We start from the raw sequence: 144,179 nt of genomic DNA, 5'->3' as shown, positions 1-144,179 counted from the left end.
CAGACCAGCAGGCATAGGAAATCCCACCATGACATCCTTAAGGGCTTCAGAGAGACCCTTTCTGAAAATTGCTGCCAGAGCACATTCATTCCATTGAGTGAGCACAGACCACTTCCTAAATTTCTGACAATTTAACTCTACGTCATCCTGACCCTGACACAGAGCCAGCAAGATTTTCTCTGCCTGATCCACTGAATTAGGTTCATCATAAAGCAACCCGAGCGCCAGAAAAAAAGCATCAATATTACATAATGCAGGATCTCCTGGCGCAGGTGAAAATGCCCAGTCTTGAGAATCGCCACGTAATAAAGAAATAATGATCTTTACTTGTTGAACTGGGTCACCAGAGGAGCGAGGTTTCAAAGCCAGAAATAGTTTACAATTATTCTTGAAATTCAGAAACTTAGATCTATCACCAAAAAACAACTCAGGAATAGGAATTTTAGGTTCTAACATAGGATTCTGAACCACTAAATCTTGAATGTTTTGTACACTTATAGCGAGATTATCCATCAAAGAGGACAGACCTTGAATGTCCAAGTCTACACCTGTGTTCTGAACCACCCTGATGTAAAGGGGGAAAAAAAAGACAAACACAGTGCAAAGAAAAAAAAATGGTCTCAGAACTTCTCTTTTCCCTCTATTGAGAAGCATTAGTACTTTGGGCCTCCAGTACTGTTGTGAACAGGTGATTCAGAACCACGATGGACCTGGTGGTTACGAGCACAGAAAATGACCTGATAGTTGCTAATCACATAGGACGAGCTCTGAGACGCGGGAACTCTGCTGACCGCAATCCCTAATCCTATCACACCACACTAGAGGTAGCCGTGGATTGCTCCTAACGCTCCCTATGCAACTCGGCACAGACTGAGAAACTAGCTAGCCCTGAAGATAGAAAAATAAGCCTACCTTGCCTCAGAGAAATTCCCCAAAGGAAAAGGCAGCCCCCCACATATAATGACTGTGAGCAAAGATGAAAACACAAACACAGAGATTAAATAGATTTCAGACAAACCAATATAGCAAGCTGGACAGAAAAAATAGCAAACAAAAATAACACAAGCAGAACTTAGCTTATGCAGGGCAGACAGGCCACAAGAACGATCCAGGAGAAGGCAAGACCAATACTGGAACATTGACTGGAGGCCAGGAACAAAGAACTAGGTGGAGTTAAATAGAGCAGCACCTAACGACTTAACCCCGTCACCTGAGGAAGGAAACTCAGAAGCGGCAGCCCCACTCACATCCACCAGAGGAAGCTCATAGACAGAACCAGCCGAAGTACCACTCATGACCACAGGAGGGAGCTTGTCCACAGAATTCACAACAAGTAATGCAGTTCAAATTTCATGTTTTCAAGTTTGCATGTTTTAGCGCTGCAGTGTGCTGCCTTATTTACTTGGTTATTTTTTAAAGACTCAGCCGATAACCCCAAACAGGCCATTTGCAGCACCTGCCATGCCCGCATCAGCAAGGGTAACAAAACTACCAGCCTGATCACCAGCATGATCAGGCACATGGCAGCAAAGCACCCGATTTTGTAGGCTGAACCCCAGACTCTAGAAACCCTGTCTGCAGGTGACACCACTGCTTCTTCCAATTTTTGCGTAGAAGCCAATACCCCAGTCCACGGTGCATGTGTAGATACCTCGTGCCCTGCACCTGTTGTTGCCCACAGTCAACCAGCACCATCATCAAGCCCATCCACGTCCTTGTCCTAGCGCAGCCTTCAGTTGTCTATACCCCAGTCATTGGAGCGCAAGCTGAAATACACAGCCAACGCCCCACAGGCCACAGTACTAAACTATCACATTTCTCATCTGCTTGCGCTCAAAATGTTGCCTATTGTTGAGACGGAAGTTTTCTGCAACCTCATGGTGGCAGCTGTCCCAAGGTACTCGGTCCCCAGTCGCCACTGTTTCTCATGGTGTGCAGTACCGGCATTACACCAGCACGTGTCCCACAACATTACCCATGCTCTCAACAATGCTGTTACTGGGAAAGTCTACCTAACCACGGACAAGTGTACAAGTGCTTGTGGGCAGAGACGGTACATCTCACTGGCGGCACACTGGGTTAACAAAGTGGAGGCTGGGACCCAGTCGGACCTTGGGATGGAACACATCCTCCCGACACCAAGGATTGTGGGCCCTATGTCAATCAGGGTTGCCACTACAGTCTGCAGCTCCTGCATCTCCTCCTCCTCCTCTTCAGTCTCCATCTCTGAAATGAGCACATCAGTTAGAAGCACTGCAGCACTGTCTCAGCCAAGCGGCAACAGGCTGTGCTGAAGCTAATCTGCTTACAGTCATGGCGAAAAGTATTGACACCCCTGCAATTCTGTCAGATAATACTCAGTTTCTTCCTGAAAATGATTGCAAACACAAATTCTTTGGTATTATTATCTTCATTTAATTTGTCTTAAATGAAAAAACACAAAAAGAATTGTCCTAAAGCCAAATTGGATATAATTCCACACCAAACATAATAAAGGGGGTGGACAAAAGTTTTGGCACTGTTGGAAAAATCATGTGATGTTTCTCTAATTAGTGTAATTAACAGCACCTGTAACTTACCTGTGGCACCTAAGAGGTGTTGGCAATAACTAAATCACACTTGCAGCCAGTTGACATGGATTAAAGTTGACTCAACCTCTGTCCTGTGTCTTTGTGTGTACCACATTCAGCATGGAGAAAAGAAAGAAGACCAAAGAACTGTCTGAGGACTTGAGAAACCAAATTGTGAGGAAGCATGAGCAATCTCAAGGCTACAAGTCCATCTCCAAAGACCTAAATGTTCCTGTGTCTACCGTGTGCAGTGTCAAGAAGTGTAAAGCCCATAGCACTGTGGCTAACCTCCCTAGATGTGGACGGAAAAGAAAAATTGTCAAGAGATTTCAACGCAAGATTGTGCGGATGTTGGATAAAGAACCTCGACTAACATCCAAACAAGTTCAAGCTGCCCTGCAGTCCGAGGGTACAACAGTGTCAACCCGTACTATCCGTCGGCGTCTGAATGAAAAGGGTCTGTATGGTAGGAGACCCAGGAAGACCCCACTTCTTTCCCCGAGACATAAAAAAGCCAGGCTGGAGTTTGCCAAAACTTACCTGAGAAAGCCTAAAACGTTTTGGAAGAATGTTCTCTGGTCAGATGAGACAAAAGTAGAGCTTTTTGGGCAAAGGCATCAACATAGAGTTTACAGGAGAAAAAAAGAGGCATTCAAAGAAAAGAACACGGTCCCTACAGTCAAACATGGCGGAGGTTCCCTGATGTTTTGGGGTTGCTTTGCTGCCTCTGGCACTGGACTGCTTGACAGTGTGCATGGCATTATGAAGTCTGAAGACTACCAACAAATTTTGCAGCATAATGTAGGGCCCAGTGTGAGAAAGCTGGGTCTCCCTCAGAGGTCATGGGTCTTCCAGCAGGACAATGACCCAAAACACACTTCAAAAAGCACTAGAAAATGGTTTGAGAGAAAGTACTGGAGACTTCTAAGGTGGCCAGCAATGAGTCCAGACCTGAATCCCATAGAACACCTGTGGAGAGATCTAAAAATGGCAGTTTGGAGAAGGCACCTTTCAAATATCCGGGACCTGGAGCAGTTTGCCAAAGAAGAATGGTCTAAAATTCCAGCAGAGCATTGGAAGAAACTCATTGATGGTTACCGGAAGCGGTTGGTCGCAGTTATTTTGGCTAAAGGTTGTGCAACCAAGTATTAGGCTGAGGGTGCCAATACTTTTGTCTGGCCCATTTTTGGAGTATTGTGTGAAATGATCAATGTTTTGCTTTTTGCTTCATTATCTTTTGTGTTTTTTCATTTAAGACAAATTAAATGGAGATAATAATACCAAAGAATTTGTGTTTGCAATCATTTTCAGGAAGAAACTGAGTATTATCTGACAGAATTGCAGGGGTGTCAATACTTTTGGCCATGACTGTAGGTGACAAACCGCACAATGCTGAAGAGTTGTAGACAGAGCTGAAAAAGCAGTCAGATTTTTGGATGACACCACTGAGCCTACAGCCAGGCATGGTCATGTGACAATGGCCGGAACCTGGTGGTGGCTCTGAGGCAAGGTGAGCTCACAAACGTACCTTGCCTGGCCCATGTGCTTAACCTCATTGTTCAACGTTTTCTCAAAAGCTACCCGGAGCTGCCAGATCTGCTAGTAAAAGTACGCCGCCTGTCTGCCCATTTTAGAAATTCAGCTACAGCTTCAGCCGCCCATGTCATGCTTCAGCAGCGTTTGCATATTCCAGCTCACCGACTGATGTGTGATGTCCCCATGCGTTTGAACTCTTCACTGCATATGTTGGAAAGGATTTGTGAGCAGAAGAGGGCAGTTGTTGACTACCATCATCAACAAGGCCGTCGTTATTCAGTTCAGATTTCACACGTAAGAATGCAGGAGTGGAGATGGATGTCAGACATATGTACCATCCTCAAAAACTTGAGGATTGCACCTAGATGGTGAGCAGTGATGACGCCATAATAAGCATAACCATCTCGCTTCTCTGTATTCTAAAAACCTCTCTTCTCACAAAGAGGATGCATTGCAGGCGGAGCACGAGGACATGGAGCAAGGAACCATACCGGGTGATTACACTCAGCCCAGCCTCATATAGGAAAATTCCAATATGCATTATTGGTGGTACATATAATCAACCCAATAAAAAGACCATATGGCAACATATATCAATGTATCCGTATACCACCCATGCATGGTGTTACAGAACCCCCCAGCACCAAGAATGTTATGCAGTATATGTATGTATAATAGTTTCCATGTGAAATGCATCAGTCCACAGGCTGCGCCCCTGGACATGATATTCTCTTTCTGACCTCCCCCCACCTTTGTAATTCCCACAGTAAATATCGGCAGGCTCCGGCCCCCTGCGGCTATTGTAATGTATGTCTGGCCTGCTGTTTTCCTATTGGCCTGCCCTGTGTATCTGTGTTATATATTCTGTGTGCTGTAAATAAAGGGTGTTCTTAGACTGGAAATACGTGGAGAAGCAGTCAGCTTTTATATGCTCTCATGTAATCAAGAAATTCCTGCCAGCGTCCTTCATTCAGAATCCAGCAAAAGCAGAGTGGACCTCCTGAAACACGGGGTGGTACTGAAAGAGGTACCCCAGCTTGGTAGACCCCGTTACACTGGTGGCAGACAGCGGGATGTGATATCCCTTCTACAGGAGGAAAGGAATGAATGGAAGATAACTACCAGAAGTTAAAGAGGACTACATTAAAAGATCTGGTGGAAGCCCGAGGGTTAATCACCAGCAACAAAACAAAAGCGGATTTGTTAGCAGCCATCATGGAACACGACAGTGCAGCGCCCCCCAATGTGAACGTGGAGGAAACTGAATTCCAGAGGGAGGTAAAGAACAGACTGGCGTTTTATGGCCCAAACCCTGCAGTAGAGATCATACGAGAGGTGATGGCTGATGTGCGTACTGATCTGAAGGAAGAGATGGCCGAGCGGACCAGGATAGAGCTAACCAAGATGGAAATGGCAGAGTGGACCAAAGTGGAGCTGGCCAAGATGGAGAAGGCAGAGCGGAGAGAGGAGAGTCATCGAGCAAGGGAAGCTCTGGCCTCCGCCAGGTACCTTCAACAGTAAGCCACAAAAAGATCCAGTGTAATGCCTTCCGACAGTTTGGGGAGGCAGAGGAAGACATTGATGGTTTTCTGCAGGACTTTGAGCGGCAGTGTGCCCTTCATCAAGTGAAGCCGGAGGAATGGGTTCAGATTCTGGCCAGCAAGCTGACAGGCCGGGCAGCGGACGCATATCGCACGGTACCTGATGAGGTCTGTATGGACTATGAGCGGATCAAAGAAGTGATCTTGGCTTCAGGACAGGCGGCCAATGACTCTTGAGGAAGCCACTCATCTGGCCGATGAACATCATGACACCAGGAGGCCTCAGCTGTCCAGATCAAAGATGGTCACTAGGGGTCCGTCCATGGACCTGGAGGGCCCCAAACCACCGAAGATTGTAGGGGGACCAGCTAGAAACCCGGCCTACCACAGTTCCCCTGGGGCGCGATGCCACACCTGCCGTCAGCTGGGCCACCTGCAAAGACAATGTCCCAACCGGACTCAGCATACCCAGTGGCCAAAGGCGGGAACAGCTACCTTCCGCTGGGCTGCTGTACACTGCTACCAAGGCGAAGCTGACCCGGCATTGGGGGCTAAAACTAACCAAGGGGTGGAAGACATGGAGGAAGTGCTGCATGAAGTAGACCCCGTGCAGGCAGCCCGGGTAGATAATAGACAACAGCATCGACAGGTCGTGTGGGTTAATGGGAAACGCATGCAGGGACTAAGAGATTCCGGAGCAACTTTGACCCTTGTGAAGCCTCATCTCGTCCGGGACCAAGAGAAGACGGACCGGACAGTGGCAGTCCGTGTAGCAGGGGGAGCCATACATCGACTGCCCACTGCCAGGATTCACCTGAACTGGGGAGTCGGGGATGGCCTTGTTGAGGTCGGCTTGATGGAGGATTTGCCCGCAGACGTCTTGCTGGGAAATGACTTGGGGCCCATGTTGACATATCCTGTGACCACCCGGAGACAAGCTCGAGCTGCAGAGGTGGAATGTCACTCAGAGGAGGCCCAGGTAAGACATCCCAGCCCTACACGTATTCCCATAGCCAGACACATTTCTTGGGCCACCCCAGCTGAATTTAAGAGGGAGTTACTTGAGGATCCTTCATTGGAGGGATATCGTGGGAAGGCACAGAAGGGGAGAGGGGTACTGGAATGGGAACAGTTTATATGGAAGCAGGGACTCCTCTACCAGATCACAGAGCAGCACCACACAGGGACAAGCCCCACTATCAAACAACAGCTGGTAGTTCCCAAGAAGTATAGCCAGGAGTTACTGCGAATCTCTCATGACATACCCTTGGCCAGGCACTTCGGCGTCAGTCGCACCAGGCATCGTCTGACGCAAAATTTCCTTTGGCCGGGGGTAACCTATGATGTTCGTCAATACTGCCAGACCTGTGACAGTTGCCAGCGCATTGGCAAGGGGGGAGATCGATGCAAGGCCAAATTACGCCCCCTCCCCATTGTGGAGGAACCATTTAGCCGAGTAGCGGTCGATCTGATAGGGCCGTTAGCCAAACCAAGTCCATCAGGGAAAAGGTATATATTGACAGTGGTAGATTATGCCACACGGTATCCAGAGGCGGTTGCGTTACCTAACAGACTGGCAGAGACGGTGGCGGCTGCCCTGCTCCAGGTTTTCTCACGGGAGATTATCTCAGACCAGGGTACCCAGTTTACAGCAGAGGTGACCAACCAACTGTGGAAGCTGTGCGGCGTAAAGTCCATTAGAAGCGCCCCATACCACCCGCAAACCAATGGGTTGTGTGAACGCTTTAATGGGACGTTAAAACAAATCATTGGGACTTTTACCAGGACCTACAGGGACTGGGAGAAATTCTTGCCTCACCTCCTGTTTGCCTATCGAGAGGTGCCCCAAGAATCCACGGGGTTCTCCCCATTCGAACTGGTATACGGGAGACGGGTAAGGGGACCCCTAGACTTAGTGCTAGAACACTGGGAAGGGGAGGACACCATAGAAGGGGTACCTATTGTACCCTATGTGCTGGAATTCCGGGACCGCCTACAGGAGCTGACCCAGGCTGTACGTGGAAACATGCAGGTGGCCCAGCGGCGCCAGCGCGTATGGTACGATCGGAGGGCCAGAGAGCGCACCTTGGAAATAGGACAGAAGGTCCTGTGTTAGAGTCCACTAGGCAGAACAAATTCCTAGCTGCATGGCAGGGGCTCTACCAGGTAGTGGGGAAAATAGCCGACACCACCTATAATGTCGCCGATTGTGACGATCCCAGGGTTATCCGCATGTTCCACGTGAATATGCTAAAGCCCTATCGGGAGCACCCTGAAGAGGTAGTGGCTATCTGTGCACCTGAAGCAGAGGATTTAGCTGGACTTCCCTTGCCTGATGTCTTAGGGGAGAGGACTCAATCTAAAACATGGGACCAAGTAAACTGGGGTGAAGACTTAGGTCCCCGGGAGAGACAGCAGGCGGAGGAGTTGTTGAGGCAGCGACAGAGGATGTTTTCGGGGAAACCCGGGTACACTCACCTGGCACAACACAAGGTTGAGACCCAGGATCAGACCCCCCTGCGACAACCCCCCTTCCGCGTCCCCGAGTCTGTATGAGAAGGGATGCGACAAGAGATGTTGCGTTTAGGGGTCATTGAAGAGTCAGATAGTCCCTGGGCATCCCCGTAGTGTTAGTGCCCAAGAAGGATGGGACTACACGGTTTTGTGTAGACTATCGTAAGATCAATGAGAAAACAGTGACGGATGCGTATCCCATGCCGCGTGTGGATGACTTGTTAGACCGGCTGGCAGGGGCAAAGTATTTGACCACCATCGATCTATGCAAAGGCTACTGGCAGATTCCCCTTAGTCCTGATGCTATTCCCAAGTCGGCATTTGTCACCCCGTTTGGCTTATTCCAGTTTCAAGTTATGCCATTCGGGATGAAGACTACCCCGGCGACCTTCCAGAGGCTGGCTGACCGGCTTCTGGATGGTCTCCAGGACTATGCATGTGCCTACCTGGATGACATCGCCATCTACAGCGCGACATGGGAAGAGCATCTAAATCACCTAGAGACAGTATTAGACAGGATCCTCAAGGCCGAAATCACCCTGAACCCAAACAAGTGTCACGTGGGCAAAGCAGAGGTTCAGTATTTAGGGCATTGGGTGGGAAGTGGGAAACAGAGACCAGAACCAGCCAAGATTGAGGCCATAGCCAAATGGCCCACCCCACACACTAAAACCCAGGTCATGGCGTTTCTAGGGACAGCGGGGTATTACAGGAAATTCGTTCCCAATTACAGCAGCGTAGCCAAGCCCCTCACTGATCTGACCCGTAAGAACCAACCCCACCAGGTACCCTGGACCACAGAGTGTGAGGAAGCCTTCCGCCAGCTACAGGACGCCCACACTAATACCCCTGTATTGGCCGCACCCGATCCAACTAAACATTTCCTTGTCCACACAGACGATTCTATGTTTGGATTGGGGGCAGTACTAAGCCAAGTCAGGCCAGATGGCCAAGAACACCCGGTAGCTTACCTGAGTCGGAAACTACTGCCCCGCGAAGTGAGCTATGCGGCCATCGAGAAGGAGTGCCTGGCAATAGTATGGGCACTCAAAAAGTTGCAACCATATTTGTATGGACGACAGTTTTCCCTCCTAACGGACCATAATCCCCTAGTCTGGCTTAATCGGGTCTCCGGAGACGCCAGATTGCTGCGGTGGAGTTTAGCCCTACAACCTCTGGACTTCACCATCCACTACAGACCCGGCAAGCAAAACGGTAACGCCGATGGTCTAAGTCGACAAACGGAACTCGTACCAACCGAATAAACTTCGGTCATCCCCAAACCGATCCGTTAAGGATCAGACTGTGTATGCCGATCGCGTCGCTGAAAAGGGGAGCCGTGTTACAGAACCCCCCAGCACCAAGAATGTTATGCAGTATATGTATGTATAATAGTTTCCATGTGAAATGGATCAGTCCCCAGGCTGCGCCCCTGGACATGATATTCTCTTTCTGACCTCCACCCACCTTTGTAATTCCCACAGTAAATATCGGCAGGCTCCGGCCCCCTGCGGCTATTGTAATGTATGTCTGGCCTGCTGTTTTCCTATTGGCCTGCCCTGTGTATCTGTGTTATATATTCTGTGTGCTGTAAATAAAGGGTGTTCTTAGACTGGAAATATGTGGAGAAGCAGTCAGCTTTTATATGCTCTCATGTAATCAAGAAATTCCTGCCAGCGTCCTTCATTCAGAATCCAGCAAAAGCAGAGTGGACCTCCTGAAACACGGTGTGGTACTGAAAGAGGTACCCCAGCTTGGTAGACCCCGTTACACATGGACATAAGGATAACTGAAAAAAAGATTAAATATGAAAGAGGAAATACCATGCAGTCATAGAATCCAAAACAAGTAATATTTTATTCTTAATAAACATACTAAAAAACCAGACAATGTTCAGCAGGGCTAAAAGATGACAATGAATGCCACCAGCAACATGTAAGAGCCCAAGGTACGGCAATCCCGAATAACAATTAATATTCATCTCATAGGTGATTTGTAAAGTGTAACGTGCAATAGCTATCAGCAGTACTACAGGTCCTTCTCAAAAAATTAGCATATAGTGTTAAATTTCATTATTTATCATAATGTAATGATTACAATTAAACTTTCATATATTATAGATTCATTATCCACCAACTGAAATTTGTCAGGTCTTTTATTGTTTTAATACTGATGATTTTGGCATACAACTCCTGATAACCCAAAAAACCTGTCTCAATAAATTAGCATATTTCACCCATCCAATCAAATAAAAGTGTTTTTTAATAACAAACAAAAAAAAACAACAAATAATAATGTTCAGTTATGCACTCAATACTTGGTCGGGAATCCTTTGGCAGAAATGACTGCTTCAATGCGGCGTGGCATGGAGGCAATCAGCTTGTGACACTGCTGAGATGTTATGGAGGCCCAGGATGCTTCAATAGCGGCCTTAAGCTCATCCAGAGTGTTGGGTCTTGCGTCTCTCAACTTTCTCTTCACAATATCCCACAGATTCTCTATGGGGTTCAGGTCAGGAGAGTTGGCAGGCCAATTGAGCACAGTAATACCATGGTCAGTAAACCATTTACCAGTGGTTTTGGCACTGTGAGCAGGTGCCAGGTCGTGCTGAAAAATGAAATCTTCATCTCCATAAAGCATTTCAGCCGATGGAAGCATGAAGTGCTCCAAAATCTCCTGATAGCTAGCTGCATTGACCCTGCCCTTGATGAAACACAGTGGACCAACACCAGCAGCTGACATGGCACCCCACACCATCACTGACTGTGGGTACTTGACACTGGACTTCAGGCATTTTGGCATTTCCTTCTCCCCAGTCTTCCTCCAGACTCTGGCACCTTGATTTCCGAATGACATGCAAAATTTGCTTTCATCAGAAAAAAGTACTTGGGACCACTTAGCAACAGTCCAGTGCTGCTTCTCTGTAGCCCAGGTCAGGCGCCTCTGCCGCTGTTTATGGTTCAAAAGTGGCTTTACCTGGGGAATGCGGCACCTGTAGCCCATTTCCTGCACACGCCTGTGCACGGTGGCTCTGGATGTTTCCACACCAGACTCAGTCCACTGCTTCCTCAGGTTCCCCAAGGTCTGGAATCGGTCCTTCTCCACAATCTTCCTCAGGGTCCGGTCTCCTCTTCTCGTTGTACAGCGTTTTCTGCCACATTGTTTCCTTCCAACAGACTTACCATTGAGGTGCCTTGATACAGCACTCTGGGAACAGCCTATTTGTTGAGAAATTTCTTTCTGGTCTTACCCTCTTGCTTGAGGGTGTCAATGATGGCCTTCTTGACATCTGTCAGGTCGCTAGTCTTACCCATGATGGGGGTTTTGAGTAATGAACCAGGCAGGGAGTTTATAAAAGCCTCAGGTATCTTTTGCATGTGTTTAGAGTTAATTAGTTGATTCAGAAGATTAGGGTAATAGGTCGTTTAGAGAACCTTTTCTTGATATGCTAATTTATTGAGACAGGTTTTTTTGGGTTATCAGGAGTTGTATGCCAAAATCATCAGTATTAAAACAATAAAAGACCTGACAAATTTCAGTTGGTGGATAATGAATCTATAATATATGAAAGTTTAATTGTAATCATTACATTATGGTAAATAATGAAATTTAACACTATATGCTAATTTTTTGAGAAGGACCTGTATAAGCCACCAGTCAGAAAACAATGCAGCCAATAACATTATCTTTGTCACACAAACAACAATCAGTATGGTGGCTGTATGACTATACGAGAATGGAAGCGTGCACATCACCTGATGACGACGATAGTCACTAATGTAGGGACACCGATCCACCCCCAGCCCAGCCTCATGTAGTCCCAACGTGGATTGGTAGACAATGAGGAAGAGAAGGAGGAAGAACAGGAGCTACTTTCATGCGCTATAGATGGTACAGCTGTCATACCGTCTGTTCAGTGTGGATGGCCTGAGGACAGTGAGGAAGAGGATGAGGAGGACAGCATGATCAGTCATCCTGTTGGTGAGGACACGGAAGTCTTGCCTGTTAGCAGTCTGGCACTCATGGCTGACTTTATCTTGCCTCCACAACCACTAGAACACCAGGGTGAACATATTCCGTGATGCAAAAGTCACTTAATTTTTGTGCAAGGGTGTTTTTGTGATGCCTGTTACTGATTTGAAACCAAAACAAATTTTACTCCCCCAGGGGGAAATGTATGTCAGCCCATTCACTTAGTGTATTGGCATTACGAGTCTTGGAGACCCGCTCCTTTAAATTGGGCCTAGTTTTTAATGAGGCCTTTCTCCACGTCTCATCATCCACCGCCACTTAATCACCAGGGTGAATGTGTTACGTGCTGCTACAGCCAGTCAATTTTTTGGCAAAGGTGTCTATGATCCCCAGAAAATATTTTTTTTAAATGTACCCCCCATGGGGAAATGTTTGTCAGCCCATGCACTTAGGATATGGGCATTACAAGTCTAGGAGACCCGCTCCTTTAAAATGGGCCTAGGTTTTAATGAGGCCTTTCTCCACGTCTTATCATTCTCTGCCACTAGAAAACCAGGTGAACGTGTTCTATGCTGCTACAGCCAATTTTTTGGAAAGCGTGTCTATAATCCTCATAAAATATTTTTTAAAAATGTACCCCCCATGGGGAAATGTTTGTCAGCCCATGCGCCTAGTGTATGGTCATTATGAGTCTAGGAGACCCACTCCTTTGTGAAAGGGGTATTGGGGTGCGTCATAATTCTTGGCAGCCCAGCCACTCACTGCATAGGCAATAACAGCATATGAGACCCACTGTTTAATAATGGCCCTTTAAGAAAATTAATGCCACCTGATGCCCCTCTATAAATATTCTTTGTGGCTTTAAGGCTGCCGTCACATTAGCAGTATTTGGTCAGTATTTTACATCAGTATTTGTAAGCCAAAACCAGGAGTGGAATAATCAGAGGAAAAGTATAACAAAAAACATATGCACCACTTCTGCATTTATCACCTACTCCTGGTTTTGGCTTACAAATACTGATGTAAAATACTGACCAAATACTGCTAGTGTGATGGCAGCCTTAGAGTCCCTCCTTCATAAATGAAACAAGATGTGTCTCCTTATGTGTCACACACCACATGGCCAGCTAGGGTTGTTAAATGTTACAATGACATTTCCCAGTGAATGCATTTGTATTGCTTGAAATCAATGTGAAAGTTGAAAAACACATCAAAAACGCTGCGTGTGAACATACCCCAAGTGGTGGAGGAACATTTTGGTCTGGGATTAATTATTTTGCCTTATATAATTCATTACCCTGGAAAGGATGGACCTTAACATATTTTCCAGAAAATCCATTTTGGTCTCTTTTTTTTTTTTTTGGTGCACTTGTAAACATGGCGTGAAGCTCTGACAACATTGCTTACAGCTCTGACCTAGGAGTCAGAAATGCTTCCAGGGGCGATCCCCATGATGCTCCCTTGTCATTTGAGCAGTGTTTCCCTCATTTTCAGATGTTTTTAGACCTTAAAAGGACCCCCGGGGGATTACGGTGTGGTATATGGGGTACAAAGATAGTGGGGCCATTCTTCATCAATGGAGACTTCAATGCCACTGGATATTTGAAATTGCTTCATGATGATGTGTTGCCCTCTTTATGCACTGAAGATGGCACTTTCCTGAGTTTTTCCAGCAAGATGGTGCACCACCACATTATGGGTGTCAGGTCCGAGCATTCCTACAAGGAATCTGACCCTCTTAGGAGAGCATTTCTTCTGCAGTGTTGCTATCAGTGTGTCAAGAGTGGGAGAAGCAAAACAAATTTTATAAGTGGTCATAAACTTGTAAATAACTCATGAAAGAATAAAGTTACGTTAAAACCAAGCATACCATTGTTTTTTTGTGAAATTCTCAAAATTGATGTGCCACATGACCCTCTTCCCATTGGAAAAAATAAAGTTGGATCCAAAAGAGCGGACTTCAAAATAGCCGCCATGGTCACCACCCATCTTGAAAAGTTTTCCCCCTCCCATATGCTAATGTGCCACAAACAGGAAGTTGATATCACCAACCATTCCATTTAGGTGCATCTATATAAAATATGTCACTGATATATATATATATATATATATATATATATATATATATATATATATATATATATATATATATATATATTTTACTAAGCAACAGCTCTGGGAGGGTATTTACTGTAGCCGCATATGAATGGCCAGCTTTCAAAGGACACCAGTGCGTAAACATTGGACAGCACACGCATTGACTTGCATTGGACACACTACTCATTATGAATACCCGAGTATTAGGACCTACTCGTTACGAGTATAGTGAATCCGAATATTTCACTGCTCACTCATCCGTAGTCGTATCTACTTCCTTTGATTCATATCCATTAATGCAGAGGCTTTCCTTGTACAAATTATTGGATTATCGACAGCGTATGTCTATCTATGTGTTGTTATTTCTTGATATTGCTCTGATGCCCATTGTTAGTGTGTAGAATACTAATATTATTATGGAACCGCTGATAATGCAATTCATTAATTGAATATTTAAAGTGGTATCTTTATTAATAATAACCAAGTCTTTCTTACTTTCTGTAATTATAGAAATGTTACTTCACTCGTGACTGGCCATCTCATTGTCATTTCCCCATGATCGGGAACATCTATGGTGCTTGTAACTACAGCTGAAATAATACAGATTCTGCTACAGCATCACTTCATCAAAAAACTATCAGCAACATCCATGCAGTCTTATTGTCCCCTGGGACATTGACTCACGAGTGTAATTCTTCCTCTGAAATAAGTGTCAAAGGCAGGACTAATATAATTTGGTATGATAACAAAAATTGCATTAGTGTAATTACATTGCTCTTTGTTCCATATTTCAGAGCATAACCAGGGATATGTTTTTTTTTTTTACCTAACCTGGCCAATTTTTTTCCCATAACATCAATGAAGGACTCACTCAATGGGATTTTTACATGTGTCCAATCTATAAATGTGTTCATTAAAGTAAGGCCTTTGCCCAGGGTTAAATACTGTCAGCTTGTAAATATTCTTAAGTTTCAATCAACCGGAGTCACACATCTATCATATTATTACTGCTCCGAGAAAATAAAAAAACCTTTGACAATTGCCAACGCCAACTACTGAGTGTATTTCTCCTCCAGTATGAGTTTTTGCTACTGAAATGTAATGAATGCAATAAAAACTGTCATATTTGAAAGATTTTAAACATGGCATTAATTATAAAATCTGTGTAATTTGCACAGTCTTCAGTTCAGCCTTGTGAAATTGAACTGCAACACCTCCCTATAATCATTTGAAAATACAGACAATCATGTGTCACTGGGTTAATAAAAGAGATGTTGAGAGATAAAAGGAAATACATTTCCAGGTGAAATTTTTGCCCTTAGGGGTCTTTATCACTTTCTGTAAGAAATATTTTGAAAATGAACAAGTTTTAATAATTACTTTAATTGAAATGTATCAACTGGAGCCCAAAAACCTATTCATATTATTTATTTTTGTATTTTGCAGAGTTCCAGAAAACTGGAACTCTATGAACTTTCATTTCATCAGGGCCAAGTGTGGGGTATGACAAGAACTGGTCCAGGTAGTGAACAACTTCAAGTGTTCTAGTGGCTACACCTGTGTGAAAAGATTCCTGAATCATCATGTGAAATATATTAGGCTGGTGTGTGAAGGGCTGATGTATATCCCTGGACTATGTCAATTAATAAAACTGGAAGCGAGTACAAACTTAAAGGGATTGTCCCTTTAAAAAAACTGCTTCTTTCTAGCCTTAGCAGCGATCAGTTGGATCTCCAAAATTCAGACCCCTAACACACCCGTCAAACAGATATTTTTGACAGCGACGGCCAGGATTGTAGTGGCACTACCACGGTCACAAATAGTGCAATTGGTCAAGTAGTAGAGGGGAGCCAGCTGGTGTCCCGGGCTATCTTCAACTAGATTTGCATCCTCTGACCCACATTCAATAGAAGACTATTGTAGAGTAGAGAACCACTGGCTTCCTGCCGTCCATTATCTGTACAAGCATCACATCACAGGTACATTTATTTTAAGTCAGACACACGTATAAGTGGACGGGAGGAATTATTACTGTATTAGTCTTAGCTTATTTTAAATAGAAGACAAAAGCTTATTTTAAATGAAACGTTGCGAGAGCCCAAAACTGTAATAGGAAACAAGAACGGCACAAGACAGTTCACATGAGATTCAGTCAGAAACTAATAAAGAGGACAATTGCCTTGTCCTCTTTGCTATACTTTTGCACAGAGAACAAGCACTTTATTCTTGACTAGATGGTGGCCCGATTCTAACACATCGAGTATTCTAGAATATGTATGTAGTTTATTTATGAAGATTTTAGAATAATACAATGAATACACAGAATTCGGCTGGCCGGGCGTGATCAATTAGCGAAGCGTGGTTCAAATCCCGCAACAATTTGCAGCCGGAGTGCGCCTGTCGCTGATTGTTCGTGACTGGCCACATAGTATATAGCACAGCCACGTAGTATATAACAGCCCACATAGTATATAGCAGCCCACATAGCATATAACACAGCCAAGTAGTTCCACATAGTATATAGCACAGCCACGAAGTATATTGCAGTCCCCGTTGTATATAACACAGCCCATGTAGTATATAGCACAGCCACGTAGTATATTGCACAGCCGATGCAGTATATTGCAGAGCGGCGCAGTATATAACACAGCCCACGCAGTATATAGCACAGCCCATGCAGTATATTACACAGCCACATAGTATATTACACAGCCCACATAGTATATAGCAGAGCCACGTATTATATTGCACAGCCGACAAAGTATATAACACAGCCCACGTAGTATATAGCAATGTGGGCACCATATCCCTGTTAAAAAAAGAATTAAAATAAAAAATAGTTATATACTCACCTTCCTACGGCCCCCGTATCCAGCCCAGGCCTTTCCCGCTCCTCGCGCGCCGCTCCGGTCTCAAGCGGCAATAACACGTGATGATGTAGCGGTCTCATGAGACCACTACGTCATCTCCGGTCATTGCCGCAATGCATTCTGGGATTCTGGGGACCGTAGCAGCGCGCGAGGAGCAGTAAAGGCATGGGCTGGATCCGAGGGCCGTTGGAGGAGTATATAATGATTTTTTTTATTTTTTATATTATTTTTAACATTATATGCTTTTACTATTGATGCTGCATAGGCATCATCAATACTAAAAAGTTGGTCACACAGAGGGTTATTGGCAGCGTTATCGGACTGCCTTACACTGCGTTAAGGCTGTCCTCTTAACGCTATGCGGGTGCTAACTGGGGGGGAGTAGAGAGGGGGCACTGACTGCAGGGGAGGATGGAGGGGCCAATTCGCGGCTGGACTGTGGCCGTCACTGATTGGTCACAGCCCGAGGCCGCGACCAATCAGCGACGCGGATTTCCGTGACAGACAGACAGACGGAAGTGACCCTTAGACAATTATCTAGTAGACTAGATGGTGGCCCGATTCTAACGCATCGGGTATTCTAAAATATGTATGTATATAGCAGCCACATAGTATATAGCACAGGCCACGACATATTCTTGAATACCCGATGCGTTAATATATAACAGTGGCCACGCAGTATATAACACAGCCCAAACAGTATATAACACAGCCCACACAGTATATAACATTGCCCACATAGTATATAACACTGGCCACGTAGTATATAGCAGCCATGCAGTATATAACGCAGCCCACACAGTATATAACATTGCCCACATAGTATATAGCAGCCATGTAGTATATAACTCAGCCCACACAGTATATAACATTGCCCACATAGTATACATTGTGTTCCATATTATTATGCAAATAATATTTCCTCATATTTTCTCTAAATTACCTATCTGAATTGCAGTCATTGTTATTTTCCAGTCATATACTTTTCTAGTATAATTGCAATGTTTTGTAACAAACTGCCTATGAAAACAGTATCATTTAAAAAAAAAATAAACACTCAAAATGCATGTTCCAAATTATTATGCACAGCAGAGTTTTCAACCTTTTTTTATTTAATTTTGAACAAAAAATGGTCAATTGTGAAGTTATAAGCATTATCAGCTTATTACAAAATGAAATCAAACAGTTTTGAAGTGAAAACTTTATTCTAGGTGATGTTACATTTGCACATAGGACCCCTTGTTCGAAAGAAGCTTCTGAACTCTCTCGTCCATTGAATTTGTCAGTTTTTGGATGGTTTCTGCTTGAATTGTTTTGCATGTGGACAGAATACCCTCCCAGAGCTGTTGCTTAGATGTGAACTGCCTCTCGCCATCATAGACACTCCTTTTGATGATACTCCAGAGGTTCTCAATGGGGTTGAGGTCAGGGGAAGATGGTGGCCACACCATAAGTTTGTCCTCTTTTATGCCCATAGCAGAGATGCAGATGTGTTTTTTGCAGCATGAGATGGTGCATTATCATGCATGAAAATGATCTTGCTGCGGAAAGCACGGTTCTTTCTCTTGAACCATTGCAGGAAGTGTTGTTTTAGAAACTCCACATAGATTATGGAGTTCATCTTTACCCCTTCAGGGATCATAAAGGAGACGACAATCTCTCTCCCCATGATTCCAGCCCAAAACATTACTCCACCTCCTCCTTGTTGGCGCCTTAGCCGTGTTTTCATGGGGTGTCCATCAACCAGCCATCCTCCATTCCATCCATCTGGACCATCGAGGGTTGCACGGCACTCATCAGTGAACAAAACAGTTTGGAAGTCAGTCTTCATGTATCATTTGGCCCACTGGAACCGTTTCGGCTTGTGTGCAGTGGATAGAGGTGGTCGACAGGATGTCTTACGCACAGCTGCAAACCTCTGAAGGACCCTGCATCTTGTTGTTCTGGGGACGTTGTCTGCTGCTATGACAAGGCATTTTTGCAGCTGCTCTTTTAACCTTACGCAATTGCCTGTTGGAAAGAGTCCTCAATTTTTCCATGTGTGTGCTGGGAATCAGCTATATACTTCTTGATTGTGCGATGATCACGATGAAGTGTCTTGGCAATGTTGATTGTAGTCATGCCTTGACCTAAATACTCCACAATTTGCTGCTTCTCAGCAGCCAACACATCCTTTTTCTTTCCCATTTTGGCCAACAATGTAGGCTGTTTAATAATGTGGAACAGCATTCTAAAGTAGTCTTGCCTTTATTTGGACACACCTGCCAAACTAATTTGCACAGGTATCTGCAATTGCTTTCAGTGATATAAAGAGCCCTGACACACATCACCATCAATGAGTTTAAATGACAAACAAAAAAATTCTAACCTTATCACTCCTAAACTCTTTGTGCATAATAATTTGGAACACAGTGTATAGCAGCCATGTAGTATATAACGCAGCCCACACAGTATGTAACACTGCCCACGTGGTATATAGCAGCCATGTAGTATATAACACAGCCCACGCAGTATATAACATTGCCCACATAGTATATAACACTGCCCACATAGTATATAGCAGCCATGTAGTATATAACGCAGCCCACGCAGTATATAACATTGCCCACATAGTATATAACACTGCCCACGTAGTACATAGCAGCAATGTAGTATATAACGCAGCCCACGCAGTACGTAACACAGCCCACGTAGTATATAGCAATGTGGGCACTATATGCGTGGTTAAAAAAGACTTAAAAAAAAAAACATATACTCACCTTCCGAAGGCCCCTTGTAGTCCTGGCGCCTGTGTGCGGTGCACGAGGCAGCTTCTGGTCCCAGGATTAGTATGAGCGCAGGACCTGTGATGACGTCGCGGTCGCATGACCGTGACGTCATGGAAGTTCCTTCTCGCATAGCATCCTTGGCACCGGAACCTGCCGCTTGCACTGCCGAGGACAGCGCACCACGTCGGAGGGTGAGAATAACCTTTTTTTTTTAATTATTATTTGTAACATTAGATCTTTTTACTCTTGATGCTGCATACACAGCATCAATAGTAAAAAGTTGGTCACACAGGGTTAATAGCTGCATTAATGGAGTGCATTACACAGCGGCATAATGCGGTCCATTAACGCTGCCATTATCCCTTTGTGAGGGCTGACTGGAGGGGAAAATGGAGCAGGCACTGACTGCGGGGAGGAAGGAGCGGCCATTTTGCCACCAGACTGTGCCCGTTGCCGATTGGTCGTGGCAATGGTCGTGGGCGTTTTGCCACGACCAATCAGCGACTTGGATTTCCATGACAGACAGAGGCCGCGACCAATGAATATCCGTGACAGACAGAAAGACAGACAGGCGGAAGTGACCCTTAGACAATTATATAGTAGATTGGGCTAATTTACCACTCGTTTGGTAATGTCAGTACATGCCAATCTAGAGAAGTGTTTCCCATTTGCCTATAGCAGGGGTGGGCAACTAATTTTGTCATGGGGCCGCATGAGAAAGTGGGATGGTTTTACAGGGCTGAACTAATATAATTACCGTATTTTTCAGACTATAAGACGCACAGGACCATAAGGTGCACCCCAAATTTGGGGTGAAAATTGCAGAAAAAAAGATTTTTTATAAGATGGGGGTCCGTCTTATTGTCCGAATTTACAGTATCTTATGGTAAGATTCTTACCTGAGGGTTGGCGGTGGCAGAGCAGGGTCACAGGAGGCATGGTGTCGGCAGAGGTGGGGTGATGCGGTGTGGCGTACACCTGAGCAGGGTCCCTTCCTGCTTAGGCGGGTGACGCCACGGTCTGGTGTCCATGGGGGGTTGCAGCAGTGGTGGTAGTGCGGCGGCAGAAGTGCGGTATGGCGTGCACAGGGTCCCTTCCACCGGTGAGGTGACGCAGCGGCCAGGAATGCAATGTGAGCAGCAGAGTTGGGTTGAATATCGGTGGCGGCGGCCATCTTCCTGGGGCCGTACGTGTGCCATTTTCCTGAAGCCGAGATCTAAATCTGCAAACTCGGCTTCAGGAAAATGGCCGCCGCGATCTCCATCTGCGCACGCGCGGCCTCCCGCGGCCATTTTCCTGAAGCCCCGTGAAGCAGAGCACTCCATCTGTGCACGCGCAACCTCGGGAAGATGGCCGCCGCCACCGATAAATAGGTAATCAACCCGGCTCTGCTCCTCCTCAGAAGCGGCTGGCCGAGCGGTGCCGAGGGCAGCTGTCAGAAGTGACAGCTAGCTGGCGGGCCACTTAAAATCATCAGGTGGGCCGCATCTTGCCCAGGTCTGGCCTATGGGATACCACCTATGAATGATCATTTAGTGACAATAAAGATCGCATTAGACCAGGCTCTTTTTTGTTTAGTGATATATAACCAACTATAGTCCCCTGGTTGACCTGGTTTAGATTCATTTTGTGTGTTTGTTGGTGATTTTTTTCAATTATTTTAAATATGTATAATAACATTGGTAGTTTTAACCCCTTAGTGACAGAGCCAATTTGGTACTTAATGACCGAGCCAATTTTTACAATTCTGACCACTGTCACTTTATGAGGTTATAACTCTGGAACGCTTCAACGGATCCCGCTGATTCTGAGACTGTTTTTTCGTGACATATTGTACTTCATGATACTGGTAACATTTCTTCGATATTACTTGCGATTATTTATGAAAAAAATGGAAATATGATGACAATTTTTAAAATTTTGCAATTTTCAAACTTTGTATTTTTATGCCCTTAAATCAGAGAGATATGTCACGAAAAATAGTTAATAAATAACATTTCCCACATGTCTACTTTACATCAGCACAATTTTGGAAGCAAAATGTTTTTTTGTTAGGGAGTTATAAGGGTTAAAAGTTGACCAGCAATTTCTCATTTTTACAACACCGTTTTTTTTTTAAGGACCACATCACATTTGAAGTCATTTTGAGGGGTCTATATGATAGAAAATAATGAAGTGTGACACCATTCTAAAAACTGCACCCCTCAAGGTTCTCAAAACCACATTCAAGAAGTTTCTTAACCTTTTACGTGCTTCACAGGAACTGAAACAATGTGGAAGGAAAAAATGAACATTTAACTTTTTTTGCAAACATTTTAACCATTTTTTTTTATTTTCACATGTGTAAAAACAGAAATGTAACCATAAATTTTGTTATGCAATTTCTCCTGAAACTAGACCCCCCAAGTAACTTATCTAGATGTGTTGTGAGAACTTTGAATGCCCAAGTGCTTCACAGAAGTTTAGAATGCAGAGTCGTGAAAATAAAAAATATTTTTTTTTTCCACAAAAAAGATTTTGTAGCCCCCAAGTTTTTATTTTCTCAAGGGTAACAGGAGAAATTGGACCGCAATAGTTGTTGTCCAATTTATACCGAGTACGCTGATGCCCCATATGTGGGGGTACACCACTGTTTGGGCGCACGGTAGAGCTCGGAAGGGAAGGAGCGCCATTTTGGAATGCAGACTTAGATAAAATGGTCTGTGGGTGTTATGTTGCGTTTGCAGAGCCCCTGATGTACCTAAACAGTAGTAACCCCCCAAACGTGACCCCGTCTTGGAAACTAGACCCGCCCATGGAACTTATATAGATGTGTGGTGAGAACTTTGAATGCCCAAGTGCTTCACAGAAGTTTATAATGCAGTCATGAAAATAAAAAATATTTTTTTTTCCACAAAAAAGAATTTGTAACCCCGAAGTTTTTATTTTCACAAGGGTAACAGGAGAAATTGGACCCCAAACGTTGTTGTCCAATTTATCCCGAGTACGCTGATGCCCCATATGTGGGGGTAACCCACTGTTTGGGCGCACGGCAGAGCTCAGAAGGGAGGGAGCACCATTTGACTTTTTGAGCACAAAATTGGCTGTCGTGTTTGGAGACCCCCTGATGTACCTAAACAGTGGAAACCCCCCAATTCTAGCTCCAACCCTAACCCCAACACACCCCTAACCCTAATCCCAACCCGATCCATAATCCTAATCACTAATCCTAACGATAATCACAACCCTTACCCCAAAACAACCCCAATGTCAACCCTAACCATAACCCTAATCAAAACCCTAAATCCAACACACCCCTAATCCTAATCTCAACCCTAATCTCAAACCTAACCCTAATCCAAATACACCCCTAATCCCAAGCGTAACCCTAATGCCAACCCTAACCCTAATACCAACCCTAATCCAAACCCTAATCCCAACTCTAACCCTAACTTTAGCCGCAACCCTAGCCGTAACTTTAGCCCCAACCCTAGCTCTAACTCTAAATTTAGCCCCAACCCTAACTTTAGCCCCAACCCTAACACTAGCCCTAAGGCTACTTTCACACTTGCGTCGTTTGGCATCCGTCGCAATCCGTCATTTTGGACAAAAAACGGATCCTGTAAATGTGCCCGCAGGATGCGTTTTTTGCCCATAGACTTGTATTGCAGACGGATCACGACGGATGTCCACACGTCGCGTCCATCGTGCACTGGATCAGCTGTGTTTTGGCGGACCGTCGGCACAAAAAAGTTCAATGTAACTTTTTTTGTACGTCGTGTCCGCCATTTCTGACCGCGCATGCGTGGCCGTAATTCCGCCCCCTCCTCCCCAGGACATAGATTGGGCAGCGGATGCATTGAAAAACTACATCTGCTGCCCACGTTGTGCACAATTTTCACAACGTGCGTCGGTATGTCGGACCGACGCATTGCAACGGCCCCGTACCGACGTAAGTGTAAAAGAAGCCTAACCCTAAATTTAGCCCCAAACCTAACCCTAATTTTAGCCCGAACTGCTTTCTCCTGCACGCTGGCAGATGGCGACAGATGGCGGGCACATTGCGCATGTGCCCGCCATTTTCTTTCCCCATGAAGATGCCGGCAGGCAGGAGAGGACGCAGGAGGACCCAGGGACACCGGTGAGTATAATAGGGTCCCGAATCCCCCTATTTCTCTGTCCTCTGATGTGCGATCACATCAGAGGACAGAGAATTACACATTGCTTTTTTTTTTTACGTAAAACCGACCCCGATCATGTTCTTTGGGGTCTTGGCTACCCCTGGTAGCCGAGACCCTAAAGATGCCCCCGGTGCCGGCCGGCAGGCGCACTGCGCCCGCCATTATTTTGCCGGAAAAAGATGGCGGCGCCCATTGGGAGCCACGCGGAGCACCGGGGGAGACAGGTGAGTATCGGGGGGCTATCTGGGACCCCTTTTCTCTGTCCTCTGATGTGCGATCACATCGGACAGAGAAATTAAAAGGGAAATCGTGTTTTTTTTTTGCGATCACCGGTAAACGGTTAATTACCGGCGATCGCAAAAGCGGGGTCGGTAAAAAAAACCCCGGCAGCCGAGACCCCAGAGAAAATCGGACTCTGGGGGGCGCTATTTACTTTTTCCACAGCGCTGTTAATTAACGGCGCTGTGGTTTAAGTGCCCTTAACTGCCACCGTTAAAAGGTGTATCGGCGGTCGTTAAGGGGTTAAAGTTTTGTTTTTGGATGATTGCAACTAATGCCCCCTTTGTAGCTAGGAACAGTTTTCTAAAATGTCATCATCTAACACACAGTAAGTAGATCGTAGCAGTAAGGTATAGAAGAATGTACAGTTAATTTCTGGTTTCAATACTTAAAAAAAAAAAAACTTCATTATGCCTTATGGTGTCACAGAAAGGGGATTCCCATCTTGGAATTTTTCCTTGTAAACTACAGCCAAAAGCCAGTTTTTACATTCTGATAGCAAATGAATTTGTACCCCATTTGCAGTAGCTGATTATGGGAGTAACCGGTTTGTCTGGACTGCATTTAACAACATTTAGCCATATGCAATGACCGTATAAAAGTGCTTATGGGATATGGGCATTGACTTCTAGAGAAGAGTTTCTTAGGCATTTATACAAAGATCAGTGTGAAGGGAGGAGGTAAGCTGACTCCATCACCAATTGTAAATATAGAACATAGTTACATAGTTATTAAGGTTGAAGGAAGACTATATGTCCATCTAGTTCAACCCATAGCCTAACCTAACATGCCCTAACATGTTGATCCAGAGGAAGGCAAAAAAAACCCATGTGGCAAAGAGTAAGCTCCACATTGGGGAAAAAAATTCCTTCCCGACTCCACATACGGCAATCAGACGACTAGTTCCCTGGATCAACGCCCTATCAAGGAATCTAGTGTATATACCCTGTAACATTATACTTTTCCAGAAAGGTATCCAGTCCCCTCTTAAATTTAAGTAATGAATCACTCATTACAACATCATACAGCAGAGAGTTCCATAGTCTCACTGCTCTTACAGTAAAGAATCCGCGTCTGTTATTATGCTTAAACCTTTTTTTCCTCCAACCGCAGAGGATGCCCCCTTGTCCCTGTTTCAGGTCTATGATTAAAAAGATCATCAGAAAGGTCTTTGTACTGTCCCCTCATATATTTATACATTAAAATAAGATCACCCCTTAGTCTTCGTTTTTCCAAACTAAATAGCCCCAAGTGTAATAACCTATCTTGGTATTGCAGACCCCCCAGTCCTCTAATAACCTTGGTCGCTCTTCTCTGCACCCGCTCCAGTTCAGCTATGTCTTTCTTATACACCGGAGACCAGAACTGTGCACAGTATCCTAAGTGTGGTTGAACTAGTGACTTTTATAGAGGTAAAATTATATTCTCCTCATGAGCATCTATGCCTCTTTTAATGCATCCCATTATTTTATTTGCCTTTGTAGCCGCTGCCTGACACTGGCCACTGAATTTAAGTTTGTCATCCACCCATACACCCAGGTCTTTTTCATTGACGGTTTTGCCCAGAGTTTTAGAATTAAGCACATAATTATACATCTTATTACTTCTACCCAAGTGCATGACCTTACATTTATCCCCATTAAAGCTCATTTGCCATTTATCAGCCCAAGCTTCTAGTTTACATAAATCATCCTGTAATATAAAATTGTCCTCCTCTGTATTGATTACCCTGCAGAGTTTAGTGTCATCTGCAAATATTGAAATTCTACTCTGAATGCCCCCTACAAGGTCATTAATAAATATGTTAAAAAGTAGAGGGCCCAATACTGACCCCTGTGGTACCCCACTGCTAACCGCTACCCAGTCCGAGTGTGCTCCATTAATAACCACCCTTTGTTTCCTATCCCTGAGCCAGCTCTCAACCCACTTGCACATATTTTCCCCTATCCCCATTATTCTCATTTTATGTATCAACCTTTTGTGTGGCACCGTATCGAAAGCTTTTGAAAAGTCCATATACACTACATCCACTGGGTTCCCTTGGTCCAATCCGGAACTTGCCTCTTCATAGAAACTGATCAAATTAGTCCGACATGAACGGTCCCTAGTAAACCCGTGCTGATACTGGGTCATGAGGTTATTCCTCTTCAGATACTCCAGTATAGCGTCCCTTAGAATGCCCTCCAGGATTTTACCCACAGTAGAGGTTAAGCTTACTGGCCTATAACATAAGTGATGTTTATTGTAATCTTGCATAAGATAATAATGAGATGACCACAAAAAAAGTGATTTGTGCAAAGCAGGAGGTGTCATGCTTCTATGAGCATGAGCGGGTAGAACTGAAACTGCAAGATATAATTTCTGTTTTACTTTTAAAAAGGAACCAGCCAGAAAAAAAATCATTGGTATTTGATTGAGCCACGGTTGTAATCTGCAAAGGAAATACTGTTTTAGTTATGTGTGAGAATCTAAATAGAAGTGCGGCTGCAGGGACAAAATGAAATTATATTCTACCTGCCGCTGCTTCCTTCCAATCATAGGCATTTGCACTGAGGCTGTGATCAATAAGCAGTGAGCATACTATAATCATTCCCCCTGCTCCATAAGTGCAGATTTCCCCTATGGCTGCAGGTAAATTCTTTCTTTTTTTATGACAGGTTACTTTAAAAGACTGACTTGATTTAAACAAATAAGTAATTTTCTGATTAGTTTTTTTACCCTTAGAATTTGAAGATTTTAAAGAGAAATTTGAATCGCTCACCCATTAAAGACATTCTATGAAATGCCAAACTTTGAGCCATTTTACAGTAGGAAAAAAGACTGGAATTCTTTAATTAAGAAAGACAAGTAAAAAAGATAACAAAAACAATAAAAAATGACAAACATTGTATACACAAACAATCTCAAAAAGGTACATTTAGCACCCAATAAATATTCATGAAACGTTTATGTCTTCAAATTTTCAGTCACATTTAATTTGTTCCATGTCAATTAACATTTCCTCACAATATTCTGGATTCTAAAATTAACCTTAGCAATTAAACATCAACAAACTCAGATACTGCTTTGTGGAGAAAGGCGACAGACTGATCCATTATAGATTTACGTAATCCGTATCATCAGGTGTAATAATAGGGCTGGCCCAAGACATTTCCTATACCCTTTCTACCTCTAAATAGAGGTGAACCAGCTTCTCTGCTGGCTAACTGAACACAGAAGAGACTACCAGCGGTGAGACCAGCTCTTCTGAAGCCCATTGTAGAAGTTTCACTGAAGGCTCCACCACCTATGGGTCCCTTACGTATTCTATGATAGTGGTCAGATGGACAAAAACTTATTTGACTCCAGTGCCCTTTTCCCTACTATTTTTGTTTAGAATATTTACCCATCTATTATATTCATGTAGATAAATCACCAAAAACCAACAATACCACATATTTAGGGGGGAAAGTTAGTACCGAAACGCGCGTTGGGGCGGGCACTCACCCCCCTGGTTCCCCACATCTGCTGCGCACTGTGCATATAGTAAGTATAGAGGCTATTTTTTCCAAATGAGATCTGCTTGGAGGCTGCTTAGTCACATGTGTGACAAGACCCGAAGTGGGGGATATTCCCCTGGGACCCCAGTATGACTAATAATTGGCACCAATACAAATAGTTAGGTGGATTTCCCCTTATTATATGTAATTGTATACTATGTGACGGTGCAAGGAGACATATACTAAGATCCTGTATAGGGTCTCATAGAGGGATATTTTGCAGCAGGATATATACTAACTATAGGTGCATATGCACCTTGCTCTAGATTGTTTTTCTACTAAGGTATACTATAGCTGAGTTTTTCATTAATTGTGGGGTTACTGGTGGGGGTGGGGCCCTTGGTGATTTACTGTTTCAGGTTTTAAACTGTCACACACCTGGTTAATGTCTTTTCATGTATTTTAATGTCTTTAATAAAGATTTTGTATATTTTATTAATGGACTGGTACATCATTTTTCCCTATGGGAATTAGGTTCTATATTCATGTAGAGTGGAAAATGAAGAATCAATTGAATGATGTAGGACGCATGAAAATGGTTGCAGGTGACCACAAGACCTCACACCCAACAGCTTAAATTAAACAATTTAGTCCAGGTCTGTCTTTTGTAACACAGATTTGAAAATTTAGCTGCATTACAGCAGTCTATATGCTGCTTTGGCTTCATCAATCACAATATTTTTTATTTTTATTCAGAAGTTGTGCGCCCACCCCAATAGTGACTATCTACCCTTTGCCATAGCTCTTGAGATACCTGAAGGTTTTGGACTTCATTTACAATTGTGTCCCCTACGTCTTTTTTTAACTTTGATTGATAACAAAACAAGTGTTAAGGTACCGTCACACTCAGCGACGCTGCAGCGATATAGACGAGCCGATCGCTGCAGCGTCGCTGTTTAGGTCGCTGTAGAGACGTCAAACACAGGAACTCCAGAACGATGCAGGAGCGATCCAGTGACGTAACGGCGACTCACTTATCGTTCTCACTGGTTTTTAGCTCCATGTAAAACATTGCTGGCATCATTGCTTTTGATGTCAAACATGACGATACACGCCGACCTGATGACCAAATAAAGTTCTGGACTTCTAGCTCCGACCAGCGATGTCACAGCGGGATCCAGGTCGCTGCTGCGTGTCAAACACGAGATCGCTATCCAGGACGCTGCAACGCCACGGATTGTTGTAGTTCTCGTTGTAAAGTTGCTGAGTGTGACGGTACCTTTAAACTTAATGTAAGGTACTTATGGTAATTCACACCATGACAAAGGGGTACCATAATTTTGGATGGTCTCTGACTCACCTCTTAATGTGCCCAAACAGTCCTCATGAGAACTGAGGTAGAGACGGGGAACCCAGGTTTAACGCTTAATTAAAACTTTTCTGGGAATGAGGTGCAAATAAGGGTGTTGAGCCTTGGAATGGTATGCATGTATGGAATATGTACTGCAAAGAAGAAAAAAAATAGGACACACCTTTGGTAGAAACTTAATTTACAGGTGCACAGTATGTTGTGCCCAATATACACGCATGAGAAAGCTTAGGCCCTAGCTAGCTTTAGATACTATGTATACAGTTAAGATATTTGGGCAGTGACAAGTTTTAGCATTTTAGCTGTTTACCAAAACATATTCAATATACAGTTATAGAATCAATATGGACTTAAAGTGCAGTCTCTCAGCTTTAATCGGAGGCTATTCACATCTTAAATGGTTTAGAAATTACAGCTCTTTCAAATGCAGCTGCTGCTTTTTAAAGGGTCCAAAAGTAATTGGATAATTCTCTCAAAAGGACTATAATGGGCTGTATGGGTTATGCTCTTGTTATTCCATTAAAAATAAAGCAGGTAAAAGGTCTGGAGCTGATTACAGGTGTTGCATTTGCAAATTGTTACTGTGAACCTACAACATGCGGTCAATTTAGCGCTCAATGGGAGACAAACAGACCAAAATTAGGCTAAAAAAAAAAAAACAGAAGAAATCCATCAGAGAGACAGCAGAACTGCCAGGGATAGCAAAATCAATACACACAGGTGAGCTTATGAACTCAAAAAGCCCTGAGCACCCACGGAAGACAACAGTTGTGGATGATTGCAGAATCTCTTCCATGGTGAAGAAAAAACTCTTTTAAATAACTGCTGCAGCTCCTAGTTCCTGTTGATGTTCGATCCATCTGAAGATGGGGACAGTGACACCAGCACTGATTGGGTAGAGTGCTCACGTGACATAACTTCACGTGAGCTCCGGGAATGCGAGTGCCATTACTGCTGGAATGGCGCTGGAATCGGAGGCGAGTATAGGTGTTTTTATTTTAGCGGGCAAACAAAACGGAGGAATGAGAAGGGGTTGTCTAAGTAGTGGACAATCCCTTTAAGACAATACTTAAGACAGAATGGCCCACAAACAAGCAACAATTGAAGGCAGCTGCAGTAAAGGCGGCAAAGCATCACAGAGAAGGAAACTCAGTGTTTTGCGACGTCCATGGCTTCTACACTTCAGGCACGGTTAATTTGCCCAATTACTTTTGAACCCCTGAAATGTGAAAGTCTTGTAGAAAATGGCTGCAATTCCTAAATTTTTCACAGGATATTTTTGTTCAAGTTTTTTAATCAAACGGTAGCAGCATATAGAGTCCAAATCACGACTATTCGTCAATGTCCAAATATTTCTGGACCTAACTGTACAGTGGGTATAGAAAGTATTCAGACCCCTTAAAATTTTTCACTCATTGTTTCATTGCAGCCATTTGGTAAATTCAAAAAAGTTCATTTTTTTTCACATTAATGTACACTCTGCACCCCATTTTGACTGAAAAAAAAAAAACAAAGACATTTTTGCAAATTTAACGAAAAAGAAAAACTGAAATATCACATGGTCAAAAGTATTCAGACCCTTTGCTCAGACACTCATATTTAAGTCACATGCTGTCCATTTCCTTGTGATCCTCCTTGAGATGTTCTACTCCTTCATTGGAGTCCAGCTGTGTTTAATTAAACTGATAGGACTTGATTTGGAAAAGCACACACTAGTCTATATAAGACCTCACAGCTCACAGTGCATGTCAGACCAAATGAGAATCATGAGGTCAAAAGAACTGGCCAAGGAGCTCAGAGACAGAGTTGTGGCAAGGCACAGATCTAGCCAATGTTACAACAGAATTTATGCAGTACTCAAGGTTCCTAAGAGCACAATGGCCTCCATAATCCTTAAATGGAAGAAGTCTGGGACCACCAGAAATCTTCCTAGACCTGTCCATCCAGCCAAATTGAGCAATTGTGGGAGAAGAGCCTTGGTGAGAGAGGTAAAGAAGAACCCCAAGATCACTGTGGCTGAGCTCCCGAGATGCAGTAGGGAGATGGGAGAAAGTTCCACAAAGTCAACTATCACTGCAGCCCTCCACCAGTCGGGCCTTTATGGTAGAGTGGCCTGACGGAAGCCTCTCCTCCGTGCAAGACATATGAAAGCCCGTATAGAGTTTGCTAAAATACAGATGAAGGACTCCCAGACTATGAGAAATAAGATTCTCTGGTCTGATGAGATGAAGATAGACCTTTTTGATGATAATTGTAAGCGGTATGTGTGGATAAAACCAGGCACTGTTCATCACCTGCCCAATACAATGCCAACAATGAAACTTGGTGGCGGCAGCATCATGCTATGGGGGTGTTTTTCAGCTGCAGGGACAGAATGACTGGTTGCCATTGAAGGAAACATGAATGCGGCCAAGTACACAAACATCCTGGATGAAAACCTCTTCTAGAATGCTCTGGACCTCAGACTTGGCCGAAGGTTCACCTTACAAGACAATGACCCTAAGGACACAGCTAAAATTACCAAGGAGTGGCTTCAGAACAACTCTGTGACCATTTTTGACCGGCCAAGCCAAAGCCCTTACCTAAACCCAATTTAGCATCTCTGGAGAGACCTGAAAATGGCTGTCCACCAATGTTCACCATCTAACCTGACTGAACTGGAGAGGATCTGCAAGGAAGAATGGCAGAGGATCCCCAAATCCAGGTGTGAAAAATGTGTTGCATCATTCCCAAAAAGACTTATGGCTCTACTAGCTCAAAAGGCTGCTTCTACGCAATACTGAGCAAAGGGTCTGAATACTTATGACCATGTGATATTTCAGTTTTTGTTTTTTAATACATATGCAAAAATTACTACATTTCTGTTTTTTTTTAAGTTAAGATGGGGTGCAGAGAGTACAAAGAGTGAAAAGTTGAAAGGGGTCTGAATACTTTCCGTACCCACTGTATGTTGTCCCTGGCATTTCATACTAAGTTTTGATACTAAGTTTTGATACAGGAAAGAAATATATATTGGTACCGTGTTAGCCAGTAGATAGAAAAATATTTAGAATTGAGAGTCCTCAGTGGTTGATACCTTTTAATGGCTAACTGAAAAGATGGTAAAGTCTCGAAAGCTTGCAATATGTTACCATCTTTTCAGTTAGCCATTAAAAGGTATCAACCACTGAGGACTCTCAATACTAAGTTTTCTATGTTTAAGAGTAAAACATATACACGATGGTTCCGCACACTGCAATTAATGAATACATGAACCCCATTATTGATATACACGTTAAAAAAGCGCAAAAGGTACTTGGCTAATTTTTTTTAATAAAGAAAAAGACATTTTTTACGTGTATACAAATAGAGTTCATGTCTACATTAACCCCAGTGTGCCGACGCATTGTATATGTATGTATAATGGCCAAAGTGTATTTATACACCTGTACATTAATTTTATACGGAAAGACTTGAGGGTCATATGTTCATTTTTGCTTTTTTCCCGGCGTTAACCTTGCTGCAATCACGCGGCCAGTGTCTGATCCATGCTGCCCGTCGTGAGTCTAGTGACAGGTTGCCTGTAAGTCAGTGCTGTTGGAGCTTAGATTCCCAGCACTGTTTACAGGACTAGAACAATGCCCAATTCTATCCATCACAAATCAGGCACTGGTAGCACATCTGCTCCGCGGCTAAAAGCAGTCATTCCCTCCATGTAGTTAATTAAAATTAGCCCATTTATCAGAACATTAATGCTTCCTACAATTATTCTTACTTTATCTTGCTTCTCAGACTGACTACATTTTTATGTATGCAATTTACAAATGATATATAGGGACATAAATTGTGCGACAACTACAGCATAATTAAATTGACTCTGGCTGGGTGACCCGATATTTACCTGCAAGCAACAGATGCAATTTATTATGAGAAAAAATATTTTATTATGCTTTGATAAAAATAACTACCCTGAAAAGGACATCAAATATCCTCAACACTATGGAAGACTCCATCCCGTCTGCAGTTCATGGTGCAACTCTATAGCCTGGAACAGCATTTATAATCAGTTCGAAGGAATAAACATATATACCCCTTAATGACCAGACGTATTTTTGGTTTTGCATTTTCATTTTTTGCTTCCCTTCTTACCAGAGCCATAACAATTTTATTTTTTGGTCAAAATGGCCATGTGAGGGCTTGTTTTTTTGCATGACAAGTTGTACTTTTGAACGACACCATTGGTTTTGCCATATCATGTACTGGAAAATGGATAAAAAAAGTCCAAGTGTGGTGAAATTGCAAAAAAGTGTAATTCCACAATTGTTTTTTGTTTTGCTTTTTTAATAGGTTCACTAAATGCTAAAACTGACCTGCCATTATGATTCTCCAGGTCATTACGAGTTCATAAACACCAAACATGTCTAGGTTCTATTTTATCTAAGTGGTGAAAAAAAAAATGCGTCATTTTCCGATAACCGCAGCGTCTCCATTTTTCGTGATGTCGGGTTGGGTGAGGGCTTATTTTTTGCGTGCCAAGTTGACATTTTTATTGATACCATGTTGGTGCCGATACGATCTTTTGATTGCCCTTTAATTTTAAATGCAATGCTGCAGCGACCAAAAAACATAACTCTGGGGGTCTGATTTTTTTTCTTGTTGCACCGTTTAGCGATCGGGTAAAATCTTTTTTATACTGATATATCAGGCGATTCTGAACGCGGCGATACCAAATATGTGTATGTTTGTTTTTTTTTTTAATGGGGCAAAAGGGGGGTGATTTGAACGTTTATATTTTTTTATTTTTAAAATATTTTTAAAACATTTTTTATTTTTGGCATGCTTCAATAGTCTCCATGGGAGACTAGAATCTCTGCCACATACAGGCGATGATCAGATCTACTGTATGTAGCAGAATTGCTGACTTGCTATGAGTGCTGTCTACCGGGCGGTGCTCATAGCAATCTGGCAGTGATAACCATAGTGGTCTGCTGGAGACCTCTGGTTGACATGCCAACCCATCGGAGACCCGCGGTCATGTGACACAGGCGCCGATGGGCGGAATTTTCGGCACACTTGCCAGAAGCGTGTGTTAGATGCCGCTATTAGCATTTGACAGCAGCATTTAATGGGTTAACAGATGCGGGTGGATCAAAACAGCTGACGTGAGGGTGTCTGACATCGGCGTACTATTATGCCCGATGTCTGAAAGGGGTTAACGGTCTTAACCAGAAATGATTTTATAAAAAGTTGGGGGAGAGGGGGTTCTGCCTCGAGTCAGTAGAGAGCAGGCTTGCTGAGATACCTTCAGTGGAGCTTAGTGGTGGGACTTTGTACAATTGCTCATCTTGCCTTTCCACCCAGATAATTTATCTCTTTTTCATTAGGTATATGACATCAAATGATTAAAAACAGACAAATCATTCTAAGCTCTATCTAGAAACATGAAGTTTTTTTTTCCTTGTACGAGTCATCATTAGAACTTCAATTCTATATCACTGCAAAGTTCCTGGCAGCTGGGTCAGGAATGGAAGAGGAGAGCAAGTCACACAGGAAAAAAAAAAAAAAGAAGAGACTTCTTATCTCTACAAGGAGGTTAGAAGGAATCAGCTCGTCAGATTTTGTATGATTTCTCAACAACAAGGCCTCTGATATGACGCATACAGGTAGGACTTTGTCAGCAGCATATAACCTGTATGCCCATATTAACCCCTTCAGCCCCCCAATCCCCCCCCCCCCCCCCCCCGAGCGGGTTTTCATCCTCATGACCAGGCCAAATTTTAAAATTCTGACCACTGTCACTTTATGAGGTAACAACTCAGGAACGCTTCAACGGATCCCATGGATTCTGAGAATTTTTTCTTGTGACATATTGTACTTCATGATAGAGGTAAAATTGGTTTGATATGACTTGCGCCTATTTGTGAAACTAATAATTCCTATGCTCTTAAACCTGCCAGTTATGTTACACAAAATAGTTAATATTTTCTACATGTCTACTTTACATCTGCATCATATTTTAAACAATATTTTGTTTTCCATTAGGAGGTTAAAAAAGTAAAAAGTTAACCAGTGATTTCTCATTTTTACAACAAAATTTACAAAACCATTTTTTTTTTTTTTTTAAAGGGACCACATCACATTTGAAGTGACTTTAAGGGGCCTATATGACATAAAATACACAAAAGTTTGACACTATTCTAAAAACTGCACCCCCCAAGGTGCTCAAAACCACATTCAAGAAGTTTATTAACCCTTCAGATGCTTCACAAGAATTAATGGAACATGGAAGGAAAAAAAAAATAAAATGTAAATTTTTTTTTATCACAAAAGATTTACTTTAACCATTTTTTTTAAATTTTCACAAGGATAAGAGGAGAAAATGCACCAATGTGTTGCTCAATTTCTCCTGAGAATGCAGATACCCCATATGTGGAGGAAAACTACCGTTTGGGAGCACACCAGGGCTCGGAAGGGAAGGAGCGCCATTTGACTTTTTGAACGCAAAATTTGCTAGAATCATTAGCGGACACCATGTTACATTTGGAGAGCACCTGATGTGCCTCAACAGTGGAAACCCCCCACAAGTAGCACCATTTTGGAAACAAGACCCCTCAAGGAATTTATGTAGGTGTGGTGAGCAATTTGAACTCCCAGTTGCTTGACACAAGTTTATAACATTGAACTGCACAATGTTATAAACTTCTGTAAAGCACCTGGGAGTTCAAAGTGCACCTGGAAATTATGCCCAGATCGTGCTTCAGGAGACGTGCTCCAGTAAATTAAGCAGGCTCATCGTTACAGAAATGCCAAACATGTGGATGCTAAATTTGGCTTAGGCTCACTGGAGCTCAGAAGGGAGATGGGCATTTGGCTTTGAGAGCACATAATTCCCTGGATTTCTTCTGGGGATCGAGGAGCCCTAGTACTTTCCAAGAGTCTTTGCGCTATCAGTAATTTGTAAGCCCCTATATTTCCATTAAAAGAGGACTGACCAGAATGGGGACTCGATTTTTTCGTGGACGGAGTTCAAGCTCTTATTGGAAACATTTTACATAACATGTGGTATCACATTTATCCGGCACTCTACGTGGAGCACTTACTTTGGGTTTTACATCTAAATCATTGAATTACATGATTCAGATGAAACTCCCGAGGGATACATTTACTGTTGTGAGACAGCAGAGTTACTCTTAACTCCGTCTGGCCTCTGTTAAAACTGTAGCGGACCCAACTTTGACACCACCGGATCACAGGTCCTATGGTGTTCACAGTGTCTCCATTTGCCTCATTATAGTGAATCTTCCGTTGAGGGTTCCATTTGAAATCACATTTCAGAGATTTACATGGAAACCCAGGTGTAAATGCTCAGCGGAGAGCATAGGACAGATGTCAGCGGAGCCTTACTGTGGTCTTTTGGAGACAGAATGAAAAAAAAAAAACAAAACAGTGGCAGGTCAAAAATTGTTTTTATTTATTCTCTACGCAGTTCCTTGCATAGTATAAGTGATTAGACGACTTTTTTCTCCAGGCCGATGCGATTACAGCCATACCAGATTTATATAGCTTTTTTAGGTTTAGCTGATATCACACACTAAAAGACGCTCCTGCATCAATGTACTCACGAATGTCCAAAACCCTGTAGCCACAATCATCTAGTACGGTTTTATAATACGACCAGAGGGAAAAACACTCCAAACCCACCAACCTTCAGTAGGAGGAAAGAGGGGCAAGAGAAATCAAAAGGAGGGCGTTATCGATCCAGGTTTGCTGCACAACTTAGTACTTTCCAGCTATACTCTCTACCTATCTGCACCCCATTATTTACCAATTCACTGGACCTCTGCCTAACAGCGAAGGTTATATACCAAAAAATACCGCAGTCAGACTTGATGTAATGCAAAAGTGTTCAACAATTTATTGCCATAACAAAAAAAGGTTGCCACAGGATAACAAGAGCAGTGCGTGTAAATCGAAACCCAACCCTTCGACCCACCAGGGTCTTTTTCATGGGGTTACTGAGGAGATAAAGAAACGGTATAAATAACTAGTCATAGTATAGCAACAATTTAAAAAAAAGCAAATTTACAGTGAAAAAAATGTCAGAAGAATTAAATATACTGTACAATCACCAAGGAAGAAGGAATAAGTACAAGTAAAGTAAACCCAAAATCAAACAATAAAAAATAAATACAAAATATACAATATAGGTTATATGGAGCCAAAGGTAGTCACAAATTGCTTTCAAGGATCATAAATGTTCACTTATAGGATATCTCTGAAAAAAGAGGTATAAGGATGGGAAATGTAGGAAGCGACAGGTGTAGTGTAGGCAGATTACCTTGGTTTCCAGATGTGCGTACACACGTGGCAAAGGAGGAGAGCAGGAGGACAATCCCTTTATTATAAATCCTGTCACTGTGATAGATAAAGTAGCATTATTCTAAAGTGGTCCGTGCTTTAGAGTCCCAGGTACAGAAAACCATATTAAGATATATTACGGGAAGGTAAAAAGTAATACCTGTCAGGCAAAACATCATGCATTTCTCCCTGTTAAATACCATTCTATTAGACACTGCCCATTGTTCAAGCTTATCTAGATACTTCTGAATCCATTCTCTGCCTTCTAAAGTGTTCACTACCCATGAAATAAAAGTTATTAATTTTAAAATTAGGGGTTTGTACGTTAGCCAGCAGTAATATAAGCTGAACACCCGGCGCCCATCGAACATGCACAGCTCATGTGCACGCCGCAAAATCGCAAGGACATATCCAGAAGTCCAAGGTTGGGACATTCGCCAAGTCCTCAAATTCTCAAATATTAGACACAAATTAGATTCACATTAAAATCGATAGACTTAGCTCTAGGACATACCCACCAAAAAATAAAACAAAACACATTGGTTTTCCTGCACACATTATATGCAAAATCTGTGAAAAAAAAAAAGCTACGGGTCTCAAGAAAATGTATAGTTATAAAGCAAACTACAAAATGAAAATACAAACATTTAATTTAATCCAAGTAGTAAAATAAAAATAAATAAAATAAAATTTGTACGGTCATTATTTTATCAACCTGCAGAAGAAAAAAATGTTAGCATGCTAGTTAGCAAAGTAAAAAAAAAAATAATCAAAATTACCGTACTTTGTTCTCATCTGTTCATTCCACCTCTGTAACAGTGATAAAAGTCAAGTGTGCCCCGATTAAACGATGAAAACATCTAGCAACGCAAAAAAAAAAGCCACAATATTGCTCAGTTGATGGAAAAATGTTTAATATTCTGTGACTCTCAAACATTTTCATTGTATTTATTGAACAAAACTGATAAAACTATAAAACTACATAAATTGGGTGTCACCACAATCTTCCTGACACACAGAACAACATTAACTATATGTGTGCAGCAAATAAAGTGTGACATTTGAAATGGCAAAAACAGTGGGATAGTTTTTTGCATTTCTTCCCATAATACATTAACCAACGTTGGGTATTATGTTGTATGTATCCCTTTTCCCTCTCCCCACTCAAAAAAAAAAAAAAGGTGAATAAGAAGGCCAAATTAGGCATGATCCTTAATGGGTTAAATAGATCTGAGACCTGATGAGAATGCATGTTAGAATGGCTTTATAAGCCCAATATTAAAGTTAGCTCTTTATAAATCCACTGGAGAGTATTCCGGTTCCGACAGCTGCAGCTTGTACTGACAAGGATCTCAGCAGCAGGCAGCCTGAGAAGCTTTTAATCAGGCCAGGTAGGCAAAATAAATAACACTTGGCTGACTAATCCTTTTTAACTTTTTACCATGAATTTTCAAAATAGTTAAACCAGCCCAACTAGGTTAAAGATCAATTTAGTTATGTTGGACTTCGTATTATGAAATCTGGTAACAGATCTGTGTCAGGTTCTGTTAAAATGTAAGTTTTATTCAATTATACAAAAAATAAAATAAGAAAAATCAAGGCAACCTTTGGGGTTTTCTTTATTTTGTTCTAAATTTCTGGCACAAACTCTCTGCAATATTTAATTGCATTAGATGTGAAGGTAGTAAGGGGTACTGTTCTGTATCCAACCACATTCACCCTGCACATTAGTATTTCAGGCACTACATTGAAAAATTGGACATTTTTTACTTTGATTTAAAACGTACCTATAGTTTCAGGTAACACTTCAGAATATTCTGTCATGTGTGCACATGAGGTGTAACAATTTCTAGCCATTCTAATTTCTAGCCTGTATTTTCCATCATTTCTGACTTCAGCAGCTTCTCTAATTTTCAGTTCTGAGAGCTGGGGAGTGCAGAATAGCTGCTATTATGCGTTCCACATACAGTACACGCAGCTGGATCCCTGCACTTTCTCTGTAGCATACTGAATCAAGCACCAGTAGCACAGAGGACATTATAATGCATATTGAGCTGTGTGGCTGTGAATCCAACACTGGAGTAAGGCACAGTAAAGCTGCAGCTAGATTTGCCTGTTACTTACTGTGTCGAGCATTCCTCCTACACGTTCCCCTCTTCATAAAGAATAATATTAATGGGGTAACCTGACACCTCACTGACAGTGAACATTTAATTTTTTTTTATTTATTTCACAGATTTCTTTACATGATTTTGTGCAAAAAAAATTGTTTCAATAAGAAAAACTTGAATAAAATACTGGTGTTAATCTGTTATTGTTACGTACAAATCTCCAGCGGCAATATTTAGTAACAGTAAATCCGTCTGACAATACTTTTAGAAAGAGACTTCTGTACATGGCTGAAAGCATTTAAAAATGAAAAATAATCTCAATATTCACATAAGTTTAAGCAATTTACGGCCACTATTGCTTTAATACATTACTCCGGGTGGGAGAGAAAAAAAAAAAAAAAAGTATAAAAACCACTATAGCTATCTTTGTTATCACATTAAAAATCTATTCATAGATCTTTTTCAAAACACTAAAATGTTGGGTAATGCTACCCATTCTGAGGTAATGACTATAGTTTGTGATGGTGCAAATACTAGGACATAAAAATATCTAATCAGTTCTTTTCCTCTCATCACAACTCATCGTGATTTCTGGTGAGGTCTTCTCCATAGTTGGTGGCCTGGCTACCCACAAACATATTCCAATTTTGGATGATCTCATCTTTGGTCAACATTTTATCCTGCAAAAAGAAAAACCAGAAACAAAGTTTTACAAATGACAAACAACTGAAAGGCAAACCCCAGATTTGAGCCTAACTTTGTCCTGGAACCTCTGCTTTAGTGACCTCTATGAGGGTGGCTAGCTCTGTGGTTCATGAGGCCACACCTGGGAAAACAGCACGGATTTTCCATGCATGTTTGCACAGTATCCTACATCAACAAGCAAGTGAATGAGATTTTTAACATGTGAATAAGATTTTCTACACAGAAATTTAGCATTTTGAATTCAAAGGATGTCAATTTTTGTTGCTGAAAAAACAAATTTGTTGCAGATTTTCCCTATTGATTTTAACGAGGATTTAAAACCCCACAATCAGATAATAGAGGTGTAGATATTGCTGCTGATTAGCTGTATATCTACGGGTGCAGATAATCATTTGAAATAGAGAAGCAGTATACTAATCTTCTGGTTCCCTGCTGGTCTCCATCTACTGGCTTCCATCTTTCCAAATGTTTGGCCCCCTGCTAGTCTGTGCAATTGCTTTCACATACGCAATCTTTTGCCCCCTGCCAGTCTGTGTACTGGCTTCCATGTTCCTAATCTTTTGCCCCCTGCCAGTCTGTGTACTGGCTTCCATGTTCCTAATCTTTTGCCCCCTGCCAGTCTGTGTACTGGCTTCCATGTTCCTAATCTTTTGCCCCCCTGCCAGTCTGTGTACTGGCTTCCATATTCCTAATCTTTTGGACCGCTGCCAGTCTATGTACTGGCTTTTATCTTACTAATATTTTGGACCCCAGCCAGTCGGTGTACTGGCTTCCAGCTTCGTAATCTTTTGGACCACAGCCAGTCTGTGTACAGGCTTGCATCTTCCTAATCTGTTGAACCCCTGCCAGTAAATGTGCCAACTTTCATGTTACTAATCTTTTTGGTCCCTGCCAGTCTGTGTACTGGCTTCCATCTTCCCAATCTTTTGCACCCCTGCCAGTCTATGAAGTTGCTTCTATCTTACTAATTTTTTTGGACCCCTGCAAGTCTGTGTACAGGATTCCATCTTCCCAATCTTTTGGACCCCTGGCAGTCTGTGTACTGGCCTCCATGTTCCTAATCTTTTGCCTCCCTGCCAGTCTGTGTACTGGCCTCCATGTTCCTAATCTTTTGCCTCCCTGCCAGTCTGTGTACTGGCCTCCATGTTCCTAATCTTTTGCCTCACTGCCAGTCGGTGTACTGGCTTCCATGTTCCTAATTTTTTGGATCCCTGCCAGTCTACTGGCTTCCATCTTCCCAATCTTTTGGAACCCTTGCCAATCTGTGAAGTGGCTTCTATTTTACTAATCTTTTGGTCCCCTGCCAGTCTGTGTGCTGGCTTCCATGCTCCCAATCTTCTGTGTCCCTGCCCATCTCATTGTAATGGCTTCCATCTTCCCAATCTTCTGGCCTCCCAGAATTACATGAAAGGCTTTCCTACATGTCATATTTTAGACACTATTTCTGGTGCAGCAAAAAGGTTTTGCAGAAATGAGATGTGGCCTATTATATGGACATTTTGGAGCACTTCTGCACAAAGTAAACAATCAATAGAAGGTGTAATGTTAAGACTTCAACATCTAAAAATATACACCAAAGTTATCAAAAATCATTAGCTTAGGCACTTCTGAAGTAGCATAGTTGAAGGCTCCCCAAACACATCAGATCGCCGTTAGCCAACTGTTGGTTTGGCCAAAATGATTGTTCGGACATTAGACTGTTGGACAAATCTGTCATTGTTGGCGAGTCCAGCTGACATTCATCTAATTTGTATCGGAGGTTTAAAGTTCACACTGTCTTGTAAAGTATACATTTATAGCGTTTAGGTTCCGTGTGTTGGTGTCACACTCTAGAGGTCAGGTGCTATAGAAAACTATCTGATGGAGTCCTAATGTCATTACATCAGGCTGGATTTGAAAAGTTAGGCAAAGAAGTAAAGACTAGTGGGGTGTTACTTCATTAAAGCATAGCTCTAATCATCTAATCAATACAGATTAGTAGGAAGAGTTGGTTCAAGATGATAACTTATTACATTACGTCTATAGGAGAATACCTTGTTCACATCAGACTCGTATATTAGATGCCTGGCTTCGGCCTGTGCATGGTCATAATCTTGAGGAAGAATCCAGTGTCGGATTTCATCTTTGTCCATTTTTCCATCCTTGTTAAGGTCACGGAAATCTGAAAATTGTTCCCGTTCGGTGGCTACCCAGTCAGGTTCTGGGGTTCCCTCTTCATGTGAGAACATATCCTCTGCAGATAAAAAGGTGGTCAATTACTATCTTAAACACACACATCAAAAGAAAACTAGTAAAATGTAATGCAAGATAAGCAGGTTCAATATTAAAGCATTAAAGGGGTGTCTGAAATCCAGATTAATTTACATTTAATTGATGCCATGATCTAAACTATTTTCCAATATACTTGCATTAAGAACTTTTTATCCTTTCTTAACTACATTGTTTTATTTTTTTCTTACTTCCTTTTTGACGACTTCATCTGAGAATCCCAGAGCATTTTGGGATACTCAAATTAAACTTAATTAGGGGGCGGGGGCTGTGGCCTCCCTTCAACAAAGTATCAGTGAAACTTGGTTCAGGGGCTGGGCTAGTCCCGGAGCGATGCGCACAATAACAGCACACTCTCTCTCAGGCTCAGATCAGCAGTAACGAACTGGCACCAAAGTGCGTTGTCAGAATACCCGGCCTGCAGAGACCAGCCCCGCCCCCCACAAGGGACATCATTGTTTCAGTGTTTTGTTTCAGAGTATTTAGTTCTGCCATACAGTTCCAGGGTTATGTGTGTTTCTCCCTCGGAGCGTGCGTCTGTTGGGGCATAAGGCAGACTTAAAAGGGAAACAAGAAAGACTAAACAATACTTATGGGAGCAGGAGAGGATAAAAAAAACCTGGCCACTTTTGACCTGGCAAAGGGCTCTCTTGAAGATCATCTGATTTTAAAGGCCTATTAAATACTCCCCTCTTATCTCCTCTTCCCACAATCGTATACAAGATTTCTCTCGCGCATCACCCCTACTCTGGAACTCTCTACCACAACATATCAGATTTTCGCCTACCATCGAAACCTTCAAAAAGAACCTGAAGACTTACTTCTCCCGAAAAGCCGACAACTTGCAGTAACCACCGATCGGCCAAACCGCTGCACGACCAGCTCTACCCTCACCTACTGTACCCATCCCTTGCAGATTGTGAGCCCTCGCGGGTAGGGTCCCCTCTCCTACTGTACCAGTCGTGACTTGTATTGTTTAAGATTATTGTACTTGTTTTTATTATTGCTGTGCTATATAACAGGTTACTGACAGCGGAGAATGTGAGCCAAATCGTCCAGGAGTGAAATACCAAACTTCTGTGTGATGCCTTATTGTTCAAAGACCCTTCTAAAGAAAATAAAAGGGATTGTCTTAGACAGAGATATGCTTTGAAGGGCACCTATAAGGATCTGTGCACACAACACCTTTTTAGGGTGGGTACAGTCATTAACCTGCCTGAAAATGTACTAAATAAATGTAAAAAAAAAAAAGAATGAACATATGCATTTCTATGTAATAATGACTTGCTGTTCACATGTTCAGTCTTTTGAGCATATTTTAAACAGCTTCTGGTTATCAAAGACTCCAGGCAGTTAAAAGAAGCGAGAGGACCATCCCTCAGGCGGCTTCTGCTTGCAAATAGAGTTGTTGTTTTTTTTTTTTTTTTTTTAAACACCAGTGGTCAAAGACATGGCAAACCCCCCTTAACCCCCAAGGGTGGTTTGCACGTTAATGACCGGGCCAATTTTTACAATTCTGACCACTGTCCCTTTATGAGGTTATAACTCTGGAACGCTTCAATGGATTCCAGTGATTCTGACATTGTTTTCTCGTGACATATTGTACTTCATGACAATGGTAAAAATTCTTTGATAGTACTTGCGTTTATTTGTGAAAAAAACGGAAATTTGGCGAAAATTATGAAAATTTCGCAATTTTCCAACTTTGAATTTTTATGCAATTAAATCACAGATATATGTCCCACAAAATACTTAATAAGTAACATTTCCCACATGTTTACTTTACATCAGCACAATTTTGGAACCAACATTTTTTTTTGTTAGGGAGTTATAAGGGTTAAAAGTTGACCAGCAATTTCTCATTTTTACAACACCATTTTTTTTTTAGGGACCACATCTCATTTGAAGTCATTTTGAGGGGTCTATATGATAGAAAATACCCAAGTGTGACACCATTTTAAAAACTGCACCCCTCATGGTGCTCAAAACCATATTCAAGAAGTTTATTAACCCTTCTGGTGCTTCACAGGAATTTTTGGAACGTTTAAATAAAAATGAACATTTAACTTTTTTTCACAAAAAATTTAATTCAGCTCCAATTTGTTTTATTTTACCAAGGGTAACAGGAGAAAATGGACCGCAAAAGTTGTTGTACAATTTGTCCTGAGTACACCGATACCCCATATGTGGGGGTAAACCACTGTTTGGGCGCATGACAGAGCTCGGAAGCGAAGGAGCGCCATTTGACTTTTCAATGCAAAATTGACTGGAATCGAGATGGGACACCATGTTGCGTTTGGAGAGCCCCTGATGTGCCTAAACATTGAAACCCCCCACAAGTGACAACATTTTGGAAAGTAGACCCCCTAAGGAACTTATCTAGAGGTGTGGTGAGCACTTTGACCCACCAAGTGCTTCACAGAACTTTATAATGCAGAACCGTAAAAATAAAAAATCATATTTTTTCACAAAAATTATCTTTTCGCCCCCAATTTTTTATTTTCCCAAGGGTAAGAGAAGAAATTGGACCCCAAAAGTTGTTGTACAATTTGTCCTGAGTATGCTGATACCCCATATGTGGGGGTAAACCACTGTTTGGGCGCATGGGAGAGCTCAGAAGGGAAGGAGCGCCGTTTGACTTTTCAATGCAAAATTGACAGGAATTGAGATGGGACGCCATGTTGCGTTTGGAGAGCCACTGATGTGCCTAAACATTGAAACCCCCCACAAGTGACACCATTTTGGAAAGTAGACCCCTAAGGAACTTATCTAGATGTGTGGTGAGCGCTTTGACCCACCAAGGGCTTCACAGAAGTTTATAATGCAGAGCCGTAAAAATAAAACAAACATTTTTTCCCACAAAAATTATTTTTTAGCCCCCAGTTTTGTATTTTCCCGAGGGTAACAGGAGAAATTGGACCCCAAAATTAGTTGTCCAATTTGTCGTGAGTGCGCTGATACACCATAAGTGGGGGGGAACCACTGTTTGGGCACATGGGAAGGCTCGGAAGGGAAGGAGCTCCATTTGGAATGCAGACTTAGATGGAATGGTCTGCAGGTGTCACATTGCGTTTGCAGAGCCCCTAATGTACCTAAACAGTAGAAACCCCCCACAAGTGACACCATTTTGGAAAGTAGACCCCCTAAGGAACTTTTCTAGATGTGTGGTGAGCGCTTTGACCCACCAAGGGCTTCACAGAAGTTTATAATGCAGAGCCGTAAAAATAAAACAAAAATTTTTTCCCACAAAAATTATTTTTTAGCCCCCAGTTTTGTATTTTCCCGAGGGTAAGAGGAGAAATTTGACCCCAAAAGTTGTTGTCCAATTTGTCCTGAGTACGCTGATACCCCATATGTGGAGGGAACCACCGTTTGGGCGCATGGGAGGGCTCGGAAGGGAAGGAGTGCCATTTGGAATGCAGACTTAGATGGAATAGTCTGCAGGCGTCACATTGCGTTTGCAGAGCCCCTAATGTACCTAAACAGTAGAAACCCCCCACAAGTGACCCTATATTGGAAACTAGACCCCCCAGGGAACTCATCTAGATGTGTTGGGAGAACTTTGAACCCCCAAGTGTTTCACTACAGTTTATAACGCAGAGCCGTGAAAATAAATTTTTTTTTTTTTTTCCCACAAAAATTATTTTTTAGCCCCTAGTTTGTTTTTTCCCAAGGGTAACAGGAGAAATTGGACCCCAAAAGTTGTTGTCCTATTTGTCCTGAGTACGCTGATACCCCATATGTTGGGGCAAACCCCTGTTTGGGCACACGGGAGAGCTCGGAAGGGAAGGAGCACTGTTTTACTTTTTCAACGCAGAATTGGCTGGAATTGAGATCGGACGCCATGTCGTGTTTGGAGAGCCCCTGATGTGCCTAAACAGTGGAAACCCTCCAATTATAACTGAAGCCCTAATCCAAACCCACCCCTAACCCTAATTCCAACGGTAACCCTAACCACACCCCTAACCCTGACACACCCCTAATCCCAACCCTATTCCCAACTGTAAATGTAATCTAAACCCTAACCCTAACTTTAGCCCCAACCCTAACTGTAGCCCCAACCCTAACTGTAGCCCCAACCCTAACCCTAACCCCAACCCTAACGGGAAAATGGATATAAATACATTTTTTTAATTTTTCCCTAACTAAGGGGGTGATGAAGGGGGGTTTGATTTACTTTTATAGCGAGTTTTTTAGCGGATTTTTATGATTGGCAGCCGTCACACACTGAAAGACGCTTTTTATTGCAAAAAATATTTTTTGCGTTACCACATTTTGAGAGCTATAATTTTTCCATATTTTGGTCCACAGAGTCATGTGAGGTCTTGTTTTTTGCGGGACGAGTTGACGATTTTATTGGTAACATTTTCAGGCACGTGACATTTTTTGATCGCTTTTTATTCCGATTTTTGTGAGGAAGAATGACCAAAAAACAGCTATTCATGAATTTCTTTTGGGGGAGGCGTTTATACCGTTCCGCGTTTGGTAAAATTGATAAAGCAGTTTTATTCTTCGGGTCAGTACGATTACAGCGACACCCCATTTATATCATTTTTTTATGTTTTGGCGCTTTTATACGATAAAAACTATTTTACGGAAAAAATAATTATTTTTGCATCGCTTTATTCTCAGGACTATAACTTTTTTATGTTTTTGCTGATGATGCTGTATGGCGGCTCGTTTTTTGCGGGACAAGATGACGCTTTCAGCGGTACCATGGTTATTTATATCCATCTTTTTGATCGCGTGTTATTCCACTTTTTGTTCGGCGGTATGATAATAAAGCGTTGTTTTTTGCCTCGTTTTTTTTTTTTTTTCTTACGGTGTTTACTGAAGGGGTTAACTAGTGGGCCAGTTTTATAGGTCGGGCCGTTACGGACGCGGCGATACTAAATATGTGTACTTTTATTGTTTTGTTTTTTTTATTTAGATAAAGAAATGTATTTATGGGAATAATATTTTTTTTTTTTCATTATTTTGGAATATTTTTTTTAATTTTTTTTTTTACACATTTGAAAAATTTTTTTTTTATTTTTTTACTTTGTCCCAGGGGGGGACATCACAGATCGGTGATCTGACAGTTTGCACAGCACTCTGTCAGATCACCGATCTAATAGGAGTGCAGGCTGCTTCACAGTGCCTGCTCTGAGCAGGCTCTGTGAAGCCACCTCCCTCCCTGCAGGACCCGGATCCGCGGCCATCTTGGATCCGGGCCTGGAGCAGGGAGGGAGGGAGGTAAGACCCTCGCAGCAATGCGATCACATCGCGTTGCTGCGGGGGGCTCAGGGAAGCCCGCAGGGAGCCCCCTCCCTGCGCGGTGCTTCCCTGCACCGCTGGCACATCGCGATCATCTTTGATCGCGGTGTGCCGGGGGTTAATGTGCCGGAGGCGGTCTTTGACCGCTCCTGGCACATAGTGCCGGATGTCAGCTGCGATAGGCAGCTGACACTCGGCCGCGATCGGCGGCGCTCCCCCCGTGAGCGCTGCCGATCGCATATGACGTACTATTGCGTCCTTGGGAAGTAAAGCCCACCCCACATGGACGCAATAGTACGTCTAATGGCAGAAAGGGGTTAAACTACCCAAAAAAAATAAAATAAAACACGTAGTTACTTACTGTTAACAGGATTTCTCAGAGCCCATGACAGAACCATGGAGAGAGAGGATTCAAGGAAAGGAAACATACAGATATAAAGAGTGACACCTCTCCCTTGCACCAGTTGGTTTACAGAGCACGAAAGGACCTCCAGGCTATTACAATAATGAACATCCTAGCTATAATGCTTATAAGGAAACACCCTGTGACCTACACATAAACAAAAAAAGTGTGCTCACCACATGTGACGGGAGAGAAAATAACGGTGATGTCATGTGCTCTGAGAAATCCTGTTACCTGTAAGTAACGGTCTTTCTTTTTCCCCCATGACAGCACCACAGAGAGAATTGCAGAGAATTATATTTTAGGGATTGACTGCAGCCTGCAAAACCCTTCTTCCAAGGGTGAGATCAGAGGAAAAGGCTAGATCCAACCGACAGTGTTCGCAAAAGGTAGAGGGAGATGACCATGTGGCAGCCTTACAGATTTGCTTAATGGAAACATCTAATTTCTTCGCCTAGGAGGTTGCCAACGCTTGTGTAGAGTGAGCTCTCAATCCCGTCCAGGATGACATTCCCACTCAACAAGTAGACTAGAGAGATTGCCTCTTCCTTATCCATCTTGCCAATGTGCCTTTTGAGGCCTTGACCCCTTTCCTAGGCCCCTGAAAACACACAAAGAGACCTATCCTTCCTACAACCCTGAGTGGCCAATAGGTTACTGAACCAGACACCTTCTTACGTCTAATGTATAAAGATTTTCTTCCCTGGTATTTTTGTGGTTGGAGCAAAAGGATGGAAGGACTACTTTCTGCGATCTATGGAAATGTGACACTACCTTAGGTAGATAGACTGGGTCTGGTTTAAGAATGACCTTATCCTCTAAAATTTGAGTAAAGGGGGCCTTCAGAGGGCCTGAATAACGCTCACCCTGTGGGAAGATGTTAATGCCACTAGAAGAGGTGTTTTTAAGAGATAAAATCTTAAGGGATGTGTAATCAAATTCAAACAGAGAATAGTTAAGGCCAATAGAACTAAATTTAAACCCCAAGGCGACAATCTCTGGCTAAAGGCCCCTTCACATTAAGCGACGCTGCAGCGATACCGACAACGATCCGGATCGCTGCAGCGTCGCTGTTTGGTCGCTGGAGAGCTGTCACACAGACCGCTCTCCAGCGACCAACGATGCCGGTAACCAGGGTAAACATCGGGTAACTAAGCGCAGGGCCGCGCTTAGTAACCCGATGTTTACCCTGGTTACCATCCTAAAAGTAAAAAAACAAACAGTACATACTTACCTACCTGGTCAGGCCTAAGGCTACTTTCACACTAGTGTCGGTACGGGCCAGTCGCAGTGCGTCGGGCCAACGTATGCTGTGAAGTAAATGCACAACGGAGGCAGCGGATGCAGTTTTTCAATGCATCCGCTGCTCCATTGTAAGGTCCGGGGAGGAGGGGGCGAAGTTCCGGCCGCGCATGCGCAGTCGGAAATGGTGGACACGACACAAAAAAACGTTACATGTAGAGTTTTTTGTGCCGACGGTTGGCCAAAACACGACGCATCCGTCGCACGACGAATGTGACGTGTGGCAATCCGTCGCAATGAGTCGCTAATGAAAGTCTATGGAGAAAAACCGCATCCTGCAGGCAACTTTGCAGGATGCGTTTTTTCTCCAAAACGACGCATTGCGACGGAGGCCAAACGACGCTAGTGTGAAAGTAGCCTAAAGCAATGTCTATCTTCAATCTTCTGCCTTCAGGTATGCCTCATTGAAGGTTCCTCGTCAAGGACAGGAAACCCAACTGATTCGAGGGAGATGTGCCAACCCTTTCTCGTTGGTGCGGTCATGATTGGAAGCAGAAATTATATATCAATATACCGTACTTATTAATACGCTTCAGTGCTAAAGAGTTCTCCCCTGAAAAGACTTTGCATGTTCGTACATGTAAACAAAAAAAAAAAAAAACCCAATTTAACTTTTTTTTTCTTTTTATTTGACCCCTTTTAAAGAGTACTGTTGATCAGTGGGGTCTTCGTCCCCAGACCTCCACTGATCACTTAAACTGTTCTGTTGGCAAAGCTTACCACACATGCACTGGGTGATGTATGGACTTAACAGAAAGTGTGTCTGCAAACAACTCTGTGCACGACAAGCTGAGCGCTTCTGCCTGAAGAAATGTGCACTTCAATACAAGTTTTTTGAGCAATCGAATGGGTCGTGTCTCGGCAAGCAGACCCTTCCAAGCAGCAGCTGAACTTGACTATATAACGCCAACATTTACAATTACACTTTACAATTAAAGGGACACTGTCACCTGAATTTGGAGGGAACAATCTTCAGCCATAGAGGTGGGGTTTTCGGGTGTTTGATTCACCCTTTCCTTACCCGCTGGCTGCAATATTGGATTGAAGTTCATTCTCTGTCCTCCGTAGGACATGCCTGCACAAGGCAAGATTGCTTTGCGCAGGCGTGTACTATGGAGGACAGAGAATGAACTGCAATCCAATATTGCAGCCAGCGGGTAAGGAAAGGGTGAATCAAACACCCGAAAACCCCGCCCCTATGGCTGAAGATTGTTCCCTCCAAATTCAGGTGACAGAGTCCCTTTAAGCGGAGACGTGTACAGAAAATCAAGACATTACAAAGTAACACCGTTCCACAGTTACAGGAGGAGTGCGGGTCCTGCACAAAAGATTACAATCTATAAAGGAAATACAAGGGGGCCACAATAGTTAGAAGGTGCTAGTCATGCATGGTCCAACTTTCTTTATAATAAATGATTTCTTATAAACATACATGATCCGGTCATCAGCCAGGATCTGTCTAAGTGCAGTTACCAAGTGATATTGGGGGCATGGAGGATGTGGAATCAGATGAATAGGAAGGAGCAGATTATGATTAATTTTTAGAAGGCGGGAACAGGGGAGAGTTAGGTTAGTGAGTTGAAGTGATAGGCCTCTCTAAAGAGATGCGTTTTCTAAAGCACGCTTAAAATCATGGGGGCTAGATATTAGTTTGTTAGTGTCTGGTAGAGCATACCAGAACAATGGCGCAGCACAAGAGTAGTCTTTGAGACAGTAAAGGTACCGTCACACTAAGCGACGCTGCAGCGATACCGACAACGATGTCGATCGCTGCAGCGTCGCTGTTTGGTCGCTGGAGAGCTGTCACACAGACCGCTCTCCAGCGACCAACGATCCCAAAGTCCCCGGGTAACCAGGGTAAACATCGGGTTACTAAGCGCAGGGCCCCGCTTAGTAACCCGATGTTTACCCTGGTTACCAGTGACGACATCGCTGAATCGGCGTCACACACGCCGATTTAGCGATGTCAGCGGGAGATCCAGCGACAAAATAAAATGCTGGACTTTCCCCAGCGACCAACGATCTCCCAGCAGGGGCCTGATCGTTGGTCGCTGTCACACAACGATTTAGTTAACGATATCGTTGCAACGTCACAAAAAGCAACAATATCGTTAACGATATCGTTATGTGTGACGGTACCCTAAGAGTGGCAGTTAGTGATATGTGTAAAGAAAACATTGGCAAACCAAGGTGTGAAATTGAACAATACTTGACCAATTAAAGGGCTGACCAAAGTGAGAAAGTAAAGAGTGTCCTACAAAGTCAATGCTCTCTGCCAATGTCTTAAATAAATTATGCCTGGCCAATTCAAGCCCTCCCTTTTTTCATGAACCATTATGAATTTTTTTATTCAGAATAGTAACTTTTTTCAGACAATCTTTTTCTAAATAATTAGATCAAAATGCCCTTTTCCCCAAAATTGGTTTTGGTTTCATATTGCTCTTGCATTGGTGACCTATCACTTTGCATTGTTCATGCTTCTGTGGTGGAATCAAAGCTGAAGTCTGGAATCCTGAAAGCCTTACTCACTGGTAACGGGATTTTTCAAAACCCATATCAGCATCACGAGAGAGGGGATTCACCTTCACCCTTCAAAAGGACAAGAAACCTACAAGCATATAAGGGCAGCACATCTCTCATGCATCAATTAGGTTACGGCGCACAAGAGGACCTCCAATGGTTACCGCAAGGGAAAAAAAAAAAAATCTATCTATATATAATTTTACCTGCACAACAAATCACACATGTGAACTTATACACTAGTAGTTTTAGGGGCTCAAACCTTAATTTTTTTTAAGCTTTAATAGCCGACCTAGGAGTTCTAAAGTGGACCTTACTCCTTCTTGCCGAGTAGTGCAATGCCGCCTTACACGTTACTTCCAAACGCGCCATCACTGGAGAACTGCACGTGTCGTCATCTTCTTCCTCAGCACGTGCCAGGGGCCAAACAGCCACATCAGAGCCAGATATCCCCGCCAGGGATACTGCTCACAAGTGTGAAGTCTCCCAGGACACACTGTGGCGCTTCCAGAGTCCCCGCACTGGCCAAGGAAAGGAAAATACCACTGCAGGAAGGGGTCCTAATGACCTTGAAACGCGTTGAATAAACAACCTTTAAACTTCATCACTCCTTTGGAATTGCATTACTTTGGCAACGCGGATGTAATCCACATTTCCTATGCGGTATACTGTATTTTTCGGATTATAAAATGCACTTTTGTTCTCTAAAATTTTTGGGGAAAGTGGGGGGTGTGCCTTATAATCCGAATCTGTGTGCTGTGCTGTAGAGGAGGGGGGGCAGCTCTGGAGTGGCGTCAGGGGGCTGGAGTGGGCTGGCTGCAGAGACAGCAGGAGGTCCTGTGCTCCCGCTCATTAGCCTCATGTAATATTCACTGCACCCGCTGTCCATCACCTCGGTGCTGAAGCCGTGCTGAGTTGCTTGACAGGGGAGCAGTACATATTGCATGTGCCTGCAGTCCCTCCCATCATGAACGGTCACTCTATATGCCTCCCCGCCGGCACACACATGGCCCCCTGGTCACTATATGCCCCCCTGCAGGCACGCACATGATAAAACAACAAACACTTAACTCACCTTCTGATGATGGCTCCGTGCTCCCAGCTCCTCCGTGGCTCTTCCTGTGTCTGTGCCGACATCCGATCGGCACAGCACAGTGATGACATCACTGTGTGGCCAGGTCACATGATCTGATGCCTGGGAAACAGGAGGAGTGGCATGGGAGAGAGAGAGAGCCATGTGCGTGCCAGCAGGGAACGCCATGTCCAGGAGGAGATGGGGCAGTGTGCTTGTAGCACAGGGGGGGCCATGTGCCAGCAGCAAGGGGGGGGGCATGTGCCAGCAGCACAGGGGGGGCCGTGTGCCAGCAGCACAGGGGGGGGGGGGCGTGTACCAGCAGCACCAAACAATACGGTACACAGCATTTCAAATTATTATGCAAAAGCCATTTCTCTGCTTTTCCTTAATAGTCTATGCAAAGGAGTCAGAATAATGCTCAAATCATCAACCATGTAAATCAAATGTTATTGGACAAAACTCTCATTGACAACAGTATTATATTATAATACACTGCTCAAAAAAAAAAAAAATGAAGGGAACACTTAAACAACAGAATATAACTCCAAATAAATCAAGCTTCTGTGAAATCAAACCGTCCACTTAGGAAACAACACTGTTTGACAATCAATTTCACATGCTGTTGTGCAAGTGATATAGACTAGGGTTGAGCGAAACGGATCGTTCATTTTCATAAGTCGCCGACTTTTGGCAAAGTGGGGTTTCATGAAACCCGACCCCTGTGTGGGGTCGGCCATGCGGTACGCGACTTTCGCGCCAAAGTCGCGTTTCAATTATGCGAAAAGCGCCATTTCTCAGCCAATGAAGGTGGACGCAGAGTGTGGGCAGCGTGATGACATAGGTCCTGGTCCCCACCATCTTAGAGAAGGGCATGGCAGTGATTGGCTTGCTGTCTGCGGCGTCACAGGGGCTATAAAGGGGCGTTCCCGCCAACCGCCATCTTACTGCTGCTGATCTGAGCATAGGGAGAGGTTGCTGCCGCTTCGTCAGAAGCAGGGATAGCGTTAGGCAGGGTACATTAACCCCCAAACCGCTTGTGCTGTAGCGATTTCCACTGTCCAACACCACCTTTTGTTTGCAGGGACAGTGGAGGCTACATTTTTTTTCCTCAGCGCTGTAGCTCATTGGGCTGCCCTAGAAGGCTCCCTGATAGCTGCATTGTTGTGTGTACGCCGCTGTGCAAACCAACTGCTTTTTTTAAAGCACAAATCCTGTTGCTCCTTCCTTTCTGCACAGCTATCTTTTTTGTTTGTCCACACTTTTTATTTAATTTGTGCAACAGTCCACTCCTTGTTATTGCTGCCTGCCATACCTTGCTGAGATTACTGCAGGGAGATAGTAATTGTAGGACACTCCCTGTTTTTTTTTTTTTTCGTTATATCTCTTCAAGCCACTTTCTGCCACAGAAAATATACTCTAATACAGTGGCCCGGATTTATTCACTAATCTCCCTGAAGAAAAAAAAAAAGTGCAGATTAAAATTGGCAAATCTGCATCAGTGGCAGTCCTGTGTGTGGCATCTGTGTCTCATTTTCTGGCACAGAAAACGTACAGTCTAACAGTGGGCCTGATTTCTTGCCAATTCTCCCAGAAATAAAAAAAAATAGTGGGAGATTAAGATTGGCAATTCTGCCTCAGTGCCAGTCGTGTGTGTGGCATCTGTCTTTCATTTTATGCCACAGAACATATACTGTATAAGAGTGGGCCACATTTCTTCAATATTCTCCCAGAAAAAGTAAAAAGGGGGAGATTTTTATTGGTAGTGTCTGCATCAGCGTCAGTCCTGTTAGTGGCATATCTGTCTGCCACTGAAGCTGTGTACTGTTATACATTGGGCCTGATTTTCCCTGCAGTCTTACCCACCTATAAAGGGATATATAAATCCAACAGAAGTTTGAGTTCACCTTGTAACTGGTTTTACAGTAACAAATACCGTTAGTTTGGTTACGTTTTTCAAACAATGAGGAAGTCTGGTGGAAGAGGTCGTGGCTGTGGGCGGTCTTTGCCAGCTGGTGGTCGTGGGAAAAGCAATATAGCATCTAAGTCTCGAGTTGTTGAGCCAGGTTCGTCATCTGGCTACACAAGGCCTCGAACGCTCCCTTTTCTGGGAGTAGGAAAACCGCTTTTAAAGCCGGAGCAGCAAGAACAAGTTTTGGCTTTCCTTGCTGACTCAGCCTCTAGCTCTTTCGCCTCCTCTTCTGAAACTGCTAAATGTAAAAGCAGCGCGTCGCTAGTGGATGTTCACGGTCAGGGACAAGTCGCTTCCTTGTCTTCTTCACCAAGAACAACAGAGAAGGATGCGTCAGGCGACAACGGGTTACTCCATGGAACTCTTTACACATACCGTTCCTGGGTTAGAAAGTGAAATAGTTAACAGGCCATGCCCATTACAAATTGAATCGGACATGGAGTGCACAGATGCACAGCCACAGCCAGATTACTATGCTGTTCCTTTGACTCAGACCAGAACATTGCCCTCGCAGTATACTGATCCAGAATCAGACCCTGATGAGACTATGGTGCCCCGTCACGAACGCTATACCACCGGCTTACACGGTGACACAGACGAAGTTGCACACGAGAGAGGAGGTCATAGATGACCCAGTTGTTGACCCCGATTGGCAGCAATTGGGAGAACAGGGTGCAGGCTGCAGTAGCTCTGAAGCGGAAGAGGAGGAGCCGCAGCAGGCATCAACATCGCAACAGGTTCCATCTGCCAGGCTTGTATCTGGCCAAAAACGCGTGGCAAAACCAAAACCAGTTGTGGGACAGCGTGGCCATCCGGTTAAAGAAGCTCAGTCTGCAATGCCTGAAAAGGTATCCGATAGTAGAAAGAGTGCAGTCTGGCATTTTTTTTAAACAACATCCAAATGATCAGCGCAAAGTCATCTGTCAAGAATGTTCAACTACCTTAAGCAGAGAAAATGTTTGCAGTAATCCGCAAGTGCTAGTAAAAGATGTAAATAACAGGGTATTTGGTTGATACGTTTTTTGCAAAAAATGTATACTAAGCTGCTCTACCAATCTTCACGGTATACCCATATCAGAGCAGTCCTAACTAATGTATGCAATCCCTATCTGATGTATTTAAAAACCTGATCATCTGTATATTACCTGTGTGAACAGGGTTCAGAGAGGAAAAATCCATGTGTGCATACAGGGCAGAACAGCTTTTGTGCAGCTAGCCCAAGAGGAGTGGTGGGACTCCCCAGTCTTGTAGACACAAGAGAACAATCATGGAAACAGGAACACATGGGCTACTTGCACAGTGAACAAGTCTGTAAGAACATGTTCACACACCACCAAGAAACCTGAAGACACAAAAGAGAATGGTAAAACCAAAAACACTCAGTTTGAAAAAATGTTTGCAGTAATCCGCAAGTGCTAGTAAAAGATGTAAATAACAGGGTATTTGGTTGATACGTATTTGGTTGCAAACATTTTTTCAAATTGAGTGTTTTTGGTTTTACCATTCTCTTTTGTGTCTTCAGGTTTCTTGGTGGTGTGTGAACATGTTCTTACAGACTTGTTCACTGTGCAAGTAGCCCATGTGTTCCTGTTTCCATGATTGTTCTCTTGTGTCTACAAGACTGGGGAGTCCCACCACTCCTCTTGGGCTAGCTGCACAAAAGCTGTTCTGCCCTGTATGCACACATGGATTTTTCCTCTCTGAACCCTGTTCACACAGGTAATATACAGATGATCAGGTTTTTAAATACATCAGATAGGGATTGCATACATTAGTTAGGACTGCTCTGATATGGGTATACCGTGAAGATTGGTAGAGCAGCTTAGTATACATTTTTTGCAAAAAACGTATCAACCAAATACCCTGTTATTTACATCTTTTACTAGCACTTGCTTATTACTGCAAACATTTTTTCAAACTGAGTGTTTTTAGTTTTACCATTCTCTTTTGTGTCTTCAGGTTTCTTGGTGGTGTGTGAACATGTTCTTACAGACTTGTTCACTGTGCAAGTAGCCCATGTGTTCCTGTTACCTTAAGCAGAGGTCAGAATCTTAAAAGTCTAAATACAAGTTGCATGCGTAGACATTTAACCACCATGCATTTGCAAGCCTGGACTAACTACCAAACGTCCCTTAAGGTTGTAGCACCCTCGGCCAATGAAGCTAGTCAGCAACGCTACATCCCTTCCCTCACTGTAAGCCCACCATTTCCTGCACCACCTGCAGTAAATGTGCAGGTTTTGTCGCCAGGCCAAAGCAGTCAGGGAATCACCAGGTTCGTGGTAGGAACCACTGCATGTAGGGCACCAGCAAGAATACCATCTCCAACCCTCTCTCAGTCTGCCATGTCCACCGGCACCCCCGCTAGTTCCACGATCTGCAGCTCTCCAGTCCAGCTCACCCTACATGAGACTCATTAGGAAAAGGAAGTACTCATCCTCGCATCCGCGTACACAGGGTTTGAACGCCCACATTGCTAGACTAACCTCGTTAGAGATGATGCCCTACCGGTTAGTTGAAAGCGAAGCTTTCAAAGCCCTGATGGACTACCACGCTACGAGCTACCCAGTCAACACTTCTTTTCGAGACAAGCCATCACAGCCCTCCACCAGCATGTAAAAGACTGCATCGTCCATGCACTCAGGCAATCTGTGAGTACAAAGGTGCACCTGACAACAGATGTATGGACCAGTAGGCATGGCCAGGGACATTACGTGTCCATCACGGCACACTGGGTTAATGTGGTGGATGCAGGGTCCACAGGGGACAGCAATATTGGGACAGTTCTGCCTAGCCCACGGTCTAGGAAACAGTTGGCTGTAGGCGTTCGCCCCCCCTTCTCCTCGTCCTTCTGCAGAAGCGAGAGCTCGTCCACAGACCGCAGTCGCACGGACACTCCGTCCGCAGCTGCCACTGTTGCACACGAGGTGTCCCATTATGGGACAGCTAGTGGCAAGCGTCAGCAGGCTGGATTGGCAATGAAGTGTTTGGGCGACAACAGACACACCGCGGAAGTTCTGTCCGAGTTCTTGCAGCAAGAACCTCAGTCATGGCTGGGCAGTGTACATCTTGAGGCAGGCAAGGTAGTGAGTGATAACGGAAAGAAATTTATGGCTGCCATAGCCCTTTCACAACTGAAACACATTCCTTGCCTGGGTCACACCTTAAACCTGGTGGTGCAGTGCTTCCTGAAAAGTTATCCGGGGGTTACCCGACCTGCTCCTCAAAGTGCGCATACTTTGCTCGCATATCCGCCGTTCGCCCGTACACTCCAGCTGTATGCAGAACCATCAGCGGTTTTTGAACCTTCCCCAGCATCGCCTAATCATCGACGTTGCAACAAGGTGGAACTCCACACTGCACATGCTTCAGAGACTGTGCAGTTGGATGGCAGACATGGAGTTGTCAGGTGTGCAGTGGTCGAAGGTACAAGACCTGTGTCAAGTCCTTCAGTGTTTTGAGGAATGCACACGGCTGGTTAGTGCAGACAACGCCATAATAAGCATGAGCATCCCCCTAATGCATCTGCTGATGCAAAGTTTGACGCACATAAAGGAGCAGGCGTCTGCAGCCGAGGAAGAGGGAAGCCTTGATGACAGTCAGCCATTGTCTGGTCAGGGCAGTCTACAGGACGAGGTAGCGGGCGAAGAGGAGGAGGACGAGGAGGATGATGGGGATGAGTATTTTTTGAATGAGGAAGCTTCTCCGGGGCCAATAGAAATTGGTGGCGTTGCAAGGCCGGGTTCAGGCTTTTTGAGGGAGACAAGTGACATAGATTTGCCTGAAACTGCCCCTCAACCCAGCACAAGCGCAGATTTGACAACTGGAACTTTGGCCCACATGGCGGATTATGCCTTATGTATCCTCAAAAGGGACCCACGCATTATTAAAATGATGACCGATGACGATTACTGGTTGGCCTGCCTCCTTGATCCTCGCTATAAAGGCAAATTGCAAAATATCATGCCACATGAGAACCTCGCACAAATATTAGCAACCAAACAAGCAACTCTTGTAGACCGCTTGATTTAGGCATTCCCAGCACACAGCGCCGGTGATGGTTCTCACACGAGCTGCAGGGGGCAACAGGGCAGAGGTGTTAGAGGTGCACAAATCAGAAGTGGCGTTGGACAGAGCGGTTTTCTGACCAGGTTGTGGAGTGATTTCGCAATGACCGCAGACAGGACAGGTACTGCAGCATCAATTCAAAGTGACAGGAGACAACATTTGTCCAGTATGGTTACGAACCATTTTTCATCCCTTATCGATGTTCTCCCTCAACCGTCATTCCCATTTGATTACTGGGCATCCAAAATAGACACCTGGCCTGAATTGGCAGAATATGCATTGCAGGAGCTTGCTTGCCCAGCAGCTAGTGTGCTATCAGAAAGAGTATTCAGTGCTGCTGGTTCAATATTGACCGAAAAAAGGACTCATCTGGCTACCCAAAATGTTGATGATCTAACCTTCATTAAAATGAACCACTCATGGATTTCTAATTATTTTGCCCCACCTTTCCCGGCTGACACCTAGCTTTCCTATAAAAAGGTCTTGCTTGTGGACTGGTCTTACTGACTGTTCCAATCTCTTTATTTGCAGAAGCTGTTAGTCCAGTATATGACATGTTTAAACCTCCCTAAATGGGCTAACTCCCCCCACGGGGCCGTGGTCTCGCCACTTGGCGCAAGCACCCGTGAGAGTGCAGTTTGTCTGAAGAGGTGGGTGTGCCCACTTTTGGTCGACGGCACTGCCACTGGGTCCCTCATAGTACAATAAAGTGTCTCTGGCGGTGGTGGCGCGCACCCAACGTCAGACACACCGTTGTAACATGAGGGACCCTGGGCCTGTACCGCTGGCCGCAAGAGTTTCCTCCCCAGCTCAAACAGTGCTCTACCACTTGCAAAATTATCTCTCACAGCTCCACCAATGTTTAGTCTATGCGCTGACATCCTTCAATGCCTGGCACTGACAATACCAATTTGTTGACATGTATGATGCTAGTTAAAATAGTCAGGATCAGTGTCCTATATTGAAATAAAATACTTAGCGCCAAATTACTATGTCTGAAACTCAGCAGAGGAGCCCACCCCTGTACCTAAGTATGCCACCCTTTTTTTTTTTGGTTTTGTTGTTTTGCGAGACATTAACATCTATTTTTTTGGGGGGAGTACTAACTGTGTCAGACACTCCTTCCAATCGTCCTCCGCTGACCCCACCAATGCTGCCTGTGTACCCCTACCACATAATCGAAGGTGCTTTGAGCCTATTTTTTTTAATTTTAGGCCTACTAAGTGTGTCTGCGGTCCCTCCTTCAAATTGTCCTCCACTGAGCACACCAATGCAGACCGTGTACCCATGTAACCTTTTTTAAACCTGCGTCGAGCCAACTTTGTGGTGTAAGGCCTACTAACAGTGTCTGGCAGCGCCACTCAATACAGCTGTCCTCTTTAAAAAAAAATACCTGCAATTATCAGGTTTTCAGCCTATCGGAATTTTACAACTGCAGTGGGGCTACTAGTTTGGTTGGGGCCTACTAACAGTGTCTGACGTTCCAAGGTGTTCTCGTGGTTGCCTTTCCTGAGCTTCTATCTTCAGGCTCTTGTTAAATCGTTGTTAAATGGAACAACTGCATTTGGCCTACTAGTTGGGTTGGGGCCTACTAACTGTGTCTGCCGCTCCTTGCTGTTCTCCTGGTTTCCTGTCCTGAACTTCCATTTTCAGGCTCTCGTTAAGTAGTTGTTATTAGTTAATATTACACAGAATTTGGCCTACTAGTATGGTTGGGGCCTACTAACGGTGTATGCCGCTCCATGCTGTTCTCCTGGTTTCCTGTCCTGAACTTCCATTTTCAGGCTCTCGTTAAGTAGTTGTTGAAACAACACTGCATTAGGCCTACAAGTTAGGTCTTGGTTGTAGAGACGTTGTCTGCCGCTCCAAGGTGTTCTCCAGGTTGCCTCTCCCTAGCTTCTATCTTCAAGCTCTCGTTAAATTGTTTTTAATATAACACTGCATTTGGCCTACTTGTTTTGTTGGCCCTACTAACGGTGTCTGCCGCTCCTTGATGTTCTCCAACACTGAACAAACCAGTGCCGCCTGTTTACTTCTGTTACCAATTTTGAACTGCATTTAGCCTACTTACTGATTTGGGCCTACTCGCTGTGTCAGCCTCTCATTACAGTTGTACCCCATTGAACAAAGCAATGCCCCCTGGTTAGTCCTGTTACCAATTTTGAAGTGCATTTAGCCCACTTTATTCTTTGGGCCTAATTCTGTGTTTCCTCCTCATCCTGCCCATTGCCCAGCCAGTTATAGATGAGTCTGCTGGTACATTGACCCATAACGCTACATTCCCCGTGCACGCTACACAGCAAGAATGTGACCCTGCTGAAAGTCATGTTCCCCTTCCCGCATACCATACCACCTTACACGGGGACAAAGAGGAAGGTGCAGATGAAAGTGCAGGTTCCTTCATTTGGTGGCGGGGAAACTTGTTTGCGACGTCACTGGCACAGGGCCCCTCATAGTACGCAAAAGTGTCGCTGCCGGTGGGAGGCGCCCCCGCCGTGCAAACACACCGCTGTACTTTGAGGGGCCCTGTGCCAGTGCCAATGACGACGAGTGGGCCCCCCTGCTTGCTCAGGATCACAGCACTTGCAAGTTTAAATACTTACCTCTCCCTGCTCCACTGCCGTGACGTGGTCCAGATTTCCTGGGCCCACTAAATACTTGAACCAGCCCTACCCCCCACAACTTTAGCCAAATGACACCCAATTTCCAATGCCTTACTATTATTATAAGGTAAATTAAGATTAACAAGCTTCAGTAACAAGAATGGATGTTTTTGCCATTAAAATGGGCACTGTACGTGTTTTCCTGGCCTCCACTCACTGCCGACTATGCTTCCCCATTGACTTGCATTGGGTTTCGTGTTTCGGTCGATCCCCGACTTTTCGCGATAATCGGCAGATTTCACTCGACTCAACTTTTGAGATAGTCGGGTTTCGCGAAACCCGACTCGACCCTAAAAAACTAAAAAAGTCACTCAACCCTAATATAGACAACAAATGGAAATTATTGTCAATTATCAAGACACTCTCAAAAGGAGTGGTTCTGCAGGTGGGGACCACAGACCACATTTCAGTACCAATGCTTTCTGGCTGATGTTTTGGTCACTTTTGAATGCTGGTTGCACTTTCTCACTCGTGGTAGCATGAGACAGACTCTACAACCCACAAGTGGCTCAGGTAGTGCAGCTCATCCAGGATGGCACATCATTGGGAGCTGTGGCAAGAAGGTTTGCTGTGTCAGCGTAGTGTCCAGAGGCTGGAGGCGCTACCAGGAGACAGGCCAGTACACCAGGAGACGTGGAGGGGGCCGTAGGAGGGCAACAACCTAGCAGCAGGACCACTACCTCAGCCTTTGTGCATGGAGGAACAGGAGGAGCACTGCCAGAGCCCTGCAAAATGACCTCCAGCAGGCCACAAATATGCTTGTGTCTGCACAAACGGTTAGAAACCGACTCCATGAGGATGGTCTGAGTGCCCGACGTCGACAGATGGGGGTTGTGCTCACAGCCCAACACCGTGCAGGACGATTTGGCAATCCTGGTGTCCTGTGGCAAATGCCAATTCGCTACTTGCGCTCTTCACAGATGAAAGCAGGTTCACACTTAGCACATGTGACAGACGTGACAGTCTGGAGACGCCGTGGAGAGCGATCTGATGCCTGCAACATCCTTCGGCATGACCGGTTTGGCAGTGGGTCAGTAATGGTGTGGGGTGGGATTTTTTTGGAGGGCCGCGCAGCCCTCCATTTGCTCGCCAGAGGTAGCCTGACTGCCATTAGGTACAGAGATGAGATCCTCAGACCCCTTGTGAGACCATATGCTGGTGTGGTTGGCCCTGGGTTCCTCCTAATGCAGGACAATGCCAGACCTCATGTGGCTGCAGTGTGCCAGCAGTTCCTGCAAGATGAAGGCACTGTATGGACTGGCCTACCCATTCCCCAGACCTGAATCCGATTGAGTTGGCAGATGCTTTATTCCAGGTCTGGGAGGAGATCCCTCAGGAGGCCATCCGCTGCCAAATCAGGAGCATACCCAGGCGTTGTAGGGAGGTCATACAGGCACGTGGAGGCCACACACACTACCAAGCATCATTTCCTTGTCTTGAGGCATTTCTACTGAAGGTGGATCAGCCTTTAACCTCATTTTGCACTTTGATTTTGAGCATCATTCCAGCTCCAGACCTCCGTGGGATATTAGTTGTGATTTACGGTGATCATTTTAAGGTTTTATTGTTCTCAACACTTCACTATGTAATAAATAAAGATTTACAACTGGAATATTTCAGTGATATCTAGGATGTGGGATTTTAGTGTTCCCTTTATTTTTATGTTTTTGAGCAATATATATCAAAATTCACTGTGCAAAACAGTTTCCAAACATTTGTAAAGAACTGAAAATGGTAATTTGTTGAATTTGCAGTATTGAGAGATCACATTTACGGATATTAAAAGCATCTTATCAGGCCAAGTTCCATATTAACATAGGAGCTCTTTGACATAGCCTTCACAATTTTTGCATCCATTGAACTTATAGAGTTTATAGTTTCTGCATGAATTCCTTTGCAGGGTGTCAGAATAGTCTCCCAAAGCTTTTGTTTTGATGTGAACTGCCTCCCACCCTCATAGATCTTTTGCTTGAGGATACTGTAAGGTTCTCAATAGGGTGGAGTTCAGGGGAAGAAGGTGGACGCCATGAGTTTCTCCCTTTTCATGCCCATAGCAGCCAATGATTCACAGGTATTCTTTGCAGCATGAGATGGTGCATGGTCATGCATGAAAATGATTTTGCTACAGGCAGTACAGTTCTTTTTGTACAATGGAAGAAAATGGTCAATCAGAAACTCTATACTTTGCAGAAATCATTTGTAAGCTTCCAGGGACCCCAAAAGTGGCCTTCCAGCTTTCTGCACATGACTCCTCCACCTCCTTGCAGATGTCGCTGCCTTGTTGGGACATGGTGTCCATCCACCAATCATCCACCACTTCACCCATTGGGATCATCCACGGTTGCACAGCACTCCTCAGTAAACTAGACTTTTAGTATTAGTCTTCATGTATATTTGGGACCACCAACCACCTTTTCTGGATGTGAGCAATATTTAGGGGTGGCTGAATAGCAGTTTTTTTTTCACAACTGCAAGCCTCTGGAGGATCCTACACCTTGAGGCACCAGCAGCTTCAAATTCCTTTTTGCTGATTTATACTGGTATTTTAACAACTGCCCAATTAATCCAATGAATTTGTCCGGCAGAAACCTTTCTTATTATGCCTTTATCTGCCTGAAAAGTTTCTGGGCTCTGTATCAGGCACAAGTCTCTTCACAATACAATGATCACGCTTAAGTTTTCATGAAATATCTAATGTTTTCATACCTTGTCCAAGGCTTTGCACTATTTTATGATTTCGGGAGCAGAGAAATCCTTGTTCTTTCCCATATTGCTTGAAACCTGTAGGCTGCTTAATAATGTGGAATGTACATATTTAGTAGATTTCTTTTATTTGGGCTCACCTGGAAAACTAATTACCACAAGTGTTTGAGATTGATTTCAGTGACCCAAGAGACACAGAATACCATTCATGTGTTTATTTGAAAAACTAAAAATTACGTCTATGACATTTAGATTGAATTTGTATAATTATTTGGAACGCGGTGTATAGTATTAGTGAAAGTTTAAAATTACACTGCTCAAAAAAATAAAGGGAACACAAACACCACATCCTAGAAATCTCTGAATAAAATATTCCAGTTGCAAATTTGTATTCATTGCATAGTGGAATGTGTTCAGAACAATAAAACATAAAAATTAATGTAAATCATAATGAATATCCCATGGAGGTCTGTATTTGGAATATTACTCAAAATCAAAGTGGAAAATCAAATTACATGCTGATCCAACTTTAGTGGAAATGCCTCATGACAAGGAAAAGATGCTCAGTATTGTGTGTGGCCTTCACATGCCTGTATGACCTCCCTACTCTACAATGCCTGGACATGCTCCTGATGAGGTGGCGGATGGTCCCCTGAGGCCTTCCTCCCAGACCTGGACTAAAGCATCCGTCAACTCATGGACAGTCTGTGGTGCAACGTGACGTTGGTGGATGGAGTCCACCATGATGTCCCAGATGTGTTCAATCGGATTTAGGTCTGGTGAACAGGCCGGCCAGTCCATACTTTCAATGCCTTCATCTTGCAGAAACTGCTACCCCTCCAGCCACATGAAGTCTGGACTGTCCTACCTTAGGAGGAACCCAGGGCCAACTGCATCAGCATCTGGTCTTACAAGGGGTCTGAGGATCTCATTTCGGTACCTAATGGCAGTCAGGCTACCTCTGGCAAGCACATGGAGGGCTCTGCGGCCCTCCAAAGAAATGCCACCCCACAGTATTACTGACCCACTGCCAAACCGGTCATGCTGAAGGATGTTGCAGGCAGCAGATCACTCTCCACGGTGTCTCCAGACTCTGTCACGTCTGTCACGTGCTCAGTGTGAACCTGCTTTCATCTGTGAAGAGCACAGGGCTCCAGTGGCAAACTTGCCAATCCTTGTGTTCTGTGGCAAATGCCAAGCGTCCTGCAAGGTGTTGGGCTGTGAGCACCACCCCCATCTGCGGACATCGGGCACTCAGACCATCCTCATGGAGTCGGTTTCTAACAGTTTGTGCAGACATGTGCACATTTGTGGCCTGCTGGAAGTCATTTTGCAGGGCTCTGGCAATGCATCTCCTGTTCCTCCTTGCACAAAGGCTGAGCTAGCGGTCCTGCTGCGGAGTTGTTGTCCTCCTACGGCCCCCTCCACATTTCCTGGTCTACTGGCCTGTCTCCAGGTAGCGCCTCCAGCCTCTGGACACTACGCTGACAGACACAGCAAGCCTTCTTGCCACAGCTCACAATGATGTGCCATCCTGGATGAGCTGCACTTTCTGAGCCACTTGTCTCTCAAGACTCTGGATGCGGGGCACAAGACTCTAGATGTAAAGTATAGAAGAGCTTTGAGAAGGTCTGTCTCTCTGCATTCTGTACTTATGTTTTTATTCCTGCTCCGTCTAGACTGTTTTCTGCTCTGTTCCCGGACTACTTCTGTTGTGGCCCTCAGTTCTCCTGTCCAGGATCTCTCGGTTGCGGTGGTGTGGTCCTCGGTTCTCCTGTCCAGGAATTTTCTGTTACGCTGATGTGGTGCTGTGCTGCTGTCCTGGTTCTCTACTGCCTGACTGCTCTGCTGTTGGACTACTGACTAATGTAAGTATTGGCCTTCAATTTTTTGGGGGGCCTTTGCCTACATTGTTTTTTGCCCAAGTTGAATTTTTTTTTTTTTTTAGTGTTTCACTGCTGTTCAAACATGTCCTCCAGTGAAGACCTGAATGCTTCCCAGAGTGGACATGACACGGATTATGTAATCACATTTGATATACTGAGTGGTATGTAATGACTGGCAATACTACACGTGTTAAATCAGGTCTTGTCTTTACAGGTACCTTCCAGTGATGAAGAGCAGGAGCAGTCAAGTGGAAATGAAGCTTCCCAGGGTCGTCGGGTTAAATTTCCTTTCATTCTCAGACTTTAAATTGGATTTTTTTTTTTGCAGGTTTGTATCTTTAACACTATATGGTTATTTTTTTTTTCTTATTTGATCTATATGTTCGATAGCGTGAGAACGCTCAACATAAAATTGACAGTGACCTACTCATTCCCCTCCCTGGTGCAAGAGCGAGTAGCGTTGTGTGATCCCCTGTGATCGGAACCATTCCGTCTCAGGAGTGATCCGACGACTCTAGGAAGAAGTGGCCAGATTGCTGTTGGATAATTGGGACCATGCAAGACCACAGGTCAGAAAGGATTTTCGCAAGTATTGCAAAGTGGACTGACGCGTCTGTTTTCCTGTAAGTGTTGGCATATTTTTCAACATTTATTTTTTTTTCTTCCCCCTTCACAGTGAAGAGAGTAAAAGTCCATAGGCGTTCGATGAAGGATCGCTTCAATAAGGATATGAGAGAGGAGATTCGAGTTAGAAGTGGTGCTCCTCCAAAAAGTATCCAAATACAAGTACAACAGTATGCAGTTTTTTCTGAGGCCTGCGGCTACTCAGCAAACGTGAGTATTTTTCTGTTGTCCATTATATAAGCTGTTACATTTTTTTTTACTAATGTTTTTCTTTTATTTTCCACACAGAACCTGGAGCAGCACTCTACAACCTGGATCTTCCTCTGTTGGAGCGGCCCCTCATCGACCACCCACCAAACTTTCCCAATCATCCACCAGCGAAGGAGCAACCAGGCAGGCTTCGCAGGCTGGGGAAAAGGCAGCCGGTACATCAGGTTTTCCCCTCTCCCAGCACTCTGCCACTGCTTTCGTTGGGACTTCTCGTCAGCGGCAGAGGACCTGGGAGAGGTCAGTCATGCCAGAGTTTATTCACGTAAAGGGACACTGTCACCTGAATTTGGAGGGAACAATCTTCAGCCATGGAGGCGGGGTTTTTGGGTGTTTGATTCACCCTTTCCTTACCCACTGGCTGCATGCTGGCTGCAATATTGGATTGAAGTTCATTCTCTGTCCTCCTTAGTACATGCCTGCACCAGGCAATCTTGCCTCGCGCAGGCGTGTACTATGGAGGACAGAGAATTAACTTCAATCCAATATTGCAGCCAGCGGGTAAGGAAAGGGTGAATCAAAAACCCCGCCTCCATGGCTGAAGATTGTTCCCTCCAAATTCAGGTGACAGTGTCCCTTTAAGCACGGTCTTCCAGGATGGGATGAAGGTGATTGGAGATCGACTGGACAGTCGGTTCATTCAGATGAACTCACTTTTCCAGGACGTCCACAAACGCCTTGACCGCCTGGAATCTGACCTTCAGAGACCGGCGCAACATTTTTTTTTCTTCAGAAAACCTTATGCCTGAACTCCAGCCGAACGACAGGCAGGCTTGCCAGGCTGCTTACGGCCAGGCATTACAGCAGCAGCAGTCCAGAAGCTATCATCTGCAGTGAGGATTTTACCACCATCCACAAGCACAGCATCAGTGGGCTGTTCCCCCAGTTCACAGCTACACCACCATGCTGCCGAGTGCAGCAACCCTGCAGCAAGCAGCATCCAACACGCTCCAGAGTGCACCACCCCTGCAGCAAGCAGCATCCACTGCTACAGAGGCCACCACTCCAACTCTACCCTCAAAAAAAGGAAAAAAATACTGCCACTAGTGCCTCATCACCGCACTAAAAAAGGAAGACATGGGGCAAGAAAAACCACCCAAAAATGGAATAGCCACCTCCACACTCACCTCCATTCCAACGATTCCAATCTCAATGTGTCATCTACTCCCAATGTGTCCAGGCCCTTCGAGGAGCCAATCCTACAATTTACCTCCCCTTCCCCTGTAACCCCTTCAACATCAATCGCCACCCAATCTTCCCAGCTCCACACCATCTCTCTGCCAATCAGACCCAGATCCCAAAAAGAAATATAATTTAGTTTTCTTAAATAAAAATGTTATTCTGTTTTTGCAATCTGTGTTTCCTTTGTTTATTTAGGTGAAAACACGTGTGTGTGTGTGTGTGTGTGTGTGTGTGTGTGTGTGTGTGTGTGTGTGTGTATAGTATGGTGGACTTAAGTTGTAACAGGTGTGTAACTTGGTGTTTTATTAGTAGTAAAGTCAACAAACATTAAAAGGTACATTTAACTTACAAGTGTATTAAACCATATTGTCTTGCCATGATGCACGTCCAATATCAGAAACAAAGTAATCAGCAAACTTATCCCTCATCTGGGCAACTTCCACAATTGTCCTCAGAGTCTGATCACCGTTATCCTGCAAAGTGCTAGCAACGGGTTCGTCAAGTTCTAATTGTTGTCGCTCTTTTGCCAGGATGTAATTGTGTACAACACACGCTTTGAAAACATCAATGGTCTCAAGTTTTAGATTGATTGGTGTTCCGAAAATGCGCCATTTAGATGCCAGCAAACCAAAGGCACAATCCAAAGTTCTTTGTGCCCGTGTCAGTCGATAGTTGAAAATCCTTTTGTAGTTGAAAATCCTGTTGGTGTGATTCATGTCCCGACTTGAGTACGGTTTTAGGAGGTTGGCATACATTTAAAAGGCCTCATCTCCAACCACAACAAATGAAAAAAGCCAATTTCAAGGACAAATCCAGATTCCGATAGAAGCTCTCCATGCCAAGATCCATCTTGCAGCACTATACAGCAGCAAAAGATGAGGATTTCCTCTGTGTGAGGTTTATATACAGAATCCCCATGAGACGCACCCATTGTGTGTGTCTTATGAAAATTATCCTGGAAACATCGAAAGCGTGCGCTAAAACACACAAATGCATGCCAAAACGCATACAAACGCAGCGTTTTTTTGGCGTCATGCACAAAATGATACAGATAAAAAAAAAAAAAAAGTAGAGTATTTTCGCATACAGATGAAACGCTACACACACATACGCTAATGAGTGCTTAGCCTAAAATGCACTTTTTTCCCCCCAAATTTTGTGTCTTATAGTTGGAATACAATTACAAATACCGGTCCCAGTCTGACAGTGCACCCTCCCTTCTCTGGCTGCTGCGGCGGTGCTCTGCGGGACTGTCAAAATTTCGTGAATGCCCGGTGGCCCGCGCCGATCCATTCCTGCGATGCAGAGGCAGGAATGGTTCTGCGTGGGCCTTCGGGCATTCACGAAATGCCGTCCCACAGAGCACCTGTCGTAAAATGCCAGCGGAGCCCTGCCACACCACAGAGCAGCACCACTGCACCAGCCTGGGATTTCCCAGAGACAACCACCCAAGCCTGGACCAACGAACAACCCGTGACCACTCCTCCACCTGTGCCAAAACCCCTCCCCGGTAAGCTGAATTCAGACTAAGACGGACCCCCCATTTGACACTTTCTCCTATTTTCCTTCTGAAAATTTGGGGTGCGTCTTTTGGTCCGGTGCGTCTTATAGTCCGAAAAATAAGGTAGTAATGCCATTAGCAGTGAGGTAAGGATTTCTTATACAATCTACAGTAGAATGTAGCACACCTAAGGCTATGGGCACAGGTTTGGATTATGCAGCAGATTTTTCTGCTACAAAAAAAAAAAAAAAAAAAAAAAGTGTTGGCAGTAAAACCTCTGCATAAAATATAAGCATTTTTGCAGAATTTTTTATGCTTTTCTATCTAATTCATTTGAATGGGCGAAAAATGCTGAAAAGAACTGACATGCCACAGACTTGGGTTTTAATGGCTCATATATGCAGGCAAAAAACCAAGCAGCATGTGCACGAGAGTCTAGAAATATTTACTTTTCTAGTACAATAAAATGCTGCTTTGTGAATAAGCCCTTCATGATAAACCGGAAGCATAAGACCAAACTGGTGTGGTTATGATGTACCCTGTCCGTGGACAACATGCCCGTTTACAGAAACAAAGCAGGGAGAAGCTGCAACCCTCCACCCCCCATTGTAATGGTCTTCATTAATTTCCTTATGTAATTGGCTCTGTAGCTTTGCAGATATGTACAGGGAATGCAGGTAGGATAGTAGATGAAATGTGAGCAGTATCACTTCTCCCCAAGGACACATTACATACACACGTGGTCAAAATTGTTGTTACCCCTCGTTTAATGACAGAAAAACTCACAATGGTCACAGAAATAGCTTGAATTTGACACAATTTTGACCATATGTGTAGCTTCATATAACTGCATGCTACAAAAAAAAATGCAATTCAATCGGGCCAAACAAGTAACATTCTTAATCTGTACCTTCAGAGAGGAAGCCTCGAAGATACATGTATCAAATATTGAAGCTCATTTAGTGATTAAATAGGCCCATCCAAGATTGCAGAGATGTTATGGACCCCGCACCATAAGCTCAGTTGGCCCCTGCATTGAAACAGAGAGCCAATTCATAACAAAACCTTGGGATGGATTTAAAGGGGTCCTCTGGTTGTCCTTGTGATGGGTGATAACTTATTGATCAGTGCGAGTCCAATGCTGTGAATGGGGCTCCTTTATCCCTGCTATAATGGAAGGGCAGTGCACATACTTAACTGCTGCTCCAAGCAATGTGACCATATTTTCCAACAGCCCCGTAGAGTACAAAAGGTGGTCCCGTACCTGACCAGCGACACCGTTTCATAACTGGGATAAAAATCCTCTGAGCCATCATGGACACCCACAGATCAGCAACTTACACCCAATCCTGCGGCCCACCACTTTAACTATACATTACAAAGGGTGAAGTCAACACTAAAATCTGTAACAGTTTATATGCTGAATTATTCCCTCAATCACACGCAGATCTTTTCTGCCATTATGTTATTAAACCTCGTCAATACTTATTGGACTGGATACTGGTGCCGATCTTTGGTGCAGAAGCCACACCGAAAATCTACAGCAATTCTGCAGCATATGAGCACACACTTACATGACAGAATCTGTGCCTACAAATGCCCATGCTGCAATCTACTATATAATTGTCTAAGGGTCACTTCCGTCTGTCTTTCTGTCTGTCTTGGATAGTCATTGGTCGCGGCCTCTGCCTGTCATGGAATCCAAGTCGTTGATTGGTCGTGGCAAAACGCCCACGACCAATCAGCGACGGCCACAGTCCGGCGGCAATATGGCCGCTCTTTCCTCCCTGCAGTCAGTGCCCGCTCCATACTTCCCTCCAGTCATCCAGCCAGCCCTCACACCGGGTTAATGCCAGCGTTACCGGAGCGCGGTGTTACGCAATCCAGTTACGCAGCTATTAACCCTGTGTGACCAACTTTTTTACTATTGATGCTGTGTATGCAGCATCAATAGTAAAAAGATCTAATGTTACAAATAATAATAATAAAAAAAAAAACACATGTGACGGCGACGTCATCACAGGTCCTGCGCTCATACCAACCCTGGGACCGGAAGCTGCCGCGTGCGCAGCACACAGGCGACAGGATTACAAGGGGCCCTCGGAAGGGGAGTATATGTTTCTTTTTTATTTTTTAACCTGTCACATACGTGAGTGGGCAATATACTACGTGGCTGGGCAATATACTGCGTGGACATGCATATTCTAGAATACCCGATGCGTTAGAATCGGGCCACCATCTAGTTACTCAAAAGCAGTGTATAAATATTAAAAAATGCACATAAAAACATGATGCCAATATTTCCATGCATGATAACCATTAGTAGACATTGCGCAAAAAAAGAAAATACAAAAAAAAAAAAAATGCAATATATAATCAGCTTAATTTGTGTTGTAAGCATGTGAGGCTGGAAATGAAAATCACACAGGAAGCAAAGGTCTCATTATGTCAATTTTGATTTGGCCACAGAAAAAAAATGTGTAAACCTGAAATAACAGAATGTCATTTTTTGTCTCTCTACTGCTGCGAAAACAACATTCTTGATCAACACCTAAATTAAATTACTTTACCTCTCTCCATTACTGAAAGCACTCTGGGAACACATCCTGTCATTACCAAGTGGGGTGCTGACTTCTATAGCACTGTGACATTGTACACAAAACAATATACACAATTTGGACTACTTTACGCTCGCTGGGATAACAGCAGGGCAGTAGGTAAGCACCAGCCGAGAGAGAACTTTGACCAAAGAAACATTTTAATTGCCAAAAGCCCATTAAACATCTTGGGAGACCGTTTGTCTGCTCTTATAGTCGGATGGATTTCTGCTTCATTTCATCATATACAAAAGGGACACAATTATAGGTCTAATTTAAGCACACCTGCATTATTTCAAATCAGATGTATATAGATTTAAATATATGTAAGAAAAGCCAGGTTTGACTTCTCAGTGTGAGCAGTCAAATCTGGTGAGTAGTCCAAACTTTCCGTACTGGTGTCTTTTTTTTTTTTTCTTTTTTTTTTACAGCTTTGGAATAAAAGTCTGTTGCTTGTCAGCTCTACAAAAGATAGCAACCATGAATGTCCCTGAATGACCAGATCTTTATTTGGAAATGGCGCTCCTTTTGTCTTTGTGCTTTACTTGGGATTGCTTCAGATTGGCAACAATCAGTAGGCAAAAAAACAGACATGTCCTAATTTACTCAGTGTTGTAGATTAAACTTGTCAATGGCCCTATGAAAAAAGAAACGGATAACAATCTCCTGTGTGAAATGGGTGCTAGAAGCTTAAGGTACCGTCACATTTAGCGACGCTGCAGCAATATACACAATGATGCCGATCGCTGAGCGTCGCTGTTTAGGTCGTTGTGTGGTCGCTGGAGAGCTGTCACACAGACAGCTCTCCAGCGACCAACGATGCCGAAGTCCCCGGGTAACCAGGGTAAACATCGGGTTACTAAGCGCAGGGCCGTGCCTAGTAACCCGATGTTTACCCTGGTTACCATTGTAACAGTTAAAAAAATCAAACAGTACATACTTACATTCCGGTGTCTGTCCCCCGGCGTCAGCGTCCCTGCACTGTGTCAGCGCCGGCCGGCCGTGAAGCAGAACATAGCGGTGACGTCACCGCTGTGCTCTGCTTTACGGCCGGCTGGCGCTGACAGTCAGTGCAGGGAAGCTGACGCCGGGGGACGTGACAGACACCGGAATGTAAGTATGTACTGTTTGTTTTTTTTAACTGTTACAATGGTAACCAGGGTAAACATCGGGTTACTAAGCTCGGCCCTGCGCTTAGTAACCCGATATTTACCCTGGTTACCAGTGAACACATCGCTGGATCGGCGTCACACACGCCGATCCAGCAATGACAGCGGGTGATCAGCGACCAAAAAAAGGTCCCGATCATTCCCAGCGACCAACGATCTCCCAGCAGGGGCCTGATCGTTGGTCGCTGTCACGCATAACGATTTAGTTAACTATATCGTTGCTACGTCACAAAAAGCAACAATATCGTTAATGAAATCTTTATGTGTGAAGGTACATTAAGACATGGTTTCTATCTCCACATACCAGAAGAAAGGATACAACAAAAAAATGGGAACAAAAGTTTACCAAAAAGTGGTCCTTTACACAGAAACACACCCCTCCCCCCCCCCGAAAACACATTTTTTCAAGGATGAGAAAAACCCTTTTATTTCACACATCTTTGGAGACAAGGACAGTACTCCGGGTGGTGGACCAGACATGTGTTATAGATGGGACATCACGCAGCCATGTCAGGAAACACAAGAAGGGAGCAGTGGAGTAGGCGCTTATATATAAGTGCTACCAATTTTGTTAGATTCCCTTTAAACTTCTAGAATTTGACCAATTTAGAAACCCTGGCTGCTTTTGCTTTAATAGGTCACCCCCTGGACAAATAATTTAAGCTATTACTATGGGCATACAGGTAATACAATGGTTAGACCAGTCTTACCTGTATGCCTCATAGATGGCGGTCTAGATGTTGGGAAAAGCAGCTTTAATGTTATATGTTAATGCTTTCTTCCAGGCTCCGGAGCACGCGGTGCCTCATCCCTTCATTACAATACCACCCCCTCCCATGTACATCACACTGCCATGTGCAGGTGTGGTGTCGTAATCCAGTGCATGAGCCGTGCACTTGCGCAGTTATGGGAATCTTATCCGCCCTTCTATGGGAAGAGTCTTCATCGATTTTCTTCGCAGCCAAGTCACTGTGCAGCAGCAGAGACTCGCCGGCGCCTGCACAGAAGATCAATGAAGAGCCCATAGTAATAGCTTAAATTAGTCCAGAGGGTGACAGATTACCTTTATCTGCACTTTCAAAGAACAATTGACACGTGAAAGCGATGTGATATTCAGGTGTTATTACTCAATAGCCTTCAGCTCAGACACGAGCCATGGCGACTTGGATGAACGCTCTATAGGAAGCTCCATCTTGTGCAAGCCTAGACAGTGGCGGCAAAGACACTGGTGGACCTATCTTAATTGAATCAGGGTTGCTGGTCTTCCTCTTCGCATTGTTCCTTCTATTCTTCCGACCATGACCTGCTCCAGTTACCACAGAAAAGACCATACTATGTACGAGCCGTGTCTTCCTCACCAGTGAAAGGTTTATCAAGTTTGTAAACTTTCTTCAGTGCCTTCATTGTTGATTTGCCCACAGTTATTCTCCTACTGACTTCCAGTGTCCTTGCTGCCTCTGGAGTGATCATTGATCCGAGTAGGTTGAAGTCCTTTACAACTTCCAGATTGTCACCATCCATCCGCCGTCAGATGTGGAGACCACACCAACACACTGCCCACATGCAGTCATTGATGAGACCCAACCAATTTCTGAATGGCGGAGCAGAAGGGCTCAGCTGAGTGCATGTCTGAGGGCAGGCTTACTGCAACGTCTGGGAGCCAGTATCCAATATTGGGGGAGAAAACCCGCAAGGTTACATTTCTATATGCCAAAACGATTCCAGCGAGTCTTGGCCCAAGTCATTCTAACAGGTGTGGCACACAAAAAGTGGAATAAAAGCACTTTCTTACAGAACACTATACATCGATCAGGAGAACTTACCAATATATTCATCTTCATCCACAAACCCGTCTCCATTCTTGTCAATGTCTTCTAGGGTTTCCTGCAAAAGCACAAAACGCACATTGTATATCACTCAGGGTATGTGCACACGTTCAGGTTTTTTCGCGTTTTTTTCAATATAAAAACACTGTAAAAACGCAGACATATGCATTCTATCATTTAGGAATGCATTCTGCAATTTTTGTGCACATGATGCGCTTTTTTTTCTGCGAAAAAAAAAACGCATCGCGGTAAAAAAAAAAGCAGCATGTTCATTAATTTTGCAGATTTTTCACATTTTTCCCGCTATTTAATGCATTGGTAAAAAAACGCAAAAGAAACGCATGCGGATTTCTGGCAGAAATGTGTACGGTTTTTGTCAGGAAATTTCTGCAAGAAATCCTGACGTGTGCACATAGCCTCATACAATTCTTGCTACTAGAAACGTTTCCTGAACTTACGGTAATTGTTCCTGGTCTTTATACAAAGTCTCTGCCACAGATGTACAAAAAAAACAGTTCATCCCCAATTGCCAGAGCCTCGCTGATCTAACATTTCAGCCGGAGTCACACTACAGCGAGGTACGGCCGAGCCTCGCAAGTTAAAAACAAGCTCTGGCACCGGGACTACAGAGCGGAGCGTGCGGCTCCATGTATTGCTGTGCGGCCGCACGCTCTGCTCAGGAATGCCGGTGCCAGAGCTTGGTTTTAACCTGCGAGACTCGGCCGTATCTCGCGGTGTGTGATCCCGGCCTTATTAACAGTCTAGCAGAAGGGCAACACATGCTACAAGACCCCGTACATGGATTATTCTTCTGCAAATTCTCACACATCTTTGTGCTGTGTCTTTCCTCTATTATTCCTATTAGAAATGTCTGAGTAAGTGGATAACTGGGTGTCACTAGTTGGAGGCTTGCCACTGCACAGTATGGTATTCTCCAAGCAGTCCTAACAGACATCTGTGCCACTCAGACCAAGCAAGGACAGGTTGTGGTGGTCCCAACCAGAGTCACAGCCTAAAAGCAATATGGCCACTCTGTACGCAGACCAATTTGCATAGATGTTTGAAGCAGCCCCTGGACTAGGGTAGGAACACGCCATTTCTCATTATAGACAGAAAATCCTGGCAAGAATAATGTGGACAGCAAAACACCGAAGAGATTAGAAATGGTTATTTAATGAGGAATATAAATATTTACAGTCATGGCCGAAAGTGTTGGCACCCTTGAAATAATTCCGGAAAATTAAGTATTCTTCCAAGAAAATTATTGCAAAAACATGTGTTGACATACACGTTTATTTCCTTTGTCAGTATTGGAACAACACAGGAAAAAAAAAAAAAAAAAAAAAACCACACCACACAGCATCCTGAATTTTTCAGATTATAAGACGCATTTTTCCCCCTAAATTTATGAGGGAAAATCGGGGTGCATCTTATAATGCGGATATACCATACCGGCTGCGATGGAGCAGGGTGCCAGCTAGAGGAGGCAAGAGTGGAGTATTGTTGCAGGCCGCAGGTTGGGATGAGGGGGTGTTCGGTGTTGCGGGGGCTCTGCTGACATTTTGTGAAAGCCCAGAGCCCCTGCACTTACATGGTTTACTATGTGGTGGACTCCGGGAAAATGGCTGCCGGGAGGCGGCACATGCACAGATAGAGATCTTGGCACCAAGATCTATGGAGATGGACTTGTAACTTAAAAAGGAACCTGTCACCAATTTTGCCATAGATCAACTGAAACGCTCACCGTCTGTGCTGCATTCCATAAACGGTAGATAACCCCCTGACTCCCCATGTGGATGCTCAAAAACCTTTTGAAGTGAATACTGTGGCTCTGAGGAGACCTTTCTGTGCTCTCTATTTATCCTCCTGGTTTCTGCTCACTGTCCTCGTGCTTTCATTGACGTGGATGGCGCCTCCTGTGTCATCTACACTGCCGGGCGAAATTTGCAGAGAAATGGCTGTTTGCGCCTGCGAGCTAGGTTTTACCCTACTGTGCGCATATACGCTTATGTTTTCAGCTCTGCTCACAGTAGAGCAAAACATAGTGCGAAGGTGCAAGATTTCAACCGGCAGTGTGGATGACACGAGGCGTAATCCACGTCAAAGCAGGAGAACGGTGAGCAGCAACCGGGAGAAAGAAGAGGGCACAGAAAGGATGCCCATTTGACCGACAGGTTTAACCCCTTAATGACCGCCAATACGTCTTAGGGTACTTTCACACTGGCGTTTTTTGTAATACGTCGCAATGCGTCGTTTAGGGGAAAAAACGCATCCTGCAAAGTTGTTTGCAGGATGCGTTTTTGCCCTATAGCGTAACATTACCGACGCATTGCGACGTATTGACACACGTCGCAACCGTCGTGCGACGGTTGCGCCGTGGTGTGGCGGACCGCCGGGAGCAAAAAGCGTTAAATGTAACGTTTTTTGCTCCAGACGGACCGCTTTTTCCGACCGCGCATGCGTGGTCGGAACTCCGCCCCCACCTCCCCGCACCTCACAATGGGGTAGCGGATGCGCCGGAGAATGCATCCGCTGCACCCGTTGTGCGGTGCTAACAACGCTAGCGTCGGAATCTCGGCCCGACGCAATGCGACGGGCCGAACTCCGACGCTAGTGTGAAAGTAGCCTTAACTGACCTGAGATATAAGAATATAGCCTCCCCATACAGGTGACAATCCAGCAGCTGTCGGCTGTCCACTGTAGCTGACAACTTGCTGCATCAGCCAACGATCAGTGCAGTCACCATCCAGAACTATAACCTCATAGATGATTCTGCCAATAATGACTAATATATAATTGCCTAGAATACTACTTCCTGCAATTTGTGCCAACTTCCTGTCCGGAGCTAATGTCCGGAGCTAATGTCCGGAGCTAATGTCCGGAGCTAATGTCCGGAGCTAATGTCCGGAGCTAATGTCCGGAGATAAGTGACGTCAACAGTGTCCAGTGTCTGATTGGTTGCCGCCTGCTGAGAGCGACCAATCAGAAACGTGCCGTACTGTGACACACTCTGATGTTTGCCATGGCAATTCAGGACCAAATAGCGGCCTTAGAGTCTGATGGCTGTAGTAACCTGTTCAGAAGTTAGCGACATTTAGGTGGTAAAAATACACATTTTCATTTCTGTTATGCCACTTTGCATTTATTCGTGAAAGTCGCCTTAAGGGTTAATAAACTACCACGTCAGTTTTCAGTATGTCAGGGGGTGCCGTTTTTAAAATGGCATAATTTTGGGGGGGTTTCCCAATATATGGGACCCCTAAAGTCATTTCAAACATGGATAGGCCCCTAAAAAAATTGTTCTAAATTTCCATGAAAAAAATGAAAAATTACTGCTACATTTTTAAACCTCCTAAAACGCTAACAAAATAAAACAACATTTTACAAATGGTGCTGATGTAAAGCAGATGTGGGAAATGTTATTTATTAATGTTTTTGTGTGGTACGACTCTCTGAATTAAAGGGATAATCATGCAAAGTTGCTAATTTTTTTAACATTTTTCTCAAATATCCGATATTTTTTTATAAATAAACAAAACATATTGACCTAAATGTACCATTATCAAAGTATAATGTGTCATGAAAAACCATCTCAAAATTACTGGGATTTGTTGAAGCGTTCCAGAGTCATTACCACATGAAGTGACACTAATCAGATTTCAAAAATTTGGCTCCATCACTAAGGGGTTAACAAAGCGTGGGAGAACTTCAAAAAGGTTTTTGGGGGTGAGACAGGAGGTTATAAAACAGTTTATGGAATGCAGCACAAAAGCTGAATAAGGTGATACAGCAACTAAAACTATGACAGGTTCCCTTTAACCCCTGAAGCTTTTTTCAGTTTTGCGTTTTTGGCTCCCCTCCTTCCCAGAGCCATAACTTATTTTTCCGTCAATATGGCCAGCTGACACGTTGCTATTTTTCAACAATTTTGGTTCTCAAGTCCTAAGACAGTTCTTTTCTTCTCATTCTTTTCTCCACGTTTAGTATGGCACTTACAGACACACAATGCAAAAATTGAGTCACCTTCTCCCCTTTCTATCTGGTTTCAGGTAATTTTCATATTGCCCACACCTGTTACTTGCCACAGGTGAGTTTGAATGTGCAACACACGTTTAGAACAAAGTTATTTACCCACAATTTTGGAAAGATGCCAACAATCTTGTCTCTCCCATTTTTGGGGTTGTGTGTGAAATGATGTCCAATTTGTCTTCTCTGTTTCCTGTGTTGTTCCAATACACACAAAGGAAATAAACACGTGTAATTGCAATAATTTTCTAAGAGAAATACTTCATTTTCTGGAACAATTTCAAGGATGCCACCACTTTGGGCCATGACTATACTAAAACAGACCTGTATGGAGAGCAGACGGATGCTCGTCACCGCCACACAAGTAGTGACTCTAAATGACCTGGCACTCTAAACTTTTAGGCAAACAAAGGCCCCAAGCAACAAATTTGCACAATTTAAACAAGAGAGAAGAGTTTGGCGGATCACGGGTGCTGCAGCTGACAAAAGGTTTTTGCAGGCAGCAAGTTTAAAAAAAAAATTAAAATATTTAAAAAAAAGCCTACAAATGATTGCAACGTGTTTCAGAGTAGAACCTACCGTTTCCCCAGGCATGTGATGATAACTGAGGTAGGAGTAAGTTCTACTCTAAAACGCATTGCAATAAATTTGAAGGGTTTTTTTTTGTTTTTTTTATACTTACAAGTACTACCTGGATTAACCTCTGTCAGTGGCAGCGCCCAGGATCCACCACACTCCAGTACAGTGGCCAGAGCAGCAGCCATGATTGGATTACACATCACTATTCACAGTTGTGCTACGCAACCTAATCAGGTGAGCGACCTACCATCAAGCTCACCCTCACTTGTTGCCAACGCCTCTTGTTTTGTCTCTCTCTCCAATATCCCAATCACAGGAATGGATATAAAAAAGGTATTTAAGGTGCTCTCCATGACTGCACAACTAATCTCTGACCTGCCTTACATCAGAGGCAGGTCCAAGCCACTGATCACAAACCGTCTATTCTAAGGACAGGTCATCAGTGATCTAGCCCCAGAGAAGCCCTTAACATAATGTCTATTACTCTACTGAAGTAAAGTTGTTCGCTTTTGTACCTGCTCCTGCAACTATTCTAAGCTTAGCTCAGATGTGGAAACACTGACCTAAAACTACAGACCAAGGGTCAAAGCCTTAACACTATTATAAGCCAGGAACGTGCTCGTACCAATATAACAATGTCCTTCATGTGCTCAAATTCTTCTGGGTGAAGAAAAGCAGTGAACTCTTCTCGATTTGCCTCAAGATCTCCATTGAGGTCAGCTTGTTTAAACCTCCTTTCATCCCGAGGAAGCATTTTCTTGAAGCTAAACTGCTCGGCTGCGTCCTGGAACTCTTCAGGGTTTGCTGCACAGATATAGGGACACAAAAATGAATGCGATTATCAGAAATGATCACTGATAAGCGCCATTAGTTTAAAAGGGGGGTTTCTAGTCTTATTTAAAGATTGCAGGGTGAGACCTTACGCTAACAGATTCATTTCTAGACATGCAAAGAGATTTCTCGCTCAATCCTGACCACGTTCAAGATCGTTGCTTGCTGTCGATGAAAACATTTGTAGGATGTCCATCGGAGTGGGGGGGTTGATCAGGATTACAAAACATGACCGTATTATTCCTGTAATGGACCCACACCTGTTTATTAGTGGTGTCTGGTATTCCAGCTCAGCTCAATTGAATTAAGTATTGAAGATAATGGGGAAGCAGTTTTAGAAAAAGTAGCCATGTTCTTGTATATCTGTACAATCCTTTAATCAATTCCTGCTTTGCAACTTAAAGAGGACATGTCAACAATTGTTGCAGGTTGAACTGGACAGATGATGTAATAGTGGCTGCAGAATGGAATTTTTTTTAATTTTGCCTCTCCGTTGTAGAGTTATTATCAAACTATTTGGCATCTAACAAGTTAATGAAAAAGAGGCTGTTAATAGGCAGTTTTCACTGGGGGCATGTACTTCTCCCTGTACGATGCTGACCAATCATAAGAACACACCCTTAAGGTACCATCACACTGAACGATATTACTAGTGATCCGTGACGTTGCAGCGTCCTGGCTAGCGATATCGTTGAGTTTGACAGGCAGCAGCGATCTGGATCCTGCTGTGCCATCGTTGGTCGGCGCAGAAAGTCCAGAACTTTATTTCGTCGCTGGACTCCCTGCAGACATCGCTGAATCGGCGAGTGTGACGCAGATTCAGCGATGTCTTCACTGGTAACCAGCTGGCCGGCGCTGTGCTTCTCTGCACTGTGAGCGCCGGCCAGCCGGAAGCTGAACACAGTGGTGATGTCACCGCTGTGCTTTCCGGCTGTCGCTCACAGTCGGTGCAGAGAAGCACAGCGCCGGAGGACAGACAGCGGAAGGCAAGTATGTAGTGTTTTGTTTTTTTTTACGTTTACGCTGGTAACCAGGGTAAACATCGGGTTACTAAGCGCGGCCCTGTGCTTAGTAACCCGATGTTTACCCTGGTTACCAGGGGACCGGCATCGTTGGTCGCTTGAGAGCTGTCTGTGTGACAGCTCTCCAGCGACCACATAGCGACAGCTATCGGTGCAGCGATCGGAATCGTTGTCTGGATCGCTGCAGCGTCGCTAAATTTGACGGTACCTTTACCATAGCTCAGAGCAGGTTTCTCAGTGTTAGATGTATACAGCTCTGACCTCCTGGTCTAACCCCCTGCATGATTAGAAAGTGCAGCTGAGTTTTGCAGTGTTAAATTACAAACCCTTCTGCCATCTCCTGATTTTTGAGCGTGTCAGCATCACACTAACTCTGCAGCGGGATCAGGGCTGTCATTACAGCTCTCACAGGAGTCACTTGCCTGAAATACGTCTCATTGAGGTGTAATGCCAGCCTGCTCTGATGTCTCTGCAGATGGATTACAAGTTGGGCACAAAAGACATAAGTGTGATTACTGATACATATCTAGACAGGCAGTGTGGGAGTATAGCAGAGGAGACCGCGCTACGCGATGAGGAGAGCTGATAAAAGGGTTTGTGATAGGACATCGCCAAACTTAGCTGTGTTGCCTCTCCTTCCACTGGGACCTCTTCTGAAAAAGGTTAGTGATCTGTACTTTCTAATCATGTAGGAGGTTAGACCAAGAGAGCAGAGCAGTATCCTTACATCTCACATACTACGAAATATGACCTAAACTATTGTGGCGGCATGTGTTTCTTTCCTTTGAGTGTTGCTGCCTGCTTATGATTAGTGGGTATTTAAGAGGAAGAAGTAGTACATGCCCCCATTGAAAAACTGACAAATCCAAGTACGTATTAACTCATTAGCAGACAAATACTTTGATTGCCAACATTTTCACCATTTTCACCATGGGGAGGTGGGAAAAAAAAAAAAAAAAAGTTATATTTCTCTCCGCAGCCACTATTACATTGTGTTCCAGTTCAACATAAAACATTTTTGTGAAAAGACCCTTTAATATAACAATGTTGGGAAGGTTAGTGAATGATATGCAGGAGTCGGCTGTATATACTGCAGACATCCTGCTCTAATGGCCAGGATTGTAGATGGCCAAGGTAGAATGCTAACTGCATCATACAAGTGGTTTTACAGAGGGAGCAGAATCCCTCCAGTCACCCTCTCCAGCAATATGTGATTGGGTGGAGATCAGATTCCATCACAGCCAGGGGCCTAATAATGACCCCCATGCCTGCCAATGTGGGAGAGGTGCCAAGGCATGGCAGATCAGTGGTCATGTTTATTCAAGACAATACTGAGGCTTTTCAGTGTTTCAAATAAAGGTACCGTCACACATAGCGACGCTGCAGCGATACCGACAACGATCCGGATCGCTGCAGCGTCACTGTTTGGTCGCTGGAGAGCTGTCACACAGACAGCTCTCCAGCGACCAACGATCCCGAGGTCCCCGGTAACCAGGGTAAACATCGGGTAACTAAGCGCAGGGCCGCGCTTAGTAACCCGATGTTTACCCTGGTTACCATCCTAAAAAGTAAAAAAACAAACGCTACATACTTACCTACCGCTGTCTGTCCTCGGCGCTCTGCTTCTCTGGTCTGGCTGTGAGCTCCGGGCAGCCAGAAAGCAGAGCGATGACGTCACCGCTCTGCTTTCCGGCTGACCGACGCTCACAGCCAGAGCAGGAGGAGAGCAGAGCACAGCACTGGAGGACAGACGGCTGTAGGTAAGTATGTACTGTTTGTTTTTTTACTTTTAGGATGGTAACCAGGGTAAACATCGGGTTACTAAGCGCGGCCCTGCGCTTAGTTACCCGATGTTTACCCTGGTTACCAGCAAAGACATCGCTGAATCGGTGTCACACACGCCGATTCAGCGATGTCTGCGGGGAGTCCAGCGACGAAATAAAGTTCTGGACTTTCTTCCCTGACCAGCGATCTCCCAGCAGGGGCCTGATCGCTGCTACCTGTCACACTGGACGATATCGCTAGCGAGGACGCTGCAACGTCACGGATCGCTAGCGATATCGTCTAGTGTGACAGTACCTTAAGTAATCAGAGGATCATGTGTTCAAGTTCCTTTGACACTTCAACCCAATGCAAATTGTAATTTGTTTGTTCATTAACCCCTTAATGACAGCCAATACGTCTTTTAACTGACCTGAGATATAAGAGAATACAGGTGACAATCCAGCAGCTGTCGGCTGTCCACTATAGCTGACAACTTGCTGCATCAGCCACGATCAGTGTTGGCACCGTACAAATCTGTTTAACCCCTTAGATGCTGCTGTCAATAGTGACTACATCATTATAAATGGTTAACAGAGTGTGGAGGCTTCCTCTGTATCCAAATTGGTGCCCTCAGATCATGATTTTGTGGTCTTGATATTTGCAATGGCAATTCATGACCAAATAGCGGCCTTAGAGTCTGACAGCTGTAGTAATCTGTTCAGAAGTTAGCGGCATTTAGGTGGTAAAAATACACATTTTCATTTCTGTCATGCCACTTTGCATTAATTCCTGTAAAGCACCTGAAGGGTTAATAAACTACCTGACAGCAGTTTTCAATACGTCAGGGGGTGCGGTTTTTAAAATGGTATCACGTTTGTGGGTTTCCCAATATATGGGACCCCTAAAGTCAATTCAAACATGGATAGGTCCCTAAAGAAATACATTTTGCAAATTTCCTTGAAAAAAATGAAAAATTTCTGCTACATTTTTAAACCTCCTAAAATGCTAACAAAATAAAACAACATTTGACAAAAGGTGATGATGTAAAGCAGACATGTGGGAAATATTATTTATTAATGGTTTGCTGTTGTATGACCATCTGGATTAAAGGGATAATCAATCAAATTTAGAAAATTGCAAATTTTTTAAAATTTTTCTCAAATTTTTGATATTTTTTATAAATAAACACAAAACATATTGACCTAAGTTCTCCATTATCATAAAGTATAATGTGTCAGGAAAAAACAATCTCAAAATCACTGGGATTTGTTGAAGCGTTGCAGAGTTATTACCACAAAAAGTGACACTGGTCAGATTTTAAAAATTTGGCTCCGTCACTAAGGGGTTAAGTCTTAAAAAAAAATGTAATAAAATTCTTATGAAAAAGCCTTCAAATATACCCAAAAATCACATCAAAGAGAAGTACAAGTCACCCAGTAAACAAAAATCCATCACACAACTCCAGCTATGGAAAAATAAAAATATTACGGATTTTTAAACACCAGCACATAAAACAAATACCGTATATACTCGAGTATAAGCCGAGATTTTCAGCCCAAAATTTTGGGCTGAAAGTGCCCCTCTCGGCTTATACTCGAGTCACGGTGGGCGGAAGGGGCGGCGGGTGAGGGGGAGAGGGCGCTGAGGCATACTCACCTAGTCCCGGCGATCCTGACGCTCCCTCTGCCTGTCACACTGTCTTCGGTGCTGCAGTTCTTTCCCTCTTCAGCGGTCACCGGCACCGCTCATTAGAGAAATAAATATGGACTCCACTCCCATAGGGGTGGAACCGCATATTCATTTCTCTAATCAGCAGTGCCGGTGACCGCTGATAGAGGGATAGAGGAAGAGGCTGCGGCACCGAAGACCGTGTGACAGGCAGAGGGCGCGGGACGCCGGGAGCAGGTAAGTATGTAATATTCACCTGTCCGCTTTCCACACGCCGGGCGCCGCTCTGTCTTCGCGTCCTCTTGCACTGACTGTTCAGGTCAGAGGGCGCGATGACGCATATAGTGTGCGCCGCCCTCTGCCTGATCAGTCAGTGCGGAGAGACACCGGGACGAGACGCTGGGAGCTGCAAGCAAGAGAGGCGAGTATGGCATTTTTTTTTTTTTTTTTATTGCAGCAGCAATGGCACAGCTTTCTATGGCACAGCTATGGGGCAATAATGAACGGTGTAGAGCACTATATGGGAGTTATGGGGCAATAATGAACGGTGCAGAGCACTATATGGCAGCTATGGGGCAATACTGAACGGCGCAGAGCACTATATGGCAGCTATGGGGCAATAATGAACGGCGCAGAGCACTATATGGCAGCTATGGGACAATAATGAACGGCGCAGAGCACTATATGGCAGCTATGGGGCCATAATGAACGGTGCAGAGCACTATATGGCAGCTATGGGACAATAATGAACGGTGCTGAGCACTATATGGCAGCTATGGGGCAATAATGAACTGCGCAGAGCACTATGGCACAGCTATGGGGAAATAATGAACGGTGCAGAGCACTATATGGCACAGCTATGGGGCCATAATGAACGGTATGGAGCATCTATTTTTATTTTTGAAATTCACCGGTAGCTGCTGCATTTTCCACCCTAGGCTTATACTCGAGTCAATAAGTTTTCCCAGTTTTTTGTGGCAAAATTAGGGGGGTCAGCTTATACTCGGGTCGGCTTATACTCGAGTATATACGGTAGTTTTTCAAGTAAAGAGTTTTTATTGGGCAAAAGTACAAAATCATAAACATAAAAAAAAAATAAATAAATACTGTCCCAAACAATAAAAAATACATCAAAAAGGGAACACCATAAAAACCAAACCCACAAACTAATGGCAATATAAAAGAGTTTTCTCCACTCTTACATCCCTTAAAAAACAATTACAATTATACAATGCAGTACATGTACCTCAAAATGGAGAGAAAAAAAAAACACAACACATGAATATTGATATTTTGGGATAAAAACAAAAATAAAAAATATAAATATCACCAAAATTGGTTTTCTTTAAAACAAAAATTAATGACCTCTCCTTCAACACTATCTCAATATATTGAGTCAGCGGCAGAATACATACAATAAGCAACTTACCCAAGTAATACCCATATGTGGCCTGCTTGTACTCTTCCCAGGATATGTGGTTATCATTATTGACGTCATAGTCCTTCCACACTCGAGCCACATTTTCATAGACGTATCTTTTCTGGACCCGCTTAATCCAGGCCGTCAGCTCCTCAGTGCTAATTAGCCCATTACTGTCACTGTCAATCCTGTCAACTATATTGCTAGGAACAAAAATATGATTTATAAATATGAAGATTTATTTGGTTTCTATTATTATTATTTATTGTTATAGCGCCATTTATTCCATGGCGCTTTACATGTGAGGAGGGGTATACATAATAAAAACAAGTACAATAATCTTAAACAATACAAGTTATAACTGGTACAGGAGGAGTGAGGACACTGCCCGCGAAGGCTCACAATCTACAAGGGATGGGTGATGATACAGTAGGTGAGGATAGAGCTGGTCATGCAGCGGTTTGGTCGATCGGTGGTTACTGCAGGTTGTAGGCTTGCCGGAAGAGGTGGGTCTTCAGGTTCTTTTTGAAGGTTTCGATGGTAGACGAGAGTCTGATGTGTTGTGGTAGAGAGTTCCAGAGTAGGGGTGATGTGTGAGAGAAATCTTGTATACGATTGTGGGAAGAGGAGATAAGAGGGGAGTAGAGTAGGAGATCTTGTGAGGATCGGAGGTTGCGTGTAGGTAAGTACCGGGAGACGAGGTCACAGATTATGGAGGAGACAGGCTGTGGATGGCTTTGTACGTCATGGTTAGGGTTTTGTACTGGAGTCTCTGGGCAATGGGGAGCCAGTGAAGGGATTGACAGAGGGGAGAGGCCGGGGAATAGCGGGGGGACAGGTGGATTAGTCGGGCAGCAGAGTTTAGAATAGATTGGAGGGGTGCAAGAGTGTTAGAGGGGAGGCCATAGAGCAGGAGGTTGCAGTAGTCAAGGCGAGAGATGATGAGGGCATGGACTAGGGTTTTTGCAGATTATTGGTTGAGGAATGAACGGATTTGTGAAATATTTTTGAGTTGAAGTCGGCAGGAATTGGAAAGGGCTTGGATATGTGGTTTGAAGGAGAGATCAGCGTCAAGGATTACCCCGAGGCAGCGAGCTTGTGGGACTGAGGAGAGTGGGCAGCCATTTACTGTAATGGATAGGTTCGTTGGGGTGGTCACGTGAGATGGGGGAAAGATGATGAATTCTGTTTTGTCCATGTTAAGTTTCAGAAATCTAGTGGAGAAGAATGATGAAATAGTGGACAGACATTGAGGGATTCTGGTTAGTAGGGAGGTGATATCTGGTCCAGAGATGTTGATCTGTGTGTCGTCAGCATAGAGGTGATACTGAAAGCCATGAGATTCTATGAGCTGTCCCAGGCCAAAGGTGTAAATAGAGAACAGCAGGGGCCCTAGGACTGAACCTTGTGGGACTCCGACAGATAGGGGGCGAGGTAAGGAGGTGGTGTGTGAGTGGGAGACGCTGAATGTCCGGTCTGTTAGGTATGATGAGATCCAGGATAGGGCCAAGTCTGTGATGCCAAGGGATGAGAGGGTCTGTAATGATAGGGAATGGTCCACTGTGTCAAAGGCAGCCGACAGGTCGAGGAAGAGGAGGACAGTAGTGTCGCTTGCTCTTGGTGGTTTCTATAAATGTTTCCACTCTGAAGTCCCCATGGGCCAACATTTTCAGGGCTTTTTTTTTTTTATTTAAATACATGTTTTTTGGTAAAAAATATTTTTTTAAATTATGTTGCATTAAAAATTCTGCACCATTTGCAATCTGGAGGCTTCATGTTGTACTGTCTATTGCCGGGTGCAGAATGAGTAAACAGAATCCATCAGGGAGCTCAGTCAGCTCAACTTTCATTTGGGCATGAACCAGCTTGGAAGGAACATTACAGTGCTAAACTTCACAAGAGCTCACTCTTAGGCTGTGTGCACACGTTGCGGTTTTTTCGTGGTTTTTCCCAATAAAAACGCTATAAAACCGCAAAAAAACCGCATACAATAAGCATCCCATCATTTAGAATGAATTCCGCATGTTTTGTGCACATGATGCGTTTTTTTCCGCGAAAAAAACGCATCGCGGCAAAAAACGCAGCATGTTCATTAATTTTCTGTTTTTTTTTGCGGATTTCCCACTCCAAAATGCATTGGGAAGTGTCCGGAAAAAAACGCGGCAAAAACGCATGAGCTTTTCTTGCAGAAAATGTCCGGAATTCTCAGGAATTTTCTGCAAGAAATCCTGAACGTGTGCACATAGCCTTAACTTCTGTACCTAGTAAAAGGCAATGCAACACACACGCTATAGAATGCAAAAAATGACACATTTTTTACTAAAAAATTTTCTTTGGGCTACAAATACATGGAAGAAAAAAAATTCACCCCCAAATCCTTAATGCTATTTTATGTATACACTTCTGTCATGAGCACGATACCTCAAATGTTCCTGTGCAAGATGTAAAACAATATGGAGTATTGCGTTAATTGTATGGACCTGTACTGTACCATTATTTTTCTCACTGAATGGGGAGAAACAAATACCGGTAAATAAATAATAATTGTATGCCACTTTAGTGACAGGCCCTAATTTTCCATTTAAGGTTTTGGGGGCCCAATATGAGCACCAACTCAGGGGCAGGACTGTAGCTTTCAGAATACAAGGACAAAATCAAATGATAAAGTAAAATATTTTTTATAAAGGTAACAGGCCCCAGCAACCTACTGACAGTTTCCAGTGAAAGACTTTTTTTTGGCTACAATGCACGCATCAACACAGTACAGCAGACTATGAAGATATACCATATTACAAACATGCTACATTTTAAGTTTGTGGACTACAAAGCCAAGATGAACCCATCTCTCCGCATATCCCTATACAAACTGTGCAGAAAATGTTGCAACAGCGACTGTACTATACGCTTATTAACCCTCAATAGTCACCCAAGCAAAGCCGATGCCATTCAGGGGAAGGTCATGTAACAACACCTCTGGCTGGTCGGACATCCTGCAGACTGGAGTAGGTTGGCATCCAGCAACCATGGGGATGAAACCAAGACCACTGCTCCAACAACTGAGTCTTGATGACCCCGAGGGGCAATGGGCACAACACCTGTGCAGTATGGGGGCAGATTTACTAATGCTGTATAATGAACATACGGCTAGAGAGCGAAGGATGATAAAACACGCCAACAGAAATGTAAAAATAGAGAAAACGTTATTCAAATTCAATATATGTGACAAATAGAGAGGTGGATACAACCACAGTGCATACAAACAAATGAACACTTAAACCTAAAGAGACATGGGGGCCCTGGCTAGTGTCGTCCAAATAATAGATTTACTGATGGTACTAGGTAGTAAAGAAAAAACAAAGAAAACCTGCTGTATAATGTGTAAGCTGAGGAAATTTATGGCCAATTTCCTGCTGGATAAGAACAGGTGAAAGGCCGACAATATGACGCCCCTGTGAGGCGCGGGCCGACGTACAGACTGGCGGTGGGTCTCTTGACCAGGGCTAGTCTTCTATACAGGCCTGTGCGGCTGACGTGTTTGGGTCAGGAGACCTGCGGCCCGTCCACGCACCACGGGCTGAGGTCAGATAGCAAAACACAGACGTGTGAAACCAGTATCGCTAAAAGTAAAAATGTGCAGCAAACGTTGGCAACTTGCTACCGAAATCAAGGCAGTCACATAAGCGAGTCTGCCCATTATTTCCTACAGAGCTAGAAGGAACAGCTCACATAGGGACGAGCGGAGGGCGTTACTGCACAGCAGGACTACCGTACTGGGGACAGGGAAACCTAGTGCCGCGCTCCCCACCATGAAAAACCAGAGTTCACATCATTAAATTCCTCAGCTCCAGTCATACAACCGTGTACACGCTCCTGGGTAACACTGAGAAGAACCAGAACATTATACACATGTAATAAACGGTAGCTCTGAGCCCACGCGGTGGACACCGCATTGAGGACACCGTTCAGCAGCCCACTGAATCACCACTGGGGTGAAGTAGATGACTTTTGCACAGGAAATATTGCATACCCCTAAGGACGTCCCTAGAGTAATTCTCCATGGAACATAACGCCGAGTTACATCTGTCATAAACATAGCATCCTTGAGATCACACGCATTACAATCCTAGAACCTATATTTGGCTTTGGGATCTATATATACCTAAGAGGCACACCAGGCCTTGTTTAATATATACACGGATTTTGACACCTACTCAGTACCCACTGTACCACAGAGAAAAGTCTGATTACTATTACGTACTTGATAAAGGTCCATTTGAGGGACCGAAACGTTGTTGTTTTTGGGACTGCATTAAAACCTTCATATCAGATAAAAAGTTGAGTGCCACGATTATTTATATTAAACATGAAAGAATATGACAGCGTTTGGTCAATCACAGGCATTATTATGCACATAGAAGGGTATGGCATAACCCACACCAAGGGTGCATGCGTCCTCATTTACATAGCAAATAATGTTTGTTTTAATAAAATTTTAAGTAAAACGATACTTGCCTAGTATGATCTAAGTAGGGGCTAGGTCCCCTATATAAGCGTTTAAGAAGTTTAGTTGCCATCTTGGGGTGACAGACCCCCCCCCATATGGAGAGGTCTAATGACTGTCACTACAGTACCCAGAGGGGCGGTCACCCAGAAATCAAGCCTCCCGATTGCCACCCAACTTCTTGTGCCTCTTTTTGCCCCCAGTATAAGTAGGATTGTAAAAGCTCACCCCAGTCTGTCTTTGCTTTCTTCTGATGTGAGTTGGTCGAAGGTCTTGGCCTCATCCTTCCCCAGGAAAGCCTCGTGATCCATCTGGAAGCTCTGGTTCTCTTCATGGATTTGTGTATTGAGCTCAGGGTCCAGGCGGATCCTCTCCTTGCGAAACATGGGTTTGGCAAGGATCTCTCCAGCACATAGTAGTAAGAAGTATAAAAGGCTTTCAGGCTGCATCTCCCTCCGCCTCACCACAGTGCTGGAACTGGAAGAGCACAGGTCCATGGTTACAGTATATACTACGTAAGGAGGATTAAAGATTGGGGGACACTGGAGTGGGCAAAAGAGACCGGACTCTGGTTAACCCTTGTGAACACAAGAGACTCTGATGGTCTGATCTGGCCTTGAACGCGGCCTGCAAGTTGGGTGGTAGAGCTGCTGAGGAAACATGGGCAACACTGCAGCTTGCAATACTGGGGTCCTGGGGTCAAATCTCCCCCGCCCCCCCCCCCCCCCCCCAGGGACAGTATGTGTAAGGAGTTTTGATTGTGCGAAGTGACTTTTTCCATACAAGTTCTATGACAACAAAAAGTGACTTGGTACAATCAAAATGGAGTAAGTTAAATAGGAGACAATATAGCGGAAATGGATCTCGTGGTGCTGAACATAAACAATTGCAATAAGTCCAAGTAAGGAGATAAAGTGGCACTCCCATCTGTACAACATCACGTATCAAATATCAGTTAAAAATATGCAGCAATGGAGCCAGCGGGACCAGAGAGAAAGATGGCCGTTCTGCACACAAGAACAGTGAGGTGCACTTTATCTTCTTACTTGGAGCTTGCAGGTTCTCCCTGGGTTTGTGTGGACTTCCTCTTGTATCCTCTCACACACCAAAGACATACTGATAGGGGATTTATATCGGGAGCACCAATGGGGACAGTGATAATATTTGTGAAGCGCTGCGGAATATGATGGTGCTATTTAAAATATTTATAAAAGTGAATGCTCAGTGAGAATTGGGCACAGTTCCTATTCTAAGGACTGGCTGGGCAGAAAATGGGTGACTCAACAAGTACCACTCAAGATGCATCGGTTCTCCATGCCCCAATACCATACAGTAGCTCTTACATAGGTGGACACATCTGACGCACTGTCAGGTAACATCCTAGGCCTGCTTATGACCTTGGTGGATCGTTTCCTTCTCCTGAGCATTGTCTGCACTCATCGTATAATCCTGGACGCTTACTGTATTGTCTCACAATCTCCTACACCCTCTTCATTCATGACATTCTCACTCTGTACAACCCTTGGATTAAGTGGAGATGCCAACTCTACACTACTTCATCAACTAACGGGAGACAGCACCTCTAGAGGATGTAAACCACCATCCCAGAGTACAAAAAGAAGGCACAGACCACCTGACAAAGAAAGGCAAACAAGTGAGTATATTTGAGTGCAGACCACCATGGGAACACTAAGGGCTTACCACCAAACACAACTTGGTGCAGACCAACCCAGGCACCTCTTGGCACAGACCACCAGACATCTTAGTGCAGATCAACCCAGGCAAGCTCAGGCACAGGCCACCCCAGGCACGCTCACATGCAGACCACCAGACATCATGGCACAGATCAACCCAGGCATCATGGCGCAGGCCACCACCGGCACGCTCATGTTGGGACCACCAGACACATCTTGGCGCAGGCCACAAGACATTTTGGCGAAGACGGCAACAGGTATGCACAGGCGCAGACCACCAGACACATCTTTACGCAGGCCACCCAGGGCACATTAATGTGCATACCACCTGGTACATCTAGGTGCAGACCACCATGGGCACGCTCCAGTGCATACCACCACATGCATCTAGGTGCAGACCACACTGGGCACATTACTATGCATACCACCAGGTACATCTAGGCGCAGACCACCACGGGCACGCTCCTGTGCATACCATCCCAGACACACTCAGGTGAAGACCACCACATGCATCTAGGTGTAGACCACCCCAGGCACACTCACGTGCAGACCACCAGATACATCAAGGCGCAGACCAGCCCAGGCACACTCACGTGCAGACCACCCCACACATTAAGACGCAGACCACCACGGGCATGCTCCTGTGCATACCATCCCAGACACTCTCAGGTGCAGACCACCACATACCACCCTGGGCACGCTCCTGCGCATACCACCAGATACATCTAGGCACAGACCAGCCCAGGCACACTCACGTGCAGACCACCAGATACATCTAGGCACATACCACCCTGGGCACGCTCCTGCGCATACCACCAGATACATCTAGTCGCAGACCACCCTGGGCACGCTCCTGCGCATACCACCAGATACATCTAGGATCAGACCACCAGATACATCTAGGCACATACCACCCTGGGCACGCTCCTGCGCATACCACCAGATCAGGGTGGATAAAAATCAATGTTTTTTAAAAAAAAAAAAAAACGGATTTTTTTTATTTAAATCGGATTTTTTTCAGTAAACTGCTTTTTGAGGAAAATATTTTACCATCCAAAGGTTCTTCCATCATGAGATAAAGCTGAGTTGTTTAACTCAGTAGAATAAAGGCTGTGTATGTGTAACATTCACAATGCCATGCTCTTCCAGAGGTTTCTGTAGGATTAGTGGGCAGTTTCTCTCCTATATTATCACAGACGCTCGCTTTACTTACGCAGTTCTCAAAACAGAATTTGACTCCGCAGAGGTCCCAGCCTCTTCTTCATGGCAAAAATGTTACAACATGAACAGAGTTGAGAAAAAGACCTTAATCCTATTGTTCTACAAACCTATGAATACAGAATCAACCCCTTCAGTGCCAAGTCCAAGAAGTTAGACAATATGTTTCTGATTGTTTGGAGTGGAATAGATCTGCACAACACAAGAAGAATGTGAATCTAAGTGTGAGGAGGAGGAAGGGCAAGCAGACAAGAAAATGAAAGTGAAACTTTGAGCACAATACTGCAGCATAGCCACAGACAGACAAGTCTGGATCTGTTTGTGTGTACGATCTGAGGTTTATTACATTCTTTCCTTATAATGGCAGCAGGCCGTAAAAGAGACCCAGTTTGGGAATATTTTAATGAAGCTCCTTCGCCTATCGGTAAGGCAGGCATGCGTGCAAACTGCAAACGATGCAACAAAGAGATGCAAGGCCTGGTGGCGCGAATGAGGCAACATCATGAGAAGTGCGGTGATGAAGATGACTAATCTTCTCATGATGTTGCCTCATTCGCGCCACCGGGCCTTGCACCTCTTTGTTGCATCGTTTGCATTTTGCACGCATGCCTGCCTTACCGATAGGCGAAGGAGCTTCATTAAAATATTCCCAAACTGGGTCTCTTTTACGGCCTGCTGCCATTATAAGGAAAATGGTAGTTACCTGCCGATAACGGTATTTCTCTGATCCCATGATGGCACCACGGAGAGAGGGGTCCGCCCCCAGGGACAGGAAACCTACAGATGAAAAAGGGCGTACCTCTCTCCCACATCAGTTGGATTACAGAGCCTTATACAGAACTTCAGCTGCAACTCAATATTTGCACAAATTAAACTTAACCTATTTAACTTAACAGAGGCACCGTGACTAAAATTAATTACTAGTACATTATCAAGTGCACACCTGTGTGTGAAAAGGGAGGGAATATACGGGTGCCATCATGGGATCAGAGAAATACCGTTATCTGCAGGTAACTACCATTTTCTCTATCCCCATGATGGCACCACGGAGAGATTTGAATAGATAGAGCTCTTAGGGAGGGACCACTGCCTCTAGAACCCTTCGCCCAAAGGTAGGATCAGAGGAGGTCAAGTCTAAGCGGTAATGCTTGAAAAATGTAGACTGGGAAGACCAAGTGGCCGCTCTACATATCTGTTGTATTGAAGCGCCAGCTCTCTCCGCCCAGGATGATGCCACTGCTCTGGTCGAATGAGCCTTTATATTCTCTGGGATGGCTGTCCCACAGGATGAGTAAGATAGGGCGATGGCGTCTCTTATCCATCTCGCTAAGGTGGCTTTCGATGCTTTTTGTCCCTTCCGTGGACCCTGGAAGCAGACAAACAGAGCCCTATCCTTCCTGCACTCCCTAGTGGCTGATAGATATTGGACCAGACATCTTTTTACATCTAGGGTATGCAGTGTCTTTTCCCCCTCATTTTTAGGGTTGGGACAAAAGGAGGGTAAAGAAATTTCTTGCGTTCTATGAAACTGTGACGTTATTTTAGGGAGATAAGCCGGGTCAGTTTTTAGAATGACTCTGTCATCAAGTATCTGAGTAAAGGGCTGGCATGAAGATAACGCTTGTACAGTGGGGCAAAAAAGTATTTAGTCAGTCAGCAATAGTGCAAGTTCCACCACTTAAAAAGATGAGAGGTGTCTGTAATTTACATCATAGGTAGACCTCAACTATGGGAGACAAACTGAGAAAAAAAAATCCAGAAAATGACATTGTCTGTTTTTTTAACATTTTATTTGCATATTATGGTGGAAAATAAGTATTTGGTCAGAAACAAAATTTCATCTCAATACTTTGTAATATATCCTTTGTTGGCAATGACAGAGGTCAAACGTTTTCGGTAAGTCTTCACAAGGTTGCCACACACTGTTGTTGGTATGTTGGCCCATTCCTCCATGCAGATCTCCTCTAGAGCAGTGATGTTTTTGGCTTTTCGCTTGGCAACACGGACTTTCAACTCCCTCCAAAGGTTTTCTATAGGGTTGAGATCTGGAGACTGGCTAGGCCACTCCAGGACCTTGAAATGCTTCTTACGAAGCCACTCCTTCGTTGCCCTGGCGGTGTGCTTTGGATCATTGTCATGTTGAAAGACCCAGTCACGTTTCATCTTCAATGCCCTTGCTGATGGAAGGAGGTTTGCACTCAAAATCTCACGACACATGGCCCCATTCATTCTTTCATGTACCCGGATCAGTCGTCCTGGCCCCTTTGCAGAGAAACAGCCCCAAAGCATGATGTTTCCACCACCATGCTTTACAGTAGGTATGGTGTTTGATGGATGCAACTCAGTATTCTTTTTCCTCCAAACACGACAAGTTGTGTTTCTACCAAACAGTTCCAGTTTGGTTTCATCAGACCATAGGACATTCTCCCAAAACTCCTCTGGATCATCCAAATGCACTCTAGCAAACTTCAGACGGGCCCGGACATGTACTGGCTTAAGCAGTGGGACACGTCTGGCACTGCAGGATCTGAGTCCATGGTGGCGTAGTGTGTTACTTATGGTAGGCCTTGTTACATTGGTCCCAGCTCTCTGCAGTTCATTCACTAGGTCCCCCCGCGTGGTTCTGGGAATTTTGCTCACCGTTCTTGTGATCATTCTGACCCCACGGGGTGGGATTTTGCGTGGAGCCCCAGATCGAGGGAGATTATCAGTGGTCTTGTATGTCTTCCATTTTCTAATTATTGCTCCCACTGTTGATTTCTTCACTCCAAGCTGGTTGGCTATTGCAGATTCAGTCTTCCCAGCCTGGTGCAGGGCTACAATTTTGTTTCTGGTGTCCTTTGACAGCTCTTTGGTCTTCACCATAGTGGAGTTTGGAGTCAGCCTGTTTGAGGGTGTGCACAGGTGTCTTTTTATCCTGGTAACAAGTTTAAACAGGTGCCATTACTACAGGTAATGAGTGGAGGAAAGAGGAGACTCTTAAAGAAGAAGTTACAGGTCTGTGAGAGCCAGAAATCTTGATTGTTTGTTTCTGACCAAATACTTATTTTCCACCATAATATGCAAATAAAATGTTAAAAAAACAGACAATGTGATTTTCTGGATTTTTTTTTCTCAGTTTGTCTCCCATAGTTGAGGTCTACCTATGATGTAAATTACAGACGCCTCTCATCTTTTTAAGTGGTGGAACTTGCACTATTGCTGACTGACTAAATACTTTTTTGCCCCACTGTATATCGCTGACACGACGAGCTGAGGTTAGGGCCACTAGGAGTGTGGTTTTTAGAGGTAAGATCTTTAAAGGAATTTCTGTCAGGGGTTCAAAGGGAGGTTTGGTTAGAGCGTTTAGTACGAGGTTCCTTCCATTCTTTTTTAATCAAAGAATGAATTTTCTCATTTATCGGGAATACTCTTCTTTTCTTTTGTTCTAGTCCGCTGAACATTATGTCCTGTGCTGTTCTTTTAGGACGTTCGTCTACCAGACCCATAGTTGTTCTGATGGCCTTTACCAGTGCGTCTGTCTCCTCGATGGGGAAGCAACTGCGTCCCCCCTCTGATGATAGTGAGGAGGTCTCGGATGTCGACGAATCATTAGAGTCAGATGTTTCATTTTCTGATTCGTCTATACTGGACTTGGGAGACTTATGACCTGATCTATGCTTTTTCCTCGGAATTTTAATGCCTTTGAGGGCACTCTCCACTTGATTTTTTATTAGTGTTTTCAGGTCTGATGCGAACGCCGGAGATTCCTCCTGAATGGTTTTTTCTATGCAGGACCCGCATAGCTTTTTTTCCCCATGAGGAAGGTAGCTCTTCCAAACATATCGCACACACTTTGTGCTTTGATTTGCCTGTACATTTCCTTCCCTAGGAGAAAAAAGTAATCTCGTATTACATTAATACTTTCACGTAGATCACTCACCCCTTACGACTAAGAGATACCGTCTCTAGCCTCGGGACTGTATCCACTGGATTCGTCGCTGGCCGCGTATTTTTCCCAGAGACTCGGCTGCGTTGTGACCCTGAGCGTCCGCTGCTGCTGCGCTGCTGGGATGAAGCGTTTCCCTTGCGCTGATGCTGTGAGCGCGGACGCAGTACTTGCTCAGGTGATGATTGTGCACATTCCTGTGCCTCTTTATGCTCTTTACCGCTCATAGTGGCTCCGCTCTGCGTTTTCCAAAAGAGAGGGTTTCCCACGCTTCCTCCATAGAGAACGCTGTTTTTTAAACTTGCCGCAGGCAGAAGCGGTTATCTGCGCATGCGCGCGCGTCACTTCCGGTTCGCGGCACAGGCGTCCTATAGGGAAGATATTATCGGGGACGCCTGTGCGCGCGTTCTATCGTTCCGCCCTTGCCCGTACTTCCGGTTTGGGCGGCGGTGTCCAGCAGTGACCTGAGGCGCTTTTGCGCACTCTAGCGCTCCTGCGCCTGCTATGGAAGCGTAGCCGCCGCTACCCCCATGTACCGATTAGCGGTACAGAGGCTGTATCGGTGACCGCCGTCACCTGCCTCTTTCCTCCCCCTTTTTTTTTTCTACTGGGGAAGGCAGGCTCGAACCTCTTCACTGCCTCCCCCTGCAACACTCACCCATAGGGCCCGTCGACCCCCGTGGTGGTGCTTCAGGGTCGGAAGAAAAGGGGGGAGAAAACCTGCTGGACCCAGCCGTGACAGGGCGCCCCCTGTCAGGAACCGACCGGCCAGCTCCCTGGAATCCCACGAAGAATCCTTCAGGTACATGCTGTAGGTTCCCTGTCAGGGACAGGAAACCAACTGATGTGGGAGAGAGGTACGCCCTTTTTCATCTGTAGGTTTCCTGTCCCTGGGGGCGGACCCCTCTCTCCGTGGTGCCATCATGGGGATAGAGAAAGAATGTAATAAACCTCAGATCGTACACACAAACAGATCCAGACTTGTCTGTCTGTGGCTATGCTGCAGTATTGTGCTCAAAGTTTCACTTTCATTTTCTTGTCTGCTTGCCCTTCCTCCTCCTCACACTTAGATTCACATTCTTCTTGTGTTGTGCAGATCTATTCCACTCCAAACAATCAGAAACATATTGTATAACTTCTTGGACTTGGCACTGAAGGGGTTGATTCTGTATTCATAGGTTTGTAGAACAATAGGATTAAGGTCTTTTTCTCAACTCTGTTCATGTTGTAACATTTTTGCCGTGAAGAAGAGGCTGGGACCTCTGTGGAATCAAATTCAGTTAGGTAGAAACTTTGATTTAAATCACTGATTTAAATCAAGCCTTACTGACTAGTGATTTAAAATGTGATTTAAATCGTGATTTAAATCAGTTAGATTTAAATCAAATCCACCCTGCACCAGACACATCTAGGCGCAGACCACCCTGGGCACGCTCCTGCGCATACCACCAGATACATCTAGGATCAGAACACCAGATACATCTAGGCGCAGACCCCCAGACACATCTAGGCACATACCTGCGCAGACCACCAGATACATCTAGGCGCAGACCACCCTGGGCACACTCCTGCGCATACCACCAGATACATCTAGGATCAGACCACCAGATACATCTAGGCACATACCACCCTGGGCACACTCCTGCGCATACCACCAGATACATCTAGGCGCAGACCACCAGATACATCTAGGCACATACCACCCTGGGCACACTCCTGCGCATACCACCAGATACATCTAGGCGCAGACCACCAGATACATCTAGGCACATACCACCCTGGGCACACTCCTGTGCATACCACCAGATACATCTAGGCGCATACCACCAGATACATCTAGGCGCAGACCACCAGATACATCTAGGCGCAGACCACCAGATACATCTAGGCGCAGACCACCAGATACATCTAGGCGCAGACCACCAGATACATCTAGGCGCAGACCACCAGATACATCTAGGCGCAGACCACCAGATACATCTAGGCGCAGACCACCAGATACATCTAGGCGCAGACCACCAGATACATCTAGGCGCAGACCACCAGATACATCTAGGCGCAGACCACCAGATACATCTAGGCGCAGACCACCAGATACATCTAGGCGCAGACCACCAGATACATCTAGGCGCAGACCACCAGATACATCTAGGCGCAGACCACCAGATACATCTAGGCGCAGACCACCAGATACATCTAGGCGCAGACCACCAGATACATCTAGGCGCAGACCACCAGATACATCTAGGCGCAGACCACCAGATACATCTAGGCGCAGACCACCAGATACATCTAGGCGCAGACCACCAGATACATCTAGGCGCAGACCACCAGATACATCTAGGCGCAGACCACCAGATACATCTAGGCGCAGACCACCAGATACATCTAGGCGCAGACCACCAGATACATCTAGGCGCAGACCACCAGATACATCTAGGCGCAGACCACCAGATACATCTAGGCGCAGACCACCAGATACATCTAGGCGCAGACCACCAGATACATCTAGGCGCAGACCACCAGATACATCTAGGCGCAGACCACCAGATACATCTAGGCGCAGACCACCAGACACATCTAGGCGCAGACCACCCTGGGCACGCTCCTGCACATACCACCACATACATCTAGGATCAGACCACCAGATACATCTAGGCGCATACCACCAGATACATCTAGGCACATACCACCCTGGGCACACTCCTGTGCATACCACCAGATACATCTAGGCGCAGACCACCCTGGGCACACTCCTGCGCATACCACCAGATACATCTAGGATCAGACCACCAGATACATCTAGGCACATACCACCAGATACATCTAGGCGCAGACCACCAGATACATCTAGGCACATACCACCCTGGGCACACTCCTGTGCATACCACCAGATACATCTAGGCGCAGACCACCAGATACATCTAGAATCAGACCACCAGATACATCTAGGCACATAACACCCTGGGCACACTCCTGCGCATACCACCAGATACATCTAGGCGCAGACCACCAGATACATCTAGGCACATACCACCCTGGGCACACTCCTGTGCATACCACCAGATACATCTAGGCGCAGACCACCAGATACATCTAGGATCAGACCACAAGATACATCTAGGCACATAACACCCTGGGCACACTCCTGCGCATACCACCAGATACATCTAGGCGCAGACCACCAGATACATCTAGGCACATATCACCCTGGGCACGCTCCTGTGCATACCACCAGATACATCTAGGCACATATCACCCTGGGCACGCTCCTGTGCATACCACCAGATACATCTAGGCACATACCACCCTGGACACGCTCCTGCGCAGACCACCAGATACATCTAGGATCAGACCACCAGATACATCTAGGCACATACCACCCTGGGCACGCTCGTGCGCAGACCACCAGATACATCTAGGCGCAGACCACCAGATACATCTAGGCACATACCACCCTGGGCACACTCCTGCGCATACCACCAGATACATCTAGACACATACCACCCTGGGCACGCTCCTGCGCAGACCACCAGATACATCTAGGCGCAGACCACCAGATACATCTAGGCGCAGACCACCAGATACATCTAGGCGCAGACCACCAGATACATCTAGGCGCAGACCACCAGATACATCTAGGCGCAGACCACCAGATACATCTAGGCGCAGACCACCCTGGGCACGCTCCTGCACATACCACCACATACATCTAGGATCAGACCACCAGATACATCTAGGCGCATACCACCCTGGGCACACTCCTGCGCATACCACCAGATACATCTAGGCGCAGACCACCCTGGGCACACTCCTGCGCATACCACCAGATACATCTAGGATCAGACCACCAGATACATCTAGGCACATACCACCAGATACATCTAGGCGCAGACCACCAGATACATCTAGGCACATACCACCCTGGGCACACTCCTGTGCATACCACCAGATACATCTAGGCGCAGACCACCAGATACATCTAGAATCAGACCACCAGATACATCTAGGCACATAACACCCTGGGCACACTCCTGCGCATACCACCAGATACATCTAGGCGCAGACCACCAGATACATCTAGGCGCAGACCACCAGATACATCTAGGCACATACCACCCTGGGCACACTCCTGTGCATACCACCAGATACATCTAGGCGCAGACCACCAGATACATCTAGGATCAGACCACAAGATACATCTAGGCACATAACACCCTGGGCACACTCCTGCGCATACCACCAGATACATCTAGGCGCAGACCACCAGATACATCTAGGCACATATCACCCTGGGCACGCTCCTGTGCATACCACCAGATACATCTAGGCACATATCACCCTGGGCACGCTCCTGTGCATACCACCAGATACATCTAGGCACATACCACCCTGGGCACACTCCTGCACATACCACCAGATACATCTAGGCACATATCACCCTGGGCACGCTCCTGTGCATACCACCAGATACATCTAGGCACATACCACCCTGGGCACGCTCCTGCGCAGACCACCAGATACATCTAGACACATACCACCCTGGGCACGCTCCTGCGCAGACCACCAGATACATCTAGGCGCAGACCACCAGATACATCTAGGCACATACCACCCTGGGCACGCTCCTGCGCAGACCACCAGATACATCTAGGCACATACCACCCTGGGCACGCTCCTGCGCAGACCACCAGATACATCTAGGCACATACCACCCTGGGCACGCTCCTGCGCCTTTTACCAGATACATCTAGGATCAGACCACCAGATACATCTAGGCACATACCACCCTGGGCACACTCCTGCGCAGACCACCAGATACATCTAGGATCAGACCACCAGATACATCTAGGCATATACCACCCTGGGCACGCTCCTGCGCAGACCACCAGATACATCTAGGATCAGACCACCAGATACATCTAGGCACATACCACCAGATACATCTAGGCGCAGACCACCAGATACATCTAGGCACATACCACCCTGGGCACACTCCTGCGCATACCACCAGATACATCTAGGCACATACCACCCTGGGCACGCTCCTGCGCAGACCACCAGATACATCTAGGCACAGACCACCAGATACATCTAGGCATATACCACCCTGGGCACACTCCTGCGCAGACCACCAGATACATCTAGGATCAGACCACCAGATACATCTAGGCATATACCACCCTGGGCACACTCCTGCGCAGACCACCAGATACATCTAGGATCAGACCATCAGATACATCTAGGCACATACCACCAGATACATCTAGGCGCAGACCACCAGATACATCTAGGATCAGACCACCAGATACATCTAGGCGCAGACCACCAGATACATCTAGGCGCAGACCACCAGATACATCTAGGCACATACCACCCTGGGCACACTCCTGCGCATACCACCAGATACATCTAGACACATACCACCCTGGGCACGCTCCTGCGCAGACCACCAGATACATCTAGGCGCAGACCACCAGATACATCTAGGCACATACCACCCTGGGCACGCTCCTGCGCAGACCACCAGATACATCTAGGCACATACCACCCTGGGCACGCTCCTGCGCAGACCACCAGATACATCTAGGCACATACCACCCTGGGCACGCTCCTGCGCCTTTTACCAGATACATCTAGGATCAGACCACCAGATACATCTAGGCACATACCACCCTGGGCACACTCCTGCGCAGACCACCAGATACATCTAGGATCAGACCACCAGATACATCTAGGCATATACCACCCTGGGCACGCTCCTGCGCAGACCACCAGATACATCTAGGATCAGACCACCAGATACATCTAGGCACATACCACCAGATACATCTAGGCGCAGACCACCAGATACATCTAGGCACATACCACCCTGGGCACACTCCTGCGCATACCACCAGATACATCTAGGCACATACCACCCTGGGCACGCTCCTGCGCAGACCACCAGATACATCTAGGCACAGACCACCAGATACATCTAGGCATATACCACCCTGGGCACACTCCTGCGCAGACCACCAGATACATCTAGGATCAGACCACCAGATACATCTAGGCATATACCACCCTGGGCACACTCCTGCGCAGACCACCAGATACATCTAGGATCAGACCATCAGATACATCTAGGCACATACCACCAGATACATCTAGGCGCAGACCACCAGATACATCTAGGATCAGACCACCAGATACATCTAGGCGCAGACCACCAGATACATCTAGGCACATACCACCCTGGGCACGCTCCTGCGCAGACCACCAGATACATCTAGGATCAGACCACCAGATACATCTAGGCACATACCACCAGATACATCTAGGCGCAGACCACCAGATACATCTAGGCACATACCACCCTGGGCACGCTCCTGCGCAGACCACCAGATACATCTAGGATCAGACCACCAGATACATCTAGGCACATACCACCCTGGGCACGCTCCTGCGCAGACCACCAGATACATCTAGGATCAGACCACCAGATACATCTAGGCACATACCACCAGATACATCTAGGATCAGACCACCAGATACATCTAGGCACATACCACCAGATACATCTAGGATCAGACCACCAGATACATCTAGGCACATACCACCCTGGGCACGCTCCTGCGCAGACGACCAGATACATCTAGGCACATACCACCCTGGGCACGCTCCTGCGCCTTTTACCAGATACATCTAGGATCAGACCACCAGATACATCTAGGCGCAGACCACCAGATACATCTAGGATCAGACCACCAGATACATCTAGGCGCAGACCACCAGATACATCTAGGATCAGACCACCAGATACATCTAGGCACATACCACCCTGGGCACGCTCCTGCGCAGACCACCAGATACATCTAGGATCAGACCACCAGATACATCTAGGCACATACCACCAGATACATCTAGGCGCAGACCACCAGATACATCTAGGATCAGACCACCAGATACATCTAGGCACATACCACCCTGGGCACGCTCCTGCGCAGACCACCAGATACATCTAGGATCAGACCACCAGATACATCTAGGCACATACCACCCTGGGCACGCTCCTGCGCAGACCACCAGATACATCTAGGATCAGACCACCAGATACATCTAGGCACATACCACCCTGGGCACGCTCCTGCGCAGACCACCAGATACATCTAGGCACAGACCACCAGATACATCTAGGCATATACCACCCTGGGCACACTCCTGCGCAGACCACCAGATACATCTAGGATCAGACCACCAGATACATCTAGGCATATACCACCCTGGGCACACTCCTGCGCAGACCACCAGATACATCTAGGATCAGACCATCAGATACATCTAGGCACATACCACCAGATACATCTAGGCGCAGACCACCAGATACATCTAGGATCAGACCACCAGATACATCTAGGCGCAGACCACCAGATACATCTAGGATCAGACCACCAGATACATCTAGGCACATACCACCCTGGGCACGCTCCTGCGCAGACCACCAGATACATCTAGGATCAGACCACCAGATACATCTAGGCACATACCACCAGATACATCTAGGCGCAGACCACCAGATACATCTAGGATCAGACCACCAGATACATCTAGGCACATACCACCCTGGGCACGCTCCTGCGCAGACCACCAGATACATCTAGGATCAGACCACCAGATACATCTAGGCACATACCACCCTGGGCACGCTCCTGCGCAGACCACCAGATACATCTAGGATCAGACCACCAGATACATCTAGGCACATACCACCCTGGGCACGCTCCTGCGCAGACCACCAGATACATCTAGGATCAGACCACCAGATACATCTAGGCACATACCACCAGATACATCTAGGATCAGACCACCAGATACATCTAGGCACATACCACCCTGGGCACGCTCCTGCGCCTTTTACCACATACATCTAGGATCAGACCACCAGATACATCTAGGCACATACCACCCTGGGCACGCTCCTGCGCCTTTTACCAGATACATCTAGGATCAGACCATCAGATACATCTAGGCACATACCACCCTGGGCACGCTCCTGCGCAGACGACCAGATACATCTAGGCACATACCACCCTGGGCACGCTCCTGCGCCTTTTACCAGATACATCTAGGATCAGACCACCAGATACATCTAGGCACATACCACCCTGGGCACACTCCTGCGCAGACCACCAGATACATCTAGGATCAGACCACCAGATACATCTAGGCACATACCACCCTGGGCACACTCCTGTGCATACCACCAGATACATCTAGGCGCAGACCACCAGATACATCTAGGCACATATCACCCTGGGCACGCTCCTGTGCATACCACCAGATACATCTAGGCACATACCACCCTGGGCACACTCCTGCACATACCACCAGATACATCTAGGCACATACCACCCTGGGCACGCTCCTGCGCCTTTTACCAGATACATCTAGGTTTAGACCACCAGATACATCTAGGCACATACCACCCTGGGCACACTCCTGCGCAGACCACCAGATACATCTAGGATCAGACCACCAGATACATCTAGGCACATACCACCAGATACATCTAGGCACATACCACCCTGGGCACGCTCCTGCGCCTTTTACCAGATACATCTAGGATCAGACCACCAGATACATCTAGGCACACACCACCCTGGGCACACTCCTGCGATTACCACCAGATACATCTAGGCACATACCACCCTGGGCACACTCCTGCGATTACCACCAGATACATCTAGGCACATACCACCCTGGGCACGCTCCTGCGCAGACCACCAGATACATCTAGGCACATACCACCCTGGGCACGCTCCTGCGCCTTTTACCAGATACATCTAGGATCAGACCACCAGATACATCTAGGCACATACCACCCTGGGCACACTCCTGTGCATACCACCAGATACATCTAGGCGCAGACCACCAGATACATCTAGGCACATATCACCCTGGGCACGCTCCTGTGCATACCACCAGATACATCTAGGCACATACCACCCTGGGCACACTCCTGCACATACCACCAGATACATCTAGGCACATACCACCCTGGGCACGCTCCTGCGCCTTTTACCAGATACATCTAGGATCAGACCACCAGATACATCTAGGCACATACCACCCTGGGCACACTTCTGCGATTACCACCAGATACATCTAGGCATATACCACCCTGGGCACACTCCTGCGCAGACCACCAGATACATCTAGGATCAGACCACCAGATACATCTAGGCACATACCACCCTGGGCACGCTCCTGCGCCTTTTACCAGATACATCTAGGATCAGACCACCAGATACATCTAGGCACATACCACCCTGGGCACACTCCTGCGATTACCACCAGATACATCTAGGCACATACCACCCTGGGCACACTCCTGCGATTACCACCAGATACATCTAGGCACATACCACCCTGGGCACGCTCCTGCGCAGACGACCAGATACATCTAGGCACATACCACCCTGGGCACGCTCCTGCGCCTTTTACCAGATACATCTAGGATCAGACCACCAGATACATCTAGGCACATACCACCCTGGGCACACTCCTGTGCATACCACCAGATACATCTAGGCGCAGACCACCAGATACATCTAGGCACATATCACCCTGGGCACACTCCTGTGCATACCACCAGATACATCTAGGCACATACCACCCTGGGCACACTCCTGCGATTACCACCAGATACATCTAGGCACATACCACCCTGGGCACGCTCCTGCGCAGACGACCAGATACATCTAGGCACATACCACCCTGGGCACGCTCCTGCGCCTTTTACCAGATACATCTAGGATCAGACCACCAGATACATCTAGGCACATACCACCCTGGGCACACTCCTGTGCATACCACCAGATACATCTAGGCGCAGACCACCAGATACATCTAGGCACATATCACCCTGGGCACACTCCTGTGCATACCACCAGATACATCTAGGCACATACCACCCTGGGCACACTCCTGCGATTACCACCAGATACATCTAGGCACATACCACCCTGGGCACGCTCCTGCGCAGACGACCAGATACATCTAGGCACATACCACCCTGGGCACGCTCCTGCGCCTTTTACCAGATACATCTAGGATCAGACCACCAGATACATCTAGGCACATATCACCCTGGGCACGCTCCTGTGCATACCACCAGATACATCTAGGCACATATCACCCTGGGCACACTCCTGCGATTACCACCAGATACATCTAGGCACATACCACCCTGGGCACGCTCCTGCGCAGACCACCAGATACATCTAGGATCAGACCACCAGATACATCTAGGCACATACCACCCTGGGCACACTCCTGTGCAGACCACCAGATACATCTAGGATCAGACCACCAGATACATCTAGGCACATACCACCCTGGGCACACTCCTGCGCAGACCACCAGATACATCTAGGATCAGACCATCCCAGGCACACTCAGGTGCAGACCACCAGACACTTCTTGGTGCAGCCCACCCTGGGCACATTCCTGAACCCATTCCGTAAGCTCTGAGCACAGCCCCATGCATGGAGAACATGGAGAGACCCAGCAGTATCAGTGAGCACTACAGAACAGCTTGCAGACCCCCGTACACGCCAGTGCACCGCTGCCCTCACACGCCCCCGGTCCCCGCTCACCCGGCCGGGCTGACACCTACACTGAGCATTTAAAGATTTGCACTTACTTGATCCGGGCAGAGATGGGAACCTGCTCTCAGCCAATGGCGTGCTAGAACACATACTTTGTTGCAGAGCTTCTGATTGGTCAGGTGTATCTCAATGACTAGGCGGGGCCAGCGCGCCACGTTGCAATGGCCCCTGGAGATAACTGTAATGTGCGTGCTGGCAGCTCACGGGTTACTGCTGCTGGAGGGCTGCCGGCTATACCGGCCTGATCACACGTGTCACTGCCAGCACGGCCGGTAATATGTGCTGCCCGTCCTCCTACAATGGAGCTGCCGCACTGCTCTCCTGTCACCCGCGTTCACACACTGCGGACGGACGGTTGTGGCGCCTGCAGACGACCATGGGCAAAAACGTTCACGTTTCAGCTACAAATCTCTGACGATTTTTTTCACACTAGCGTTAACTGCAATCCGTCACAATGCGTCGTTTTGCAGAAAAAACGCATCCTGCAAAAGTTCTTGCAGGATGCGTTTTTTCCCCATAGACTTGTATTGACGACGCATTGCGACGAATTGCCACACGTCGCATCCGTCGTGCAACGGATGCGTCGTGCTTTGGCGGACCGTCGGGAGCAAAAAACACTACATGTAACGTTTTTTGCTCCTGACGGACCGCTTTTTCCGACCGTGCATGCGCGGCCGGAACTCCTCCCCCACCTCCCCGCACCTTACAATGGGGCAGCGGATGCGATGAAAATCTGCATCCGCTGCACCCGTTGTGCAACGCTTACAACGCTAGCGTCGGTAACCTCGGCCCGACGCACTGCAACGGGCCGAGCCCGACGCTAGTGTGAAAGAAGCCTAATTTTCATCAGATGTTCATTAACCCCTTAGCGACCGCCGATACGCCTTTTAACGGCGGCCGCTAAGGGTACTTAAACCACAGCGCCGTTAATTAACGGCGCTGTGGAAAAAGTAAATAGCGCCCCCCAGAGGCCGATTTTCTCCGGGGTCTCGGCTGCCGGGGGTAGCCGAGACCCCAGAGAACATGATTCGGGGGGTTTTTAACCAACCCCGCATTTGCGATCGCCGGTAATTAACCGTTTACCGGCGATCGCAAAAAAAAAAAAACACGATCTCTTTTTAATTTCTGTGTCCTCCGATGTGATCGCACATCGGAGGACAGAGAAAAGGGGTCCCAGGTGGCCCCCCAATACTCACCTATCTCCCCCGATGCTCCTCGTGTCTCCCGGTGGGCGCCGCCATCTTCAAAATGGCGGGCGCATGCGCAGTGCGCCTGTCGGCCGGCACCGGGAGAATCTTTGGGGTCTCGGCTGCCGGGGGTAGCCGAGACCCCAAAGAGCATGATCGGGGTCGGTTTTACCGACCCCTGTTTTGCGATCGCCGGTAATTAACTGTTTACCGGCGACCGCAAAAAAAAAAAAAAAAAGTGAAGTGTAATTCTCTGTCCTCTGATGTGATCGCACATCAGAGGACAGAGAAATAGGGGGATTCGGGGACCCTATCATACTCACCTGTGTCCCTGGATCCTCTTGCTGCTCCTCCTGGCCACCGGCAGCAGAACATGGCGGACGCATGCCCAGTGCGCCCGCCATCTGTCTCCATCTGCCGGCCGGCAGGAGAACAGCAGTTAGGGGTAGGGTTAGGTTAGAGGTTTAGAGGTAGGGTTAGGGCTAAATTTAGGGTTGGGGCTAAATTTAGGGTTAGGCTTCTTTCACACTTACGTCGGTACGGGGCCGTCGCAATGCGTCGGCCCGACATACCGACGCACGTTGTGAAAATTGTGCACAACGTGGGCAGCAGCTGTAGTTTTTCAACGCATCCGCTGCCCAATCTATGTCCTGGGGAGGAGGGGGCGGAGTTACGGCCACGCATGCGCGGTCAGAAATGGCGGATGCGACGTACAAAAAACGTTTCATTGAACGTTTTTTTGTGCCGACGGTCCGCCAAAACACAACTGATCCAGTGCACGACGGACGCGACGTGTGGCCATCCGTCACGATCCGTCGGCAATACAAGTCTATGGGCAAAAAACGCATCGCGCGGGCACATTTGCAGGATCCGTTTCTTGTCCAAAACGACGGATTGCGACGGAATGCCAAACGACGCAAGTGTGAAAGTAGCCTTAGGGCTAGGGTTAGGGTTGGGGCTAAAGTTAGGGCTAGGGTTGGGGTTAAAGTTAGGGTTAGAGCTGGGATTAGGGTTAGGGTTTGGATTAGGGTTGGTATTAGGGTTAGGGTTGGCATTAGGGTTACGCTTGGGATTAGGGTTAGGTTTGGGATTAGGGTTAAGGTTAGGGTTGTGATTAGGGGTGTATTGGGATTAGGGTTAGGTTTGAGGTTAGGGTTGAGATTAGGATTAGGGGTGTGTTGGATTTAGGGTTTTGATTAGGGTTATGGTTAGGGTTGACATTAGGGTTGTTTTGGGGTAAGGGTTGGGATTATCGTTAGGGTTAGTGATAAGGATTATGGATCAGGTTGGGATTAGGGTTAGGGGTGTGTTGGGGTTAGGGTTGGAGCTAGAATTGAGGGGTTTCCACTGTTTAGGTACATCAGGGGGTCTCCAAACACGACAGCCAATTTTGCGCTCAAAAAGTCAAATGGTGCTCCCTCCCTTCTGAGCTCTGCCCACATATGGGGCATCAGCGTACTCGGGATAAATTGGACAACAACTTCTGGTGTCCAATTTCTCTTGTTACCCTTGTGAAAATAAAAACTTGGGGGCTACAATATCTTTTTTGTGAAAAAAAAAATATTTTTTATTTTCACAACTCTGCATTCTAAACTTCTGTGAAGCACTTGGGCATTCAAAGTTCTCACCACACATCTAGATAAGTTCCTTGGGGGGTCTAGTTTCCAAAATGGGGTCACTTGTGGGGGGTTACTACAGTTTAGGTACATCAGGGGCTCTGCAATCGCAACATAATGCCCACAGACCATTCTATCAAAGTCTGCATTCCAAAAAGGCGCTCCTTCCCTTCCGAGCTCTGCCGTGCGCCCAAACAGTGGTTTACCCCCACATATGGCGCATCAGCGTACTCGGGATAAATTGGACAACAACTATTGCAGTCCAATTTCTCCTGTTACCCTTGTGAAAATAAAAACTTGGGGGCTACAATATCTTTTTTGTGGAAAAAAAAAATATTTTTTATTTTCACGACTCTGCATTCTAAACTTCTGTGAAGCACTTGGGCATTCAAAGTTCTCACCACACATCTAGATAAGTTCCTTGGGGGGTCTAGTTTCCAAAATGGGGTCACTTGTGGGGGGTTACTACAGTTTAGGTACATCAGGGGCTCTGCAATGGCAACATAATACCCGCAGACCATTCTATCAAAGTCTGCATTCCAAAAAGGCGCTCCTTCCCTTCCGAGCTCTGCCGTGCGCCCAAACAGTGGTTTACCCCCACATATGGGGTACCAGCATACTCAGGACAAATTGGACAACAACTTTTGGGGTCCAATTTCTCTTGATACCCTTGTGAAAATAAAAACTTGGGGGCTAAAAAATCTTTTTTGTGGAAAAAAAAAATATTTTTTATTTTCACGGCTCTGCATTATAAACTTCTGTGAAGCACTTGGGCATTCAAGGTTCTCACCACACATCTAGATAAGTTCCATGGGGGGTCTAGTTTCCAAAATGGGGTCACTTGTGGGGGATTTCTACTGTTTAGGCACATCAGGGGCTCTCCAAACGCGACATGGCGTCCGATCTCAATTCCAGCCAATTCTACATTGAAAAAGTAAAACGGCACTCTTTCTCTTCCAAGCTCTGCGGTGCGCCCAAACAGTGGTTTACCCCCACATATTGGGTATCGACGTACTCAGGAGAAATTGCACTACAACTTTAGTGGTCTAATTTCTCCTGTTACCCTTGTGAAAATAAAAATTTGTGGGCGAAAAGATCATTTTTGTGTAAACAAAAGCGATTTTTTATTTTCACGGCTCTACGTTATAAACTTCTGTGAAGCACTTGGGGGTTCAAAGTGCTCACCACACATCTAGATAAGTTCCTTAAGGGGTCTAGTTTCCAAAATGGTGTCACTTGTGGGGAGTTTCCACTGTTTAGGCACATCAGGGGCTCTCTAAACGTGACATGGCGTCCGATCTCAATTCCAGCCAATTCTGCATTGAAAAAGTCAAACGGCACTCCTTCACTTCTAAGTTCTGCGGTGCGCCCAAAAAGTGGTTTACCCCCACATATGGGGTATTGGCGTATTCAGGAGGAATTGCATAACAAAATTTATGGTTACGTTTCTGTTTTTACACTTGTGAAAATAAAAAAAATGGTTCTGAATTAAGATGTTTGCAAAAAAAAGTTAAATGTTCATTTTTTCCTTCCACATTGTTTCAGTTCCTGTGAAGCACGTAAAGGGTTAATAAACTTCTTGAATGTGGTTTTGAGAACCTTGAGGGGTGTAGTTTTTAGAATGGTGTCACACTTCATTATTTTCTATCATATAGACCCCTCAAAATGACTTCAAATGTGAGGTGGTCCCTAACAAAAATGGTGTTGTAAAAATGAGAAATTGCTGGTCAACTTTTAACCCTTATAACTCCCTAACTAAAAAAAAATTTTTATTTCCAAAATTGTGCTGATGTAAAGTAGACATGTGGGAAATGTTATTTATTAACTATTTTTCGTGACATATCTCTCTGATTTAAGGGCATAAAAATACAAAGTTTGAAAATTGCAAAATTTAAAAAATTTTCGCCATATTTCCGTTTTTTTCATAAATAATCGCAAGTAATATCGAAGAAATGTTACCACTAACATGAAGTACAATATGTCACGAAAAAACAAACATAAAATCAGCGGGATCCGTTGAAGCGTTCCAGAGTTATAACCTCATAAAGTGACAGTGGTCAGAATTGCAAAAATTGGCTCGGTCATTAAGTACCAAATTGGCTCTGTCACTAAGGGGTTAAAGGGGTTGTGCACAGCTAGGACAGCCCCTGCTCATTCCCCATGTTTGGTGCTGTCAAAATAAAACCACCTACGCTCCCAGCAGTACCAGCACTCCCAGCGGTACCAGCACTCCCAGCGGTATCAGCACTCCCGGCGGTACCTACGCTCCCAAAGGTACCAGCGTTCCCAGCGGTACTGACGCTCCCAGCGGTACCTACGCTCCCAGCAGTACCTACGCTCCCAGCGGTGCCGGCACTCGCGGTACCTGGGACTCACAGGCGGTTTTGACACTAGAGCCCGATGCCCAATCAGCGCTGGCGTCACTGTCTTCGCCTTCCAACGTATGGAACATTCTAAACAGCAAGAGCGCAAGAAGAGGATTCAGAGATCCTCCAAAATTTGGAAAAAACAGCAAAACATGGCAGAGATGCTTACCTGGCTAGGCCTCTAAACAAATGCACTATCAGGATGCAGTGGACCCATGTGGTTAAGATGGAGACTACACAGGTGCAGCATAACCGATGAGGCAGCCACTCTCAACCTGCCAAACTAATGGAGGGGGTGGCTGCTTGGCACATTGCTGCACATAAAAGACTTGTATGTGGCGCTGTTCACACAATGGAGATGCACAGCATCCAGGCAAGCCTAGTAGGGACACCCTTCTATTAGATCAGGCGGGCCTGCCCAGCGCTATCCAAATGCACCCCATGTGAACAGACACCACTGTTTACAAGACAAAAACGGGCCCAACTGCACCCGGAAAAAGCAAAAAGCACAAAAAAAAATATATTTTTTTTGAGGTATTAGTTTATACTTTGGCCAAAATACGCAAGCTCGTAGCCCGCGTCAAGGGTCCCCTCGCTTACGAGTCCTAATTCTAAACAGCAAGAGTACAAGAAGAGGATTCAGAGATCCTCCAAAAATTGGAAAAAAACATCAAAACGAGGCTCATCGGTTATGGTGCACCTGTGCATTTGTTTAGAGGCCTAGGCAGGTATGCATCTCTGCCTCGTTTTGATGCTTTTTGCAATTTTTGGATGGTCTCTGAATCCTCTTCTTGTGCTCTTGCTGTTTTGAATTAGGACTCGTAAGCGTGGGGACCCTTGACGCGGGTTACGAGCTTGCATATTTTGGCCAAAGTATAAACTAATACCTCAAAAAAAAAAATTATTTTTTTTTTGTGTTTTTTGCACTTTTTTTCGGGGTGCAGTTGGGCCCATTTTTGTCTTGTAAACTGTGGTGTCTGTTCACATGGGGTGCATTTGGATAGCGCTGGGCAGGCCCGCCTGATCTAATAGAAGGGTGTCCCTACTAGGCTTGCCTGGATGCTGTGCATCTCCATTGTGTGAACAGCGCCACATACAAGTCTTTTATGTGCAGCAATGTGCCAAGCAGCCACCCCCTCCATTAGTTTGGTAGGTTGAGAGTGGCTGCCTCATCGGTTATGCTGCACCTGTGTAATTTCCATCTTAACCACATGGGTCCACTGCATCCTGATAGTGCTTTTGTTTAGAGGCCTAGCCAGGTAAGCATCTCTGCCTCGTTTTGATGTTTTTTCCAACGTATGGAACATCAAGAGGAAGTCGGAGCAGTCATCACCCTGACTCCTGTTGATGTTCAATATGTCTGAAGGCGAAGACAGTGACGCCAGCGCTGATTGGGCGTCGGGCTCCAGTGTCATAACCGCACGTGAGTCCCGGGAGTGCCGACACCGGGGGAAAGAGACAGGAGTGTAGGCGGTTTTATTTTCATGGAGCCAAACATGGGGAATGAGAAGGGGCAGTCCTAGCAGTATACAACCCCTTTAAATAGGTTGTCCCCTACTTTTTGATCGGCCATGGTCTGACACCCAGCACTCCCGCCAATCAGCTGTTATCGGTGTTGCCGGCCGGTAGTACTTGCGGAGCTGGCTGTCTACTTATAGCAGGAGGACGTGTACCGCCCTGCAGCCTAAGGATAGGTCATCATTGTAAAAGTAGTGGACCACCTCTAATGTGCCAGCCGTCAGTCTGGCCGCTTTTTACTTCCATGTGTGATCCGTTACCATGTACAGTGTCTTGTTGTACCTGGACAACGTCATTGTCTTCTCCAAGATGTATGACGATCATCTGAAGCACCTGGCCGAGGTGTTTGAAGCCCTGTCCAACTTTGGCTTGAAGGTAAAACCCTCAAAATGTCATCTGTTGAAGTCCAAAGTGCAATACCTGGGCCATGTGGTGAGCTCAGAAAGAGTGGCCCCAGATCCAGACAAGGTCACCGTCATCAAGAACTGGCCAAAACCCTGTAACCTCCATGAAGTCCGACAATTCCTCGGGTTGGTAGGCTATTACCGAAGATTTGTGATAGACTACACTAAGATAGCCGCACCACTGCAAGACATGTTAGTGGGCCAATCCAAGAAAACCAAGGGTAAGAATACCCCATTTTACTGGGACAACGGGCTGGAGAGATCCTTTACTCGATTGAAGTTGGCTCTCACGGGAGAAAAAGTACTGGTCTACCCAGAATACGACCAACCGTTTGTGCTGTACACGGATGCCAGCAACTTGGGATTGGGAGCAGTACTGTCCCAAGTACAATAAGGCAAAGAGAGAGTAATCGCATATGCCAGCAGGAAGCTGCGACCCACAGAAAGGAACCCTGAAAATTACAGCTCCTTTAAGCTGGAATTCCTCGCCATCGTCTGGGCAGTGACAGAGAGATTCAGACATTATCTAGCCTCTGCAAAATGTACAGTCTACATGGATAACAACCCGCTGACCCACTTAGAGACTGCAAAACTCGGTGCTTTGGAGCAGCGATGGATGGCTCGGTTGTCCAATTACGAATTCACCATCAAATACCTTGCAGGGCACAAAAATGCAGATGCGTAGTCCAGAATGCCCAACCTACCAGACATGGGAGAAGATCCAGAAAAACTTGAAGAAGAAGAGCTGCCAGCGTTCCATCGCCTTGGAGCGACTCAGTACTCTCATTACGTGAGAAACAGGCGGAAAAACAAAAGCGGAACCACGCTGAATCCGTTGCCCCACCATGGATGGGCGGAAATGCAGGATAGCGACCCCGCAATCCATTTGGTGAAAGAACTGCTGACCCAGGCAGACTCCCACCCTGGTCCAGATGATTCACAAGAAACACAGCGACTCTGGAAGGAAAAAGGTAAACTATTCATCTACGATGGTAAGCTGTGCAGAAGAAACATTGATCCACGCACACACGAGCTAGTCTGGCAGATACTGGTTCCAACATGAGATGTGCCCATGGTTCTAGAAGAGTACCACGAGGGAGCAGGACACTTTGGATGGAAGAAGTTGGAGATCCTGGTACATGGAAGATTCTACTGGCCTGGCATGCGGAAAACCATCGAAAAGTGGTGCCGCTAGTGTGGCCCATGTAGTCTGTGCAGAAAGGACCGTGACAGCCAAAGGGCTTCCCTACAGCCCATAGTCACCAAAAAGCCACTTGAATTGGTGGCATTAGACAATGTGAAGCTAACCCCAAGCCGGTCAGGCTATGTCTACGCTTTGACTATTGTGGATCCCTACTCCAGAGTCCTAGTGATTGTACCTGTCAAGGATCAGACAGGTAAGACAGCAGCCCAAGCCTTCCAACAGTACTTCTGTAGACCCCATGGATACCCTGAAAAGGTGCTCACTGACCAAGGTCCACACTTTGAAGCGGAGGTATTCCAGGATTTCTGCCACCTGTACGGATGTAAAAAGATCAGAACAACTCCATATCACCCACAAACAAATGGAATCTGTGAGAAAATGAATCAGATAGTGATTGATCCCCTTCAGACATTGCCTTCACACGAAAGGAACTTATGGCCAGAAAAATTACCAGACTTGGTAGACTTATACAAACGTGTCCCAGTAAATTCCACCAACTGTACGCCAGCATACTTGATGAGGGGAAGGTCCAGTCAAATACCTGTTGATCTAGACATGGGAGACTTAACCCGAGAAGATATCTCATCAGATACAGATTGGGAAACTGAGAGAAAAAAAAAGTACCACCAAGTGCAAGAATGCATAGAGAGAGGTTTAGCACAAGCTAGACAAAAGCAATAAAAAGACTTTAATCAACATGCTCCTGCAAGTCCCTTGTCACCAGGTAAACAAGTGCTCATGCGTAAAAGGAGATTACACAAACTTGATGACTAGTGGGAAGCGGAACTGTGTACTATCCTGCCTTCAAACTTCGACAACATGAAAGTCTGCCTTATTATTATTATTATTATTATACATTTTTATAGCGCCATTTACTTATCAGTAAAGATGAAGGAGAAACTACGATGGCAGTATCCAGAGACCATCTCAAGATATGCCCTGATAAACTGAGGAACAGAGAAACAGACCCAGGAACATCTCCATCTATTGAAACAGAGGAAAAGAAAATTCGCACTGTTCTTGGAGATTTTCCCCAGTCTTGGACTCAAGTACATCAGGCCATAGTGATACCTGTCTTAACATTTCCCCAGCCGGAAACACAAGAAGAAGCGACTCAGAACCATCCAGAACCTGAAGAGACTCCGTACCAACAGGTTCAAACAGCCAGTGTCACCCCAGCAGTGGAACCAGAAAATCCACCCTCTGCTATTGGTGAATCTGCCATGCCTACAGTAAGTAGAATTAGTCCCAGAAGGTCCAGTATACCAGTGCTACGTAGACTCACCAGAAGACAGTGCACTACACCAGTGGTAGCGAGAACAGTGAATCCTGTACTGCGTAGGTCTACACGTAGCACCAAGAGTCAAATCCCAACGCATTACAAAGACTAGAAATGTCAATTAATACTGTTATCTGTTTGAATTTCTTATCTTTGTTACAGGTTTAAAATGGACGGTAATGGCCAATGCTTACTCAAAAACTTTCATTGTAAATAGTTTGGCACCCTCATGGTGCACACTGGTTCTGCCCATTTGCGGCGTGGGTAGAACCTTGTCTGTTTCATCTGACCAAAGACAATACCAGATGAACTTTTCTAGACTTGTTTTTCCAACGTTCAAGTATCCTCACCTCCTATAAAGGGAAGCCAAAGTTTATTATTGTTCAAATGTTTGTCAAAAATTGTTTGCATTATTTAACTTGTATTTTGTTATTCTCTTTTCCTAGTCCAGGGTACTGGATTTACCGGGGGGAAGGGAGGGGGGGATGTGGCACCCCAGGATTTCGGGTACCACAGTAGTGCTGTCTTCCTCGTGGGGAGGATAGTGCTATGTCTGGAGACAAGTGAGGTTTCCTTTGGTAGGTTTACACACACACACAAAACACCTTCCAGGCCAGGAGGGGGAGCTCCAAGCCCTGTTTTAGGGCAGCTTCCCTCAATAAAGATCCTGGTTTGGAGGCGGAGAGAGCTCAGTTTGTAGCAGGAGTCTGTGTGCAAGGACAGAGAGCTCCAGAAGGCCATGAAGAGTATCAGCTTAAGAATCCGGGTACCGGGAGCCCGAGGCTTTTGTGGATTATAAAACACAGAGCAGAACTGGAGGGTATTGTTCTACAAGGACTTTGCCAATAATTACCTGTGGCACAGCAGCACCTAGGAGCCTGGAGTCACCGAGAACAGACCCCAGTTCACACAGCCCGAGCTGCCTGCCATACAGGTACCTGTCCTAGGAGAGCAGAACGATTAAAGACCTTGTTGAGACACTTAGTGGCAGCAGGGACTTAGAGACAGAAAGCGCAGAGAGGTAGGCTCCCACCTGACTTACCCAGGGGAACTTGCTTGTCTCTGGACTGCCCGGACTTCTCTGCCTGCCCTGTGGCCTGGTGCCCTGGACTGTGGATGCTGAGGTCTTCAGTAAAGGTAAAGAGACTGCATCTTTATGTCCTCATTCTTCTCTGTACCTCTCAATATATCACTATCCAAACACCGGGAGCTTGAAAATATACTTCACCTGTAGGAAGATATACCATCTAGCTGCCCTAACAGCCCCCAGCGGACCCCTTAAAGCAGCGTTGGTCCCCACTGACCGAATACCACAGGTGGCGTCACGAACATAAACTTTATCCCTTTAAAGACCTTTCACATGGGCGCCCTGGGCCACGGACCAGGTCGCAGCCACCATGACATCCCCTGTGAACTGCAGGACCCGGTACTGTGTACCCCTAGCCCGCGGGGCGACTCAGAAAGCTTCTATCTTAATTTGGAATTGAAATTGGCTTTTGCCTTTGCTGTGGCTTGTGAAGAAGAAAGAAGAGCAAGATGGAGAAGACATTGTCACTACTGGCAACACCCCATTGTTGAAGTCCGAGAGAGCCGTGGAGCCTACCACCCATTGTACATGAGCTGTGTGTAAACCCGGAGAAGTTTTTCGAATACACAAGGATGTCGTAACAGAGCTTCGATGAATTGCTGCAACATGTGCGAGGATCCTTCACCAGGCAGGACACACAACTACGTCGAGCAATTCCTGCTGAAGAACGTCTGTTGGTGACCCTGAGGTGCATAATTTTGAAATATAAACACATTGTTTGTATTATTTTTATAAAAGCCATGTACTGATTTTTGTTTCCATTTTCTGTTCGCCAGATTTCTGGCTACCGGAGAGACCTTGAGATCTCTACATTTCCAATTCCGGATTGGAGTGTCCACCCTTTTTAGGACTGTTGGAGACACATGCCGTGCATTATGTGACATTCTGTGTGCAGAATTCCTCCCCCAACCCACAACTGAACTCTGGCTGAAAAATGCAGCAAAATTCAATGAAATTTGTAATTTTCCTAACTGTGTGGGGACTGTGGACAGCAAACACATTTGGATTATGAAACCTGCTGGAAGTGGATCCGAGTAGTTCAATTACAAAAATTAAACTAGCGTTAAACTAGAAGAAGAGGGGACGGGAAGAAAAACATTAGACTCGAACAAAGACGACCCAGGAAAACATACTCAGAAGGGAGGTAAGAACATTTCTAAAACAATCCACAGTGAGGAGATTGGAACAAAACAAAATCCTCTAAACTGCATGCTCGCAAACGCCAGAAGCCTGACAAACAAGATGGAAGAACTAGAAGCAGAAATATCTACAGGTAACTTTGACATAGTGGGAATAACCGAGACATGGTTAGATGAAAGCTATGACTGGGCAGTTAACTTACAGGGTTACAGTCTGTTTAGAAAGGATCGTAAAAATCGGAGAGGAGGAGGGGTTTGTCTCTATGTAAAGTCTTGTCTAAAGTCCACTTTAAGGGAGGATATTAGCGAAGGGAATGAGGATGTCGAGTCCATATGGGTTGAAATTCATGGAGGGAAAAATGGTAACAAAATTCTCATTGGGGTCTGTTACAAACCCCCAAATATAACAGAAAGCATGGAAAGTCTACTTCTAAAGCAGATAGATGAAGCTGCAACCCATAATGAGGTCCTGGTTATGGGGGACTTTAACTACCCGGATATTAACTGGGAAACAGAAACCTGTGAAACCCATAAAGGCAACAGGTTTCTGCTAATAACCAAGAAAAATTATCTTTCACAATTGGTGCAGAATCCAACCAGAGGAGCAGCACTTTTAGACCTAATACTATCTAATAGACCTGACAGAATAACAAATCTGCAGGTGGTTGGGCATTTAGGAAATAGCGACCACAATATTGTGCAGTTTCACCTGTCTTTCACTAGGGGGACTTGTCAGGGAGTCACAAAAACATTGAACTTTAGGAAGGCAAAGTTTGACCAGCTTAGAGATGCCCTTAATCTGGTAGACTGGGACAATATCCTCAGAAATGAGAATACAGATAATAAATGGGAAATGTTTAAGAACATCCTAAATAGGCAGTGTAAGCGGTTTATACCTTGTGGGAATAAAAGGACTAGAAATAGGAAAAACCCAATGTGGCTAAACAAAGAAGTAAGACAGGCAATTAACAGTAAAAAGAAAGCATTTGCACTACTAAAGCAGGATGGCACCATTGAAGCTCTAAAAAACTATAGGGAGAAAAATACTTTATCTAAAAAACTAATTAAAGCTGCCAAAAAGGAAACAGAGAAGCACATTGCTAAGGAGAGTAAAACTAATCCCAAACTGTTCTTCAACTATATCAATAGTAAAAGAATAAAAACTGAAAATGTAGGCCCCTTAACAAATAGTGAGGAAAGAATGGTTATAGATGACGAGGAAAAAGCTAACATATTAAACACCTTCTTCTCCACGGTATTCACGGTGGAAAATGAAATGCTAGGTGAAATCCCAAGAAACAATGAAAACCCTATATTAAGGGTCACCAATCTAACCCAAGAAGAGGTGCGAAACCGGCTAAATAAGATTAAAATAGATAAATCTCCGGGTCCGGATGGCATACACCCACGAGTACTAAGAGAACTAAGTAATGTAATAGATAAACCATTATTTCTTATTTTTAGTGACTCTATAGCGACAGGGTCTGTTCCGCAGGACTGGCGCATAGCAAATGTGGTGCCAATATTCAAAAAGGGCTCTAAAAGTGAACCTGGAAATTATAGGCCAGTAAGTCTAACCTCTATTGTTGGTAAAATATTTGAAGGGTTTCTGAGGGATGTTATTCTGGATTATCTCAATGAGAATAACTGTTTAACTCCATATCAGCATGGGTTTATGAGAAATCGCTCCTGTCAAACCAATCTAATCAGTTTTTATGAAGAGGTAAGCTATAGACTGGACCACGGTGAGTCATTGGACGTGGTATATCTCGATTTTTCCAAAGCGTTTGATACCGTGCCGCACAAGAGGTTGGTACACAAAATGAGAATGCTTGGTCTGGGGGAAAATGTGTGTAAATGGGTTAGTAACTGGCTTAGTGATAGAAAGCAGAGGGTGGTTATAAATGGTATAGTCTCTAACTGGGTCGCTGTGACCAGTGGGGTACCGCAGGGGTCAGTATTGGGACCTGTTCTCTTCAACATATTCATTAATGATCTGGTAGAAGGTTTACACAGTAAAATATCGATATTTGCAGATGATACAAAACTATGTAAAGCAGTTAATACAAGAGAAGATAGTATTCTGCTACAGATGGATCTGGATAAGTTGGAAACTTGGGCTGAAAGGTGGCAGATGAGGTTTAACAATGATAAATGTAAGGTTATACACATGGGAAGAGGGAATCAATATCACCATTACACACTGAACGGGAAACCACTGGGTAAATCTGACAGGGAGAAGGACTTGGGGATCCTAGTTAATGATAAACTTACCTGGAGCAGCCAGTGCCAGGCAGCAGCTGCCAAGGCAAACAGGATCATGGGGTGCATTAAAAGAGGTCTGGATACACATGATGAGAGCATTATACTGCCTCTGTACAAATCCCTAGTTAGACCGCACATGGAGTACTGTGTCCAGTTTTGGGCACCGGTGCTCAGGAAGGATATAATGGAACTAGAGAGAGTACAAAGGAGGGCAACAAAATTAATAAAGGGGATGGGAGAACTACAATACCCAGATAGATTAGCGAAATTAGGATTATTTAGTCTAGAAAAAAGACGACTGAGGGGCGATCTAATAACCATGTATAAGTATATAAGGGGACAATACAAATATCTCGCTGAGGATCTGTTTATACCAAGGAAGGTGACGGGCACAAGGGGGCATTCTTTGCGTCTGGAGGAGAGAAGGTTTTTCCACCAACATAGAAGAGGATTCTTTACTGTTAGGGCAGTGAGAATCTGGAATTGCTTGCCTGAGGAGGTGGTGATGGCGAACTCAGTCGAGGGGTTCAAGAGAGGCCTGGATGTCTTCCTGGAGCAGAACAATATTGTATCATACAATTATTAGGTTCTGTAGAAGGACGTAGATCTGGGGATTTATTATGATGGAATATAGGCTGAACTGGATGGACAAATGTCTTTTTTCGGCCTTACTAACTATGTTACTATGTTACTATGTTACTTTTTGATTGTTCTCATGGTGATTGCAGATGCTGAGTGTTGATTTGTCGTCGTTTACTTTGGCTCATTTGGATGAGGAAATGACTCAGACTTTCAAAAACTCTGGCACGGGCCAACGTTTATATGGTAATAATTTTAATTTTACCTCCACAACCTCTTTTGAACGCTGAAGGACCGCCAATGACGTTTGTTGTGGTTGGGGATGAGGCGCAGGGGAGGTGTACATCAAGCAGGCCCACGAGATGATCAAGGAGAACGTATGACAACATGCTCCCAGGTAGGCCATCAAACCTGGTGATCAATATATCCAGCCACCTGCTTGCCCCTGCGGAACTTTCTTTACTTGAAAAGGGTTTATCTTTTTGTCCGACCCCAGGCTGGAATGCTTTTCAACTTGAGAGAGACTTACAGATGTTCTATCGTTCACAAAGACTGAAAACTCATTTTGGTCTATCACCAAATACAATGGAGCAAAGGGTACTCCATGCAGGTGATTCTGTTCAATCTGAGCTCCCTATTTCGTCACTCGGCCTCAACACTCCTAGTCGTTTTCAACCACCACGCACCCGCCATGCCATAGAAACATTCATCGAGCTAGTTGACCAGGAGGTTAAATAACTTTCACATGACCACAAACTAGGTTTCTTTCCGACTTATTCTAATCTTGCACAGAGCGAGAGAATAGCACTGAGGTCCCTTCGAGATAATAAACAGATTACTATTAAACCAGCCAACAAGGGTGGAGTGGTGGTAGTGATGGATCGGACATCTTATTCTCAAGAAATCCATTGCCAACTTTCTGATCATGATACATATACGGTCGTCCAGAGGGATCCCACTACGGACATCAGAGCTAAAATAGATAGGATAATAACACATTACCTGGACAGACATGTCATTGATAAGAAGACTGCCACATTCCTTTCCAACCCTCATCCCATAACGCCCGTTTTCTATGTATTGCCCAAAATACATAAATCACTCGTCGTGAACCCACCTGGTAGACCTATCGTAGCGTCTACTGACACTATTCTGTCCCCTCTTTCTATCTTCCTTGAGAAGATATTAACACCGCTCATTAAAACAACCAGATCTTTTATTTTGGACTAGCTGAAGAGCCCGGCGTTGCCTGGGCATAGTAAATATCTGTGGTTAGTTATAGCACGTCACTTCTCTTATTTTCCCATTACGCCTCTCATTTTCCCAATCACATCTTTAATTTTCCCCCTCACATCTCTCATTTTCTCCCTCACACCTCTCATTTTCTCCCTCACTCCTCTCATTCCCGCCTAACACTTGTCATTTCGACCTCACATCTGTCATTTTCCGATCACTACACTATTTTCCCTCACTCCTCTCATTTGGCACTCACACCTTTTCATTTTCACCTCACACCTCTCATTTTCACCTCAGTATATACATGTTTGTCATCTCCCTTATATATAGTATACACCTGTATGTCATCTCCTGTATATAGTATATACCTGTATGTCATCTCCCCTGTATATAGTATATACCTGCTGTGTGTCTTCTCCCCTGTATATAGTATATACCTGTATGTCATCTCCTCCTATATATAGTATATACCTGTATGTCATCTCCTCCTATATATAGTATATACCTGTATGTCATCTCCTCCTATATATAGTATATACCTGTATGTCATCTCCTTCTATATATAGTATATACCTGTATGTCATCTCCTCCTGTAAATAGTATATACCTGTGTGTCATCTCCCCTGTATATAGTATATATCTGTGTGTCATCTCCTCCTGTATATAGTATATACCTGTATGTCATCTTCTATATATAGCATATACCTGTATGTCATCTCCTCCTGTATATAGTATATAGCTGTAGGTAATCTGCTCCTGTATATAGTATATTGTTATGCTGTGCTATCAGGCAACACAGTGTGCAGTAATCAGCGCACATACAGTGATATGGCAATAACCCAAAAAACAATAGAACAAGCTCTGAGACGTGGAATCTCTGCAGACTGCAATACCTGAACCTATCCTCACACAACTAAAAGCAGCAGTGGATTGCGCCTAACACTACCTATGCAACTCGGCACTGCCTGAGGAGCTGACTAGCCTGAAGATAGAAATACAAGCCTGACTTGCCTCAGAGAAATACCCCAAAGGAATAGGCAGCCCCCCACATATAATGACTGTTAGCAAGATGAAAAGACAAAACGTAGGAATGAAATAGATTCAGCAAAGTGAGGCCCGATATTCTAGACAGAGCGAGGATAGCAAAGAGAACTATGCAGTCTACAAAAAACCCTAAAGCAGAACCACGCAAAGGGGAGCAAAAAGACCCACCGTGCCGAACTAACGGCACGGCGGTGCACCCTTTGCGTCTCAGAGCTTCCAGCAAAAGAGAATAGCACAGCTGGACAGAAAAAACGGAAACAAAAACAAAGAACACTTATCTAGCAGAGCAGCAGGCCACAGGAAAGATGCAGTAGCTCAGATCCAACACTGGAACATTGACAAGGAGCAAGGAAGACAGACTCAGGTGGAGTTAAATAGCAAGGCAGCCAACGAGCTCACCAAAACACCTGAGGGAGGAAGCCCAGAGGCTGCAATACCACTTGTGACCACAGGAGTGAATTCAGCCACAGAATTCACAACAGTACCCCCCCTTGAGGAGGGGTCACTGAACCCTCACCAGAACCCCCAGGCCGACCAGGATGAGCCACATGAAAGGCACGAACAAGATCTGGGGCATGGACATCAGAGGCAAAAACCCAGGAATTATCCTCCTGAGCATAACCCTTCCATTTGACCAGATACTGGAGTTTCCGTCTAGAGACACGAGAATCCAAAATTTTCTCCACAATATACTCCAATTCCCCCTCCACCAAAACAGGGGCAGGAGGCTCCACAGATGGAACCATAGGTGCCACGTATCTTCTCAACAACGACCTATGGAATACATTATGTATGGAAAAGGAGTCTGGGAGGGTCAGACGAAAAGACACCGGATTGAGAATCTCAGAAATCCTATACGGACCAATAAAACGAGGTTTAAATTTAGGAGAGGAAACCTTCATAGGAATATGACGAGAAGATAACCAAACCAGATCCCCAACACGAAGTCGGGGACCCACACGGCGTCTACGATTAGCGAAAAGCTGAGCCTTCTCCTGGGACAAGGTCAAATTGTCCACTACCTGAGTCCAGATCTGCTGCAACCTGTCCACCACAGAATCCACACCAGGACAGTCCGAAGACTCAACCTGTCCTGAAGAGAAACGAGGATGGAACCCAGAATTGCAGAAAAATGGAGAGACCAAGGTAGCCGAGCTGGCCCGATTATTAAGGGCGAACTCAGCCAACGGCAAAAATGACACCCAATCATCCTGGTCAGCAGAAACAAAACATCTCAGATATGTTTCCAAGGTCTGATTGGTTCGTTCGGTCTGGCCATTAGTCTGAGGATGGAAGGCCGAGGAAAAAGATAGGTCAATGCCCATCCTACCACAAAAGGCTCGCCAGAACCTCGAGACAAACTGGGAACCTCTGTCAGAAACAATATTCTCAGGAATGCCATGCAAACGAACCACATGCTGGAAGAACAAAGGCACCAAATCAGAGGAGGAAGGCAATTTAACCAAGGGCACCAGATGGACCATTTTAGAAAAGCGATCACAGACCACCCAAATGACCGACATCTTTTGAGAAACGGGAAGGTCAGAAATGAAATCCATCGAAATATGTGTCCAAGGCCTCTTCGGGACCGGCAAGGGCAAAAGCAACCCACTGGCACGTGAACAGCAGGGCTTAGCCCTAGCACAAATCCCACAGGACTGCACAAAAGCACGCACATCCCGTGACAGAGATGGCCACCAGAAGGATCTAGCCACTAACTCTCTGGTACCAAAGATTCCTGGATGACCAGCCAGCACCGAACAATGAAGTTCAGAGATAACTTTACTAGTCCACCTACCAGGGACGAACAGTTTCTCGGCCGGACAACGATCAGGTTTATTAGCCTGAAATTTCTGCAACACTCTCCGCAAATCAGGAGAGATGGCAGACACAATGACTCCTTCCTTGAGGATACTCGCCGGCTCAGATAACCCCGGAGAGTCGGGCACAAAACTCCTAGACAGAGCATCCGCCTTCACATTTTTAGAGCCCGGAAGGTACGAAATCACAAAATCAAAACGAGCAAAAAATAACGACCAACGGGCCTGTCTAGGATTCAAGCGCTTGGCAGACTTGAGATAAGTAAGATTCTTATGATCAGTCAATACCACCACGCGATGCTTAGCTCCCTCAAGCCAATGACGCCACTCCTCGAATGCCCACTTCATGGCCAGCAACTCTCGGTTGCCCACATCATAATTACGCTCAGCAGCAGAAAATTTCCTGGAAAAGAAAGCACATGGTTTCAACACTGAGCAACCAGAACCTCTCTGTGACAAAACCGCCCCTGCTCCAATCTCAGAAGCATCAACCTCGACCTGGAACGGAAGAGAAACATCTGGCTGACACAACACAGGGGCACAGCAAAAACGACGCTTCAACTCCTGAAAAGCTTCCACGGCAGCAGAAGACCAATTAACCAAATCAGCACCCTTCTTGGTCAAATCGGTCAATGGTCTGGCAATGCTAGAAAAATTACAGATGAAGCGACGATAAAAATTAGCAAAGCCCAGGAATTTCTGCAGACTTTTCAGAGATGTCGGCTGAGTCCAATCCTGGATGGCCTGGACCTTAACCGGATCCATCTCGATAGTAGAAGGGGAAAAGATGAACCCCAAAAATGAAACTTTCTGCACACCGAAGAGACACTTTGATCCCTTCACGAACAAGGAATTAGCACGCAGTACCTGGAAAACCATTCTGACTTGCTTCACATGAGACTCCCAATCATCAGAGAAGATCAAAATGTCATCCAAGTAAACAATCAGGAATTTATCCAGATACTCACGGAAAATGTCATGCATAAAAGACTGAAAAACAGATGGAGCATTGGCAAGTCCGAACGGCATCACCAGATACTCAAAATGACCCTCGGGCGTATTAAATGCCGTTTTCCATTCATCTCCCTGCCTGATTCTCACCAGATTATACGCACCACGAAGATCAATCTTAGTAAACCAACTAGCCCCCTTAATCCGAGCAAACAAGTCAGATATCAATGGCAAGGGATACTGAAACTTAACAGTGATCTTATTAAGAAGGCGGTAATCAATACACGGTCTTAGCGAACCATCCTTTTTGGCTACAAAAAAGAACCCTGCTCCTAATGGTGATGACGATGGGCGAATATGTCCCTTCTCCAGGGATTCTTTCACATAACTGCGCATAGCGGTGTGTTCAGGCACGGACAAATTAAATAAACGACCCTTAGGGAATTTACTACCAGGAATCAAATTGATAGCACAATCACAATTCCTATGCGGAGGTAGGGCATCAGACTTGGGCTCTTCAAATACATCCTGAAAGTCAGACAAGAACTCTGGGATGTCAGAAGGAATGGATGACGAAATAGACAAAAATGGAACATCACCATGTACCCCCTGACAACCCCAGCTGGTTACCGACATAGAGTTCCAATCTAATACTGGATTATGGGTTTGTAGCCATGGCAACCCCAACACGACCACATCATGCAGATTATGCAGTACCAGAAAGCGAATAACTTCCTGATGTGCAGGAGCCATGCACATGGTCAGCTGGGCCCAGTACTGAGGCTTATTCTTGGCCAAAGGTGTAGCATCAATTCCTCTCAACGGAATAGGACACCGCAAAGGCTCCAAGAAAAATCCACAACGTTTAGCATAATCCAAATCCATCAGATTCAGGGCAGCGCCTGAATCCACAAACGCCATGACAGAATACGATGACAAAGAGCATATCAAGGTAATGGACAGAAGGAATTTGGACTGTACAGTACCAATGACGGCAGAGCTATCGAACCGCCTAGTGCGCTTAGGACAATTAGAAATAGCATGAGTGGAATCACCACAGTAGAAACACAGCCTGTTCAGACGTCTGTGTTCTTGCCGTTCAACTTTAGTCATAGTCCTGTCGCACTGCATAGGCTCAGGTTTACTCTCAGACAATACCGCCAGATGGTGCACAGATTTACGCTCGCGCAAGCGACGACCGATCTGAATGGCCAAGGACATAGACTCATTCAAACCAGCAGGCATAGGAAATCCCACCATGACATCCTTAAGAGCTTCAGAGAGACCCTTTCTGAACCAAGCCGCCAGTGCAGATTCATTCCACAGAGTGAGTACTGACCACTTCCTAAATTTCTGACAATATACTTCTACATCATCCTGACCCTGGCATAAAGCCAGCAAATTTTTCTCAGCCTGATCCACTGAATTAGGCTCATCGTAAAGCAATCCAAGCGCCTGGAAAAACGCATCAACATTACTCAATGCAGGGTCTCCTGGCGCAAAAGAAAACGCCCAGTCCTGTGGGTCGCTGCGCAAAAAAGAAATAATAATCAAAACCTGTTGAATAGGATTACCAGAAGAATGAGGTTTCAAGGCCAGAAATAGCTTACAATTATTTTTGAAGCTCAGGAACTTAGTTCTGTCACCAAAAAACAAATCAGGAATAGGAATTCTTGGTTCTAGCATAGATTTCTGATCAATTGTATCTTGAATCTTTTGTACATTTATAACGAGATTATCCATTGAGGAGCACAGAGCCTGAATATCCATGTCCACAGCTGTGTCCTGAAGCACTCTAATGTCTAGGGGGAAAAAAAAAAAAAAAAAAACTGAAGACAGAGCTGAGGAAAAAAAAATGATGTCAGGACTTCTTTTTTCCCTCTATTGAGAATCATTGGTTTGGGCTCCTTGTACTGTTATGCTGTGCTATCAGGCAACACAGTGTGCAGTAATCAGCGCACATACAGTGATATGGCAATAACCCAAAAAACAATAGAACAAGCTCTGAGACGTGGAATCTCTGCAGACTGCAATACCTGAACCTATCCTCACACAACTAAAAGCAGCAGTGGATTGCGCCTAACACTACCTATGCAACTCGGCACTGCCTGAGGAGCTGACTAGCCTGAAGATAGAAATACAAGCCTGACTTGCCTCAGAGAAATACCCCAAAGGAATAGGCAGCCCCCCACATATAATGACTGTTAGCAAGATGAAAAGACAAAACGTAGGAATGAAATAAATTCAGCAAAGTGAGGCCCGATATTCTAGACAGAGCGAGGATAGCAAAGAGAACTATGCAGTCTACAAAAAACCCTAAAGCAGAACCACGCAAAGGGGAGCAAAAAGACCCACCGTGCCGAACTAACGGCACGGCGGTGCACCCTTTGCGTCTCAGAGCTTCCAGCAAAAGAGAATAGCACAGCTGGACAGAAAAAACGGAAACAAAAACAAAGAACACTTATCTAGCAGAGCAGCAGGCCACAGGAAAGATGCAGTAGCTCAGATCCAACACTGGAACATTGACAAGGAGCAAGGAAGACAGACTCAGGTGGAGTTAAATAGCAAGGCAGCCAACGAGCTCACCAAAACACCTGAGGGAGGAAGCCCAGAGGCTGCAATACCACTTGTGACCACAGGAGTGAATTCAGCCACAGAATTCACAACAGTATATACCTGTGTGTCATCTCCTCCTGTATATAGTATATACCTGTATGTCATCTCCTCCTGTATATAGTATGTACCTGTATGTCATCTCCTCCTTTATATAGTATATACCTGTGTGTCATCTCTCTGTATATAGTATATATCTGTGTGTCATCTCCCCTGTATATAGTATATACCTGTGTGATCTCCTGTATTAGACCTCGTTAACACGTTATTTGCTCAGTATTTTTACCTCAGTATTTGTAAGATAAATTGGCAGCCTGATAAATCCCTAGCCAACAGGAAGGCCTCCCCCTGGCAGTATATATTAGCTCACACATACACATAATAGACAGGTCATGTGACTGACAGCTGCCGTATTTCCTATATGGTACATTTGTTGCTCTTGTAGTTTGTCTGCTTATTAATCAGAATTTTATTTTTGAAGGCTAATACCAGACTTGTGTGTGTTTTAGGGCGAGTTTCGTTTGTCAAGTTGTGTGTGTTGAGTTGTGTGTGGCGACATGCATGTAGCGACTTTTGTGAGATGAGTTTTGTGTGGCAACATGCGTGTAGCAACTTTTTGTGTGTCGAGTTGCATGTGACAGGTTAGTGTAGCAAGTTGTGTGCAGCAAGTTTTGCGCATGGCGAGTTTTGCGCGTGGCGAGTTTTATGTCTGGTGCCTTTTGAGTATGTGCAAGTTTTGTGTGAGGCAACTTTTGCATGTGTTGCAAATTTTGTGCATATGGCAATTTTTCCGCATGTGCAAGTTTTGCGTGTGGCGAGTTTTCCATGAGGTGAGTTTTGCACTTGTGGCGAGTTTTGCGTGAGCCTATTTTTTGCATGTGGCGAGTTTTGCGCGTGGTGAGTTTTGAGCGGCGACTTTTGTGTTTCGACTTTTATGTGGCGAGGTTGGCGTATGTGTGGTGAAATGTGTGCTGAGGGTGGTATATGTGTTCAAGCACGTGGTAGTGTGTGGCGCATTTTGTGTGTGTGTTCATATCCCCGTGTGGTGAGTATCCCATGTCGGGGTCCTACCTTAGCAACTGTACGGTATATACTCTTTGGCGCCATCGCTCTCACTCTTTAAGTCCCCCTTGTTCACATCTGGCAACTGTCAAATTGCCTCCTACACTTTTCCTTTCACTTTTCCCCATTATGTAGATAGGGGAAAAATAGTTTGGTGAATTGGAAAGCGCGGAGTTAAAATTTCACCTCACAACATAGCCTATGACGCTCTCAGGGTCCAGACGTGTGACTGTGCAAAATTTTGTTTCTGTAGCTGTGACGCCTCCAACACTTTTCCTTTCACTTTTTTCCCCATTATGTAGATAGGGGCACAATTGTTTGGTAAATTGGAAAGCGCGGGGTTAAAATTTCACCTCACAACGTAGCCTATGACGCTCTCAGGGTCCAGACGTGTGGCTGTGCAAAATTTTGTTTCTGTAGCTGCGACGCCTCCAACACTTTTCCTTTCACTTTTTTCCCCCATTATGTAGATAGGGGCAAAATTGTTTGGTGAATTGGAAAGCGCGGGGTTAAAATTTCACCTCACAACGTAGCCTATGACGCTCTCAGGGTCCAGATGTGTGACTGTGCAAAATTTTGTTGCTGTAGCTGCGATGCTTCCAACACTTTTCCTTTCACTTTTTTCCCCATTATGTAGATAGGGGCAAAATTGTTTGGTGAATTGGAACGCGCGGGGTTAAAATTTCACCTCACAACGTAGCCTATGACGCTCTCGGGGTCCAGACGTGTGACTGTGCAAAATTTTGTGGCTGTAGCTGCGACGGTGCAGATGCCAATCCCGGGCATACACATACACATACACACACACACACACATTCAGCTTTATATAGTAGATATGGGGCATTTCATACGGATCATCAAAGGTATAAGGAGTAAATCCCCTACTAGTTGGCTGGTCACATTTGACGTTAACAGCCTCTATACGTCCATCTCACACAGCAAGGGCATGGAAGCCACAGAGTTTCTTTTGGTCGCATCGGATTTGCCTGAGGGTTCTGTACAGTTCTGTATGGACCTATTTAAGCTCGTTTTATACGAGAATTGTTTTCTCTATGAGGACAGTTTTTACATTCAAAAACGTGGGACCGCCATGGGTTCACACGTGGTGCCTGCATATGCAAATGCATTCATGAATGATCTTGAGACCAAATACATCTTCAAAAATACTCTATTCTTACAATACGCCAAGAGTTACCACCGTTATATTGATTAGTATTGAAAGATAGGAGACAAAAAAAGCGCAAATAGGGTCTTATCCCCAGGATTGTTTCTGATCAATTGTGAGAGAACTGCTCACCTGGTAGTACACAGTACAAGCGTGTAGTTTGTCAGCTGCTGCAGATCCACAGGTCGGTGCTGCGACCTCTCAGAACCGTTATAATAGATGAAATGTGGATTACATCCGCGCTGCTGCGACAAATAATAGATCCAGATATATTTGTAAGATGTTCGGGTGGTTTATTCAACGCGTTTCGAAGCTCATGGCTTCTTCTTCAGGAAGTTTCCACACAGAGATATGACACATGGTACTGTTGCCCCGCTTATATACATTCTGAATTCAAATAACGGCGCCAAGCAGTCTTCTGGCATGTGACAGACAGTGTCAAAGTTCAAATAAAGCCGTATTCCATAGAAACAAGCTATTTTTAACACATATGTAAATCATTACTATCATAATTATAATCGATGAACAATATACTAAAATTTCACTTATTTTTCAGATTGGAAGGTATAAAAAATAAAAAAATATAATAAAAATGTGTATATATTTGATTTTAATACATTATTTAATAAATAAATGCAAATATATATGAATCAGGTATAGAAGGGTGGCAGCCGAATTTGTTCACCAGGAATAATTCCTCTGGTGGCGACATTGATAGTGAAGGGAGCAGAATGGGGATGGTTGAATCCCTCAAACAATTTCTTGTCCCGGGATCTCGCACACATTTTTATTATATTTTTTTATTTTTTATACCTTCCAATCTGAAAAATAAGTGAAATTTTAGTTTATTGTTCATCGATTATAATTATGATAGTAATGATTTACATATGTGTTAAAAATAGCTTGTTTCTATGGAATACGGCTTTATTTGAACTTTGACACTGTCTGTCACATGCCAGAAGACTGCTTGGCGCCGTTATTTGAATTCAGAATGTATATAAGCGGGGCAACAGTACCATGTGTCATATCTCTGTGTGGAAACTTCCTGAAGAAGAAGCCATGAGCTTCGAAACGCGTTGAATAAACCACCCGAACATCTTACAAATATATCTGGATCTATTATTTGTCGCAGCAGCGTGGATGTAATCCACATTTCATCTATTATAACCGTTATATTGATGACATATTCTGTATTTGGTCAGGGACTTTGGACTCACTTAAATCCTTCCATGAATACCTTAATTCGGTCATACCAGAACTCAATTTCACCATTCAATATAGCATGAAGGAGATACCTTTTCTTGCCACACTGGTAGTCAAAGACCATACGGGACAACTTTCACTCGATCTATATAGTAAACCTACTGATCGTAATAATCTACTCCACTACTCTAGCTGTCATCCCAGAGCCACAAGGAACAGCTTGCCACAATCACAGTTTACCAGAGTATCGCGGATAGTCACGGATCCTGACTTGCGGGACGTTAGAATAGACGCGATACGTGACAAATTTAAGGAAAGACAATACCCTACCAGACTGTTGGAAAAAGAAAGGATATGAGCCACTACCTCACTTTCCCCTGCCCCGCCATCCCGACGGGTGGACAGGGTACCAATCGTCCACACATATCATCCATGCATGCCTAAGGTTTACTCTATCATCAGAAAACACTGGTCACTCCTCTCTAGAGCATACCCTAAAATTGAATCATTTAATACACCTGCGTTAATTTGTACCCGGAGGCCAGCTAACATAAGGGATACAGTGGTAAGGGCCGATGTGGGCAGCTCACGTCCAGGCATTACCCAGAGATTTCTTGGTACACAACGTTTTGGCACATTTCCCTGTCTATGCTGTGCCGCCTGCTCTTATGCCACCAAGGCAAAAAACAGTACCCACCCTAGAACTGGCAAGAGCTACCCTATTTGTGGCTATTTCACGTGTAATTCGAACTTTGTGGTCTATATGATGAAGTGTCCATGTGGTCGCCTATACGTAGGAGAGACTACACAACGTATTCGTGATCGTATAGCGAGCCATAAATCTACTATTAGAAGCAGCAAAAATTGGCTCCCGTTACCCGATCACTACACTAAATTTAGGCACTCAGTCGCACAGCTACGTTTTCAGGTCATAGAACAGGTGGTTCGCCCTAGAAGAGGGGGTGATCATATTAGGCTTTTAAAACAGAGGGAAGCTTATTGGATCTATACGCTGGACACCCTGGAACCCAGGGGCTTGAACAGAGAGATAGATTGGCATCCTTGATATTCTTAATTTTCTAACAATTTTTCCTCTTTTTTTCCACTTTCTCAGACACGTTGACCTGGACATTCCATGATTTAGACTTTTTTTTTTTTTATATATATATATATATATATATATATATATATATATATATATATATATATTTTATCTTTTATTTTTTTCATTTCTTACTTTTATTGTTCTTTTTTCCTTTTTTGGTTTGTTCCATATTTTCCAGTTATATTTCATTTATTTTTATTTATTTTCCTTTTCTTCTTTCTTCAATTTTACTTTCATTATAATTTTTTTATTTTTTTGCATTATCATTATCAGTATCTTTTCTTTTTACCATTTTTTTCTTTTTCCTATGGTCTTATTTCTATATTTACCGTAATACGATTCTCCATTTATTTTTATTTTTATTACTTTAGGTATGCTCCACCTTTTCCATCTATTATCATGCTTCAATTTACTGCATTTACAGCCAGAGCCCACCTCAAAGCAGGGGATCTGCCAGCTGACGTACTATTCCGTCAGCTGGCAGAAAGGGGTTAAGCCCCCTCCCCGTTTACATGGGATATTCCCACTGACAGTCCCTCTATACGCCGGTGCTCTCATATCTATCCATGCTACAAAGGTGTCCTGTAGCACTGCGCATGCGCCAGTTCACACAGAGACCACGGCTTTTTCCTTCCCTCAGTACTGGCGTCCCCAAGCCGCTACTGCGCAGGCGCCGTTTAGCACTAGTATCCATATGTGGTCCTGGCGTCCATAGCAACGTTCGCGCATGCGCCGTGGATAGGCGGCATTGCGCAACGTCATATCCGGTTGCACATAGGTCATTTCTGGCCAACGCTGCTGCACACAGGCTTTATAACACAGCGGTCACTTATCCAGGCACACCCAGCACAGCAGAGCGCGGAAGCGCCGCTTCTCACATTACTACCAGCAGGTGATATACAACAGCGTGCATTAGAGACCCCATATTGGGTGGACCTATACTCCAGGATACTTATTACATATTCGTGTTTACAGGCTTTGCCATATAGCGACATTTAGCCACCACCCGGACGCCGTATACAACTACTATAGGTATTCAGATCGCACTATTTTGGTTTCTTTCCACACTTAGCATTTCCTTAACTATCACACTATTCCCCACAGCAAATCTACTGAATGCATGATCTTTTCCCGGCTGGGCTAGTTTCATTATACTATATATCAGTTTAAGGTAAAACTGACTCCTCTTGCCTCTCTCCGGTGTGATTTTTTGGTGATTTTTGTCGATGTGACACTTTTTTGAGATTGGTGTATTTTCATGTTCCCAACAGGCTCTTTACTTTGGGGCTATCTCTATGGGCTCTATACCATTTGTGTGCATATTGCTGCTATTACAACAACGTATATGATTTGTTAGGATTTTCATGTTTTGTATACTTTCCCTTTTCTTCCACAGCGAGGAACCCGGTGGGTTCGAAACGTCATATTGATAAACGCTTTCTATTGCATATACTCGCATTTTGTTTTTGATGTGTATGTACATAATAAATTGTTATATGATTTTTTTGCAACATATTCCATCCGTGAGTGCGGTGTATTTTCTTATTACTGTGTTTTAGGACTCTTGTCCGTTACACCAGCATCCCCTAGCATAGCTGAGTGCAGACTAATTTCTTTCAATTCTTCTCTTTCTTTGTCAGCATTTATATCAGGCTCTGCACTACACAGCTTCTCCTCTCTCTGTCTTTCCTTCATCTTTACTAAGCCCAGTCTTATTTTAGTGGGAATCCCCTTCAACCGTTTTGTCCCAGTCTCTGGAATGACCATCCATGCAATAAGCCCCCACATTCTGAGTGACCTGTCCGTACTGCTAAGTTCTTTTCTAGCACCTACAGCCGTAGTCCCACTTATTCTGCGCTGTCAGTGACCCTTTCCATGCCTTCCTTCTTTCTCTCGTAGCCTTCCTGACCCTGATTCTGCCTGACTGGACCTTGGGCTCAGGGGCGGATTATCAGGCTGCCGTCACACTATCAGTATTTGGTCAGTATTTTACATCAGTATTTGTAAGCCAAAACCAGGAGTGGGTGATAAATGCAGAAGTGGTGCATATGTTTCTATTATACTTTTCCTCTATTTGTTCCACTCCTGGTTTTGGCTTACAAATACTGATGTAAAATACTGACCAAATACTGATAGTGTGACGGCAGCCTCAGAGGGTCAATATGGGCGGTAGCCCAGGGCCCAGTGGTGTGGGGGGGCCCTGGGCTACCTCACAGATTGACCCTCTGATAATCCGCCCGACTCGCCCGAGTGTGACTGCACGCCGGCATTTGTGTGCCCCCGGACCCGGTGGGCAGAGAGAGGGGGCCCGCATCGGGCCCTGTCATGATCCCAATGGCAGGGGATCACAAAAGGACAAGCACAAAAACAAAACAAGCTCTAGGGTGATGGAACCTGAGCTGACCGCGATCCTGAACCTAAACACACAACTAGCAGTAGCCGGGGAACGTGCCTACGATGATTCCTAGACGTCTCGCGCCAGCCGAAGGATTAACTTCCCCTATAAGAAGAAACACAGACCTCACTTGCCTCCAGAGAAACACCCCACAGAAATAGCAGCCCCCCACATGTAATAACGGTGAAATGAGAGGAAAGCACATACGTAGTTATGAAAATAGAATCAGCAAAAATGAGGCCCGCTAAGCTAGATAGCAGAGGATACAAAAGTGAACTGCGCGGTCAGCGAAAAACCCTTCAAAAAACCATCCTGAAATTACTTGAACTCATGTGCCAACTCATGGAACATGAGGAGTAATTTCAGCCCACTAGAGCAACCAGCAGCAAGGAATCACATCTCTGCAAGCTGGACTAAGACAAAAATTAAGCAAAACGTGGAACAGGAAAATCAAAACTTAGCTTGTCCTGAAGATAACAGACGCAGGGAGCAGAGGTAAAAAGACACGCTGATTACATTGATAGCCGGCGAGGAAATGACAAAAAAGCCAGGTTAAATAGGAAACTCCCATAACCTGATGGAACAGGTGGACACCAGAGACCGCAGAGAACACAAGTCACCCAGTACCATCAGTAACCACCAGAGGGAGCCCAAAAACAGAACTCACAACAGTACCCCCCCCTTGAGGAGGGGTCACCGAACCCTCACGAGAACCACCAGGGCGACCAGGATGAGCCCTATGAAAAGCACGGACCAAATCGGCAGTATGAACATCAGAGGCAATCACCCAAGAATTATCCTCCTGACCATAACCCTTCCACTTGACCAAATACTGGAGTTTCCATCTGGAAACACGAGAATCCAAGATCTTCTCCACAACATACTCCAATTCACCCTCCACCAGCACCGGAGCAGGAGGCTCAAGCGAAGGAACGACAGGTACCTCATACTTCCGCAACAACGACCGATGGAACACATTATGAATAGCAAACGATGCCGGGAGATCCAAACGAAACGACACAGGGTTAAGAATTTCCAAGATCCTATAGGGACCGATGAACCGAGGCTTGAACTTAGGAGAGGAAACTTTCATAGGAACATAACGAGACGACAACCAAACCAAATCCCCAACAAGAAGTCGAGGACCCACGCGGCGACGGCGATTAGCAAACTGCTGAGCCCTCTCCTGGGACAACTTCAAATTGTCCACCACATGACTCCAAATCCGATGCAACCTATCCACCACCATGTCCACTCCAGGACAATCAGAAGGCTCCACCTGACCAGAGGAAAAACGAGGATGAAACCCCGAATTACAAAAGAAAGGAGACACCAAGGTAGCAGAACTAGCCCGATTATTAAGGGCAAACTCGGCAAGCGGCAAAAAGGAAACCCAGTCATCTTGATCAGCAGAAACAAAACACCTTAAATAAGTTTCTAAAGTCTGATTAGTTCGTTCCGTCTGGCCATTCGTCTGAGGATGGAATGCAGACGAAAAGGACAAATCAATGCCCATCTTAGCACAGAACGTCCGCCAAAATCTAGACACAAACTGGGATCCCCTGTCAGAAACGATGTTCTCCGGAATGCCATGCAGACGGACCACGTTTTGAAAAAACAGAGGGACCAACTCAGAGGAGGAAGGTAACTTAGGCAAGGGTACCAGATGAACCATCTTAGAAAAGCGGTCACACACAACCCATATGACGGACATTTTTTGAGAGACAGGGAGATCCGAAATAAAGTCCATGGAAATGTGCGTCCAAGGCCTCTTCGGGATAGGCAAAGGTAACAACAATCCACTGGCCCGAGAACAGCAAGGCTTAGCCCGAGCGCAAACTCCACAAGACTGCACGATAGAACGCACATCCCTCGACAAGGAAGGCCACCAAAAAGACCTGGCCACCAAGTCTCTAGTACCAAATATTCCAGGATGACCTGCCAACACAGAAGAATGGACCTCGGAGATGACTCTACTGGTCCAATTATCCGGAACAAACAGTCTTTCCGGCGGACAACGATCAGGTTTATCCGCCTGAAACTCCTGCAAAGCACGTCGCAAGTCTGGGGAGACAGCCGACAATATCACCCCATCCCTAAGGATACCAGTGGGCTCAGAATTTCCAGGGGAGTCAGGCACAAAACTCCTAGAAAGAGCATCCGCCTTCACATTCTTTGAACCTGGCAGGTATGAAACCACAAAATTGAAACGGGAGAAAAACAGTGACCAACGAGCCTGTCTAGGATTCAGACGCTTGGCAGACTCAAGGTACATCAGATTCTTGTGATCAGTCAAGACCACCACACGATGTCTAGCACCCTCAAGCCAATGACGCCACTCCTCAAATGCCCACTTCATGGCCAAAAGCTCCCGATTACCAACATCATAATTCCGTTCAGCGGGCGAAAATTTTCTAGAAAAGAACGCACATGGCTTCATCACTGAGCCATCGGAGCTTCTCTGTGACAAAACCGCCCCCGCTCCGATCTCGGAAGCATCGACCTCAACCTGAAAAGGAAGCGACGTATCTGGCTGACGCAACACAGGAGCAGAAGAAAACCGGCGTTTAAGTTCCTGAAAGGCCTCCACAGCCGCAGGAGACCAATCAGCAACATCAGCACCCTTTTTAGTCAAATCCGTCAAAGGCTTAACAACACTAGAAAAATTAGTTATGAAGCGACGATAAAAATTAGCAAAGCCCAAGAACTTCTGTAGACTCTTAAGAGATGTAGGCTGCATCCAGTCACAAATAGCCTGAACCTTGACGGGATCCATCTCAATAGTAGAAGGGGAAAAAATATACCCCAAAAAAGAAATCTTCTGGACTCCAAAGAGACATTTAGAACCCTTTACAAACAAAGAATTGGCCCGCAGGACCTGAAACACCTTCCTGACCTGCTGAACATGAGACTCCCAGTCATCAGAAAAAACCAAAACATCATCCAAATACACGATAATAAATTTATCCAGATATTCACGGAAAATATCGTGCATAAAAGACTGGAAGACAGAAGGAGCATTAGAAAGTCCAAAAGGCATCACCAAATACTCGAAATGGCCCTCAGGCGTATTAAATGCGGTTTTCCACTCATCACCCTGCCTTATCCGCACAAGATTATACGCACCCCGAAGATCAATCTTAGTGAACCATTTAGCCCCCTTAATGCGAGCGAACAAATCAGTCAACAATGTCAAAGGATACTGATATTTGACTGTAATCTTATTTAAAAGACGATAATCTATGCAAGGCCTCAAGGAACCATCTTTCTTGGCCACAAAAAATAAACCTGCTCCCAAAGGGGACGAAGATGGACGGATATGTCCCTTTTCCAAGGACTCCTTAACATAATTCCACATAGCAGTATGCTCTGGCACTGACAGATTGAACAAACGACCTTTAGGGAATTTACTGCCGGGAATCAAATCTATAGCACAATCGCAACCCCTGTGAGGAGGAAGCGAACTGAGCTTAGGCTCCTCAAAAACCTCCCGATAATCAGACAAAAATACCGGAACCTCAGAAGGAGTAGATGAAGCGATAGAAATCGGAGGTGCATCATCATGAACCCCCTGACATCCCCAGCTTAACACAGACATTGTTTTCCAGTCCAGGACTGGGTTATGAGTTTGTAACCATGGCAGACCAAGCACTAAGACATCATGTAAATTATACAGTACCAGGAAGCGAATCACCTCCTGATGAACGGGAGTCATACGCATGGTCACTTGTGTCCAGTACTGGGGTTTATTCATAGCCAAAGGTGTAGAGTCAATTCCTTTCAAAGGAATAGGAACTTCCAGAGGCTCCAGACTAAACCCACAGCGATTGGCAAATGACCAATCCATAAGACTCAGGGCAGCGCCTGAATCCACATAGGCATCGACGGAAATGGATGATAATGAACAAATCAGCGTCACAGACAGAATGAACTTAGAGTGTAAAGTACCAATGGCAACAGACTTATCAACCTTTTTTGTGCGTTTAGAGCATGCTGATATAACATGAGCTGAATCACCACAATAAAAACACAATCCATTTTTCCGCCTATAATTTTGCCGTTCACTTCTGGACTGAATTCTATCACATTGCATTATCTCAGGTGCCTGTTCAGAAGACACCGCCAAATGGTGCACAGGTTTGCGCTCCCGTAAACGCCGATCAATCTGAATAGCCATAGTCATGGACTCATTCAGACCTGTAGGCGCCGGGAACCCCACCATAACATCTTTAATGGCCTCAGAAAGGCCATCTCTGAATTTTGCAGCCAGAGCGCACTCATTCCACTGAGTAAGCACCGACCACTTCCGAAATTTCTGACAATATATTTCTGCTTCATCTTGCCCCTGAGAGAGAGCCAATAAAGCTTTTTCAGCCTGAATCTCTAGGTTAGGTTCCTCATAGAGCAAACCCAATGCCAGAAAAAACGCATCCACATTGAGCAACGCAGGATCCCCTGGTGCCAATGCAAATGCCCAATTCTGTGGGTCACCCCGCAGGAAAGATATAACAATCTTGACCTGCTGAGCAGGGTCTCCAGAGGAGCGAGATTTCAAGGAAAGAAACAACTTGCAATTGTTCCTAAAATTCAGAAAACTAGATCTATCTCCAGAAAAAAACTCTGGGACAGGAATTCTAGGTTCAGACATAGGCGTATGTACAACAAAATGTTGTATATTTTGAACCTTAGCAGCAAGATTATTCAGGCTGGAAGCCAAACTCTGGACGTCCATGATAAACAGCTGAGGTCAGAGCCATTCAAGGATTAAGAGGAGGAAAGAAGCAGTCACGCTGCAATTAAGGCTAGGCAGCAAACACTGAGGAGGAGAAAAAAAAAAAAAAAAAAAACTTCCTCAGACTACTTTTCCTCCTACTTCGGCCAAAACGATGACCAATTTTTTTTGGCCGGCTATACTGTCATGATCCCAATGGCAGGGGATCACAAAAGGACAAGCACAAAAACAAAACAAGCTCTAGGGTGATGGAACCTGAGCTGACCGCGATCCTGAACCTAAACACACAACTAGCAGTAGCCGGGGAACATGCCTACGATGATTCCTAGACGTCTCGCGCCAGCCGAAGGATTAACTTCCCCTATAAGAAGAAACACAGACCTCACTTGCCTCCAGAGAAACACCCCACAGAAATAGCAGCCCCCCACATGTAATAACGGTGAAATGAGAGGAAAGCACATACGTAGTTATGAAAATAGAATCAGCAAAAATGAGGCCCGCTAAAGCTAGATAGCAGAGGATACAAAAGTGAACTGCGCGGTCAGCGAAAAACCCTTCAAAAAACCATCCTGAAATTACTTGAACTCATGTGCCAACTCATGGAACATGAGGAGTAATTTCAGCCCACTAGAGCAACCAGCAGCAAGGAATCACATCTCTGCAAGCTGGACTAAGACAAAAATTAAGCAAAACGTGGAACAGGAAAATCAAAACTTAGCTTGTCCTGAAGATAACAGACGCAGGGAGCAGAGGTAAAAAGACACGCTGATTACATTGATAGCCGGCGAGGAAATGACAAAAAAGCCAGGTTAAATAGGAAACTCCCATAACCTGATGGAACAGGTGGACACCAGAGACCGCAGAGAACACAAGTCACCCAGTACCATCAGTAACCACCAGAGGGAGCCCAAAAACAGAACTTACAACAGGGCCCCTTCTCATCTGCTCACTGGGCCCTTTCCGGCGCTGCGGCGGTTTCCTATTGACGTGCGGGTGCGCGCCTGCACGTCAATAGTTAACAGCTGCCAGCCATTTGGAGGCTGGCAGCTTAAGTCGGCCGCAGCGCACTCGTCGCCGGCGTCTGACGTCATTGTCAGTCGCCGGCGAGTGTGCGCTGCTGGAGCTCGCCCCGCTGGAGCGCACAGGTCAGGTGAGGAGACTGTTTATTTTTTTGTTTTGTTTTTTTGATAACGGTGGACACACTGGGGCAGATGAATGCTGGAGGACACACTGGGGCAGATGAATGCTGGAGGACACACTGGGGCAGATGAATGCTGGAGGACACACTGGGGCAGATGAATGCTGGAGGACACACTG

At 45.1% G+C, this 144,179-nt stretch overlaps 1 protein-coding gene across 2 annotated transcripts; it reads right to left on the bottom strand.

The window, feature by feature from the left end:
* Positions 1-38,385: 38,385 nt before the first annotated feature.
* Positions 38,386-109,038, bottom strand: RCN1 (reticulocalbin 1). Of its 2 annotated transcripts, none has more exons than XM_069740275.1 (7): positions 108,928-109,038; positions 91,626-91,874; positions 86,906-87,099; positions 80,817-80,995; positions 75,584-75,644; positions 42,342-42,541; positions 38,386-40,283 (listed from the first exon to the last, which is right to left on the bottom strand). In XM_069740275.1, the coding sequence occupies exons 2-7, from the start codon at positions 91,844-91,846 to the stop codon at positions 40,176-40,178; spliced, it is 963 nt and encodes a 320-aa protein (XP_069596376.1). In that variant the 5' UTR covers positions 91,847-91,874; positions 108,928-109,038; the 3' UTR covers positions 38,386-40,175. The 2 variants fall into 2 exon arrangements, with proteins under 2 accessions (XP_069596376.1, XP_069596377.1); XM_069740276.1 differs by lacking the exon at positions 108,928-109,038 and adding an exon at positions 108,881-108,903.
* Positions 109,039-144,179: the final 35,141 nt, after the last annotated feature.

The sequence above is a fragment of the Ranitomeya imitator genome, chromosome 9 (genome assembly GCF_032444005.1).
Source record: "Ranitomeya imitator isolate aRanImi1 chromosome 9, aRanImi1.pri, whole genome shotgun sequence".
NCBI lineage: Eukaryota > Metazoa > Chordata > Amphibia > Anura > Dendrobatidae > Ranitomeya > Ranitomeya imitator.
The sequence above is the reverse complement of the archived record's forward strand: the minus strand, read 5'-3'. Positions and strand labels throughout refer to the sequence as shown.

Bases quoted from the DNA above. Each gene is read 5' to 3' on its own strand.
- RCN1 (XM_069740275.1), bottom strand. From the start codon at position 91,846: ATGCAGCCTGAAAGCCTTTTATACTTCTTACTACTATGTGCTGGAGAG. The intron at 80,996-86,905 runs GTAAGTTGCTTA...ATATCTGTGCAG, and splicing joins CACATATGGGTATTACTTGG to CAAACCCTGAAGAGTTCCAG. The intron at 42,542-75,583 runs GTAAGTTCTCCT...TTTTATCTGCAG, and splicing joins GGATGAAGATGAATATATTG to AGGATATGTTCTCACATGAA.